General features: G+C 40.7%; 1 protein-coding gene across 1 annotated transcript; it reads right to left on the bottom strand.

Annotated features, from left to right (window-relative positions):
- Positions 1-2,555: 2,555 nt before the first annotated feature.
- On the bottom strand, positions 2,556-118,701 carry TBC1D1 (TBC1 domain family member 1). Its single transcript, XM_063135867.1, has 23 exons — positions 118,612-118,701; positions 106,796-107,261; positions 64,434-64,964; positions 62,849-62,938; positions 57,709-57,813; positions 55,292-55,424; positions 54,427-54,518; positions 53,318-53,428; positions 48,213-48,341; positions 47,171-47,257; positions 45,503-45,780; positions 41,242-41,385; positions 38,910-39,029; positions 36,748-36,887; positions 29,094-29,279; positions 26,190-26,351; positions 22,486-22,644; positions 16,870-17,114; positions 15,411-15,570; positions 9,533-9,702; positions 7,524-7,694; positions 2,841-5,522; positions 2,556-2,784 (listed from the first exon to the last, which is right to left on the bottom strand). The coding sequence occupies exons 2-22, from the start codon at positions 107,210-107,212 to the stop codon at positions 5,325-5,327; spliced, it is 3,828 nt and encodes a 1,275-aa protein (XP_062991937.1). The 5' UTR covers positions 107,213-107,261; positions 118,612-118,701; the 3' UTR covers positions 2,556-2,784; positions 2,841-5,324.
- Positions 118,702-130,620: the final 11,919 nt, after the last annotated feature.

Below are 130,620 nucleotides of genomic sequence, written 5' to 3' on the forward strand. Positions count from 1 at the left end.
TGCAATGGTTTAAAAAACGGGTTTAGATTTTGTGTAAGGTGACAGTTTAACATATACATAGGTAGACATTTGTTGCTTAAGAATTGTGTCCAATCAACTCATTTATTCAAACAGGATCTCCTGTGCCACAGGACTATTCCCAAAGCAGCAGGACCAGCATAGCAGCAGTTCTTCCTCCTTCCAAGCCCATTCTGTCCTCAGATTGTCCTTTTCAAAGAAACCACTAAGAGCTCCATCAGACGAACGTTTATTGCACGCTTGTTACTGGGCACCCATAGATTTTTGCGGGTCCCTCTCACGACATCATCTGCATCCTGCGCGCCTCCCACCCCTTCTAGCCTTCTTCGTGTGACAAAAAAAGCCGCCGGCAAGTCCAAATTATTTTTGAGATGAAACTTGCTGTTATCTCCTGCTGTGTGCAGAAGCAGTGCAATCAAAACAGCCCACTGAATGGGCCACACACACATTGTTTACTTCCTCTTTCAAAAGAGGAAGTAATGAGGGACAAAAGCACAGGTGGAGAAGCGATGGTAAGCAATCACAATTTCCCCTGTGTGATGATGCTCTAAATTTCCTTTAGATCTCAAGGGTTGTCCAATTGAACGTTTCCACCATACTGAAGCAGCACAGTTGAAGAAAACTATAGTGTAGATTTGCCCCTTTCTGGGTGGAATAACCAATGTCAACCCCCATGAATAGCACGGAAAATGGAATTTAGCACTTTAGGGACAAGTTGGAACAGGCAAAGGCAACATGGGAAAAGTTGGGAAATACACAGGAATAAAAAACCTTGGTCAACACTTGGGAAGCATAAAAGCCTACTGGGTTGTGCAAGCAAAGTAGTTCTGAGTTTAGGCTGGTGTATACATTCAGAAGAATGATATACTTGTTTGGCGCTGCACCAGTTCAGAATGTTGACAGGGAATGGCATGATTAAATGTGCCAGGGAAAAATAAAATAATACCCTGGCTGTGGAAAGGTATAGTGCTTTTCTTGATGTGCTAGTTTTCTACATTCAGAGGAGCTTTATGTGGGGAACACTCAATCAGGTGATACCCCCATTTGTGTTCTAAAGACATACAATCCCAGAAGGCCGATACAATAATCCTTCTGAATGTATAGATTGGCTGTAAGAGGATATTTGTGATTGCCATATATGTTGTAGGGCCTACTGTTATCAATCCAAATTGGGTTTTTCCCCCCTTTAGACATACAAGAAATGCCAAATGCCAGCTTTTCACAAACTTGCATAGCTTGGTTCTTTGCTAAAACTCAGAGCAGTATAAGTAATTACTGTCCAAATTCAGCCTTGTTTTCTTGTCAACATAATAACCAGTTGTCTCAGTTTATCAGCACAATAAGCCCTTTTAAATTCCAGTGGCGTAAACAGGAGCTTGTACGAGCATCATGGTTATGAAATATTTCTTGGCTAGTTCTGGGGGTGTAGCTTTAAAAGGCCCACCTGGAGGTACTGGATTCTTGCTACTTCAAATGTCTTATGCATGTTTCCTGGCAACCCCGCACCTTGGCTGTTTCTTCCTACGCTAAGTTATATGAAACAAAGATACGGTGAGCATTGAATGTTCCTTGCAGAGACAGTGCTTGGGGTGGCAATTTGACTGCTAATTTTCACCTGCCTTCCATTCTTTCGTTGGTGAAAGCCTCTTGAAGAAAAAATGTCACTTCACCCTGGTGTCCAGAGCTGTGCATTTGACTCACTTCCACTGCTTTCACTAATTTTGCATCACTTTCCTAGAAAGGATCTACCCCCAAGCATCCTCTTATAATCATCACAGGTTGGGCTATTTCAAAGTTCTACCTATTTTCACTTTTCTAATGTTGGCCTAAGTGAGCAAAATTGGAAAACATCAACTGCCTTCCTTAAAACATCAGGGTTGGCTGGTGTCAAGCTCTTAAAGTTGCTTGGTCCTCCTTTGGCAAGACAAGAGTCAGTGTAGGAACACAGATTTCCCTTCAAGCTGCAAAGAGGATAAAGCATACAATTTGAAATGCATGTATTCTTCCCCAGGAATGACTGATTTTTTGTAGGATTGGGTTTATGATCAATTCATGTAACTTGTATCCTTGAATTTCAGGGTGCCAAGGGATGGGATTTTACACACGCAGGAGAACTTACTAACACCGCCTACACAATTATATGCAAGCAAGGGAAAGTCAAAATACAGCTGCTGTACAATTCTTTATTCAGATGGGAATTTGCAAATGTAGAAGGATAAATTCCGGTAGAGAGAATACTACCCACAACACAGAGAAAACACAGTGTCTTGTCCTGAAACCGAAGCAATTATCTTCATACTGAAGCAATTATGTTTTGATGCAAGACCATCTCATTTTCCATGGTAAACAATATAGGTAAATACTATTTTCCAGCTGGGAGTCCCGACATGGCCAAGATTCCAAAATGCATGCATACTGGGGTATAAGGATGTGTGTTTGTCATTCAAACCTTACGTTGTTGCAGTGAAAACACCAGTGTAATCATAATATATATGGCACATGCAAATCCAAAATGGGCCATACTATCGGCGGGGGGGATGGGGGTTCTTTGGAAGGCTTGGGTTCAGGTACCCACAGTCTCTGATGTGAAGGGAAAGAATGCTAATGGAGTTGACACATACCCTATACTCTCACAAGAAATCTTCGAAATTCCTACCTTAGTCAAGACAAGTAGAGATCAAAGTACAATATAATTAGAAATATTTCTACAACCAGTGAGCTCCCATCTGATCTGGAAGTAAACCTAGATGGACTGAAGGTCTTATCCTCCATAGGCGTGCACGCGCGCGCACACACACACACACACACACACACACACACACACACACACACACACACACAAAGAAGCTGTTGACTGCTATTGGCAATGATTGGTTCACTGCAAGTTGAGGGACGTGAACTCATTTGTGAGATGGTTACCCAGAAGACATTTGATAGTGGGAAACTCTGGGTACGAAGGCTCACCAACCTGCTGCCCATACAGCCTTAAGAAGAAGTCCCATGGGCTCATGGACTCCTCTGTTGACTGGTACGTCATATTTGTATTTAATCCTGCAGAAGATGCTACTCTGAATTTTGGAGCATCACAACATGAATTTGGTGCAGTTCATTATATTTGTTTTTTATTGTTTTTCTTTTTAGTGTTAAAAAGCCTATATATCAGTTATTGCCTCTATCCATATGCAACATTGCTGGGTACTCAAAAAAGTAAATACAATAAACTTCTGAAGAAACCAAAATGAAACTATCATTTAATAATAAAAATAAGAACTGTTGAGTTGTCTCCCAACATACACAATAATAATAGACTGTCATTACCAATGTTTAAGAATGCAAAACCAGGTGGTGAATTTGTAAGGATAACTTTTCAAGGAGCCAGTTTAAAGTTTTAGAAATTAAGGAACGTATTGTCTCCTTCATAAAACAAGAGCTTAGGCTTGTGTCCAATGTTAGTTCTACTTAGAGCAGACCACTGAAATGAACAGAACTAAAGTTATTAACTGACAAATTTAAATCCCATTCATTTCAATGGGTCTATTTGAAGTAGAACTAACATTGGATGCACCTCATAATTTGAAAAGGTGGCATACAAATAAACATGATAATGATAAATGATACTTAGGCAGCATCTACAATATAACATATCAGTTTAACTGTTACGATTTCTTTTCAAAAATCCAGTGAATTTAGTGCAGTAAGGGTGCTGAAAATTCTCTGTTAAGAGATCCCTAGCCTACCCCCTCCCACAGAAGTGCAGTCTGGGGGTTTCTTGGGGGAAAGAATTACCATTAAATCAGTTTAAGTTTGTATTGCAGATATGCCCAGAAAGTGCAGCCTACGTTCTATTGGAGTCAATCATAAATACCCCCATAAGTTTTCATTTTTCTGGATTTCACCTTTAATGTAGACTGGAAATTCACTGTGTGATATAATTATTGTCAACTACTTTTGATATAAAATAAATGTAATTTGTAATATGACTACTTTTCAAGCCAGCAAAACAGATGTCTGTTACCAATGATCCTTTTGTATAGTAAATGTTGTTGCATACTATTGAATACTATAGTATTTGCATTTGTATCTGAAGTGCTTTTAACTGTCCTAAAAATACTTTTTTTGATATGAAGATCTTTAAAACGCATCACCTTCCCAAAAAGGTGCCTTGATGATAGAACCTGTACTCCTATTTCAAACATAGTCAACTATTGTGTGTAAAATGGTTTTAATAGTGCAACCCTATACCCAGTTACCAAGGAGTAGGGGGCACTTTTGTGGACCTTACTTTTGAGTAAGAGGCATATTGGATTGTGCTTTTGTACAAGCAACCATTGGGAGTACTTCCACAGTTTCAGAAGGTAAAGTCTGAAGAACATGATTGCATCAAGAATGGGTTGGGTGCCAATGAACTAATGAAATTAAAGTGACAATCATTTGATTCCCACTTGGAAACCAAAGGCTTACAAGACACAATGATTCAAAAATAAATAAATAAATTGACCCTTTACAGCATGCTCCACCCTAATGACACAAGAGTTTCAGACTTAAGCAATACACACATTAGAGAGGGGGAAAGTAGTAGCATCTTGAACTTGACCTATTTTATCAGGGTGTTAAACCGTGCTATAAAGTTGGATGTTAAAAACAAACAAAAATATCTTAATTAAAATATCACATTTGTAAAGACGACGAGTAATCCCAAAGTTATGTGGTTACATTGGCTCCCTGGGGTTCGCTAATTGATGTCTTCAGGCAACATTAGGGTTTTTAAAAATTCAATGTGAATAAGTGGAACCCACTTCAGCTTCAGGCAAAGAACAACAAAAAAGCATCACAAGCACAGATTAATATATCGCAGCCCCTTAAATAAGGAAAAGAAATCACTTCAGGAGCTCCTAACGCTGTAATTGTCCAGCACCTTTTGTATAGCAATGTTTACACCAGAGCTTCCGAAATGCTTAATGTGTAAGCAAGATAAAGCCCTTAGGTAGAGAAGCACTTACTGTAGAGGTAAACTACAAAAGTTTACCATGGAGTGGAAATGTGTCAGTCAAAAGCAAAAAGAAGAAAGGCAGCATAAAGGTTCTTCTGCTTGTTATATTGCATATTTGTATCATTCAAAGAATTTAAGATACGAACAAGCAAGGGTTCCCTCCGTTAGTAACATGCTTCTCTTTTGTGCAAAGACTTTGTTTCACGCAACCGAAGTTAAGGCATGGACAATGTGAAAAATCTCGTGGCGACTTCAGAAAATGGTTCTTCCCTTTTTGTCTGTATGAAGTTTTCCACCTCAAGTATGTCTGCAACTGTCAGTTAGCAGCGTCCATATTCTCTTGTCTCGTAAGCAGAGCTTTTCCACTGGGGCTTGTGGCGTGCAGCTCCTTGACTGTTTCCAGCAATGCTTTCCTCTCCAGCTCTAGGGTGAGAATTGTCTGCTTCAGTTTGCCTTCATTGTTAAGCAAAGTCTCAACCATGACCTGTAGGTTTTGGATCTTTCCATTTGCCACCTTAAAGAACAAACAGGAAACATGGACACAGTGTTTGTGAGGAAGGGAGATAGATAACGCATTCAGGTTGTTTCCATCCATCTTACGTGAAAGCACACATGCTTCAAACTGGAATATGCATATATGTAGAATAATAAAATACAGCAGTAAAAGTACAACTCTAGACCCATCCAATAACTAGCACACACAAATCACAGTCAGTTTTGGGATTCCATCTTGCCGCCCTCTTAATATGCTGAAGAAATGGAAACAATACTGGGTCAAAGCAGACTGGGCTTGGGCAGTATCCAACGGGGGCGCTGAACTCCCCAGTGATTCTTCTGCACCCTGCTGATTCTGTTGCACAAGTGGCCCCCATCAGTGACACAATGAAGCGCTCCATTGGATATGCCTTTGTTTGCCTAGTGGTTTTTTCTGAATTCCACAGGACAAAAGTAATTGGGATACTCTGGACACATGTGAGTGGTGCTTCTTTTCACAGGAGGGTCTTGGCCTGCAACATATGGGCTAAGTTTCCCCCAAACATTTTGCTATTTAATAATAAATTCTAATTATCTATAATATATTCTCTCAATCCCTTCCAAATCTTGATTATTCAAGCTCTAGAATGACATCAATGGAATACAGAACAGAAAAACTGAAAATAAATCTATGACAGATTGACTAATAGATATTTAAATTTATTAACTAAGGCATTTTAATTATGCATAGTGTTGTTAATCCAGAGCTACACTCAGAATGAATCTCATTGGAACTGAGGCAAGGAAACGTGAATCATGACTCAGACCAAACAAAATGTTGTCTGGAAATTGGCATTTTGCTTCTTCATCTTAACAGGCTTTGACTTGGCAGCATTAACTTGAATAGTCTGTATTCTTTGCATCTTTTTAGTCTTCAGTTTTTATCTCCAATACAGAAAAAACAACTGGCACACTACTTTTGTAGAATATGTACCTTTGTAAGAAATGGGTACCCACTTCAGGCATTTCTATTGATGCTATAAGCTCAGGCTTCCCTAACTTGGCAACCTCCAGGTGCTTGGGATTACACCCCCATCATCCCTGACTATTGATCATGGTGTCTGGTGCTGATGGGAATTGTAGTCTAAAACATATGGAGGGCATCAAGTTAGGGAAGACTGCTGTAGCTCGTAACACTATTATCTTGGCCTAGGTGGGTCATAAATGTATTCCCTTCTGCTTAGCAATTGCCTACTAGACCTATAGTATACACATCTAATACTTAAAGGCACAATATAGTGCTTCTTCAGAAGACACTGCAATCAAACTGAGTCCTTAAGTCTACTAAGTATATTTTTAGGACTTGTATTTTTAAAATGATAAACCCTATGGCCAACTGATGTTCCACTAGCTACCAATCAGGGTCTAGGGAACTTGCAGGGCTCTCACCCCATGAGTTCATTGAGAGCTGCTTGGCCTGCCCTGTTCTGGGAGCTGGTCCGGTCAAGTGCTAGGCAAAGCACACTTTCTTGGGCCTCTGGAAAGTGCAATTTCCCCAGCGTGCCATTAGCCAATGGGGGCCTTGAAGGCCTGTTATAGGGCTTTTAAGGCCCCCATCGGCATTGGGGGGGGGACATAATTTCCCCAAGGCTGGGAAGAGGGAGAAAATACGCAATTTCCCCAGCCTTAAGGAAACTGCATATTTCCCCCCACTGCATTAATGGTGGTTGCCATTAATACAAGAGGGAAAAGGACAAAGGGCACACACAGGTCCTGTGCCCCCGTTATCCTTTGCCAGCATTGGAGTGAAAGCCACCGTCCAGCTGGGCCTGGGAGGGCTGGGCGCAGGGGCATCCACTGCCCTTGCGGGTCCAGGTGGATTTTTGCCCCATCGCTACTGCCAATAAAGGTTCTACAGTGCAAATGTTTTTTTGAAATATAGAAATGAGTATTGATACATCCAGCTGTAAATAAACAGAATTTAGTAGCCACCTGCTTGCAAGTTATGTTTAATGTCCATTGTATAATGTGCCATCTGTACCTGCAGCTCCTCAAGGAGGTCAAAGTTTTGTTTACGTAAACTACTGTTGGCTTTTTCTAATTTGTCCATCCTCTGATTGTCATTGAGAGACGAATCTATCAATTCATCCTGAAGTACGTGGTATTCAACTTCATAAGCTTGCAACTGTTTGGAAATATCCATCTCAAAAACCTACATAAGTAAAATGGAAGAGTTTCTTGCATCAAAGAGAGATAACTAGCTATGTGTTCCTCCACACAGTAAAACCACAGATACAAGTGACTAGATTATATTAATCATCCCCCTATACTATGAGTAGTTAAGAGGTCTGAATGTCAAACTCATCAGATACTATATAACTAGGTTGTAAATTGATGTAAGATAAGGAGTTGAGGAAAGGAAGAGTTAAAAAGGAATTGAGAAAAGGGCCATTGACAAAAGCGTGAGAGAAAAATGGAGTGCCAGATAGGAAGAGGGGCTGAGGTCTGAGTGAAAAGGAAGTGAAGCATCAAGGGTTTGACAGAAGTGGAAGGTAGCAAACTGAAAGTAGGTGTCATGCCCACCACTGGACATTTATTTTAATTATTTATTTATTACATTTCTATACCGCCCAATAGCCGGAGCTCTCTGGGCAGTTCACAAAAATTAAAACCATTCAAAGTATAAAACAACAGTATAAAACCGTAATATAAAAATCATGCCCCTACTGGAGAAATCCTCCTCAGAGGAAGAGCTAGAGGCCCAGGAAACCCAGGGCACCCCAAACCAGAGACTGCCTCCAGACTCACAGGACCCAGAGCTCTCAGGGGGAGATGGTTGCAGGGCCATCCATGTCAGGATGAGTTGCCTCAAGAGACAGGCTAGTAGGGCTCCTGTGCAAAGCACTGCTTGCCTCCAGAAAAGGTCTCCTCAGGAGTAAGGCTCTGGAAAGGGAGGCTTGATTACTGCAGCTGAGCTCTGAGTAGGGTCCAGCAGGCTTTGGGTTAAAAGCCTTCATTGAAAGCACAGCCAGTGTTGGAACAATGTTGTCCATCCCATCCCTGCTGTGTATCTTGCCTCCTGAACCATGGCCTGTGATTAATGCTCTATTTCCTGACCTTTTGGACTGCCTAATGACCCTGCTTCTGGACCTCTTGCGTGTTATTGTGACCATTTGTGTTTTTGCCTGATCCTCTTGTCTAACTGACTGTGTTCTGCTTCTGCCTTGATCTGGATCATCTCTGTTGTAGTCTGAACCCCATCAGCTAATCACCTGTAAGCTTGAGTGTTTGCTGACTCCACTGCATTTAGAGCTTGCTACAGCCAACGTAGGGCCTGGAGGAAGATGGATGGAGGCATGAGAAGTTGGAGGAAATGGACGGATGGTGGAGCTTTGAAGATTAAAGCTCAAGGAAGTGGTAGGGAGGGAGGGACTTTCATATGTTCATTTAAATTAAATTCAAATCTAATTAATGTCACCTGCTGAAATTCCTTTTACTATACAACTGTTAAAGATACAGCAGCCCTGTCCTCCTTTCCATATGGTCACCCTAAATTATAGGTCCTGTGGTATATTTACTATATTTCATTCTCTCCTGTTAGAGGTCCTGTGATATATTTACTATTCATTTTTTAAATCTTTCTCAGCCACTTTGCTCTAAAGAAGAACAAATTGCATTAGGTCCTATTTGTTTACAGAGGTATGCCATTTCTTGCCTCTGGAAGTACTGCGTTATATTCCTTGGACATGACACTCTCAGTACATGTTGGTTGCTGTGCACAGGATATATTGCTATTACTCAAGCATCTCTATTGTTCAAACCAACAAAACGTACTAGGAAAACTCAACAAGAAATCTAGCTATAATATTACTCAAAGACTACATTAAACAGTTCTGGCCATTATCTAAAAATATTCTGGTTCTGCATTGAAAAAGAAATTACTACATCTAACCCCCCCGAATAAGTTACTCAAACCAGTTCAGTTAGAAAAATAAGTCCTAATACACAAATTTGCTCATAATTTTGCAATTTACATCTTCAGCTTCATACCTGGTTGATTGTCTTTTCCATCTGTACCAAGCCCAGGTTTGGGAGAATACTTTTAATGAAATCAACTATAGTTTCCAGGTTTTCATGCTGCAGAATCAAAGGCTTATGGCTTCCCAGTAGACTTAAAGCCACTTTAAATATAACTTCTGAGCCCTGGAGGAATAGCATGTCTGAAAGACAAAGGGGGTAAAAATGGGAAAAGAGATTAAGGAGTGTACATTATGTATTGTAATAATTTCTGCTGGACTCATGAGAAGCTATTTGTTCTCCTGGTATGTTGGCTGCAGTGCACCTGCTCTCCAAATAGGTCTGTGTGTTTATTCGTTCAGTCGCTTCCGACTCTTCGTGACTTCATGGACCAGCCCACGCCAGAGCTTTCTGTCGGCCGTCGCCACCCCCAGCTCTCCCAAGGTCGAGTCCATCACCTCCAGAATATCATCCATCCATCTTGCCCTTGGTCGGCCCCTCTTCCTTTTGCCTTCCACTTTCCCTAGCATCAGCATCTTCTCCAGGGTGTCCTGTCTTCTCATTATGTGGCCAAAGTACTTCAGTTTTGCCTTTAATATCATTCCCTCAAGTGAGCAGTCTGGCTTTATTTCCGGGAGCATGGACTGGTTTGATCTTCTTGCAGTCCAAGGCACTCTTGGTCTACTTGACAGAATATTGCACATGGACCACCAGGGAGACATCAGCCATAATGCTGAGTTTCTCTCTCAAAGCTTTATCACATCAGCATTATACTGTGCAATCACTGTGAATTGCATGCAAAGGACTCAGAAGTTTTCCACCTTATAATCTGCTTTTATTGTGAAGTACTCCCATGTATCCTGCTTTAATTGTGCTTCAAAGCAAAAAGATTCGCTCTATTTAGCCCCTGCTTTCTGAGTGTATCTTCTGAGCTGCCGCTGGGGCGCAGGAGCAGGATTTTAAAGAAATGCTTACATCTGCGTAAGCTTTAACGATAAAGACACCAAAATTGGCACATTAAAAGATATTAGGGAGAGCTTTAAGCATACTAATTTGAATTGAATTGGGTCATCCATTGATTTTTACATTTCCCCCCTTCAACTCACTTCCTGGTATGCAAAGGATCGCTGCCTCCCAGTAGCAAAAACAACAACAACGGCGAAAGCTTAGCGCTACAGGAATAATCCGAAGGAAGCAGGTACGTGTGATAAAGCTTTCAGACTAACCTTAGGGTGACCATATTAAAAGGAGGATTGGGCTCCTGTATCTTTAACAGTTGCATAGAAAAGGAAATTTCAGCAGGTATCATTTGTATATATAGGGAGCTTGTGAAATTTCTTCTTTATCACAACAGTTAAAGCTGCAGGTGTCCTGCCCTCTTTTAAATCTGGTCACTCTAGTATAGCTCCTGTACTTTAACTGGTGTGATGAAGAGGAAATTTCACCAGGTTCTCCATATATACAAACAGCACCTGCTGAATTTTCCTTTTCTATGCAACTGTTAAAGATACAGGAGCCCTGTCCTCCTTTTCATATGGTCACCCTAACTAAACTGCTTTACAGGCATATGCTGCCCTGAGCTCTGTGCAGGAAAGGACAAAAGCAAATGTAATAAATAAATAATACTAGCACTGTGGTTTGGTTAGGATGACCATATGAAAAAGAGGACAGGGATCCTGTATCTTTAACAGTTGTATTGAAAAGGGAATTTCAGCAGGTGTCATTTGTATGCATGCAAGCACCTGGTGAAATTCCCTCTTCATCACTAAAGTTAAAGGTGTAGGAGCCCTGCCCTCTTTTGCATCTGGTTAAGAGGGCAGGGCTCCTGCAGCTTTAACTGTTGTGATGATGAGGGAATTTCACCAGGTGCTGCATGCATACGAATGACACCTGCTGATAGTCATGTATTACTACATTGCATGTTATTTTTGAGAAAGATCATGTGACTAGTGTTTTTTTTTTGTAAGTATCTGCTTGTCCATTGACTAGATCTGGATTTATCAATATAAATTGTTAGTCGCAACTTTGAGAAAGCCTTTCCCAACAGCTTAATTTCTTCCTTTTAAGTACTGTGTAGTATAAGGGTTAGCTTGCTGGATGGAACACCCAAAGGAAACAAAGAAGATTAGGCCGCTGCAACTTGTCACCCACCAAGGCAAACACAGCTGGCTTCTCATGCATTCTGACCTTCTACGTGCTTGACAAACACTCATTTTTGCAGGTCCGGGTAGGCTGTGAAATTACTCATTTCTCTGTGCCTCTGCATTAGTAAACATAGTATATATCTAAATACTGATTGTATACATTTAGGCTCCAGGTGAAGACCATCTTTAAGCAGTCATTTAATCTTTAACCTGTTGCTTGTGTTTTTACTGCTGGATCCTCAATGTCTTCAATATTTAAAATATATTTTTAATGCTTAATACTGTATTATTGTTATACTTTTATTGTAAGTTTTTGCTGTTTTGTTTTATTGTTGTAAACCTCCCCAAAGTCATTTGCCATTTGGGCAGCAAACAAATAAAATTAATTAATTAATTAGAGCTTGGTGGGTCATAATTGTGTAGGCTTGCCTTAGACCTTTAAGAAGCTGGTAATCCACCAAATGCTCTTCAAAGATTCAGTTCTTGTTTATTAGGAATCGTTCCAGTGATAATAACTATATCCCAGTTGAACGTTTCTAACAACATGTGACATATGCATACCATTGTACATTTCTGCACCATTGAGTCTCAAACAGACACAATATTATGGCAATTTTACATATTCTCCAGGAAAAAGTAGATGTGATAAATGCGCATGCATCTGCCGGAAAAAAAGTATCATACAGTACACTGCTTTCTATTTATACCATATGTGTTTACTACCAAGCAACAGCTGTTCATTCCAGTCTGTAAGAATGTGAGAATGGGTAAGATAATGGTGAAAGCCTAGCCACAGAAAGCGAAAAGCAGTGCTTATGCAGAACATCATGAAAAAATGGAGTTCAACTCAAAGGGACCTGTGCTATATTTGTGTGCAAGCTGCACCTCTTGCCTTGCTTCTACAGAACATCATGATTGACCATTTTGCTCATCCCTCTCATCATGACAAGAGCCAGGGTCTGGAAAGTGAAACAAGCCCAAGGATCCTTTCATTGCTGGAGCTACATAAAGAGAGGGATGGCCTTGTCTGCTCCTCAGCTGCACATATGAGTGGAAACTGGCTATTTGTTTTAGCTTTGCACTTGTTGAGTGGAAGCTGAGAGTTGAAACAAACTTCTCCCTCCCTTCTCTGGCTCTGAGCTAGAGGGCGATGGAGCAGATGAATTGGCTTGTCTCTCTACCTGTCAGGGGCTTGGAGCTTAAACTACCTGACCAAAGCAAAGGCACTGTAAGCCTGCGCACCTCCACTACCCCTCATCGGCTCTGAGCAGGAGAGAGATGACAGAGGCTTGTCTCTGCATCTGCTACGGGGTTGGAACCCCAACCACCTGGCAGGTGTAGAGGCAGTGAAAGCTGCACCTTTCTATCTCCAAGGAGGAGGCATGGAGACTTTTGTGGGGCTTGGGGCAATGGTATGTCCTGCAACAACAAATTTTTGGTTGGCCTGACCCGCCCAAAATCTGTCAATCCCCTTATAACAAAGGCCAATTGTGGTAAGCACATATCTAGTCCAAAAACTTGTGCAAATGGGCAATGAGCCACAATGTATACAGTATAGACGTCCAGATGAATGTCAGCGTGATTCAAGATCTACAGTCTTGGAACAGAGTAAACACTGTTTTTCTTCTTTTAATACTAAACAAATAAGAGTTAGGGTGTTGTTGTTTTCTACAGGACTCTAATAAGACTGTCTATACAGGGGTGTCGAAAGTTCACAGGGACAGAGAGAAAAAACAGGCAGTTTTGCAGTGTTACCTTACAATAAAGCTCTCTAGGCCACATCGTCAATGTTTAACTCGTGATTTAATTATCTGGAATTAACACAGCAACTAAGAGACTGAGATGTGAAGTAGGAAGTCCTGGTTCAAACCTTTACTTAGCCATGAACTGACTGATGCTTCACTCCTCCAACTTTAACCCTCCCCTACTCTCAGTTGCCCATCCACATCTGAACAATACAGATTATCTTATGGTCATGATGGGTGCTGTTGCTCCTGTTTTAGGGTGTTTCAATTGCGTGTGTGTTTTTAAACTTTTTTATGGGTACTGGGGCAGCTTTGAGGATTTCACTGTAGAACCAAAAGGAAGGATATAAACATTTTAAATAAGTTTGGGAATAATAACACATACCTGTTGTAAAGGTTACTGAGATAATGTATGCGGAATGCTTTTAGACTGTAAAGCACTACATCAAAGCAGTCTGTAGTTGTTGTTGTTGTTGTTGTTATTATTGCTGTTGTTATTGTTATTTTTAATTTAATTTATTACAGTTTTATACTACCCAATAGCTGTAGCTCTCTGGGCAATTCACAACAGTGGGTTCTCAGAACACTTAGAGAAAGTGCATCTGTTAGGATTAATTACTCTACAACACACTGGATTCTGATGATAGAACATTGTTATACTAGTTGGTTTGGTGTACTAGCTTTGCTAAAACTGCACCTTTCCTCCTAAGGAACCTACTATTTGGAGAAAACAACAAATTGTATTGTGATACCTTAACGGTATGAGCTTTTGTGGGCTAGAGCTACCACAAATTTATTTTTAAGATGCCTTAACATTCTTTATTGCTTTTGTCTGCAACAGACTAACATGGCTGCACCTGTGAAAGTTCTCCTTATACAAAACTATGTGAGCAACTATGCAAAAACTGTTGCAAAGCACTATTTCCAGGATAGCAGGCAAAATGAGCCCCTTTTGTCATATTTTCTCTCAAAGCTATGCTATTCTTAATTCCATAGTGCCACTTTGCTTATGTGTCATTACAAATGCACAGTTCTTTCACATATATTTGCTCTTTTTTAGAAAGTTGTTTCTTAACTTGTTTCTCTGGAAGAAGCAAGTGAAATAGAAAAATGCATGTTAATTAAAAACAAACCTACATTTAGAAAAATATAGTGAAGATTATATATAGATAACACATGTTTTAGGTTATCTGCATTCAAGCAAGGCATTGATAAGTAATGCCAAAGCTCATTTTATTATGCATGACTATGAAGAGGAATGTTGGATTATAATCTCAACATGTTTTACTTGGAATGCCAAGTTGATTTTTTAATAAGGCGTGGTTAAATCAATCAAGAAATCAAGAAAGATGAGGGCTTCCATATGTAGTTCTGTCAAATTAGAATACTCTTCCAAAATGATAGACAGTTTTAACAAAATCTACAATGTTTTGCCAAATCTTCTTCAATGGACCATACATAAAAGATGACTGTACCCCATTTTAACCTATTGCCTATTTGTTAGGATTTGGTTATTATAGTTTCTTTCAAAAATAAGTCCATTGTCCAATGAGAAAAAAATATCACAATTTTTTTAAAAAAACAACTTACAGACAAATCGCATTAATTAGTCACAATGCAATTTCTCTTTATTTTCACTAAAATATATTAGCCAGTGTATCCACAGAGACCAGTGTGGGTTTATTCTTCACAGACAACTCATGGATGGCTTTCAAAGAACACTGAATACAATTTAGGAAAATCAGCAAGATAAATACTTTCTCCTTTTGTCAACAGATGCAGATAAGGAGTTTGATAAGGTTGCGTACAAGTATCTGTATTTACTATGATTTGTCTGTCTCCATCTTCTAATCTGTGTGACTTTATGAAAACCAGTCGTATCCTTCTGTTAGCTGATTTTCTCATACTCAAGAAAGCTCATAAAAACCTCTTGCATTTCAAACAAGCTATTTTCTTAATGACAACCGACAACCTGATATCAAATATGATTCCAACTTATCCTTAACAATAACAGTGACTTACCGAATACTCTAGCCACAAATCCCAGGGGAAACTGAGAGGCAAACATTGTAAGAAACCAGGGGGCAGCATACAGGCTTGGACCAATTTCATGTGCTTCAAAGTGATTGTAGAGATCTCTGTGGTAATCGTGAAGAAGTCGAGAAAGTTGATACATCTGGATCTGCAAAAGCAAATACAAAAAAGAGGAAAATGTCAGTGAAACAGGAAGGCTATCTTACGTATCTGATTCTTAAACTGTAGTTTGTAAGCTACAGGTGGTCTGTGATCCACTTGCACGATAGCAAGACCATAACAAGAAGAGACACAGATAGCAAAGCTTAGCTGAATTAAACCTGTCTTCTGTATTCCAGTGTATTCCAGCCCAATACACGAAGCTCTCTGGGTACTTCACAACAATTATACAACATGATAAATATAATATAAAAGTTTAAAACTACATTATAAACTAAAAATGGAAACCAAAATAAACCTAGCAGCAGTGCAAACATTAAAAATACAGTAACAGATTTAAAACAACCGAAACTGAAAGACTAAAATGCCTGAGAAAATAAGGTCTTCACCTGGTGCTGAAAAGACCACAACGAAGGAGCCAGGCAAGCCTCACTGGATAGCTCATTCCACAACCGGGGTGCCACAACAGAAAAGTCCCTCTTTTTAATAGCCACCCACTTCTTAGATTTGCACATGCTCTTATGCTATTTAGTTATGATTACAATTCAGACCCAAATCTTTTGCTTTATCCGACATTTAATACAGCTGATCCAGTACAGAAGGAGATGAGTTTTAATTGAGAAGCCTTCTAAACACCCCCACACACACACACTTAGTTATTATAGAATAAGAAAATATAGTGGTTCATAACATATTAGAATAATGGTCCACAGTAGAACAAAGTTTAATATTGCTAAGTTTTATCATTCATCATAGCCTGACTCTCCACGCAAAGATTATTTGGACTTTTATTAAGTCCTGATGCATTCAGTGAAAGTTGTTTCTTAGGGTGGACACAATTTGTGGACACATCTGACAAAAAGAAAGAGAAAACTAAAACGATTTTATATCAACTACTACAAATTTTCCAAAACAAAAACATCCTTTGTTTGTTTATTTATTTATGTTTGCAGAAGTATTGTGATGCAATAATTTCCAAAATGTTATTAAAGAGCCCCACCTTTTAGAGTCCCAATTTTAGCCTTCCAAGAGGAAAACTTCATCTATCTCTGTATGAACAATAAATACTGGAAGCTTATTGATCTATCACATGCTTCTTTTGCCCCATCTTCAGCAAACACAACTGATAATGTTCCCATTTTACACTCTCTTTTTCAAGTCTTCTGAATACATGTGCAGTCAAAATTCACAAGTGTCCTCTCCTCTTTTATGATCATATGGTGGAAAGAAATTCAATGTAAATTTCCTTTTTCACTGCATTAAACGAGATACAAGCAGGAACTCTAACCTGTAAAATTGTCATGTCAGGTCGATACTGCTTCCTAAGGCCCATGTCAAACATAAGGAACTTGAGCATCTTGAAAGCCTCTTCTTCACTCATATGAAGCAATAGCACACCTGCTACAAAGCTAAGGCCCTGGCAATAGCCTACTTCTGGATCCAGGAGGGAATAGGCCTTCAAGATATTGTAGAGTGACAGCTGCCCAGCTCCAAGCTGAGCCGAGAAATATGGATGTGTTGGAAAGGTGCGGCCTAAGAAAACAAAACTGAGGTTAGCAATATAAACATTAATGAAAGCAAATATGCCATGTTGTCATGTGAAATAAAGAATAATTTTCAGGCACTCTTACCTATGAAATTATACAGCAAAATTCATCTGTTAGTATTTATTAAATAATTTAAGCCCAATATAGCCTTTTCTCTCTAAATATCATCATAAATGCAACAAATCTTATTTAGCCAAATTGGCACAATAGATCTGTTTGGCTAAAACAAGTTCTAGTTAAGGTGTGGGGTGGGCTCTTACCTAGGAGTACCTTCCTGTGCTGAAAGTCCTAACAGAATCTGTTCTATGCTTATGCCAATTTATTATTTATTTATTTATTTATTTATTTATTTATTTATATAGCACCATCAATGTACATGGTGCTGTACAGAGTAAAACAGTAAATAGCAAGACCGTGCCGCATAGGCTTACATTCTAATAAAATCATAGTAAAGCAATAAGGAGGGGAAGAGAATGCAAACAGGCACTGGGTAGGGTAAACAGGCACAGGGTAGGGTAAAACTAACATCAGGTTTTAAAAGCTTTAGGATTCTGTTCCTGTTTCCCCATCAGGTCATATGGATCTTGGAAGTAGCAGCAGAGCAGAAAATTGAAGCAAGGATATGGTGGGCACATGTTTGGGCAACTATTGTTGATTTACCATTCTGAAAGCAGAGAGAGGGCCGGTTCACAATGTGGGCTCTCCCACACTAGAGGCATTCAAGAGGCAGCTGGACAACCATCTGTCAGGTATGCTTTAATGTGGATTCCTGCATTGAGCAGGGGGTTGGACTCGATGGCCTTATAGCCCCTTCCAACTCTATGATTCTATGTCACAATAAGCCACATTGAAAACAAGCCACGGTGGGTTGGTAAATTGCTCGCTAAGCCACGCTGAAACATGATCGGATGCTTCTTGGCTTACCATGGTTTGTTTCCCCCTTTGTCCTCCCACCTGCCCCCAGCACATATCCCAGGGCCCTTTGCAAGACAACTCCTCCATACTCCTGCTGTGATGCCTTGCAAAGCACTTGTATTAACATATATATGCCATATCTTTAGAGTGGAGAGTGGGGATTACTTTACTTTTTAGGATGAGGTGGTTTAAGATTCTATTTTCTTTCTTTAACATTTTTAAAGCCTCCTTGCTGCTTCTTGTAGCCAATTCCTCTTCCTAGCACAGTAATGCCTGCATGTGTGATTGAATGGCTATTTTTTAAAAATAATAATGAGGGGGGCATGTTTGGCATGAAAATGGGAGGGGGAACTTAAATTTCCCCTCCCAAATCGCCACAGTCTCGAATGGGGAGGGGGCACATGCTTACCCAGAGTAGGTCAATCATGCATACATGTGCTAACTTGGTTCACAGTCAGTTGCTGTGAAATGAACCACTGAGCTAGAGGAGGGCGGGCAGAGGGCACTGTTAGGAGCATCCAGGTTTTTCAACGCTCTTGCCAAGTGCCTCTGTGGCCTATTCCTACAAAACATGCACAAGCCAGTCTGCCAGGCTTGGATATCACAACAAGTCACCCTGAAAACTTCACCCTGAACAATCCAACAACAAGCCAGTATAGCTGCAGTGTCCTTTGCAGCTTTTCACTTGTTAAATCTGAACTATTCTTTAATTTCTGAATCACTGCATTCAGGGGAGGTGTGTTGCTTTGCCAGATATGATCAGACCTCTTAGTTTTAAGAAGAAACAAAGCCTAAAGCTAAGTCTTCCTGCAGACAGATTAGAGCTTTACACATTGTGTTCTAGAAAGGAAGGCTGTATTTGATTTCTGGGTCTGGCTGCTCACTGCCCAGGCTGGCAGGGAATCCACTGCTTCTGCAGATGTAGCGTGCTTTGCTTGCTAACTGGTAGAGCAGCTTGTGTTGATCTGAAGTTACCTCCTTGCCCAAAGTAGGAGTTGTTCCAACACATGCTGAACAGTCCTTTTCAATGTCTCCTGTTTGGCAGAGTGTTCCAACTCAGCAAAGAGTCACCTATAAGACATGAACTAGCTAACTAAAATTGGGGGAGGGGGTGCACCCAGAATGTAAAACCCACCACAAGGAAGACAAATTACTTAATTTCTTTTTCTTTTAAAAGCATAATTGACATGGCTGAGGCATTTCTGGAAATCACCTCTCACTGGAAAGGTGAGAAATAAAAGTTCAAACACCAAGAAGGATCTTAAACCTCATGTGGGAGTGAGCTGTTTTGATTTAATGGTGAAAGTCACTTCTTTCATGCTCAGAAGCAATTCTCCTCCTCAAGTAGCATATCATAATGCAAGGAGGAAAAGTTCCTGATACTTTTCAAGCTTAGGCTTTTTATTCAAGAAAAAAGCCTTAGAAACCAGCAAAATGTGTTTGGTTCAGCTATTGCAAAAAAGTAACTCCAAATTATCACATATCAGCTCCAAATATTATCAGATGTTAAAAAAAAACTTTTCTAGACTTTGCACTGTAATTCCTGTAAAATCATAGGATTTTGTTGTACTTTATTAATTCTAAAACTTACTGAGCAATTGAGGTATTTTGTGGCTGACTGCAAATTATTTTGACCTTCTGGTTTTGGGATGCGATAACAGGGGAAGGTTTTGGGTCACCCCTATTTTGGTAGTCATGGGCAGATAGAGGTGGGGATTGGATTAGCCAATCAGATGCTAGAGTCGAAAGAAATCCAAGACCTAACCTCTCTTCAGGTTTCTCTGCAACCAACCGCTTTTGTGTTGTCTTGCCCTCTGGCCTAGTTGTGCCAGGATGGTCCATAGTAAGACAGCAATCATCCACAATTTAATTGTGGACAAAGAGGTCAACTTGGCATGTATCACTGAGATGGATTAGCTGGGTTGACTAGATCTTGCCAAGCTCTGTAAACCTAAGTACACAGTTCAGGCTAAGGAAGGGGAGTTGGCTGTCATCTATAATGACTCAGTCTCCCTTCACAAGAAGACTAGTCCACTCGGGTGCTAGGGTTGAGTGTCTGAACCTGGGGCTGACCCAGAAACACAGAGCAGGGATGCTGCTGGTATACAGACCACCCTGCAGCCCACTGGTCTCCTTGCCTGAGGTGGTCTCTGCTATGGTGTTGGAAAACCCAAGGATGATCATCCTGAAGGTTTTCAATATCCTTATTGTGGCGATCTTGGTCAAGCCAGCCCAAGAATTCAGAGCAACGATGCTGCTGCCTCAAAACATCCTTGACTCCATGCCAACACTGTGATTTTTTACTGGGCAGAAGATTAATGAACTGAAATTGTTGTGTCCTCCTCATCCCATCTTTTATTTATTTATTTATTTAGAATATTTATATACCACTCCCCATTCAAAATTCCAGAGTGGTGAACAAGATAAAATAGAATAGAAACAGAATAAAAAAGTAAATTTTTAAAAGAAACGAAAGTGCAAAATAAACCATGGATGGTCATTAAGGGAAGGCTTCCTGGAACAACAACGTTTTCAGGAGGCGCCGGAAGGCATTCAGAGTTGGCGCCTGCCTGAGCTCTACAGGCAGGGAATTTCGTGGGGGGGAGGCACCACACTGAAGGCTCTTCCCTGGTGGACTCCAATCGGACGATAGGTCTATGTGGAACAGACCAGGAGCATGCCCTCAGATGACCTCAGTGACCAGGCAGTTTGATAACCCCATTTTCATGGTTAGATCACTTCCTGGTGAAGATTAGATTGGCAATGTCTAAACCCATCCAAAGGAGTTGTGGGTCCCTTAAGGTGGCCTTCCAACTGAGACTTAAGAAAGATGAAGGACTACTGAATGCAATAGGAAAGCTTCCTATTGGCATGGCTAATGCTCTTGTTGAAGCCCTGGCCTTGCTATGGAATACTGAGATTGAGAAGCCTGTTTACACAACTGCTCCCAAGAACCCTTTCTTGAGATGCAGAGCCCAATGGTTTGCTTCCTGGTTTACCAAGGAGCTTCAAGCTATGAAACAGACAGGACAGTTGTTGGAATGCAGAAGTCACAAGTCTCGTAGTGACTATGACCAGACACAAGTGAGAGCACATAATCATGCCTACTTTTGTGACAGTGATGACAGCAAAGTGTTCTTACCCTATCAAGCAAAGCTTTTTTGAGTGGTAACTGGATTCCTGCTCCCACTGCTGGGGAAGTAGGGGAGTCCCCAGAGGCTTCTGTGACAATTTTGTATGGCACCTTGAGGGTAAAATCCCTCATATTTGTGTGGAACATGACACCATTGATATAGATCTATGGAGGTGTCCAGTACAATGTCTAGTCTGGTTTTGTGGGATCAGTTTCAGTTGTTTAGACCTTAGGATGTGGACATCTGTTCATTTTAGTCCATTAAAGTAGCATTTTAACAAACAAATATACAAGTTATTTATTTAAAATTCAATAGTGTAAGACTTAGGGCAGAATCCAACAGGGCGCTTATGCCTCTGCCAATTCCCTTATGCACTCCCAATTCCTGCCCACAAGCAGGATCCACAACTTGCGGAAGGAAGATTTCCATGGTAACAATAAACAAGTAAAAACACTTGTTTCTGGACTGGGGCAAGTCAGCGGAGTTTGTATAAGGGAGCTCCCCCTATCTGCCCCAATTAAGAAACAAGCATTTCTGTTTGTTTCAGGGTTTCCTCTGGGAAATGCTATATCACTGTTGCGCAGATGGTGAGTCCTGCTCGCAGAAAGGAATTGGAAGGACTTAATGCCCTGACTTTGCACATTTTTAGGGGCAAAAATCTTGTATAAGAACAAAAGGAGATCCCTGATGGATCAGAGCAAGGGTCCATCTAGACCAACACTCTGTTCATACAATGGCTAACCAGCTGACGACCAGAAACCACAAGCAGGACACGGTGCAACAGCAACCTCCCACCCATGTTCCTCAGCAACTGGTGTATATAGACTTAGTACCTCTGATAACGGGAGGTAGGCACATAGCCATCACAATCAGAAATCAGGGGGATTTTCTGATAGCAAAGAAAACATTATCTGCAACAGGCCTATTTATATATTCATGCCCCCCCCCGCTTAAACTATTATGAATTTCTGAACCTCTGAATGTACTAATCTAACTTCTCAAGTTTTCCTCTGTAGTCATGAAAACTAGAGCGGCATTCTCCTTTCCTTTCCTTACAAAAAGAAAAGCAAAGAAAAAAACTGAGAGCTGAGATCTTGAAGACTCAATGTTATGCACAGTACAGTATCTCAGCTGCTATGATCCTCAAACAGTGCCCCAACCAAGATAGCTCATTAATGCATATAGATTGCAACAGGGTACTTTTCTTTTTTAAGAGAAAGCATGACTTTCATATTAAAGAGCCCCTTCACTGCAGAATATGAAGTACTAAGAATCACTTCAAATTTATTTATTGTTTTGTAAACTTACCTAGATCAATAAGTATCGCATGCTGCTGGGAGGTTAATTGTTTTAAGAGTTCTTTGTAAGGTGTATCCTTTGGTTGCTGTTTATTTGGAAACTGATGTTTAAGTTGGTACTGTTCTGCTAAAAACTTCCAGATCTCACCCCGATGATGTCGAGGGACTCCTTTACAAAAAAAAAAAAAAAAAATAGGAGCAAAGAAAAACAATTAATTGAGAGAGGGAAGATTACTACAGACTAGTTATATCACTGCAAACACGATTTGTCTCAAACAATATTATCTAAGAACTTGTACCTTAATTCACATATATTATCTACTAAATCCTAAGATATCAAATGGTAAGAGAGGTCCACAAAGGACAGTACTGAACACCTTGGATGAGTCTGAAGTTCCAGTCAAGATGGGGATCCTGAGGTTGGCAAGCTCTCCTTCCTCAACCAGCCAAAGGCAGTGTAGGTTGAATGCAGAAGCTAAATCCATACTGGATTTGAAAAGGAGGTTAATCTGAACAAAAATGGTGTTCACAGGAGGGGAACCACGAGTAAACTACTGCTCTCTAAAAGCAACATTGCTGCCCATCTGAACTTTGCTAAAGATCACATAACTGATCCCCAAGACTTCTGGAACAATGTTCTCTGGACAGACAAGTCAAAAGTAGAACATTTTGGCCTCAATGAAAAATGTTGTTTGGTGAAAAACAAACACTGGCTCAGTTCAGACAACACAATGCAGTGTGAAAACTCCACTCAATGGTTGAGTTTTTAGGAGGCACTTCCCACACAACATGTTGTAACTCTACCATTGTGTGACTGTGGGCTACTGTGGAGCTGAGTAAAATCCATTGCGAAGTTTGATTGACAGTTCCTCTGCCCTCTCTCCTCCCCCGGTACTCCTGATGGTTCTGGCAGGATCTGAAGCGAGCTGTTCATGCAAGGAAGCCCTGAAAAGTCAGTGAGTTGAAGCATTTCTATATTTTTGAAGGAGGAATGGGCCAAAATCCTTCAAAACCAATGTGAGAGACTGACCAACAGTTCCAGGAAACACTTACTTGAAGTCATTGCTGCTCAAGGGCTTGCCACTACATACATTTTCAGATATGAACACTGAGTGTTGAATCAGTTGTGCATAAATAAATGCTGAAAAAGCATCATATTTGTCTGTCATTTGTCTAATCATGTTTTCTATTGTTCTTTATCTAGGAGTATGGTGTTAGATAATGTCTAATAACATTTTGGTTGGAAATATGCAACAATCCTAAGGGATTCACAAACTTTTTTTTCACCACTCTCCTATCCCCTCAAAACCAGCAGCTGCATTATAAAGAGTTATGAACAAGGGTGCATGGGAAAATCATCAAAAAGATGTACTTTGGAGGAATGCTAATGAAATGCACCCTCCCTGCCTCTGTTCAGCAGTATGCCAGACCACTTAGCCACAGCCTCAGGGTTTCAGAAGCCTCAAATGGAGAAGTTTCCACTTCCATCCCACTGATCATCACTGAAAGGAACAGAGGGGGATGAAAGAGAAATACAGCTTAAGTGTTTATATTAAATCATCCTAATTGGCACTTTTCCTGCGCAGTTGTCTAAGAACAATGCCAGGATTGGTAGGCGAGTGTCAGAGGCACTAGGTTCTAAACCTAAAAACATATACAGTAGATACTTCAGGGGGGAAAACAACCCCTTAGCTTTTTTTCTCCTTACAGGTACACTTTTAATTTTGAGAAGGAAACCCCATTCAGGAATCTGAATACTAAATACATGAGGAAAGAGAGCATGCTAGCCCCGTCCCCCTCCATCAACGTTTTCATACCCCTGTGCATGTGGAGGAGAACTTTCTTAAGAGGAGAGCCTACTGTATCTATGGAGGCTCTCCACGTGATCTGGAATGCTGAAAAAATAGAGTTCCAAAGCATGCTCCCCACCTCCTTGTGTGTTTAGTATACTCTGATGTAGAATGCCTAAATAGGGCTGGAATGTTACCATCGTGTAAAACGTATATAGTGTCTAAGATGATAGTCTAGGAATGAGATAGCCCATATGGATTTTAAAAGTATGCTGTGGACTTACTTCAGGAATCAGAATAAGATCTATAAAACCCAGACTTTAGATCAAGCCACTGATCTCAGAATAATAATAATAATAATAATAATAATAATAATAATAAAATAATAATAATAATAATAATAATTTTATTTCCATTTTGATCGAGGTGGGGAACAACAGTAAATATAAAATACATAAAACTGAATTAAGACATAATATACATTGTTAAAACATCCTAAAAACATCTTAAAATTCCACTGGATAGGCGTGCCGGAAGAGATCAGTCTTGATAGCTTTCTTGAATGCTAATAGACTGTTAAGTTGACGAGTCTCCTCTGGCAGGCCATTCCACGGTCTGGGAGCAGCAGAAGAGAAGGTCCTCTGGGTAATACTTGTCAGCCTAACTTTGACTGACTGAAGTAGATTCTTCCCAGAGAACATGAGTGTTCAGGGCGGATTGTACGGGAGAAGGCAGTAGCCTGGACCTAAACCATGTAGGGCTTTAAATGTGATAACCAACACTTTATACTTCGCCCGGAAACTACTTGGCAGCCAGTGAAGAGATTTTAAAACTGGTGTCATGTGGTCACCCCTAGGTGTACTGGTGACCAGCCTGGCTGCCATATTTTGAACTAGTTGAAGTTTCTGGACTAGGCACAAACTTTGAGCTCAATTGGCTTTTTAACAAATAAGGTGGCATATAAATGTGAATAATAAACAAATACATTTCCTGAACCATACCCTGTGGATCACTCCTGGAGGCTGCCCATACGCAGTTACATGACACAGCTACAGCTTTGCAGCCACTGTGGAGCTTTCCTGCGATGTTGTGCATTGAAAAAATTGGGGACTCACCCCAACATTTTCACTGGAAACAAGGTCGGTAGGCTCTTCCGGTATCTGATGTCACTCTGGGGCCAATCTGAGGGGTGGTCCTGGTGGAAGGGGGCTGGCGATTGGCCACCTTCCACCAGGGAATGGCCACCGGAAACCCCGCATTCCCTCCTCAGCGTCGGGCTTACCCAACACCATTGCAGGTGAGTAAAACTGCAGGGTTTTGGAGGGAGGCAACGCCAACTCGGTGCCGTGTAGACACAGCCCTGCTTTCTAAATAAACTAATGTAAAGCCCATGGCGCCATGATGCTAGCAGCCCTACTCCTTTGCCACTTTTCCCCCCTCAGTCCTTTCACCAGAGAGTGGCTCATGAATAATGCAAATATGGATCATCCGAAATTTGCATGCAGCACACTATAAGCACAAGCAATTGCACATGGCCAATGATATACAGCCATATTGATATAACCAATACCCTCGTTAGACTTTCAGAGGCAGCAAAAACCTTTTTGTTCCAGCAGATCTTTGGGTAATATTCTAGACCTTGTTAACACCTTGGATTTTTTTTTATTTGAGATTTGTCTTTTAATTTTTTAATGTTTTAATAATTTAGATTATTTAATTATATTTTTAACTTTTGTATAGTTCTATTTATATGTTTTAATTGTATATGTTTTAATTTAATAAAGCCACCTTGAGTCCCAGTATTGTGAAAAAGGTGGGATACGCTGAAATATAATAATAATAATAATAACAACAACAATATAATAGTTCACTTTTCAACAACATGTATACATATGTCCATCCTACAATAATTAAATACGCTCACCTTTCCCAACAGCAGAATGTATTTTTTCCATGTCAAACTTCATCTTTGACCTTCCTGGCAATACCAACATTTTTTCCCAGACCAATGTTACTTCTTTAAGGCATGGGGTGATTTCCTCATAATCCAGCTTCAGACGTTTATTTAGCAGATTGTTTTCAGAAGCTGAGAAGATTAAATATACACAAATTAATGGCATTCAGTGTATGATAAATGGCTCTTAAACAGTTATTTAAGGCAGTTCACTGAAAACATCAGTCCCAGTGAACCATGACAGGAAAAAAAGGAAAGAAGGAAGAGGGGGCAAGCATGTCTCAGCAGTTTTGAAAGGGAAAGAAAATAAATAAGAAACATAGCAATGCTATTGACTCATATCCTATGTTCTGCCTCTCAGCAATGCCTCATGATGGGCATTTCAAAAGATGGTATCATAAAGCATGTCCTAACTTGAAGTTTACAGTATTTATTTATTTAGCTATTAAAACATTTCTATCCCAGCCTATATCATAGAGATCTCAGGACAGCGTATTGAATCTTACTTGCATTATCTGCACTGTTTAGATGGAAAATGGCATAGTATGGTGCTTGGTGTTACTTTGAGCTGAAAACTGTGATGATCTGTAAAATGGGGCATTATGCAGCTATGTTGGCAGCTGACCTACACAAGCCATATGGTCAGTATTACTACAGAGGTATCATGTGGGCAGGCTCTGAGTGAGGTCAGGGTTACAGGAAGAAATAAGAAGGGGAAATTATGCTGTGAAGGCAGCCTTGGGCTAAAGAAGACATCTCAATCCTTAGCTGTTGGGCACTTGGTAGCTGTGCTCCTATTCTGAGGCTGCACAGTTAAGAGGGGAGGCAAGGAGATCTCTTGACCACATATCACAAGGGTTATTGTAGTTTGGAGGATAGAAAGGATTACATCTTTGCAGATGAAAAGACACTGGGGATTACCACCTCGCAGGTGGAAACTCTACAGAGAGAGAACTGGAACACTGAGACCAAGGCAAATGGAGATGGAAAGACATGAAAGGGCTGCATTAAATGCCCTGCTTGGACTCTAAGCATAACTTAGAAGCAATGTGTCATGTCATTGTTATCCCTTTAATGATGTCTGGTTTGATATATGGACAACAAGCCCTTGTTGTGATAATACATTACCACTACGCTGTCATTCTTGGGACATACTATTCTGATACATCATAAGAATACTGTCACTTTGATGATTTAAAGGCATAATGTATCATCAAAACAGCACTTTCATTTATTACAGCAGTGAGACAACAATTTAAAGTAGAGTACAGTCTTGGATAGCTTAGTCTTCCACTGCAATTCCAGTTCACAGAATGAAGAATATTTCTTTTCCATTTTTATTTTGCCAGTTCCTTTGCAATAGCACACCATGCTGGCATACTGAAAAGCATGCGTGAGCCAAGAATTAGCACTTCCTCCTCCTAGCTCTTGATCATGACAAAATAGTTTGAAGTAAGAACATAATTCAAAAAGCTGAAACAGCTCTTGAAACATCTTGCATGAAAAACATTTCTAATTCCTTCTTACATTGTTTCTCCTATGTGGGAGCTGCTATTGTGCCACTTAAACCATGAGGGAGGATCTCATGCTACAGCTTTCTCTCATGCTACGGCTTTTCCGCCGCACAGTGTTATAGTTTTTGATTTGTTGGGTTATTCTGTGTTTTTTCTTTGTTCACTGTGGTGGAAAAGTAGCCTGAAGCATTATCTCATTTTTTATTTTTAGATTTGTCTTTGTATACTTTCAGGCACAAGGACCTTTTGTTTCTGCCCTCTTCAAACTAGCAATACTTGAGGAGTTTGGACTACGAATAGGGGTGACACTTCTTCATGGTGAGGAAGAAGTGTGTCCATCCATTGCCTAGGCAACAAGATGCTTCCCTTGCTTCCTTCACTGCAGCTTTTGCAACATGACACAGGGTGATTGGGAAGTGTTCCTACATTGTTTAGGCAGTACTTCTTTACCTGTGCTGTCCTGCAGCCTTGCAGAACAGTACCAGAAGCAAATGAGAGCCATTCAGTTGCTTAGGATATCCTCTCCCCATCCACGCATTTGAACAGGGGCAGTATTTGCATTCAGAGATGATAATATGTAGCCCATTTTGATTGGCAATGCAGAAAAGTATATCATCTCATTCACTCTATGACTCTAATGATTTGACTAGAGCCACAAAGTGAAGGAGAAAGAAACAGCACTGAAGAGCAGCAAATCATGACTGCTTTGAACTGCCACAGAAGATGCAGAAAAAGTATGTTTTGGAGGCAAGAGTCTGGGAGGGCTTCTGTGTGTCCCATCAACCTCCCATTTTCCTTTTTTCATGAATTATACTCTGGTCATGCCTCTGGTATACAAAAGGAGAAATGTTTTGGAATTGCTTTTTAAAAGAGTTCCTATGGCATGAAAATATCTACACAATCTCCACCAGTGGATGTAGTTAAAGCCGGTATTTGTCAAATGGATTAAAGAGCAAGGACAACTCCTTGAAGCATTTGGTTAGAAAGACTGACTAGGATGTTAACAGATATCTAGATGAACATTACTTCAAACATAAACAGGTGAATCCAAAACACCAAAGACACTGTTCAAAGGAGACAGGATTTTTGCATGTTATCAGCACTTCCAGGAACCAGGCTAAGAGCTGCCATTGATAAAAGAGGTAAAGAGGCTATTAAGATAAAGTAAATAAACTATGGGTAAAGTACAGCAAAAGAAGGAAAGCAAACATGACAAGTTATTGGGAAAAGGTGATTTTGAATGAACACAAAGTAAGTGGCATCTAGACCAGGAGTGGGCAGCAGGTCGATTTCCAGGTGTTTTGGACATCAACTCCCAGCATGGCCGATGGTCAGGTTTTTGACCTAGTAATTTACTTGCCTTGCAATTTTTGGTTTTCCTTTTCCATCCTAAGTAGTAATATCTGCTGCAGAATAGCCTTTTGCCACAGTTCCCGAAGCTCCTTGGATGTTCGTTTCCTTTCTTCTTTGACTGTCCTAAAGGGGCCATCTTCACAAACTGGTTGTAATGGTGATCTGGGTGGAAGTTCTCCCAAGTCAGAGTAGTCTTAATAAAGTAACAACATAACAAAGAAGTATTCAGAAGCGATTTACATATTCGTTTGGATTTTAGATCAGCCCCACTCCAAACTTAGGTAAGCATGTATTATAATATATCCATTTCCTAATGTGTTTGGAGAGAAAAATCTGGAAGTTAAGCCTATGGTCAAATGTACAAAAACAGGCTCCTGTGGGCTCCTTGATGATGCTAGTGTGGGAGTGGTCTCAATCTCTTCGTTTGACCTTGGAGAAACGTAATTTCGATGGTGTCACTCTCGAAAATGGTGCATTTGAGTGCTGCACGCGAAAAACAAAATGGACACCATTGCAAACACTTCCCCCCATTTTTCTAAGTAACCGTCCGTTTAATAAATAAAAAAATATATACCAAAAATGTTTCGCCTTCAATTCTACACAAAAAAAGGTCATTACGTATTTTTAGGACCTACCATTTTATCAAAAAGTTTACTTTTAAGGTTTCCGTAGGATATTTCCTGAACATTTCTTCTGAAAAGATTAGTGGTTGAAATAACCCCATAAATTGCTTTATTTTTGCTACACAATTTACAATTATATTTTGTTTGAAAAAAATTCTAAACCAATAACCCAATTAATGTCTCAATTTTCTCTACTGTTTCACAGTGATGCACGAACAGACTCAAAATGGAGCCTGTGTTTGATGCTAACTTGAAGAAGAAAAGGAAGGCAATCAATAAGCCATGCTGTTTCATTCGTAGTTCTCAATCATCCGAGGGATGTGTTTCACAACCTTCAAATGACAGTTATGAGAAAATTGTTGAGTGCCTTACAAAGCTAGCAAATTATGGCAAAGAAAACAGTGACAGAATTGTTAAAAATTTCAGCATTGACTTTAATGTGACATTGACTTTAATGTGAACCACCCAGAGAGCTCCGGCTATTGGGCGGTATAGAAATGTAATAAATAAATAAATAAATAATAAATAATGTTAAGACACTGAAACACAACAATGTGAAGTGGCATTGATCTGTTACCCACAAAATATTAATTGAAAGACTTCAGAAAAGGTACGAGTTTCCACAGTCAACGCCCTCTACAGAGTGCATTCAACCTCAGGGACATTCAAACTCTGCACAGAGTGCTAAGTATACTTGGTAGTGTGGCTCCTGCCTTTTATATACCGCTTTCATATCAGTTTCACAGTGGAATATCTGCTTGGTGTAGATGAGCCCTATGTCTCCACATTCAGAAACCAAAGCGTGGAGTGCAAAAAGGAGGTAGTCCCAGGGGTGAGGAGCGAAGGAGACTGCGGAAGTTGCTTTATGCAGCTTCATATTGGGTCTCCAGACCCCTTCCCCTCCCCCTCCCTGAAGCTGCACCTAGACAGGCCAAATCACCTGCCTAGGCAAAAATGCAAGGCAGAAGGAGCACAGAGGAGAAGATCCCTCCATGCTCCAGCCATCTTCATAGTGAGTATCCAGATAGATTGCACCCTAAATCATTCAAATTCAGTGTCTACAAAATTTAGCTCTTAAACAGAAGTTATTAAACCCAATTCTCGGTGGTTCCTAAAAAACACATTCATTCATTCATCCATTCAAGAGTTGCCTTTCAACCCAAATAGGGCCCCCAAGTCGACTTATAGTTAAAATCTAAAACAATGTCAAAACTTTAAAAACTTTAAAATAATTTCAAATGTTATAATAATGTAAAAGTTTCAAACATCACTAACAGCAGAATTAAGAAGAGGACAGAATTTTAAAAACAAAACATGGAGCTAATACGTTTAAAATACTAAACAGACATATAGAAGCAAGAAAGTTTAACAGCTCAACTAAAACTGAATGAAAAATGAGCCATCCTAACATCCTTTTGGGTTCTGACACAGAGAAGCCACTATCCTATGTTTTCACCAACCTACCTTCTGTTGATGGTTGGACATGCAAAAGGGCATCCAAAGAGGATCTTAAACTATGGGCAGGTTCATTAGGGGAGGAGTCGGTTTTTTGGATATCCTGGCCCCAAGTCCGTTTAAGGTTTTATAGGTAAGCATCAACACCTTGAACTGTGCCCACAGACAGACTTGCAGCTGGTACAGACGATACAAGATCAGTATAATATAGTCAACAAAGTGTGCACCAGAAAGCAATCTGGCTGCTGCCTTTTGTACTAAATGCTGTTTCCGAACACTCTTCAAGGGTAGACCCACATATAGTACATTGCAATAATCTAAACTATGGCCAGACTTGCCTTCTCCAGTAAAGGGTGCAACTGGGCATTAATCAAAGCTGGGAAAGGTGTTCCTGACCACAGCAGCTACCTGACCCTCCAGGAGTAACGCCGGGTCCAGAAGCACTCCAAAGCTGCAAATCTGATCCTTCAGAGGGAGCGCCACCCCATCCAGAACAGGCTGTAGCTCCAATCTTAGATTAGCTTTCCTACTGACCAATCTTGTCTGGACTGAGACTCAATTTGCTATCCCAAATTCAGTCTGTCACTCCATCCAGGCAATAGCTCAAGACTTCCACAGCATCCGTGGCATCAGTTGACGAAGAGCTGGGTACCATCAACATAATGGTGATACCTACCCCAAAACGCTGGATGGCTTCATGTAGTTGTTAAGCAACATAGGGAACAAAATAGGCCTCTGAGGCCATAAGCCACAGGACCAAGCAGTAATCCCCCAGCACCACCTTCTAGGAGTGCTTAGCCAGGTAAGATCTGAACAACTATAACACAATGCCTCCAAGTCCCATACTGGCCAAACAACCCAGAAGACTACTATGCTTGATGATATCTAATGCAGTGGTCTGCACATTATGTTCTACACACATACGGGAGTTTTTCATTAACCCAAACAGTGGCACCTCCCTCCCACACACCTCCTCAAAGGTCAGGGGTCCCCTGGAGCTAGGAAAAAACAGCCATCAGCCATTCTGTGTGCACACATGGGTCTCTCTGGATCTTAGACAGATTTCTAGTAAATGTCAGATCTTCAATAATTTGTGTTTCTTTTCAAAATGTAGATTTAGCCCCAATCCACCCCATTGCTAGAAAAAGTTATTTTATTCTCAAAAGTAACCCAGAACACATTAATAATGAAATAAATACAAAATTCATGACATTTGACCTAAATAACACATGGGACTCAAACTAAACTTCAATCCTCTAGAATCACAAGCAGGAGAAACAGTGCCATCTAGTGTACATGATAAAAACAGAGTACAATACAGGAGGATGGCCACTATTTTCCTTTTTTAAGTTCTGATATTTTCGTATCTGGTACCAAAGTCATTGCAAATCAGCTTAATAGCAGGGTGTAGCTGATAATGCCAGGATATTAATGAGACATCTGCTGTTGATATACACATCAAAATGTTTGTCTCAAAAAACATCAAGTTGTCTCAAATGTAATTGATGAAGTTAATCGAAAACCTTTAACCCCCTCCACCTTTCTCAAATCTGGTTTTTTGGTTTTTTTAGGCCATTTGTCACCTCATTGCTTGAGGACAGTGGCTAGAAAAAGAGCTACTACAAAGAATCCCTGCAAGATTTCTCACATTTTGATTAGAACAATGGAGCCCTTCTATCACAGGGCTCATCTACACCAAGCAGGATATTCCACTATGAAAGTGGTACATAAAAGGCAGGAGCCACACTTCTGCTTTACAGCAGTATTGAAGTGCACTGACAACTGTTGGGGCCCATTGACACATACCATGTATCACTTTCATACCACTTTCATAGTGTTATATCCTGCTTGGTGTAGATGTGTCATGGGCCCCAACACTTCTCAATGCACTTCAGTACCGCTATAAGGCAGTAGTGTAGATCCTGCAGTGCACTTCAATACCGCTATAAAGAAGTAGTGTGGCTCCTGCCTTTTATATACCACTTTCATACCACTTTTATAGTGGAATATCCTGCTTGGTGTAGATGAGCCCACAGACTCCCTTGAGTTTAGAAAACATAAGAGTAGCACTGCTGGGGCAGACCAATCATCCATCTAGTCCAATTCCCAACAGTGGCCAGTCATCCCATAAGAAAGAAGGCAACATCCTTTCCTCCCTAGCAACTACTATTCAGAGTTGTAGTGCCTATGATGGTGAGGGATCCACTTGCTATCACAGCATATAGTCATTGATAGATCTATCCTCCATTTTTCTTCAATCCTATTTTAAAGCCATCTAACTCAGCAAATTTTATTTTACCTGTCTTGAACCTATTGCCAGTCAATTTCACTCAAAGACCCTGGGTTGTAGTACATTAACAGATAGAGGAAAACAAAGCTCTATCCATTTTCTACAAATCATGCATAATTTTATAAACCGCTATCATGCCTGCCTTAAAGTCTCATGAAGATGCTCTAACCCTCTGATCATTTTGGTTGTCCCTTTCAGCATTCCACTGTCTTTTTTTGAGAGGGAGCAAACACAACTGTATACCAAATGTAGCCACACTCCAGACTTATATGAAGGCATTGTGCTACTGGCCATTTAATTTTCTCCTTCATGAGCTAATCATTAACATGGAATTTGCCTTTTTCTCTGCTGCTTCACAAGAAGTAGATTCTTTTATTGAGCTATTATCTCCATGGCCCCAAAACCTTTTTACCCAGACAAAAGTCAGTTTACATCACAAATGGTCCTCGGGGGTTTTAAGGTATTTCCAGGTCAAATGAAAATGAAAGGCACACAGCGGTTACTAGAGAAGTGTGAAACCCAGGACATGATGTTTACCATGTAATAAGCTAGTGTTTAAGCACAGAATGAGTTGTTGCACTGCAGGCAATGCCTCTTCAGACTTGGATATGTGGGAGGGGGCATTTCATGTAGCAGCTAGACACTTAACCTATTTCTCACAAACAGCAGAGTGGGATGGTATCTGGGCTGTACCACTTCAGACTTCAGGTGGGGACTCATACAATGGATCCATCAAAAAAAAATCTCTTGCATATAGAAAATTGGCAGGTGAGGGAGAAAACTAAAACACTTCTCTTTGATATCCCAATTTTCTAGGTACAGGGAATTGTTTTTGCATGGAAAAACATCCTGAAATGGTGCAATACATGTTTACCATTTCAGCTGCTATTTATGAAAACAAGGCAGTAGATCTATGCTTGAGGAATGCAAGCTCTGTGGGGAGGAAGTGCATGTGTTTGTATGCAGATAGTACTGGTGGGCATTTCATAGAGTTGACATACTTGTCATTGGTTACTGCCTCACCATGGAACTCTGTAGGTAAAGGACCTTTCTATTTAGAAGGGCCTTTGCTGTACCTGTACGTACGTGTGTGTGTGAGAGAGAGAGAGAGAGAAAGAGACAGAGAGAACGAGAACGAAAACGTGCATGTGTCTTTAGGCAGATAATGTATTTCTTTTTAGTAGTCTCTGTTGGAGTTGCAGGGCTTCCTAACAACATTGATGTATTTTTTAAAATCTGTTTAGCTGGCTGTTTTATTGTATGTACATAATTATGTTATATTGCATTGAATTGTTTTTATGTTTGAAAGTTGCTTTGGGAACCTTAGTTTGAAAGCAGAGTAAAACTATGGTGGTGGTGGTGGTGGGGGAAATAAATAAAGCAACTTTAATATGCATCTATAAAGGGGGAAGGTGAAAGCATAGAGAAAGGCTAGCCTAGCTATAACATGGGAAAGGGATGAACGTGACTAAGCCTTTAAAAATGCCAAAGTCTCAATCCCCTCATCCTTCCCCGTCCAACTTCCTGTCTCATTCCTTGTCTGCTTGTGTTACTTAGTTATACAGCTTATGCAGTTGGACATTGTTATGGTGGCAGATTATATCTTGAGTTTAACACCACAGTGTGACCATAAGATAAGAAATACTAGACAAGGCAACTATGTTGTTGGATTTTTTTAAAACAAACAAAAACCCTTAATAAACACTTGGGGCTTCTATGATTACAAAAACTTGTGTCTTCATAGACAAAAAAATGGGAAAAAAGCTAATGGAGTATTTCTGCACAGTTGTTTTTAGAGTTCTTGTAAGTTATCCATCATGACATGTGGACAATGTGTTAAAAGAAATGACAGAGAGCCAATTTACATGTTATGACCATCATTAAAGAAACTTCTTGAAACAACCTGTGCCTGGCAGCTGTTCCATGCAGTGGATAAAATGGGCAGGATGACTTGCCATATAAATCACCACTACCTCCCCCACCACATAAGGAGCTTTCACACCACTATTAGATATATCTAGTAGTAGCAGAACACTCAATGGCTCAGTTCAGACAGCACTTTTCTCTACGCAGTGGGAAAACCCCACTCAACAACTGAGTTTTTAGGGGTTACTCACCACACAATATGTTCTAACACCACCGTTGTGTGACTGGACTACCATGGAGCTGAGTAAATCCATCGCCCTCTCTCCTCCCCCAGTCCTCCCGATGGTATCTCCCGATGGTAGAGCAGCACTCGCTCCTTTCACTGCTGCTCTTGCCAGGCAACTCTGGAGCCAGTGGGAAAAGCTCACTCACACAACAGGAAACTCCGCAGTATAGCAGCACAACATGCAACACAACAGTTATACAGGAACTCTCCTCTGCACAGCATGGATATTCAGCATGGAGTGTTTTCTAAAAAAAAAACTCCACCGTGGGGTGGTTTTCCCTCCAGACAACACATTTCTCAATGGTGGTAAAAAAACTCCACTGTTCTAAAACCATGGTAGAAAAATGTGTTATCTAAACTGAACCAATAGCTACCTGGTGAGGCTTTCTAAACATTACGGCTGGTGATATTATTATTATTATTATTATTATTATTATTATTATTATTATTATTAATTTATTTATATAGCACCATCAGTGTATACAGAAAAGGTGCTGTATCTTGTGACCTTAGACCTATGAAACAACAGAGCCCTCTATCTTTGTTTAAAAAGGTGGCTCTCATCAAGGATGGATGGCTGCCAGACGGTCAGGTAAGTCTCATGGGCAGGCAGGGGCAGCAGCTCACCAACGCCCCAGATTGGGCTGAGGCGGCCCAAAGCACTTCAGATCCAATCCACTCTGGACCACCTCGGCCTGATCAAGTTTTGGACCGAAGCAGCTGATTCAGTTCCGATTTGGGCCTGAAGTGGTACACAGCCCTAGATATAAAGCTATGGCCCTTTATTTAGTACTCTCTATTTTAGGAACAATAGAAAAATCATAAAAAATATGGGTATATTTCTACACCAATTGAAGCTTTGTCTTACGGTATTAATTGTAGTTCTAGACAAATGAGGAGCGTGCTTTTGGATCTGATTTCCTGGGATATGCAGAGATATAAGAAGGTTCCAGAGTTTAGCCTGGTGTCTTCTTTTTGCTTAGATAATAAAATACAATGGTTTCATCTTGAGTAGGAGAATGAAAACATTACACAGAAGTATTAATTCAAGCTAGGTGTGATTAAAGAGTAACGAGAAATAATGCACATCTATTGCATACATCAGGCAGGTGTTGTTGTTTTATCTAAAGAAGGCCTTTACCATCGTGCCAACTTGAAGAATCACATCCTTTCTGTGGTGTTGCCACTCTCAGGAATATCTGTTGTCTCCATGAATGCCGCCGGGTCCTCACAGGGCTTTCATGGACAAAATCTGCTTCACTTGACTTGGGCTTGTAGTCACTAAAGTTAGAAGAAGTGTGCAAAACATATTTACATATTGTTTTATAATTCCAAAATGAGCTAATTGCAATACGTTTTATAATCTAATGGAATGAATATACAAATACACAAATCCTCCAAGCATTCATAGCAACAAACTGCAAATAAAATATATGAAATTCTACCCCTAGTTCTTTCAAGTAACCAACATACCTATTAGAAAAATTGCTATGCCTCTGTGAAGATCACTCAATAATAATATTCTGCTACCACTACCCCTTCACCCAGATTTCCTATGAGAAAAGAAAGCCTTTACTCTTGGGGCATCCTTATTGAGAAAATATCAAGCACTGGGAATGAGAGGTAGTATGAGCTCCTTAGAGAAAGGATGGGGCCTTTCCCTAAATGTTCTCCATTTGCAAGCTCTTGTTACCGATGAATCAAATCCCAATATGGAAAAGCTATAATGTAACTTTCCCCTTACTTACTTGGTCTTATAAAAGCAGCCCAATGAGGTAATATCCCAAGACATCAAGCTCTAAATACTTCTCCAGACTCTGCACATTTGGCTCCAAGTATAGCATTCTTCCACATAGGCCTATTCTACACCAAGCAGGATATTTCACTATGAAAGCAGTGTATAAAAGTCAGGAGCCACACTACTGCTTTATAGCGGTATTGAAGTGCACTGACAACTGTTGGGGCCTATCGACACATACCATATACCGCTTTCATAGTGCAATATCCTGCTTGGTGTAGGTTAGGACATAAAGCTCCATCGCATTGGGGGATAACACGCTCCCTACCTCACTTCTCCGCCCGTGTTTTCGTTCCTCAGTTACTTCCTCTTTCAAGAAGAGGAAGTACACAACGAGCACGAGGCCCATTGAGTCTGCTGTTCTAATGGCGCTGCTTCTCCTGCACACAGCAGGAGAAAGCAGCAATTCTGAGTTTAAAAAAACACGGGACTTAAAGAGGGTTTTTTTGTCGTGCAAGAAAGGCCAGAAGGGGCGAAAGGGGCGCAGGAGGCAGACAACGTCATATGAGCGACCTGAGCAGATTCTGTGAGTACCCAGTAACAAGCGTGCAATAAAATGCTCGTTGGATGGAGCCTATAGTCAGCAAAAGTGTAAGTTTCTTATACTGGGCTGATTTATGCTGATGAGAAACTTGGCAATTAAACCAATGCTACTTGCAATTTCCTTCTCAGGTAAACTTTCCTGCAGTTTCTAACTGCAGTCCTGTATTTTTTGTTGGTCGCATTTGAGCCAAACTACATGTTACATTAATAATGCTTTTTAAAAAGCATGCTTAAGACTGACACTTTTATTTTGAAGGCAGAGCGGCTGCACTGTGAGCTCAATCCAGATCAGCAGTTCACACTAGTTTCCTGCCACAAATCCTCCCCCAGCTGCCATTTGTTCTCAAAGGTATTTACTTCAACCAGTACCTTTGAGGACAAATAGCAGCTGGGAGGGGCAGTTTGTAGGAAACTAGTTGGGATCCTTCTCCAAAATTGTGAGCATGGCACTGAATCAGGGCCCCATGGCTGCTTCCCCTCCAAAATAAATGTGGCAGCATTAAGCATGTTTTGTTTTTACAAAGCATAATTATTGAAATGTGCAGTTTGGCCCTTAGTGATCTATTCTAAACCCACAGCTGGTGGGGAGATGTTCCTCTATAATGTGAAATACTACAACAATGAAATTCAAATAATTTCTACTCACAAACGGCTTTAACTAAAAGTTTTTAATGAGGTCTGCAGCTTATATTACCATTTCCACATAACCTTAGAAATTGAGTGGTTCATGGGCTTCACATTATCTATATTATTTCTATTTATAATTATATTATTTATATTCATAAATAAAATACACTGAAGTGAAATAGCTTGACTTTTAATTAAATTCCCACTGTTATCACACCAACTAAACCTGAACAACAATAATTTCTATAATTCCACTTGCAGCCTATTTTATCAGATTCTGAGACAAAAATTGTTTCTGAATCACAGATTATGTAGCTGCAGGAAGAGACCCCTACCTTTTTGTGTTCCTAAAGTCAGAGGTGTTATTTTCATCTACAGGAGCCAGAAATTTTAAGAAGTTTGGCACAGAAGAGGAAGAGTGAAGCTTTTTCCGTAGAGCAGAACGGTAGGAGGTGCTGAGAGTGTAGTTGAAAAGGGGCAGTTCAGAATGAGGAAGATTAAGTACGCCAAGTAAAATTAAAAACACAAAGCATAAAAGAGTCAGTATCAAACAAGGAAGAAAATAATACCCGTAGGAGTTAAAACTAAATAACAAGAAATCAAAGAATAACACTGCAAGGCATTATATAATTTTGTTTTGTAGGTTACTTCTTAAAGCTTTATTCCAAATTCAGCAAAGCATATGAAACCTCAGTTCTCTGATTTTTTTACAACGTATCTTGGGAAGTAGGAAACCAGGGGAAGAGACTTGGCTCTTCAGCATTGCTTGGAAAGGAATAGAGAGCACTGCTTCCTTTTTGGTTGATCTCATAAAACAAAAGGGGGGGGAATGTAGCAAGGAAAACACTACCCCTGTTACTTTCCAAGTATAACAGTTTTCTTGATATAAGAAAGACTGAAAAATGAAACGTGCTTAAATTAACAGGTTTTAGGCTGGCTTTGCTTGATTATTTGCAGGTGGCAAGAAGTGCATTGAATAAGTGTATTTTAACTTTTTTCCTCTCATGGCTACGTGGTGAAATGGCCATGAGGATACTTCATCTGGTACACACTTATAAGCACATTACTTCTGTACCTCTCTAAAGCTTTGCAGTCTAGACAGTAAACCAGAATCGGAACAAGTGAAGCTATTACAGCATCCGTCCCCAAAATGTGTTGGACTACAACTCCCAGCACCCTCAGCTAGCCATGCTGGGTGAGCAGGTGCTAGGAATTAGAGTCCAACACATCTGGAGAAGGTGGCATTACAGGAACAATTCAAACATGTAGCTTTAAGGGGGGAAAGTCAACCCCTTTCCTCGATCTACATATCATCATTCTTCAAAAGTTGTGAAGATTGATGTTTACTTACTCATAAATAAGGACAGTTTTAAACAATATGTGGAAAGCACACCCATGTAGGAAAAAGCATGAAAAACAATGTGCAGACCATCACTTCTGAGGATTGCACGTGTCTATTACACTGCATATACACACATGACAATCTATACAGGGAAGTATTTCCCATGCAATTCAATCTTCATGTTTGAAATAGCTGCAAATTTAATAACATGTTAATAACCTAAATAAAACATTAGCTGCATTCCTGACAGGGTCTGGAAGGACCGCAGTTTGCCAGTTTGGAAAGACCACAGTCTGCCAGTTTGACAAGCCACAAACTGTTCTATATTACTAAGGGGAGGAGGGAAGTGAGAGACTGGGCAGGTTTGTATGTCACAATAAGCAACTTTGAGTTAATTCCTTCTTGGGTCTCTGAGACATGTGGCTTGAATATGCAAGCCACAATGGGGGAACATAATGGCTTGTACTGTATCATGGGTTACTTGAGAGTTACACAGCTCTTGGATAACCCTAGAACAACCCATGGTACATGGCTTGCATATTCAAAATGGCAGCTGGCATACATCTCTTAGCCTCATAGGTGAATTAACCCACAGTGGCTTACTGTGACATGTGAACCAGGTCTATGTGTGCACATAGTTCATTCCCAATCTTTGAAACCATGGTTTCAAAGACTGGGAATGAAGGATTAGAAAACATAATGTCTAAATACATTCACTGTTCTGCTGGAGGTTTGCTACGCATGTTTGAACCTTCTTTCTTGATCGGTAGTAAAGCTATATTATTTATTAATCTATGGAACATAATTCATACAAGGAGCTTTTTTTTAAAAAAAATCATTGTCTAAGGGACAAAGTAAATGGGATGGTAGCAGATCTGTGTGTAAAATTGGTTTGATGCTAGTTATCTATAGAGTGGGGGGATGGTGAAGCAATCTAAATGCAGGCAGAAGAGGAATGCTGAATTTTTCCACAATTCATGCTTCACCTCTCTCCAGCTGATTCTTTCTGGCTGTTTATCTTCCACTGATTAACAGGTGTGTGTTTTTAATGTTCACCACGTTTGTAAACAGCCAGTGGCTTATTCACCCAGGTAGGATAACAGTTGTGTTTAGGCTATTAGGCATGACAATTTAACAAAATTGTTGTTGTTTTCTTTTAGGTCACAAATGACTGATAGCTATGAGTTGGGTGGCGGGTTAGTATAATTTTTAAATTTATAGTCTAATCTTCATTTCCATTTGCAATATGTAAGGATAATCCTAGCGATATAGGCTTACAAACTGATTTACTGCGAACCATACACAAATGCTCTCTCTTCTCTCACCTCTTTGGCACAGCACGCCTGCTTGGTTCTCCACTTGAATTATGTCTAAGATGTTTTAACAAATTGGGTGAGGAGGCCGAGGGATTAAGATGAGCTGGAGGAGGAGGAACTGATGGTGACTGATCGGAAGCAGTTTTAGAGCTGCTGGCAGGTGTGTTCGAATTTTACAGGGAGAGTTCCAGCAGGGAAGATTAAAAGAAAGGTAAGGAAACAAAAAGAAATGTGATAAATCAAACAAAAGGACAGAGAGTTAAAAGAAAAAAGATACTCTATATCACTGTGTTTGTATTACGAATGTCATGTATAGGCATGATAACAGCATAGCCACAGTTACCATGGAGCAAGTTAGTGTTAGTTCACCGAAATTTGACTCCACCGTGGTCTTGGCCTAACTCAAAGGATGGGCCCTTGTGTAGAAGTTAGGCATGGAGACAAGTAGACAGATCAATTAGGAAGCAAACACACAAAGCTGCTGTACTGCTTAGTTCCTCCAGAAGCTTGGAAGGAATCTAACCTGACATGGCATTTTTCTCAACTCTTGAGAGAGCAACAGGGGATTGATTTAGAACACAGAAACAATGGCCTGAACTATAGGGTTGCTGATTTCTGTATGTATGTATGTATATGTGTGTGTGTGTGTATACACACACACACACACACACACACACGTATTTCTAGCCCAAATCAGACTCTGAGATGTCAACAGCAATTTATTTCTAAGGTTCCATGCAAATACCATCTGCACTCATCCAGACCAGATAATAATGCAACATTAGCATAGGTGTTGTAGCATGCAGAGAAAAAGGTTACATAAAGCTAAGGTTGTGCCCCTACCATAACATTCACTTTGAATCCCACAGTGGCAGTTCAGAGAACAACCCAATTTGGCTCAGATCAATCTGGAGGCTATCCACTATCATGTGAATAGAAGCTACAGCTGCCAGTCACAAAACTACACCTCTCCCCTCCCTTCCTCATCTTTGCACTCTGGTGTTTTCCTTATATGTGAGAAATTCTTTATATTGGAATACACTGTCTGAGACCCTTTCTACACCTAAGGATTATCCTAGGAAAATGGAGGGATCATCCCTGCCTACTCCCGGGATCCCCTGTGTGTCATTTGGATGCACAGGGACGATCCCGGGACGATCCCAGGATAAATGGCTAGTATAGACATGCCCTGAGTCTCTGTGTCCCAGCAAAACTGTCCGAACCAATCCAAATCAGTTCAGGATTCAGCTGAATCTGAAACACACTCTGCCTAAACTATTTTGAAATATATGAAGGTTCTTTTGTGTGTGTGTGGGTACATTTCTGGTGTTATGCTAAGGAGCTGAAATGGGAGCTCGGGAATTGCTACGTGAATGTGCCCTTATGAAGTATCGAGTGATTGCACAAACTCAACAGCATGATCAAATTCCTGCCAGCCATCATTCTCCAGACAAGCTTCAAAGTCATTCAACACATTTAGAATTTAGATTTAAGATAATCGCTGTTCTAGAAAGAGGGGAATGTAACAATGCTACATGCAGTGATGTACACTGTGTCTTTAGATTTTGTGTAACCAAGTTTCAGAGCAATGGATATTTGATTGTACACATTTGCAAGACTGGAAGTCTTTAGAGTAGTTCAAAGTTAAGAACGTGAACCAGTGCTTTCCAGCTTACTCAGTATCAATAAAAACAAAACACATTTTCTCTCCCCTCCCCTGCCCCAATTGATTAAAAAGAAGAAGAAGCCATTCAGCACAATATACTATACATATTTCTCAAATTCACAGAAGTTGAGATCAAAGTTGAACTATGGAAATGACACTCTAATCAAGTTCAATTTTTACTGAGCAAGCAGCAACAAGCTGGAAATAGCATTGCAGTAAAATCTGATCAACAAACAATTTGCAAGTCTTAAACCGTTATGCTAAAGCTCTCTAAAAATAAACAAACAAGGTTCAAAGAAAGGACAAGGAAACTTAGACTATCAAATTCCTTTCTTTCACTCTTCCTCTTCTTTCTGCCTGTAACCATAATTCTCAGGCACGTCTCTTTTTTATATTACCCTGGTAAGTGTAGAAAGGAAAATTGATTCCATATAAACCAGTATTTGTAACAAAGCAATGGAATATTTCATGCAAGTGGACAATAATGGTGGTTGGGTGGGGGAGGGGAATAGATAAAACAGGAAGGGGAGAATTCCATTGGGTTAGCCAGAAGTCAGGGCTGCACATACAAATGTTTAGGAAATGAACACATGAAGACAACTGGCACAAGAAGAACATGAGACGTGCGTGTAAGTAAAAACTCATGCACTCCAGCCAAATATCATGCAGCATGATGGCTGAAAGCGAGGAGGAGCTGAGGAGCCTTATGACAAAGGTGAAAGAAGAAAGTGCAAAAGCTGGGTTGCAGTTAAACCTCAAAAAAACCAAGATTATGGCAACTAGCTTGATTGATAACTGGCAAATAGAGGGAGAAAACGTGGAGGCAGTGACAGACTTTGTATTTCTGGGCGCAAAGATTACTGCAGATGCTGACTGCAGCCAGGAAATCAGAAGACGTTTACTTCTTGGGAGGAGAGCAATGACAAATCTTGATAAAATAGTTAAGAGCAGAGACACCACACTGACAACAAAGGTCCGCATAGTTAAAGCAATGGTATTCCCCATAGTAACCTATGGCTGCGAGAGCTGGACCATAAGGAAGGCTGAGCGAAGGAAGATAGATGCTTTTGAACTGTGGTGTTGGAGGAAAATTCTGAGAGTGCCGTGGACTGCAAGAAGATCAAACCAGTCCATACTCCAGGAAATAAAGCCAGACTGCTCACTTGAGGGAATGGTATTAAAGGCAAAACTGAAGTACTTTGGCCACATAATGAGAAGACAGGATACCCTGGAGAAGAGGCTGATGCTAGGGAAAGTGGAAGGCAAAAGGAAGAGGGGCCGACCAAGGGCAAGATGGATGGATGATGTTCTGGAGGTGACAGACTTGACCTTGGGGGAGCTAGGGGTGGCGACAGCCGACAGAAAGCTCTGGCGTGGGCTGGTCCATGAAGTCACGAAGAGTCGGAAGCGACTGAACGAATAAACAACAAATGGTAGGTTAAATAGGACAGGGGGCAGATCTCTATCAGTGGATAGAGAAATACCTACTTTGTGCATCTTTTACAAAATAAATAAATAAATCTCGAGATATTTAGCCTTCATTTCTGTGGTTATTATCCTAAACCCTAACTTCCCATTCTCTTCTTGGATGGGAAATCCTCTACACATATTCTGGGCGCAGGCACTCCTCTCAGCAAACACAGCTGGAAAACACATGCAAGTACAGCAGCCCATGCTTGAGTTCTTGTCTCTCTATCATGTCTCTCTATCATGAATATTTCTCTAAGGGCAGGTCTACACCTAGGGAGGGTGGAGGAACACGCGATACGCTGAACACGAGATCCTCCCCCTGGACTCACAGGTGGCATGCGACGTCCAGGGAGGAAGCAGGATGTCATGGCCACCATTTGGGGGGAGGGAAGCAGCGGGGCCGGTCGCACCAGAGCGAGGCCCCGCTCCAACGAAAAGTAAGAAAAAACCCTTTCCCCCTGAAATTGGCCCCCAAACCCCCTCCCTGCCATCTCAGGGATGGTGAAATTGTTGTTGCCCCCTCCCCTGATGGGCATGAAGCCACGCTGCATGGCTCTGTGCCCGTTTCTGGTGCTGTGCTAACTTGCGAGTAAGCAGGCACCAGGTGGGACGGGCGCCCACACCTCCCGCGTTCTCAGGATGGTTCTGGGACCGCAGGAGAAATTGGGATAACTGGGGAACCAGTTACCCCGGGAAAATGGAAGGGTTCTCCCTGGTTGCCCCCAGGATCCCCTATGCATCATGTGGACACACAGGGACAACCTAGGGTCAACCCCAGGATAAAAGTCCCATGTAGTCATGCCGTATTGCCCTAAGTCTAAGAGCTGAGTCACAGTTCCCACTGAGTGGGGGTTGTAATGTGACACAATTGCTCAAAGTCACAAACAACTTTGCTCACTGTGCTTGCTCACTGGCCCAACCAAAAAAGACGTTTAAAAGTTTCATTCATAAAGCACGCTGCCATGGAAAGTATACTTTGTGATATTGCCTAGAAATTTTAAAATCTAATTCCATGCTGTGGCTATGTAAAAAAAAAGTATTCAAAGATTATTTCCTTTCCCTAAAATGGACATACCTCAAAACATTTTACCCAAACTTTTCCCAAACAGCATCCTGCTTTAAATTTAGTCTTACTTTTGCTGGTGAGGAGTCTCTGTGCTCACAGAATGATACCTCATAAGTTTCCTTTGAGGAACAGATGGAGATGCTTCAGTAGGTTCTGAGAACTCCTGGCTTTCAGTTGGCACATGGCTCAGGGTATTAGCTCGCCGTCTAAAGCCCTGGTGGGCTGATTTTGCAGCCTGTTCAGTGGGTGGGCTTTCAGGCTCACTTGAGAGATTGTCTTCTGATCCATTTGTCTTCAGAGGACTCTCTGGGGGAAGGAGATCTTCTCTCTCACATAGAGATGCTTCCTGTCAATGTAAAATAAATAAATAAATGCACATCTAAACATACATGGTATAAAAGTAATAAATGTGATCTTCTCAGGCTATGCCTACAAGCATCCTATGTGCCTTCTAGCGGCCTTTTGCAATAAACATTTTGTCTCTCTATTGTCTGCACTTATAGTTTCATAGAGATTTTAACTATTACAATTTCTCCTAGTTTGTCCTCAATATTGATATTGTCTATAAGTGCTGGTTATGACCTATAAAGCTCTATATGGCCTGGGTCCAGGTTATCTGAAAGACCATATTCTCCCTTATGAGCTTGCCTGTGCTTTGAGATCTTCTGGAGAAGCCCGTCTTTCAGCCCCACCATCTTCACAGGCGCACTTGGTGGGAACATGGGAGAGGGCCTTCTCAGTGGCTGCCCCAGTGCTTTGGAACTCTCTTCCTGGGGAAGCTAGACTGGCTCCCTCCTTGATGGGCTTTTGGAAGCAGGCAAAAACTTGTTTGTGCTGGCAGGCCTTTGGAGAATAATCTGGTCTTCCATCTATGTTAAGGATTTGTAAAATTGTCGTGTATTTTAAACGTTTAATGTTTTAATACTGTAAAAATAAAAAAAGTACATTTCTTTTCATAGGTTTAAAATGTATAAGTTTTAAATTTTGTAAGGCCGCCTTGAGGCCCAGATTTGGGCAAAAGGCAGGATACAAATAAATATAGTAGTAGTAGTAATAATAATAATAATAATAATAATAATAATAATAATACTTCTCAATGAGCCAGAATCTAGTGACTGATGCATTTGAAAGAGCCACACTTTTCCAGTTATTTCTGTGTGCAAACCAGGAGTGCTTATCCAGAATCCATGATCTTTTTAAGCTTAATTCTTGTTCTTATCAAAGAATCATAGATACCTGAACTGAACCATGAACAAAATATTATTGCTGCAGAAAATACAAACAAAACTGTACAGAATGTTCAGAGCAGAGACCTGCAGCCCTGGGTCCCAGATGATGAAGCCTATGCCATAGGATGGTTTATTAAAAGCATAAAAACTAACTAGTCCATAATGACTAAGTATCCTATCCAGGTGACCAAGAAGAAAAATTTGGGAAAGTGAGAGTTCATTTTCTTTTATGCTACTGACGTGTCAGAAATTACTGATGTGGATGTGACTAGGCAGGTGGGATAGTTAAAAACGTTTATGGGGTACTAATATCCTTAGGCTTATTGACAAATTTATGATAAAACAAATAACATGATTTATTACTTCAAAAAAATCAAATGTAACACTCTTTTGAATAATGTAAAATGGGGTCCCACTGGCCATTCTACATTTCAGGAAAGAATATTAGAACATTGCAAAATATGCTATTACTTGTTGTGTTTATCATTCAGGGTGCAGTGTACTTACTTTACTTGTATTACTTAGTGTGCTGGATAAGGAGCTGTCCAAGTCAATACTTCCAGAACTTTCCAGTTGACTTTTGGTTTTATTTCCCTAACAAGAATCATGTTATATATTTTATGTTATTCAGACATACAAATATATATATAAAGAAATTTGAAAACTCACACAGTTGTAATCCCCAGAATAATGCTGAAGAAGCAACCCCAAGGTTTCTCACAGATTTTCACTGTGCTGAGATCATTATTAAATTTAATTTCCTGAGTGAACTAAGAATAGCCTTACTTCACATGAGAAACAACAGTCTCCTTCAGAAAGGTCATTCATGCTGACATTTGTAAGCAATTTGAAACTAGCAAAACATGACTGCCAATTATTATTTTCATAACTGCTCCATTGCATTGTCAACGTTATTGGTTCCTTTCTAGTTTAAGAAATATCTGCAATATGTTCAAATCAGTTATCATCACAATGCGCATACTTTGAGCTATAAAAATTGTATTGAATTAAACAAATTGAAAACACAGCTTTCCTAAGAATGGTCCCCAATTTTTATCAGAGGGCACTGAGCTTACGATGAGACTTATTAGAGAATGTATTGTGTTGTTCAGCAGGACACAGAGTTACTGGCTAAAATTGTGGCAACTGCAATGTTTTAATATAAGCTAAAAGAAGCAGGCCTCTTTTTAAAGACTCATACTTTCATTTGCAAAAAGGCTCTTTAACTTTTTCTACAAGTGTTTCAATTTTTCTTCTCCTTTTTTTTGAGACATAACATTTAGGTAGCAGATGTTTACGAATTTAGCACCAACTTTTGTAACTGTAATGTATGAGAAATGAGTTGCATTACAGATGAGAACAATTAATGCATATCAACACTTGCGTTGGGAAGGATAATTAAAATATTTTATAATATTTAAAATCAAGTCCGGATATTTTATCCAAATAATAAGCCTGGACATTTTTTTCTAAGTATTTCAACTGGAAGGCAATTAAGGAGAGAAAAGTATGCCATCAGAGACAACCTAACAAAACAGAAGAAACTTACTCGGGACAATATATTTTCTAAAGACTCCGTTAGCGACCTTTTAGCTTTGCTCTTCAACATATCCAGTCTGAACCGGGGTGTGCTGCTTGGCATCTCATTTCCCATGGTCTCTACTGAAGACTGTGAGGTCTAGGAAGTTAAGATAACAATGTTTTTGTTTTTTTAAAAAAAGAGGGCAAAGACAAACAGAACAAGATTCCAGAGAAAAAGTTCACTCACATTAATATAGCATCCTACCACGTTTTTTAGAAGTATTATGCAGTTTCCATGCTGACTGCTCTAAACGTAGAATTAACCTAAAACAAAACGGTTCCGAATAGCTAAATATTTTATTTATTTATTTATTGCATTTCTATGCCACCCAATAGCCAAAGCTCTCTGGGCGGTTCACAAAAAATAAAACCATGAAGACAATTCAAAGTATAAAACAAACAACAATATAAAAACAGTATAAAAGTACAATATAAAAGCACAGCCAGGATAAAACTGAGTAGCAATGCAGAGATTAATACAGATTAAAAATACAGAATTAAAACAGAAAAGTTAAAAACCTAAGATGATAAACTGTTAAAATACTGGGGTAATAAAAAGGTCTTCACCTGGCGTTGAAAAGAGTGTAACGTAGGTGCCAGGCGAACCTCTCTAGGTAGCTCATTCCACAGCGGGGGGAGGGGGGACACAGCAGAGAAGGCCCTTCTCCTGTTAGCCTCACTTCCTTTGGCAGGGGCTCACGGAGAAGGACACCTGAGGATGATCTTAGAGTCCGGGCAGGTACATATGGGAGGAGGCGCTCTTTCAGATAACCTGGCCACAAGCCATTTAGGGCTTTGAATGTTAATACCAGCACTTTGAATCGGGCCTACACCTGGACTGACAGCCAGTGAAGCTGGAAAAGGATTGGCATGATGGGGTTGTTGGCCTATTAACAAATATGCTGCCCTGTTTTGTACCAGCTAAAGTTTTCAGACCATTTTCTTTTTTTAATAGTTTTTTATTCTTTTCACTACTTAAACATACATCAATACAATAACAGAAAAAAAACCCCAACATAATACATAAAAATTGAGTAACTTTAATAGCATATTTTCTTATTAAATGTTAACATAATCATACTTAACATAAAATGTGCATCCCCCCACCCCGGGATCTATTCCTGTTTCCTGAATCTAATTGTTTCTTCTGGAGGTGGTTTCCCACTCCCCTTAGATAAAACATATTCCAGGAACTGTCTCCATATTCCCTCAAAATCATTCGTTTTTGTTATTCCTCTTCTCACTTTTATATTACATGTTAATTTATCATTAATAGCAATGTCCCATATCTCTTTATACCAATCTTCTATATGGTAATCACCTTGAGCCTTCCAGTTCCTGGATATCATTAACCTTGCTGCCGTCAGCAAATTCGTTATCAATTCTTTTGTCTCTTTATTACATTTTAATTCTCCATATAATTATAACAATGCTACTATAGGTGTCTCTTCAATCTCCGTTCCTACAATTTCTTTTATTTCATTAAACACCGTTTTCCACAATTTTTGAACAAATTCACATTCCCAACACATATGTAAATACGTTCCTTTTTTTTGGCACCCTCTCCAACAATTTGCTGAGTTCAGCTTGTTTATTTTATTTAGTCTAACCAGGGTTAGATACCACCTCCATATAATCTTATAATAATTTTCTTTTATCCTCACAGACATGTTTCTCAACACTCTTTGTTTCCATATTCCCTCCCAGCTCTGTTGCCCTATTTGTACCTTCAAGTCAGTTTCCCAGACCATCTTACCCATACTTTGTCTCCCCCTTCCCAAGTAATATTCTATATATTTCACTCGTTAACCCTTTTATCATTTTATTTTCCCCTTTCTCCATTTCTTTTTTTAAGATCAGCTCCTCAAATTTCGTTGTCACTCTACACTCTCCATTATCCTTTAACCATTTCTTCATCCATTGTTCTAATTGAAAATAATTTAACCAGGATAAATTTTTCTCTTTTAATCTCTCCATTAATTCTTCTCGAGTATTCATCTTTCCTAGACAATCTTTTAGCTTCATTACATTCTTCTCTATTAAAGTTTTCCCCAACTTATCTTTTAAGTTTCCTGGAAAATTACTGGTGTTCTTGGGGAAATATTAGGAAGTAAGTCCTTTTTATATATACGCCATATTTCCCAGTGATTTTTTAAAAGGGTGTTCTCTATTTCTTCCCCCCATTTTTTTGAATATTCTCTGAAAAATATATTTTCTAGCTTCCATTCTTTATCTTCTCCCTTTCTATCCTCCAACCAACTTAAATCTCCTAATCCTATCATACTTTCTACTACATGTCTCAACCTATTGGCTACGTAATACAGTTTTAAATTTGGGAGTTCTAACCCTCCTTTTTTTTGCAATGTATACCACCTTTTTTATTTATTCTCGCTTTCCTATCACCATTGCAAAAATTATTTATAATATTTTGCCAACTTTTTATTTCTTTTTCAGATATTCTTATTGGTAACATTCTAAATAAAAAGTTTACCTTAGGTAAGATCCTCATTTTTACTAAAGCTATTCTTCCAAACCAGGATAAATTTAGTCTTTTATATTTTTCTAATTTACCCATAACTTCTTTTTTCAATTTATTTAAATTTTCTTTTTCTAAATCCTAATTTTTTTGTAATTTTAATTCCCAAATACTTAATTATTTCTTTAATTTTCGTATTCTTATCTTTACTTTCCCAATCTTTCCCTTCTTTTTTATTATAATTAAATAGCATCATTTCTGATTTTGTCCAATTTATTCTTAATCCCGTCACTTCCTCGAACTCTCTCAGATGATTTTTTATTCTTTCCATTTTCGCTAATGGATTTTTAATTGTCAGCAATGTATCATCTGCAAACATATTTATTTTTATTTTTTTGTTACCTCCTACTCCAATATTATCATCATCTCTTATCACGTTCGCCAGTAGTTCTATGACCAATACAAATAGGACCAGTGAGAGCGGGCATCCTTGTCTTGGGCCAGTTGTATCTTTTCTGTAACTCCATCATTTATCACAACTGAAGCTGAGTTTTGTGAATATAATTGTCCAACCTTTGACTCTATCTCCGAATTCCATCTTTTCTATTATCATCTTTAGTCCTAGCCAACTCACACAATCAAACGCTTTGAATACATCCAAAGCTATTATTCCTGCTTTTATCTTCGTCCTTTTTATCTCATGTGCTATATTTATAGCTCTTCCAACTAAATTATGCATTTGTCTTCCCGCTATAAAACCACACTGATCCTCCCCAATATATTTACCTATAATTGTATTCATCCGCCTTGCCATTATGACTGATAAAATTTTGGCATCCTGATTTATTAAAGAAATAGGTCTGTAAGAGTGTGGGACTGTTAAGTCCTTATCCGGTTTTGGAATTAATATAATTAGTGATTGTTCCCACGATGGTGGTATCTTATCTCCTTCTATTATCCCATTATACAATTTCAATAATTTCGGTACTAATATTTTTTAAAACATTTTATAATACTCCGATCCCAATCCATCTATACCGGGGGTTCCAGACCATTTTCAAAGGCAGCTCCAAGTATAACGCACTGCAGTAATCCAGACAAGAGGTTATCAGAGCATGGATAACTGTAGTTAGGCTATCTCTGTCCAGATAAGGGCACAGTTGGTATATTAGCCTAAGCTGATAAAAGGTGCTCCTTGCCACTGAGTCCACCTGCACTTCAAGTTACAGTGCTGAATCCAAGAACTCCCCAAACTACGAACCTGATCCTTTAGGGGGAGTGCAATCCCCTCCAGAACAGGTTGAACATCACCTAGCCAGACAGATGAACCACCCGCTAACAGTACCTCCGTCTGGTCTGGACTGAGTCTCAGTTTGTTGGCCCTCATCCAGTCCATTACCGTGCCCAGGCACTGATTCAGAACAGCCACTGCCTCAACTGGGTTTGAGGAAAAGGAAAGGTAGAGCTGGGTGTCATCCACATATTGATGACACCTCAACCCACATCTCCAGATAACCTCTCCCAGAGGCTTCATGTTGAACAGCATAGGTGATAACAGACCTAGGTGCCATGGCACAGAGCAATAATCCCCCAGCACCACCTTCTGGAATCGGCTATCCAAGTAGGAGGGGAACCACTGCAACACAGTATCTCCAACTCCCAACCCAGAAAACCTAACCAGAAAGATACCATGCATTCAATTTTGTTTTCCTTCAAAAAATATCTTTCTCAAACCACCTTTTTTCTCTACGATATGTCCCAGAAAAAAGCTAAATCACTTTCACTTCCCATGCAGATTATGATTTGTGCTCCATTTTGGGGTTTGGGTGTGTGGGGTTCTTGTTAAGATGACACTCAGTTCCCTGTAATTCCAAACTAAGAGCCTGAAAAACATTGCATTTGCTCTCCATTAAAGGTTACAATTGGTTTATTGGTTGTAAGGGACTTCTTTTCAAGGAGCAGCATGAACACCTCCTCAGAAAAGTACTAGATGGTACTAAAAAATTCAAAGTGAATTCAAAGAAGTAAACAGACTGAAGAACATTGCATCTCATGGTACATTTCTATTATTAATTATGATGAAGATGATGATGATGATGCCTGTACAATTGCAAACCTTGAAGACCATCACGTTTTCCTTTGGGATATATCAAAGTTCCTCTTTGCCAAACATTTGCAAGTGAATATTTTTAGAACAAAAGAGAGGGTTTTGAGAGTACAACATGTTTCCACAAGCCACCCCAAATGCAGTTCCTTTTAAAAAGTAATCTTCTTGTTGCTTAAGTGATCTCAACCAATCACATGGCCAGTGTGATGATTTCATGAAGTGATTTAGCAATGTGATGACATCATAAATTAAATTCAAACTAGTTGGCACAAACAGTTAGCTTCTTGCTAATTGAAAGCTAACTTGTATATGCTAATTTTCTATCTGCAGGGAGTTATGTGGAGCAGTAAAGAAATCTAATCTCCCAGGAAGACTGAAGCACAAATTTTGCAGAAAGTATAAATTATCTCTCACATGCAGATACTTTTAGAAAAGGTAATAGATATTTTCTACCAATAAGAAAGGAATAGTAATATTCAAAATTGCATACCAGTTTGGCTTCAGCAAGGTGAATGTGATCCTTTTGTTTTTCTTCATATATACTTCTAAGGACAGAGATTATCAACTCATTCTCCTTCTGTTCATTTCTTGGCCTTATTTTCTGTAAAAGGGAAAAAGGATAGCTATCTTAGCTGTCTAAATTGTGTCTTTTTTACTTAACATTTGTTAGCACATTGTATAATGACATTGCCACTAGATGGCAACAGCATCTTAAATGTACAATTAGCTAGCAAAAAGAAAACCAGAAGAAAACAGGATTACGGTCTAGTAACTTTGTAAATAAATTAATGTGAGATGAAAAGAATGGAGTTACATGTGGGATCAAACCAAAAAGAAATCAAACGCCCTTTAACAGGCATTTGAAGAATAAAGCTGTTGGAAGTTTACTAACAATCCCATAAATATACATAACAATGAGGCTGAGATGTCACAAGAGCTGTAACAAGAGATGATGGCCAGGAACCAAAGAGTACCTTAGGATCATATGAGAGGCTTGCCATGGAGCATGGTGTGGGTGTGTTGGAGTAGTGGGGGTGGGGGTATGCTGCTGTTGTTGTTTTAAAGCATGTTTACAGCCATGTAGGACTGATAGAATTAGTTTCACACTATTCTGGACACTGGCAAATAGACGTAGACATATGAACTCATCTACTGTGTCAAGGATGCAATCCTAGCTCCCACTGGCTACATTATTCTAGTCTTCATAAGAAATTCCCCTGATGTTTAGTAGTGAGCCTAATAAGTCTGTTTTCCAGCATTATTCACCAGCATTTCCCCCCTCCTTCATAATATGTAGCGAGGTATTTCCTATTCCCAGTCCTGGGGTGCAACTTAGTTTCATAAAAAACAATAAAAATTCAATAACCAATGTTGAAAACAAAACACCTCTATATACCTCTAGGTTGTAACATAAGCATACAGAAGTGGGGTCATTATATGTAGTTTTATAGTCAAGAAATGTTTATAAATTGTAATTTAATGCGGTAAGATACAGGAATCAACTTTAGCTGCTTCAAGGTGCTAAATAGAGGCATGAAAGAAATAACTGTAATTTCCCACACAAAGCCCCCAAAAGACATATTCTGGCAAGAATGTTACCTGAACTTCCTCAAAGATTGAGGCCTGCTCCTGGTTGTTCAGTGTTGTTAAATGTTTTTGGAGTTCTAGTTTAGTTTTAGAAGGATGCATCCCTAGCAAGTAGCAAACAAATATAGGGTAAACAAAAAATATTTTTGAGAATTCTTGGTCATACAATATCCACAAAGTCTTGTTCACCTAATGGAAGTCTTCTAGACAGGGGCTATGCTCATCACATTTAGGTCAAAGGCAGAAAAACACTTTGCCCTTTTATCCACCGGTGAAAGGCAGCAGCAAACTGAAATCCAAATATGTATTGGTAGCTGTGACTACAACCTATCCAGCTCAAATTATTTGCTTTCACAATTAAGGGGATGAAATGGATTTGGAATTCACTGACCAGGCAGGAACCATGCTCTAGGAGTACAGGTCACAGATGTTGCCTGGGAAGACTCCCTTTGCCCAGTGCCTTTGTGGAGTGAGGCCATCTGGACTGCAGGAAAGTGAACTGTGCTCACTGAGCCTCAACCAACCCAATTCCCCAGCCAGTCATTTTGACTGCAAGGGAGCAATTCCCCTTGAAGTTTCAAAGCATCCCATGTACAAAAACACGGTTTCCCAGCATGTTCCCTTCAAGGTTTTCTGATATGCAGTAACCTCCTTTTGGCCTATTCTTTGTCCCATTTTGCCCATCCAGCCCATACACATACAAACAGAGAATGATAGCTGTGAAATATTTTTTTCTCTTCTGTTTTGGACCTCATAATCCACTGGGATTTGTCTACACTTCTCAACTACTACTTAAGTAGCAGAATTAACAAAGCCCTTCATTCCTGATTGTCCTCTTAGCAAAAGTCCAGAAACTACCATACCGTACAATTCTTACCTTCTATCTTTTCACAGAGTCTATGAAGACTCTGCATGGGGCATCCTTCACAGAGCTGGAATTGTGCTTTTGAGGTTTGTTGGACAGCAGCCACTGTGAAAGCCTGTTTCAAAGTCATCATGATCTCATCAACCTAGAGGAAGGGAAACAAGTCTTGAAGGCCTAAACTTTGAGAAGGGTAGAACAAAAAATAGAAACTGCTAGCCTCTATTAGCCTAACAGTGACAAGCGTCAAACTTAGAGTCAATGGCTGTGTTCTGACAATACGATAGTCAATGTGGGGTAATAATCAATTCAACAGTTGTTTATCTAGAGGGTACTCCCCACACGACATGATAATAATCAACTGTGGTGTGGATTAGGATCAGCGTTGAGTTGACTAATAATACATGCTAAGTTGACTCACTCATCCCCTGTCCTCTCCCTCCCCCCACCTCAGTTCTCCTTCTAGGATTCCATCAGCCATTGCTGCCAAAAATCTATCCTACTGGTTGGACTAGAGCAGCAGATGCCACTTTGACTGCTCTTGCCTTGCGATTCCGTGCCTGACGAAATCACCAATGGTGCCGAGGAAATAACCAACGGTGCCTTCCACACAACACAATAACCAACTGTGGTTCAAATAGTCAACTCTGCACAGTGTTGGTTTTTTGCTTTGTTTATTTCAGCCAAATAACCAACTGCTGGTTAAAAAACTCCTGCCATGTGACACGATAACCCATGGTGGGTTAAATAACCATCCATCAGCTATTTAAGCCACCATTGGCTATCATGTTGTCTGAACCCAGTCAATAAGAATACAATTTAATTGTTTTACCTTCCCACTCCTATGCCCAAGGTAGCTTATAAGACAGTAAAATGCATCAGTATGTTTGTTTATTTATTTATTTGTTACATTTATATACCATCCCATAGCTGAAGCTCTCTGGGCGGTTTACAAAAGTTAAAAACAGTAAACATTTAAGAAGTATACAAAACTTAAAAACCTAAAAACAACAGTATAAAAACAACAATATCCATTTAAAAACAACAGTTCTGGGGTCTGTTAAAAAACAAACTTAGCGTTGTTAAATGCTGTTAAATGCCTGGGAGAAGAGAAAAGTCTTGACCTGGCGCCTAAAGGATAACAGTCTTGGCGCCAGGTGAGCCTCATCGGGGAGATTGTTCCAACTTTAAAATGCTTGAAATTCACACAAAACACAACAAAATAAGTCCAGAACCATAAACAACCCAAAAATGAAACACACAACTGAAACAGAATAAAATCAATGGGTTAAGCAGTATTGCTTTATATTTAAGTAAATCAGAATTCTGCTTTGAAAAGTACATTAGATCAGCTAATGCTTTAATACATTGCTGAAAGGGTTTCTTTTTTTAATGTTACTGTACTCATGTTGCTTGTTATGATCTATCTTACAGAACTGAAACTTGGTCTATGGAGCAAGTGCTGAATCTATAATCAATCAGACAGCTTGTCTGTTTTTAAACGAACTGTTGTTGTTGTGGGTATGTTTTTATTGTGCTTACTTTTGTTTAGTTGTTTTGAGACCCTGGTGAGATAGTGGTTATAATTTCTGATTAATAATAATAAAAATAAACTGCTTGTTAGCACACCACTGATATTTGTAAAGTAGGTTAAGCAATACCATAGTTGTAGCAAATAACAATCTCAGAGCGTGTTGAAGCAAACTTAGACCCGGGGTCATCCCATGAAGCTGATTGGTGGGAGATTCAGGATGAATAAAAGGAAGTACTTCTTCATACAGCGCAAAGTTAAACTATGGAATTCACTACCACAAGATGTAGTGATGGCCACCAATTTGGATGGCTTTAAAAGGGGATTAGATAAACTCCTGGAGGAGAAGGTTATCAATGGCTACTAGCCCTGATGGTTGTGTGCTACCTCCAGTATCTGAGGCAGTAAGCCTATGTACACTAGTTGCTGGGGAACATGGGTAGGAGGGTGCTGTTGCACCATGTCCTGCTTTGTTGGTCCCTGGTCGACTGCTGGCTGGCCACTGTGTGAACAGAGTGCTGGACTAGATGGACCCTCGGTCTGATCCAGCATGAATCAGCATGGCACTTATGTTCTTAAAATCCCTTTGCTGCAGATTCAATGTTTATCATTTACCCAGTCATATAGATTGGCTTAAACTTCATTAACACACACACACACACACAAAGTCAGCTTTTAGTATTAGGAACAATGTTTATATTATAAAATTATCAAAATATGGGACTGTAACTTATTAACTTCTCTTAGGTATTCTCAGAACCAGACCCCCATTCTTCAAGCTGCCTTATGGTACCTATACTTTGTGCAAGTGAGTGGGCTTGTAATTTTTTTGCGGTTATTTCATGTAGTCATCTGCAAAGCTAACTCTTTTTATTTTTATTTTTTTAAAAAAGGCTCTTACCAGGGCTTCATCTGTACATTGAAACACATAACAGACAAAATGGAAGCCTCTGTTTTCTGAAGCTTCTCTGCAGATAAATCCAAAGTGATCCACGTGTCTAATTCCCTGCAACAAAAACAGTTATATTAAAAGTTCACAAAGATTGGCTATGGACTTGAAATTAGTCAGCTTATTTTTGTTGTAATTAATTAAAACAAATGAAGTGAATCTATTGAAGACACTTCCAACATCAGTGACACACTGGGAATTGATTTTAGAAAGCATCTACACCCTTGCCTACGTTTTCTACTCTTCTCTCTCTCTCTCTGGGTCAAACTAGCCATTACATTAATTGCATGAAAGCAATTACCATGCACCTGAGCAGTCTTGTGTCTGTGGGGACATGGATTGGAAAAGGGAGTTTAACTTTTTCTGCCCCTGCCACAGTCCTGACCAAAATTACTTCTCCCAACAAATGCAAACAGCAGGTTGGAAGAGGTTATTTTTGTCAGTGGTTGCGACAGAAAGAGTAAAATTCCCCTTCCCACCAGCCCAAATTAAGTTAGCGACATCCCACCACCACCTCCGCACACACTTCTCTTCTGTATTAATATCCAAATATACCTTGCTAAGATTAAATAATGTTGAGGGGGTGTTATTTAATGAATGATGAGTGACCCTAAATTTGTCCTTTGTATGTTGACTATAATGTTTACCCCACCCTTGACTTCAAGGAGCACAAGGACAGAATACATGCAAATGTACCTTTTCCACAACAACCTTATTAAACAAGTTGGGCCAGATATTAACTCTCAGCCTATGGTCAAAAAAGGAACTTTATGGTCAAATTCAGCACTCTTATCCACTATGGCACAATGGATCTCAGATCATTTCTTTCAGTCTGATTTGGGAATTTTGTGTTTGTAATCAACACAGAAATCTAGAGTGTCAATACTACACTTTTTATAGAGATCATTATCTCCAGAGAGGAAAAAAAACCCTATTCATTTCTTGAAGAATCTTCACATTTTATTTTTGCTGTACCAAATCAAAATGATTTCCTTATAGTAAAAATCAGCAAAACTACTCATGGCTGAAACCATCAATTTAGTCCATTCACCCCTACTCCCCTCACCTTTTCCAGGATGGCTGCAAGAACAAGATCAGAAACATCTACTTACATTTTCACCTAACTTCAGTTTGTCATTTCATACTAACCAGAAACTGTGGCTAGTTTTAAAAATGGTTTATCTAAACAAGCCAGAATCATAAACCACAGTTTGAAGTTGGTCAAAACTAAATGCAGTTTTTCCTAGTTCTGACAAAATGGCAAGCTATGGTTAGTTGAAAACAAGAGCAGATGCTCCAGATGTTTTATTTTTGCACCATAAAAAATAAAGGACAGGGGAGTGCTGCAGGAGCTCATGCACATAAGAATAAACCATCTTAAATATATTTATGTAACTATCAAATGTACCTGCCCGGACATTAAGATCATCCACAGGGGCCCTTCTCCGTGAGCCCCTGCCAAGGGAAGTGAGGCAGGTGGCTACTAGGAGGAGGGCTTTCTCCGCTGAGGCACCCCGGCTGTGGAACGAGCTCTCCAGAGAGGTCCGCCTGGGGCCTACACTGTATTCTTTTCGTCGCCAGCTGAAGACCTTTTTATTTTCTCAGTATTTTAACATCTAAACTTAAACTTTTCTGTTTTGATTTTGTATTTTAATCCTATATCAATTTCTGCTGTCTGGCTTTATCCTGGTTGTGCTTTTTATATTGTATTTTGTATTTGGGTTTTTAGCTTGTTGGATGTTTTATTATGTTCCTAATGGTTTTAATTTTTGTGAACCTCCCAGAGAGCTTCGGCTATTGGGCGGTATAAAAATGTAATAAATAAAATAAACAAATCAAATAAATCAAATACAAAAATTAAAGATTCAAAAACAGAAAAGGTGTCTGTTCATTCAAGATAAATGTGTACATTAACTATGAACTTATTAGGTAATATTGTTTTCACACTGTGCTTACGCTACTGTTTTTCACAAGGGACATTCAGCACAAATCATTCCCTATGGGAAAATGAAGTAGTGTGATCACTGTGAGGTGATTTTGAGATGATTTTATCATCTCAAAATATGCAAAGCACGCCTGGCATAAATAAAAGAAGATGCAGTAGAACAGTCTTCCCCAATTTACTGCCCTCCAGATGTTTTGGACTACAACCCTCCAACATTCCTTACTATTAACCATGCTGGCTATTGCTGATGGGAGTTGAAGTCCAAAACATCTGGAAGGCACCATTTTGGAGAAGGATGATGGAGGCAGAACATGTTTCTTAAAAGGGATATGGAGAGAAACAGAATGTTTACAGGGAGATGCATTTTTTTTTTAAAAAAAATATGGGTTTTAATTTCTATGGCTTGAGTGTCGATATAGTCAAGAGCTAAGTTCATAGCATAGAAATTGGATGGCAGAACAACCTCAAGCAATAGCCATGTATTAGATGAAATTTCACGCAGTTGTCCTTAGGTTTTCATTTAGTTTATGCCAAAAATGTCCTTCTGTCAGAAGCCAAGTCGCATTAGCTCCCAAGGTATTAAAAAAATGTCAGCTGATTTGTTTTAAAAACACGAAGCACATAATGTCTTCATAAAATAAATGAAGCTAGGCCCTCCTGGTGCCATTCATATGGCTGGATTTGTAGAAACATTTAAAAATGTTTGAGCAGTAGGCCTGTAACCAGCCTAAATGTTCAGCGGGTGTGTGTGGAGTAGTTGGGGCAGTTGGATTGGTAGCCATTGTAGGCATTTTAAAGACAAAATTATAAACTATATTTTAATCATCTGAAAAAGAATTTAGGGATGGCAAAGAAAATTATTGGGGGGTAGGCCTCCCTAGTGCCCCTCCCATCCCATCTATGGGCCTGTTGAACAACACTTATTCATTTGAGAGGTGACCTCCTCCTTCAGCAAGTGCTGGTATAAATTCCATGGCCAATTCTTAGCTCAGCTAGGATAACTAGTTCTTGAAGGATGAAGTCAACAGAAAGCAACTGTATCATCAATACAGATTTGAAGATGGGGTAAATGGCATTTCTATGTGTCGAACTCAAAGATGTATTGATTCCTGGGAACTTGGTCAACCAGAGCATTGCTTTAATTCCAAGACACCCAGGAACCCAATAAAACATATCTTTGAAAATAAAGAGTCTCCAACTTGGAAAAGGTAACCGTATGGATGAATAAGCCCAAGGCAACAATGAGCTTCAGGAGACATATACTAACACCATGCAGTCTTGGAACATGGAGAAAACAGTCAAAAGTGCAGCACAATTGTTGCGGAATGAACAATATTCATGAGGAATTAGTAAGATAGTTAATTTCATAAGCCTGAATTTCTCACATTTTCCCATTTTAATATCAAATAAGTTTGTATTTCTTGAGGTTTAATACTGATTGTCTCATATTTTTACAAAGCACACAAGTGTGTTTTCAACACAAATATTTGGTGTGTGTGTGTGTTGTTTTAAGAGTCATGTCTCTTCAAAGTAGTAAGCAAAACAGAATTTTTCCATACTGCAGCATTAAGCAGAGTAAGGAGTCACTGTCAGCAATCACCAAAGAAACAGATTCTGTTGCTGTCCTCCAAGGAAAGATTCAGAATGGTAGCATATGCCCTGCTTTCTCCTGAGACAGTGAATAGCAGCATGTGTACAATTTACAATTTTCTTCCATTGGTTGTGCCACTAGTTAAGCAATTAAATTGACTTGGAGAGGGAGTAAAGTCGTAAAATTTTGTAATTTATTTCCTCTTGGTCTGAGAAAGAGAGAATTTGACCTTAAGGGCAGGTTGCTAAGTGATGACTCAGAGGGTTTTTTGCTGACAAAGGAAGTGGGCTCAAGGAAGGTACGTCTAAGTCTAATGTCTGACAAATTTCCTTTCAAGAGAAAATTTCTGGGATTTCTGGGAAATAACTCATTTTAGGGTCCCTTTTATAACAAGGTACCCTGAAGACAATCAGATTTTTCCCATAATGTGCTGGGATTCCTTTTAAACTTGATTGTCTGACTTCATGCTTTGGACAAACCAGAAAAAAATCAAGCTTGCTGAAATAATATGAAGTTTGTTGCATATTTGACTTTTCAGAGAAATACTAGTTGCACACCGATCCTGCCACATATTAATTGCAGTAGTCACAATGAAATGGGGGAACAATGATTTCCGGAATCTACGATTTTTGGAAGCTGCAATTGTTCAAGCAGTAAGAAAATGGGTTGCTTGGGTAGCGTTTGGTTTTTTTTTATATATATAAAAAAAAGCTTAGCTGTCAAAAAACTTATTCTGCTTACTCTCAAATTTTAGCTTTTTACCTCCCCTTGGATGATTGCTCAAGGCTTCGTAAACCATCGCTTATGAAATTATGGCCAACCCCCCCCCCCCCCCAAGGTCACACACTTCTTTGTTCCTCTCCTCCCACCACACATGAGCTTCAGCGATTAGACCCTGGTTTTTATTAAGTCAAAGGTATGTATTACGTCTAAACCAAGGAAATTAATGCTTAAGGTTGGTTAATAAACCAGGAAAGTAAGCCAGGATCATGTCAGTATCAGCTTATTAGTAAAATGAATACTTTATATAAATGCAACATGTCTAATAATCTGTTAGGTTTACAGACCTAGGCTGGGATTACAAGAAAAATGCAAATAATTTCGTTGTCTGTTTAACATGTGAAGTAACCTGCTTAACTTGCTGAATTAATATGTTACCTACAAAATTCTGAGCTACTGGAAACAAAACCAACTTATTCTAATTCTAGAAATGCTTAAAAGGGTTGTTGTGTGCTGTTTATCATTACTGTTAATTGTATTATTTCGCAAAATTAGAAAACGTTTGTGGACATAAACTGACTATCATTTCTGAACAATTAAAAAACAACAATCCAAAATTATAATAAAGCACCTATGTAATTAAATTGCCCACGTAAGGAGCTGGATTTTGGTGCATATCTGCAAACACAGAAATTAGTGTGGAAATCAGTAAATAAAAGTCAATCAAGAAGGAAACTGCTTTCATATAGATAGATAGATAGATAGATAGATATACTAAATGGTATATAAATCAATCAAATAAAGAAATAAAAATAAAGAAATCATAATTTAGATACCTGAGAGCAAAAAGAAATTTCCTTAAAGCTTTTCTCAATAACTACTCTTTTGGTGTCAGGACTGATGATGTAAACTTCAGACTGGCCAATCTGAAAAGAATAAAGGAATATTATGCAGTTGCCTTTCAAAACAGTTTAAACAAAAAATATTATTATTATGTTTTGCATTTTGAGATTGTGAACAGTGCACATTTTGTATGAGAAAGGAGCCACAGCACGAAGTACGACTTACATTTTGCTATTGATTTTAATGCACTGTGAATACATTAAACTGAGTATCTTATCTACAGGAAAGAGAATACATTTAAACTGTGGACAGGATCTATCCTTTTCCCCCGGAGAGGTGAAAAGCAGCTGATTGATGAAATCGCACAATGCAAAAGGCTTAACTTTTTATTTATTTATTTATTACATTTCTATACCGCCCAATAGCCGGAGCTCTCTGGGCGGTTCACAAAAATTAAAACCATTCAAAGTATAAAACAACAGTATAAAACCATAATATAAAATACAATATAAAAGCTCAACCAGATAAAAACCAGTTTTTCTCCCACAACACTCTTTCCCTGATCCAATTTGAGTCCCCTTGCATCTGTTTCAAGATTTTAAAAATAAAAATAAAATGGGAGAACTAATCATGTATCATCTGTGTAATGTACCATGGGGGGCTATGCTGATCACATTGTAAACATACTATCCCCACACCTCTACAAAATAAATAAATGAGTGGTGATGGTGGGAGGATTTGCAAGCCTTTCTAGCCACCAACAAGCCATTGGCTGATATTTGTGCATCATGGCCTTTGAAATAAAATGGGCCTACAGAGTAACTGGATGCAGTTAAACGATCCCTCCCTCGCCCCGGAATCTCGCCCGACACTTTAGGCCTGCTTTTTCTGCCGTCTCGGGCTAAGACCGAGACGGAGGAATGTGTGGCCGGGAGTCACAGTTTGTCCCGGTTCCTCGCAAGGAGCACAGGGTGCAGAGCTCCTGAGGAGGTGGGGTGGGAGGAGCAGGGGAAAGTATTTTTTTTAAAAAACAACAGCTTACCTTTTGCGCACGAGAGCTCATGCACATCTTGTGTGTTTAAAAAAAAGAAAATGGCGGGCGCAACATCCTCTCCTTCTGAGGTTGTCACACACCACGTGTAAACAGAGGGGATCTCGCGATAAACACATTGCGAGATCTTCACCCCTCCATCACGCAATAATAGGTAAGTCTAGCTAAGGCCTGGGTTGTTTCTCCCTCACCAACCCAGAGTGCCTGGTCTGCACATGAAAGAGGACAACCCCTATTCTTGAGCTTCCTAAGCCTCCTGTTTTTGCTTCCTGAGACTGAAACCCCCGCCCCACCCCCCGGGAAGTGACAAGAGTTGCTCAACTTCAAGGCTCACAAGTTGTGCAAGTCTATTTTATACTTAACAGAAAGCATCCCATCACTTCCTACACTAACATACACAAACAAACACTGAACTTAATTAATTGCAGTAGATCAACTAGAAGTAATACCCCAAAACTTTGTATATCTGTTTCTATAAACTTGTTATCCATTGTTCAGAGATGCTAGCAAACAAAATGGTGTTTTACCGTGAATAACATAATCCGGTTCCCTGCAATATCTGTAGGCTGCACATTTTGTCCATGGATAAATCGACTTTTTAAATTCAGAGAAACCACATCATCATCAAAGGATCTGGCAAAGCTGTTACTCCTCAGGTTCCCGGTTTGCAAATCTTTCTTGAAAGAAAATGAACGCAGTCCAGGCTGAGAATAGGATTTCCTCATCGGTCTTTTTTCCTGTTCTTCATTAACCAAGGGTTGGAAGACAGATCGGAATTTATCACCTATAGAAAATCCTCCAGAGTGGTGGGCAGTTTCATGTTGTTGGGAAAATGAACCAGAGTCCAAGTTTTTGGTATAACTAACATCATTAAATTTTTCAATACATTCATCTATGAGTGCTGGAGGTGCGTTTTTGTGCGCTACTGTCACTCGACCACAGAATAGCACCTCAAATTTTTTGCTAAAAGGATCTTCAACATCTGAAAGGTTACTCTGAAACTCTTCCTGACGTGCAATCTTCCCAGCTTGTCTGATGGTGCTTATAATCTCAGGCACCTGCAAGAAAACGATAAGATCAGAGCTTAATCAAGAAGAAGAAAATGGGGATAAAAAAGGGACAGAAAGTAATGTGTGACTGTGAATCAATCCTAATTCTGAGAAACCTCTGAACAAATTAACTTTGGAGCCTGGATACACACAATGGGAATCCACACGTCGTACTGAGGCCGCTTCCATGCGGCCCCAGTGCACCCCGAAAATGATCGTGTAGCTTGCCTGGCGAAGAGACGAGGAAGAGGCGTCCTTGCTGGCGCCGCCACCCACCTCCCTCCTCACCGGCTGACTCGGAGAGCTCGGCAGAAGAAGGCGGGGTGGAGAGCTTCCGCTCTCCACCCCGCCTTCTTCCGCCGAGCTCTCCTCGCCGACCAGTGAGGAGGGAGGTGGGTGGCAGCGCCGGCAAGGACGCCTCTTCCTCGTCTCTTTTACAGGCAAGCTACACGGTCGTTTTCGGGGTGCACTGGGGCCGCATGGAAGCGGCCTCAGTACGACGTGTGGATTCCCCCACAGATGTTGGGGCCTGGATGCACACAGATGCTTGATCTTCTCTACAGCAAGAGACGACATATTTGTGCAATTTGATATCACAGACCTAATACAACTGAGAGAACTTTCATGTCATATTAAATAAAACGATTTTCAATGACGCTAGATCACAAGTTTAGCTACCAGTCATTGGTCTTGACTGATGAACTGAAGAGAAATCAGTACTTGTGCCTGAACTTGTCCTGGAAAACAGGGGCTAGGCTCCAAAGGGCTATGCACAGTATTACACACACACACACACTTTTCTTGCACGCTGTTCTATTGCAGTCCCATCCTCGTGGTCAGGGGACGCTCTTGAGCACAATTCAGGCTGATGCATAAGGGCTGTGGCCATGTGAGGAAAATCAGCTAATCAGGTTTTGTGCATACCTAAACCTGCCCTGTGTCTGTACAAGATACAATATATTTAAATCCTGACCAGAGTATGTGTATGTACACATGAGTGCATATGAAAGGTGTTTCAGACAGTCATGAGCTAAGGCGATCATCTCTGGGAAGAAAGTAAACATAGTTTTTAGAAAGTGCAAATATTCTGCTTTTTTGCACACAAAAAGTAAATTCAAGCACTACTTTTGGGGTGTAGCAGGCAGTGGTACTGTCTCTCCACTGACACACGTAAACAAGAACCACATGGGAGGGCAATACAGCATCACTTTCCATGCCAAGCTCCTGCACTCTAAGAAAGGGGCATGGTGGTATGGGAAGGTTTTTTTCCAACTGCCCTCATGTTTCTGGTTTAGACATGTTACTGACATGCAAGGGATCAAACCAAGTAAAATTAGAACTGCACCAAGTTTCCTGCTTCTGAAAGTTTCTGGATTTAAGGCACCCTATACAATAAAAAGGAAGCATTTTTGCACATCTGCTCCTCTTTCTTATAAAAGACATTACGTTTAACCAAATTTTTCAATGAAAATAATATAATTGCTCATGGTAAAACAATCATTAAAGAATAAAACATAATGTTTCTGCTCTTAGAGAGCCACCTCTGTACATAAGTAGATACACGGTATCCCAGAGACAAAAGTAAAACTCTCTGACTTTGTATGTGAATTTATCTGCCTTTTCAAAAAGCAGAAGCAAGTTTCATCCTTAATAGTAATAGAAAAGATTTACGCTGTGATTCACAAAAACCTCAGTAAGGTCATTTCATGGATAATAGACACATCTCAATAACATTAGTCAAAGGATTGCAATAAGGAAGCAAGAATGAGCTAAAAATGAGACAGGAAGAATTACTTCATTCTCTGAGCATGGTGCATGACTCAGACTGCCAACCTATAGTTTGGCTGCACTTTGAACTAATACGAAGAAGTTTCTTTAAAAAGCATACAAGTAAGAACAGAAATTGCTCTCTTGTACTTTGTAAAGTGCCACACACATTGACGGCTCTATATAATTAATAAAAGCACTGCAACAACAACAAAAACTGGCATGAAGATATATTTAGTATTATCAGTAAAATGGCAAAAGCATCTAGTGTTTATCCTGTCCAGGCAAAGCTTCAGAGTGTTACTGCTATCCAATACCATTTTATTCCATTACTTGAATCTCTCACGTGTCTGTTTTAAACTCCTTCTGATATTTATGAAGCTGAGTTTCTACCAATAATTTCTGCTTTTATTTCAGAACAGAATTTGGTGGCTCATTTTCAAATAGCAAACAGAAGACAGGAGGAAAGGGGGAAAGTACATTGGCCTTCTGCCAATGAAATGGAGATATTTTTCTAAATTCTGTGGGGCCCTCTAACAGCACCCACAACAGCTCTCCCCTCCCTGCTCACTTAAAAAAAAATTGTTTGAAGAAAACAGTGGGAAAAATATTAGGGCAGTCTTCTTTATCTCCTTTTCTAGACTCTACTTCCCCCTCCCTAGGGTGACCATACAGAAAGGAGGACAGGGCTCCTGTGTCTTTCACAGATGCATATAAAAGAGAATTTCAGCAGGTGTCACTTGCGTGCATGCAGCACCTGGTGACATTCCCTCTTCATCACAACAGTTAAAGCTGCAGGAGCCCTGCCCTCTTGGCCAGATACAAAAGAGAGCAGGGGCTCTATTTATCTTTACCCATCAATCTGCCTGCTTTCTACCTAGAATGGGCAATTGCTAGCTTCAGTGAAGGCCACCAAGTCTACTGTTGGCCCCTTGGCTTCAAGAGGCTCACAGAACCTGAATTTCTGCCTTAGATATCTGTCTTGACAGACACTGTAAATTAGCTTATGATTTCTTGGGAATCCATACTATGTATGTGTTTATGATATTTGTTAGTCACATTAAATAATAAATTCTCTAGGCAACATACAAATGCAAAACAGATGAAAAAATTAATAAACAGTACAATCAAAATCTGCATTAAAATCCTAAATAACCCCCCAAAAACCAGCACAGGAAAAATACTCAACACAAATAATTTCACAGAGATAGAGGTAAAACCACCTCAAAACTACCCCCCCTAAATGTCATCAACAGAGATATTACTAAGAATGTCACCAATGTTAAAAGAAACATATATCTCTTTCTATCACCTGTTCAGGATAATAATAAAAAATAACAGGAAAATACTTATTAATATTTTATTTTTGACCAATATCCAAAGTTAGAATATTTAACTTTTTTTTTTACTCTGTTTTTTTGGTTTGTTTTTTTGCTCCTACAAATAACTCTGGGTTCAGGTAAATCTAAATACACAATTGCCCATTTCACTTGTGTATTTAAGCAGTTTGGACTCATAACCACCCATTTAGAACTGCAAATAATGATTTCAAAATTTATACTAGTAAATATTTGCTGCTGTGGGAAAAGGCACCTGTAGAATTCATAATTATAACAGTTTTTATTTGGCTAGTTCTGTCTGTTTAAATATAAAATGTGTTGTATATATATACAAGTATTTATAAGTAGAAAAGAAACTTCTCATCTCCATTACAAAACAAAGTTTTCAGTGTCAGAGAAACAAAAACATGGTTAGTTTCCAAGGAGAGAGCTACTGGGCAGCTTATTAGGTTCCTCAAACTGGAGTCCAGCAGATTGAATTTAGTTCCCTGCTCCAGCAGAGTGGCTGGTCAAAGGAGGGCAACTGAAGGCAGTTCAAACTGGAACACTTACACAACATCTCAAGAGCTTCTGGGAATCAAGTGACACTCAAAGCCAACTTGTTTCCACTTCCCATACAAGTCATAGGTCTTGTACAATCAATCAATCAACAAACAAAGAGTGGACACATTGCTGTGGTGGGGCATATATATGACATTCACATGCTGTTCAGGCATGAAGCTTTATACATGGCATGTCACATGAATCTGAGCATATAGATGTGAAGAGTTTAAATCCAAGTCGCAGAAAGAGAAGGGCCAGGGGGCTCTGATTTTAACAGCAAAAGAGGCATATTCACAAGGGTGTCACATCCTTCCCTTCATGCCTTGTTTTACTGCAGTCTGTTGTTGCCATCCCTAAACATTTCCTCTAATATTGAAAGTGAGCTTGTCTAGGACAGAAACACTTGCAGATAGGGGCTGCAGAGAGGGATCTCCCCTGCTCACCATTAAAATCAGATCCCTCCCTTTGAATATAAGTAGAGCACCATCACATATAGTTCAACCCTGAGATTTACTCTCCTATGTAAACTCTACATACTGGGAGACACTGGGCATGTCTACACCTCCCAGGGGAGGATCTCGCGATATGCTGATCACAAGATTCTCCCCCTGCGTTCACACGCAGCACACAATGTCCAGGGAGGAAGGAGGTCGCACCCGGCATTTTTTTTAAAGAAAAGAAGCTGGGGCATACCTGAGCTCCAGCTAAACAAAGTTTTTTTTTTAAAAAAAAAACTGACCCTGCTCCCCTCCCTACCCCTGACAGGCAAGGTGCGCTTGAAGAGCTCCGTACCCTGTGCCTGGTTCTCGGCTCCTCACATTTACTCGCAAGGAGCCAGGACAAAACCGGGGTGTCCGCCCACACCTTCCACAGTCTTGGGACGATCCTGAGACTGCAGGGAAAACCAGGCTAAAGGCCATCCTGGTTATCCTGGGGAAATGGAGGGATCATCCCACCCTGCCCCCGGGATCCCCTGTGAGTCATGTGGACGCACAGGGGTGATCCCCGGGATAAGACATGGTCTAGACACGCCTACTGTGTTAACCAGAGACACTGTGTTGATCTTGTTAACCAGAAGTTGAAAATAAAGAACATCTAATTCTGGGCCATCGTCAATTGTACCTGAATAAAACCGCCCAGTACTATTGAACATCTGATGTTTCAACATGTTCCATATTACATGAACATTGATGGAGCTATATATAATAATAATAACAACAACAACAACAACACTGATATTTATACCAGAAAAACATATCTTCTACACTTAGTCACATGGACAGAAAACACCCCATTAATTTAGAAAGGAAAAAATAATTGCCATTCTTTCTAAAATGAATTGTGTTCTTATCCTACAGTAATCCTATTGTAAAAAGAATACAAATAGAACAAAACTGCACTTCATGTTCTACTAAACAAGCACAACTTGGATTTGAGTTATAAAACTCTCAAGGTATAAGCAATCTTTTTGCTTTCATGTTTAAAACAGTTCAAAAGCATAGCCACGTTTGTTAGTTTATCCATGTGGTGTGCTTGCCCACATTACTTTATGTGAATTGCTAAACTCTGCCAAATTGAACGGTGATTAAACATCCCTGGCCTTTTTCATTTCAAAATGCTTTTATACGTTTGTGCATCTTTTTTTCTTTTTGAGACAAGAGAGTTCTTTTGTGACTGTATTCTGAAAACAATGTGAAATTTATTAAGATCTAGATATCCCAAAATAAATTTCATGTGATACTTTTATACTAACATTTTTATGAGGGGACCTGCTGTCACAGTTCAGCAATTTCGTACGTCATTCAGACCATTTTCTCTGGAGAACTACATTTGTTTTTATTAGAAGTGGAGTGTGTGGGGGAGGGGGAGGTGCAAATTTCATGTAACTTTTACAAGTTTACAGTTACATTCTTTACTGCTTGCTATTTACTCTAAGAGATGGATTGACTCTATAAAGGAAGATATGGACATGAAGTTACAAGATCTAAAGAGGGTGGTTTACAACAGATGCAACTGGAGGTCGCTGACTCGTAGGGTCTCCATAAGTCAAGGTCAACTTGAAGGCACATAACTACTAGTCCTCCTCCTCTGTGCACAATATATTACGAGATATGATCTGGCGTCAGCTTAATACTAAGAAATTCCTGATCAAGGCACTGATAACCTATCAGGATTCAAGCATATAGTGGGTTTTGAATTGGTGACCTGGAACGGGTTGGGAATATTAGACAATAATTCAAGAAGTGCACCCACAACCCAGCATTGGCCAAAAATGGAACCACAGGTAGTCCAGCCACGCGAACAAGGAAAGAAGCCTCCTTATACTAATAGGCAAGAATGGCCTAGATGGTAATCTTGATGCCAAAAGAACGCTTCTGGGCACAAATTGCTTATTCGTTTTAGCAACAGGGAAATTTGCTCTTGTTTAATACAGACAGCCCTTGTCTTCCTCCCCTGCAAGTGTACTGTGTAAAGGCCAATTTACACAGAATGTATGTTTGGATGCTCCTCCAGTGCTAGAACACAACCACCATGCAGCTCTCTTTACACACAGGAAACTTTCATGTCAGGAAGAACGCTAGGCTGAAATTTTAAATCCTGGCATTCTACCTTTCCTCAGACATGAAACTTTTAACATGAATAAACATTCAATCATGCAATTCCCCACCCTCACCCCAGTACATTCTGAACTGGGAGAAATCTGAAAGCATTTTACAACATGGTTATCACCCATCAGCCATAACAGCGCAGCAAATGTCTTATAGTTAACCATTCACTGCACACTGCGGTTAGATAATCAGATGAAACTATATCTAACAATCTGAATTGCAACAACTAAGATGTAAGCAGTACAGAGCACCTACAGGAAGAAGTCTGCACCAAGTCTGTTTCCTGGAAAGGGATAAATATCATCCCCCCCCCCAAATTTAAGACCCAAGAGAGAAAGATGTCTGTCTTGCTTATTCTTGTTGCATGCGAAGGGCAGATAGACTGCCAAGAACAGGCACCACAGAATGAGAAGCCAATGGAAACACAAAGGAGTATGTCATTGCCCCAACTTAATCCATCTATCTATATGGTTGGATTAAGTTTGGACAATGTACACAGAGACACACACACACACACACACAGGGTAAACCCACTGTGGTTTAACACTTGGCTTCCAGGTTCATCCTGGTCTTCTCATAGGAGCACCCCATCAAAAGAGCAACTGTGAACAGAGCAGCTTTTGTCCTCTGAGCAAACTCACAAAAGTCCTTAGGCTTTTGCTCTGAGTAACAAGATTTTAAATCATTAATTCATTTATTTTGGGAAGTGAGTGATATCTAATCAAGTATAGGAGGGCACAGTGCCAGATGGCTTAGTACAGGAGTCTCCAACACTTTGGGCCCAGGAGCATATTTGGCATTTTGAAAAACTGCCCTGGGCACCACCACAAATTGACTGCTATGGGGATGGGGGTGGAGGGCCAGTCACAAAGATGTTAGGAGTGCCCCCTTATTTGTGTGTGTGCCTGAATAGGCAGCCTATGCTACACACTCTGACTTCTCTCTCTCTCTCTCTGGCTTTCACCTCCGTTCCTCCTCTCTGGTTCCTCTTTCTCTTTCTGGCTTCTCTGTCTTTCTTTCTCTCTCTCTGTCTCTCCTCTCTTGCTCTCTTTGTCCTCTTTTCTTCTCTGTCTCCGACCCTTCCTTCCTCCTCTATGGCTCCCCTTTCCTTCTTCAGACTTCTTTCTTCTCTTTCTTTCCTTCTCTCTCTAGCTGCTCTCCTTTTCTCCCTCCCATCTCTCTGGCTCCTCTCCCCACCCCACCTCTGGTTCATCTTTCTCTCCCCCCACCCAGTTCCTCCCTTTCCCCCTCACTCTTCCCCACTTTCTTTCTTGGCATCTCCACACGAGGCTTTTATTGTGCGTTCATGACTTCTCACTCACTTTAATTTATGGATTCTTTACATGATGTCACCAACTTCCAGGGCCTCTTCCATGCTTTATAAACATTATCCTGTTGTTGTTGTTGTTTAAGATCAGGAAAAAAATTGCATTTCCTGAATGACGCTATAAAAATAGTGTGTATTTCTGCAATTTCACCATCTAGTGGCTGTATAACGAAACATACAGAACAGCAGAGAAAGAAAATCTCCTGAAAAAAATACGTGCAAGGGAGCTGATCTTAATCCTGCAAGAATCTAGAAACAGAAGTCCTGGTAAAAGTGTGAGATAAAAGCCTCATGCAGAAATGCCATTTCTTTCTCTCTCTCTGGTCCTTCTTTCTTTCTCTCTGTCTCCTCTCTGTCTCTCTCTCCCCACTTCCCCAACTCCATGCAACTGAATGAAGCAATTTCTCCACTAATTTGCATGGGGTAAGAACCCCCCTTGCTGAAAAACGGCTGGAGGGGAGGCAAAGCACACTCCCCATCAAGGACTCTGTTGCCCCACGAGTCCTTGGGGAGGGGTGAACTTCATACACACCCCAGCCATTTCTTGGCAAGGAGGACCCCCACCCCCCACACAAGTGAATAGAGGAAATAATTTGGCAGGCACCTCAGCCTGGCACTATAGTTGTAGTGGTGCCTATGGGCACCACATTGGGGACCTTTGGCTTAGCACAACTGATGCCAAGTTTGTATTTAGTACAAAATGTAAGGTACACCAAGCATCAAGATCCTTAACATTTATTTAGTAGCAGACAATGAGTTCATTACGATCCAGCAGCTTCGGCCACAGTTTATTATTTGAGAGAGAAAAAACAGAAAGACATTTTCAAGAAAACTGTGTTAAGAGTCTCTTAACACTTGGAAAACCTATCAACATCGAGTTTCTGCTGCCACTTTTCCTTGTCACTAGCTCTTAAATGCCCATGAGCAACAACGCACATTAAGTTGCTAACCTTATTTTTCATTTATTGGAAGAAACATTTTCATATTCAGCATGCATTAGTCTCATAATGCACTAATAGAGCATTAGGAATATATTGCATTAAGTTGTCTGAGTCATTTGTAAACCTCTAAGGGTGCAACCCTATCATGATAGTCACAAGCATCCAATCTTGAAGGCTAATGCCTACCCAACGCAGGGTAGATGGAACACAGAGGAAGTCCTCTCCTATATGCTTTGTCTGCCCCACAGTTTTTGCTATATGCTCATTTTCAAGCGTCTGGACAGGGAGCTTTGGAGCAGGAGGAGGGGAGGCTGCGCAACACATAGAAAGCTGCATAAAAGAGCTTCCATGGTCTCCTCCCCGCCTGGCCCCCGGGCACGCCCACCCTCCTTTTCCACTCTCCGCACTCCTTCTCCACAGACAGCTATGAGAGAGTGGGGTGAGAAGTTTCAGGGAACCAAAGTTGGACCACTGGCTCTGACGTTGGTTCCCAGAAACCAAAAAATCCTGGCTGTCTAGACTGTGTCTAGTGGCCATAGGATTGCTCCCTTAGGCCCTGTGCCTGCACTGGTCAGAGTTTCTCCATTTCTAGAACACCAGGTTGCACATAGCTAACACTTTCTCACAAGATCATGTAGCAAAATAATGCAGAGGTGTATTGTCAACTCCCAGCACTATTTCACATTCTTTGTGTATTTCTTAATTGATGTATACCCCACTTTCCACCAAGGATATGCTGCTCAAGGTTGCCATTTGGCATATGGTATGCCAAATAACAGACAATGTGTTCTACCCTAGGCGATCCTGTTAGCTTAACTCAACCCACATGAATGCCTTTGTCCTTTTGGCCAAGTTACTAAGAAATAGATTCATGCATTTAGAATGTGACACGTGCATCCTCTCTAACACAAGGGGCATATCCTTTTCTAATTAGAGGTCTAAAGCTATAAGAAAAGCTGCATGCTACTGCATACCAAAGTGAGATTAGGAAATTTGTGTGGGTACCTGAAGTCCTTCGGAAAATGTTATCCACAGGAGGAGTAGAATGGGTGTTTAGAGATTGGAAAACTGTTTCTAACTCATTAACCTAAATAAATCTCGTAACTTAAGTCAATTGGTCCTGATAGGCACTACAACTTTCTATGCTCAATCAATGGGTGGACTTACTGAGTGTTATGGTGTTTCATTGATTGAATTTAGTCCCAGCAGTAAAACTATGCACCTACCTAATTCAGTTTACCAGCAGAGTAAGAAGGGTAAAAGCTCTCTAAAGAACCGTGGTGATATATAGTAACCTTACTTTGCCGTTTAGTGGAAGCAGCTTTTTAAAATTCAGTGCGCCTTAGCATGTATTCATCTAGTCCTATAATTAGAACAGGAAACACCCCTAGTGTTGAAGAGGATGCACATGTCCCATTGTAAATGCTTGACAACAGGTGTTCTTTGTGGGACTTCTACTAAAGGATACTTTCACAAGGACTCAACAATGTTGGCTTCCCTCGGTTGAAAATGATGACCAGAATGTCATTTCCCCCTGCACCATTGGAGGTGGTTTCTATCTATATTCATATCCATATTTGAACAAACAGAGGGTTCAAATATGGATATGAGGGTTTAGCTGAGGTGATAAGGAGCTGCTTTGTTTTAAGACAGACCAGTCCATTTAAGTCCAGTAGTGCCTTGTATGACTAGTGGCAACTCTCCAGGGTCTCAGACAGAGGGTCCTTATAGCCTTTAAACTCAGAACCTTTAAGTGGAGATGCCACTGTCTGAACTTATATACACAAAGCTTGGCTTTACCACAAAGCAATTGTCTCCTCTTTTAAAAGGGCACAGACCGTTGCCTTCATCTTATAAAAGGACTGCAACCAGCAACCTTCTGAACTGCAAGAATTATCAATAACTATCCAGCTGTTTTTCCAGTAAATATAGTTTCCATAGCATTTGGTGTGGGTCAGAAAAGCAAGAGATAAGAGTAATCATTTCTACACCGAAAGTAGCATGAGAACATGACAGAAATGACGAGGGGGTTGTCTAAATGCTCCGAAAGCCCCGTGGTGTGTGCACAGTGGCATGCATCGATTATATGATGCAGCTGCAATTGTGCACCCACCCCGGGGCTTTCTGCTGAAGCTGTGGAGAATTTGCTGTGTGTGTGTGTGTGATTTACCCAACTTTTTTATCTGGAGCTTGGCAAAGATGCTCAAGACAACGTCAAGATAGCCCCTCGCCTCACAGCAGAGGCATGGCCAGGCAGTGCCACCAGGAAGGGGGTGGGGCGGCTACGGTCCCTGGATGGCCACCCAGAAACCCTGTGCTTCCTCCTCACTGTTGGGATTACCCAACACCACCTCAGGGGAGGGAAGCTGCAGGGTTTCCAAGGGATATGGCACCAACCCAGCACCGTGAAGACACCCCCAAAATTGGTGTAGATAAAGAGGCTCTATATCATAGAATTATAGAATAGTAGAGTTGGAAGAGGCCTATAAGGCCATCGAGTCCAGTGCTAATTCTCCCTGGTTAAAACAGATTCTACAATTTCTTCTCTATGGATGTTATTCAATAGCAAACAGGTCTAGCAGGCAACAGTATATTACCAGCTTCTAAGAATGTTGATGTAACTTCTTAAAAGGCTTGAGGCTTTCTGAGTTTCTTAAGGAGAATATATGAAAATCAGAGTTTTTGATTCTGCACCCGATCATTTTAGCCTGTGGCAGCCACAAGTAAAAAGCATCCCATTCTAAATTCCAGATGTATATAGGATTCAGATTTTGACTTGTTAACTTAAAATTCTCCTTATTTTCTGCCCTGTCTATCCCCCCAGTGTTCCTATGTTTGCAAAGAGTGAGTAACAATGGTAGAAATTTGCCCACATCTCCCCAATGGGTCTGACTTCTATTCCTGTTTTCCTTATTACTTACTCACATGTAATATGTTCTATTTCAAAAGCTAACATACAACATCTTTGCACATTTTATTGCTATTATTGTTATCAAAAGAACCTATTCATTTTCAATAGAGGGTTATATATAAAAAAATGGCAGGCAGTTGCCTGAGGATGTGATTCACAACCATTAGATTAAAATGGAAATGAATAAAACAAATGTTAAAAGCCTTCTGACAGTGCAATCCTATACATGTCTACCCAGAAATAAGCCTAAATGAGTTCAGAAGAACATACTCCCATGTGGTATAGGATTGCAGCTGTCTTCTTCCTAGCTGGGAATCATTTGCTGATTTTTGAATTATTATCCTTGAGGGTAGCTTGCCTCTACTACCCCTCTGATCATCCTGATGGCTTCTTCCTTTAAAAGTCTAATTAGGGAGCTCTTAAGAGTGACTCTTTCAATAATTCATGTTCCTATTTTCAATGTATTTCTTCTTCCTCATCTGAACATAGTCAAGTAAATTCCTTAAAGGAGCTGCTTTTGAGTTCATATTGATCTCCAAATGAGCCAGCTGATCTCAAGCCATAATCATCAATACAGGTGATTCATTTTCTGGTCTGTACCTGGACAAGTTCTGGTAGTATAGTTTTAAATTGCTATTGGATTATAAGGGAAGTTACTGTTGTGTATAGCTTATCTGCTTGATGAGGCATTTAATGAAGTGCTTAACATTCATATCAATGGAAAAATGAGTAATTTTAAAGAGACCCATCGTAATTGATTGGTTTAACAAGTTTCCAGAAAGCTTGTCTTTCTGGTTCAATTCATCATTAGAAACTAACTCAGCATAGCTTAGAAAGATGGGCAGTTTGGTAAAGGAGATGGTTTCAATAATAATAATAATAATAATAATAATAATAATAATAATAATAATAATAATAATAATATCTTACCCGCCTCTCCCTTTGGATCGAGGTGGGGAACAACATTAGTACAGGAATCAACACATCTTTAAAAACTCTTGATTTTACATTGTCTGGGTAGGCCTGCCGGAAAAGGTTAGTCTTCAAAGCTGCCTTAAAATCACATAGAGAGTTAATTTTACGAATCTCATCCGGCAGGCTATTCCACAATCCTGGAGCCACAGAAGAAAAGGTCCTCTGGGAAACTGATGTCAGCCTAGTTTTGGCTGACTGAAGTAAGTTCTCCCCAGAGGACCTGAGTGTGCGGGGAGGACTGTATGGGAGAAGGTGATCCCATAGGTAACCTGGAATAAAAGAGACTACTCAGTCTTTCCTTAATCAAGTGTTACTATGGAAGGGCTACTTCAGGCATACAGAATTCCATATACACAGTGCACTTTCATGGGTACATGCATGCATAGAATAGATTGTATGTAGTGATTGTACATGTGAATTTCCTTTCTCATTGCATGTAATGTGATGTATGCATTACAGGAAGCCATAGCCTATTGTAGCTTCCCAATAAGTGCACATGCAATGAAATATGCAATTGCCAAATATCACAATCTACATCACATTGTACCAGGAAGAATATTTTCCTGTATGAATTATGTGATCTGTGTTTAGGAGCGAATGACGAGATGTAGAACAGTTCTTTCTATGGCTGCATTTGGACATCACTTTAAGCTATGATGGGTTAATAAACTAATCACAAGTAGCTTATTTTGAAAATAAGCTACTGTCATCCCCCCATGATCTGACAAATTAGCTAGTGTGCATCGTTAATAAACTACTGTGCATAATCTGAGTCATCCCTGGTCCCCTGACCTGCTGCAGTCCTCCTGCCCCAGCGGTGGTGCTGTTTCACTAATTGACAACATTGCTGAAGCCTGTTTTAACCTTCCACAATATCCCAATGAGAGGGGAGAGGTTTAATCAGGGCATAACCACAAGGAGATGGTGGCTCTAAAGTCCTGGAAGTATACAGGATTGGGACCAAACTCATACACAGCCTCCCCTAGTTGGAAGGCACCCAATGCACCATCAAAACCCTGTGCAATAAAGGAATGAAAACCCCGGGTTCACCAAAAATGGGGTTGTGCAGATAAACCCTTGGATGTTTGCAGGATTAGGACCAATCTTCATAAATAGTCTCCCCTAGTCAGGAGGTACCTGATGCAATATCAAAACCCTGCAGGATTATACACCAAGGAGTGAAAACCTTGGGTGCACCAAGAGTGGGGCAAATAAACCCTTGGAAGTTTGCAGTATCGGGACCAAACTACACAGCCTCCCTAGCAGGGATGCACACAAGGCCCATTGAAACCCTGTGCACTGACAAAGCCATGCAAGCAAAAGCACATTTTTGCCAAAAAGGGGGGGGGGGGGCAGCGGCTATAACTCCATGGAATTTTGCAGGAGGGGACAAAACTTTATACACAGCATCTCCTGGGCAAGGATGCACACAAGGCAAAATGACAAGCCTGTGCAGCTGCCGCCACTCGACCGTTAGGGTCGGGTCGGGCTGCGATCGCAATTGGTTGCTAGGCAGATCATGGAAACCAAGATCTGCTGAATAGAGGAGAGCAGCGGCAGCAGCTCTTGCCAAGCGACTCTGTAGGCGACCAAAATAACCCACTGTGACCACCACACAACACGACAACCCACAATGGGTTAAATAACTCACTGTGCTGACTTTGGGTTATCAGAGTGGGTTATTTTGACCAAATAAGTCATCATGGATTAAAAAAAACCTCTCATCAGTTGACATGATAACTCATCATGGGTTATTGTGACATTTTAACCAATCTATGAAAATATTCCAGCTTTAAAAAGTGCTTAAATTTTCTTTCTGTATACAAAGTGGATGAAAAGCAGAATTACAATTAAAATGATACCATATTATTACTTGAAAGATCACCTTGTCCTATATATACTGTACCTACCCAAACCTTAAGATTCTCTTCAGAGGCCTCATTCATGCGCTCCTGCCAACTGAGGAGAGGCAGCAGCCTGCTAGGGAAGGGGCCTCCTCAGTGGTGATACCCTGGTTATAAAATAACCTTCCCGGAGAGGCTTACATGGTGTCTCTTTTATGATTTCTTCATTGCCAGGTGAAGACCTTTTTATTCACCCAGGGCGTTTCAACAATTTGTATTTAAAAAGAAAAAAAGTCTGGAGGTTTTAATGATTGTGTTCTATTTTATATTCTGTGCTCCTCGTTCTTGATTTTATTCTCCTCTGCTTAAAGTTTTTATGCTGCATTTGACTGTTTCTGTTGTTGTATATGAATTGTTGTTGTTTTAATATTGTACTTTATTCTTTGCATCTGTGAACCAAAGAGCACATGCTAATGGCTTGCAATATAAATTTGGGTGGGTGGGAGGATTAAAACAGTAACCATAATTGACACAAAAAATGAAGAAAAGGGTTTGATTTTCTATAAAATATAAAAGTTTAGAACTGGGTTTCTCTGGCAGTAGTGGCACACAGCCTGGTCCCGTGTTTGGATCTGAAGGTGGGCAGTCTGACTTCAGACTTCTGATGGGGCACTGACTCAAAGGATGGCCTTCACCAAACCTCTGTTCCTCAATTTCAGTTCAGCATTTGTAACATGGGGAGCAGCATAGAAGCATTATGAGGATAAACCTATAATGAAGTCTGTAAGATGCTATATATGCATGTTTACTTATTCCCACTTTGTCAATACTCCTACTCAGTCTAGATTCTGACAAGCTTAATTTGTTCAGGTGACCAAGCTAAAACACTATACCCACGTTGTTATTCCAAAATGTTAAATAAACCATAAAATAGATTTTCAGGAAGAGAAATAATCCTAAGATTATGTTTAGAAACTTGCCTGTCTCTCCAGGATAACCACACCTAACCAAATAAGTGTCCATGTGACAGACATAAAGGATGCAAGTGGGTAGAAATTTCACTGCATGGTTACAAATAGGGAAAGTTTTGTGGGCAATAGCAAGGCATAGAGCTTTCAGTTCAACCAGGACAGGAAATCTGAGCAGAGAATAGAGGCAAGGAAGAATAAGCTACCGCTTGCTTCAAGTACAGTACACACCCCTTATACTACATACAACAGGGACGCAAAGAGCTGGACAATAATAACTGACTTAGCCACTGTCATTCTATGTTGAGGAAAGTACTGAAGATATTACACTCCATAATAAAAAATGTGTATGTACTAGGAGATAAATGAGACAATTTTCAAATAACGTATGCTTGAGATTTCTGTTCCAGTTTTCAGTTCTATTCTAGGATGCACTCCAAGGGGTGTAATTTTGGATTCTCTCATGTAAAATTCGTTTACTCATTGTGAATTACAAATTGGAAATGGTCTCGAGTTTATTAATCCCTCTGGCACAGAAAAAGAAGAACCCCCTCAGGGTCACACAAAAAGAAGCCCAGTCTGTATTACTCACTGCCCATGCTTGGAAGAAGAAAGTTTCACTGGAAGTTGCTATCAAGATTCATAGATAGCTAAAATATAAACAACCTTTGCCACTTTTGTTCATAGAATCCTGATCTTCATACTCCTGAGTCCCCACAAAGGTTACTATATTTCTGAAGTGGAGAACATGCTGTACTATCCAGAACAAACAAAAACAGCTAGATTTAAATTAATGGTGAGACTCCACTGCCTTTGTACTATTATATGTAAAATTTCATTTCCCCCGCTCCCACAAATCTGTTGTAAAGCAAGAACTGCAACTTGTGCTGTTAGGGGTTCCCTTTCAAACAAAATTATGTGTTTTAAAGAGAGAGCCACTTATAGATTTATTTTTCTCCAACTGAACTGATGCATTTTCTGCAGCCCTCCCCCCCAAAGTCAAAACAAAGCTCTGTGCATCTGTTAGAGAAGGCAGATAAGAAGATAAATCAGTTAAAACTCCTCCTACCTTTGCCACCCAGTTGAACAATGGTGACATCCTAACAAGCGCAGATACAGCGTGTTGCAAGTTGTAATTCTAGCCACTTTCTCTTCTCTTTCAGTGTTTGTTCTCTCATGAAACTACCCACTTTCACATCTGCCTCAAGGAGTAAGCTCATTTACTGAGAGACATGAAAGCACTCCTTTCAGAGCATTCGCTCCATACTGAAGGAAACACGCTCGTTTCTAGGTCTGCAAGCAGCTATGAGGTCACTAGTCTCTCACACAATCCCACGGTCTATCACAGAGGTTCAAGGCAAGAAAGGAAAAGGCTGGGTGGGTTATAAGAGTCGAAGGGAATCCTGGATAGGCTGCTTTCAAAAGAAGACTCCACCTACTCCCAGGGAAAAAGGGGGGTGGGAGGAAAAAAGTACCAACAAAGTGCGGCTCTGTAGATCGCTCAGGAAGTTGTGAAATGCAGCAGCTTGTGTTTAAGAGCGCTGCAATAACATGCCAAGAGAAGGGGAAATTATGAACGTACACTGGCAACTTTTAAGGGTCTCTGAATAAAAGGCACTATTCATAACCGCTGCTTTTTAAAAAGGACGTAGCCGTTAACCGAGCTTTCTAGAGACATTCCAATATTCAAATAAATAATGTCACTGCTAATTGAAGGAAAAAAATTAGCATTAAGTAAAACCATTTTTGTTTCTCTGTTTAACTGTATAACATTAGAACAACAGTGGAATAATAATTTTTGTAATATAAACATGAAATACAAAGTGAGCATTTGTAATTGCTGTGGTTTATTTTTAAACAACTTTAAAATTTCTATAATTAAAGTTGGTGGTTTTGAAGTTAAATTACTCTCAGATACTGATTTTTTTTTCCTTCTAGAAAAAGCAGACATGAATACTTCCTTGTTGAACTGCCAGAAATGTCTCCCCATTCCCAAACATATATAACTGTTGGGGAAAACGAGAGAGATGTCAGAATGTGTGATCTATGGTCAGCCATACAAATGTTTCAGCTCTGGTTCCATTAGAAAACCTGTGTGAAATGATGGGATTTTGTAAACTCTCCACTCCCACACACCAAAATGCATATTATCTCCCAAATCAACTAGAATAAACTGTAATAATTGACAAATAGTATTGTGAACCGCCCAGAGAGCTTTGTGAACCGCCCAGAGAGCTTCGGCTATTGGGCGGTACAAAAATGTAATAAATAAATAAATAAATTGTCTTAAATCTACATCAGAGCTGTATCCAAAAAGAGTTTATAAGAAAGTGTGCACTCCATGTACATATATGTGAATATCATCACTTTACTCTGTACGGCTAAACTTTCATTTTTCAAATGAAAATGATCAGCAGCAGAGTGAAAAGGCAGCTTAAATTAAATAAAGTGGCTTAAAAGGCAGTTCATTAAATAAATGTTTAAATTTGGGCTTACTGCAGAACTTCTCTTTTGTCAAAACTCCTTATGTGACCAGAACTCATTTGTAGCTGAGCTTGTGATTATGCAAGTGTTGGGATGGCTATTTTTTATCAAAAGGTATGCAGGAAAAACAACAGAAAGCTGAGAAATCATGTGGGCATCACATTTTACTGCAAGGACATGGAAGTAATGATCCTCGAAGACAGTATCTCCTGTTCATTAGAAAAAGATTGTATTGTGTGGGCTAGGTGGCAGTAGCACACCCTTCACTCACCATATGCATTTGTCACACAAACAAAACAAGGGTAATGCCGCCACTTGACTTTCCATGAGATGCTGTCTGATGCTTTCCCACACCAAGGAGGGCCAGATGGCAACAAGCACCTGAACTCCTGCATTGGGGCACACAGAAACTACCACACATTAGGAACATTTCCTTTCCATAAACTTCTGTATAGAAATGGAGACTGCTTTAGGGGTGTTTGTGTGTATGTTGGGGGGGGGGGGCAATCTTTCCACCAACTCAGCTCCCAAACTTGAAAAACGGCTGCTTCTTACGATAATTATTTAACATTACTCTCTTAATGAGATAACACTTGTAATCAACCTTCTCCCTGCTACAAATGATCAAAACAAACCACTGTGACTTGTTATGAGCTACAGTGTGTGCTAAATGCAATTTACATAATCACTGCCTGTTTGCAGCTTATTGTATTATTCAAACCTGGACAGGCTGGCTTATTGGAGGGTTCAACAACCCCCAAATAACCAATGGGCTGTTGCAGGGTTATTTGAGGGTTGTTTAACTCTCCAACAAGCCATGCCGCCTGGATTTGAACAATACAATAAGCCACAGCCGGACACAATTATGCAAATCATGTCTAGCATGCATCTACACATGCAGGCATGTGCCATGGCTCACAACCTGCCACTGTGGCAAATGGGCGCTCTGTCTATTTCAGCCTTTGAAACAGTCAGAAGGCTCCCTCTCCTGGGTAGCAGAAGTTAGAAAGCATTTCAATAAGCAAATATTTATATAGCATTTTAGAATGTGAAAAGCACATTATCTTGGTAATCAACAATTGTAAGGTCAGTATTATTGCAGTGTGGAGCTGATACTAAGAGACATGTCAGAGATGAGTTTTAAATAGGACTTCACAGTTCAGATGCTACACTGGGTTTCAGCTATTTTGCTGTAATAGTTTTCAGACTTAAAACAACTCACCCAATGCTCCTTGCCAGGTAGATGCTATTGCTGCTTTTTCAGGGTGAGTGGGGGATACAATCCCTGAACTATAAAATTTTTATATATATATATATATATATATATATATATATATATATATATATCTGTACGCTGCCCTGAGATCTTAATGATATAGGGCGGGATACAAATGTTTTAAATAAATAAATAAATCTTAGAAAGAGGGCACATGAGGTGTTGGAAGCACCTTCAGAGCGTGTAACTCATCTATAATGTTGATCATAATTCATTCTTACACTGGCTTTTGTTCAAAGCTCTATGTACACTCAGATGCACATACGAAGCTTCTGCACAAGTCAGCTTTCCTATTAACTTCAATGTGGGAAGCAGCAAAATTGGGGGAGTTATATGCAGAGCTGCCCCAACACTCAAGTCAATAGTGAAGACCTTTCAGGTGTGGGAATGCCATTTCAGCATCAGCCTCCCCCACCCCTCCTGCTTCAGGGGCCTTAAAAATTTAACATTATCTATGTTTTATTTCACTTTCTTCAATGAAAGTTGTAACACAGGTTGGCTTAGCTGGTATGAGGTAATGGAAAATTAATGGAATAAAGTTTTCAGCAGTAGAATGCAGTCCAGTCTCTGAGAGGGAAGAGAAAGTTGTTGTCTTAGCTAGGAGTAAACTTTACGCAGCTTTCAATGATATGAGGAACTGTGTGGGGCACGCTATGGACTGGAAAGCTGAGTAGGAATAGGTCCCAGAAAGTAGTGAAGCTGGTGGACTGGGAGAATATGTGCAATGTGGCTGGAGGAAAATTATATTATAGCTGCAACAGACTGCAAACAGCAGAGATCTTAATAGCACCTGAACGACTAACAAATTCATTATGGAATAAGCTTTGGTGGACTAGAATCCATTTGGTTGAGGACACCGAAAAAGGGTGAAGGCTGTGGACAAATCTCAGAGGGCCCAAAGACATGGCAAACTGTGTGGAGGATGAAAATGTTAGAGAATCAGGGTGTCTAAAGGAAGAGGAACAGACCTGGCAGAGGGTAAAAAAAAAAATGATCTGAGTAAACAATGGGAGAATTCTGCCAGCTCTGGCTTGTAACACAAGTGTAGCACAAACCAAACAGTACAGAGCAAGGCTAAGTAGGACCTTTACCTTTCTTACTGATTCTGTGCATTTAACAGCAGCCTAACATAAAGATTAGACAGGTGAAGGTTTTCCCCACTATCCTGCTTGGTGTAGATCTGGCTCAAGTCACAAAGAGCTTCACGAGGTGGCAACCCTCAAACCAAGAGATGGTGACACGCATGTGGGTCTAAACGTGACATGGTGATTTTTAAAAGTAATTCTTTGGTGCCAGCTTCTAGTTCTAGAAGTAATGTGAGAAGTAGCAATATAAGTCAGATCAGTTTGCTTTTACAATTCTTCATTATAATTGCAATATTTTCATATGACTGCTGCAGAGGGAGAGATGGGAAAGCAGGAGCCATTCCACTGGCCCATTTGAAAAAACAAGCTGCCATTTGGCTCTTTCTCTCTCACAACTAGTTGTCAGTAGCCATTCCACCTGGCTGCAGAAGATGAAGAGGTGGGAGAGCAGAGACACTCCATCAGCTTTTGTTAAGAGACCAGCTGCCATTTGGCTCTTCCCCTCCTGAACAGTTCAGGCTATTCATTATAAGAACTATGCACCTTTAAGAAATGACGTCTGGGAGTGTTTATTTCCTACTTTCCTTCCCACATTATCATCTCTTTTTCTTTTTGATTTGTGACTTTTAAATTGGAAGCATGAGGGCAAAGACTGGCTCGTGTTTAATGTATATAGTGCTTAGTAAAGTTCAGGTGCTTTATAAATCCTAAATAATATCTACACCATGCTTTAAATGGTATTATGTAAAGTGGGCAATGGACAATCAGCTGTGAAGGCTGGCTTGCAACCAAAAGACTGAGGACTCATGTAATGGCTATGAAATTGTTCTTATGTGCTTTTATTTCTGTCCCCAGTTGCATAGTAAAAGCGAAGTCAGAAAGTTCAAAACAGGTTACTGAGTGGAGATAGCTGGAAACTGTTCAAATATTAAATGATTTATTTTTTTTATTGTCCCTTAATACTTGTCCATCTATTCCCCACACTCCCCAAAAAGGTTTAGTAGTACAGAGTTACTAAAAATAGAACCTTGTGTTTTAATGGTTTTTGCATGCTATGAATAGATTTAGCAGCTGTCTCCAAAAGTATATTATATCCAAATGGAAAATTTACTGTCCAAAACTATAAAAATGCATTATTGTATCGTATTGTGAAGTTGTTTTGAAATATTTTGAAAACAGCATTTTATAACTGAAGAGCTGTGATAATCTGTTGTGGGATGGACAGAGCAGGATGAATGAATGAAAGGAGGACTTCCATTCCTTTCATGGGACACAAACTCTGGCCTTCTACCCACCCACCAGACAATTCCTATGAGAACAATTGTCCTGGAGACAGTTTGGGGATCATGGTCACTACAATAGCCGTGGCAACCCTGGCTATGAAAAGTCATTCCAGGATTCCATAGGGTTTTGGCAAAGACAGAACTACATGAAAAGGTATTATACAGCCACACCCTTTAATTATATATTTATATTAAATATAAAAAGATGGGGTGGCATCCCAGTCATTGTCATTTTAGCAAGGTGGTTAATGGCTTATAAACAGACAAAGTGGACAACATCCTAAATAACACAATAACAAAGTTTCAGGATGTTGTGTATGTGTGTGTGTGTGTGTGTGTGTGTGTGTGTGTGTGTGTATGTGTGTATATATATATATATATATATATATATATATATATATATATATATATAATAGCTTTATTTCTCAGCGTTTCCCAATGCGTTTCAGGCCTATACTATATATTTGGGGCCTTCTTCAGGGGTTAAGATTTTTTAAATTGCCTATAGAGTTATCTGAAAAGATATGTCTGGAAGATGAATTCTGCAACCAAGGAAAAAGATGGAAGAAGCACAGAAAAAGCATGGAAGTATTTTAAATGGATGACAATGTCATGTACACATTGTGTCATGGCAATTGCTCAATAAATTCTCATCTGGAAGCCGCCCCAATCTGCATTCTGCCCAGGCCCCATCCAGGTACCTGATCTTAAGAATTCGTAACCCTATCCAAGCCACAGAATAGTTATGTCCAAACTCATACTCATTCAGATCTCATTTAATCCTATTGGGGCTTCACTTGTCCCACTTAGCTAAATACTAATTTATGGCAACTAAGAGCCAGCACAGAATCAACCTACCTTTCCTTTTACTCACTTGCCACTACCAAATTACTCATAGGGCATGTCTACACCAGCCCTATATCCCGGGATTGTCCCAGGATTGTTTCTGTGCATCCAAATGCCACACAGGGGATCCTGGGAGCAGGCAGGGACGATCCCTCCATTTCCCTGGGATAACACTTAGGTGTAGAAAGGGTCATAGTCTAAGATTTTCTGCAATGAACATGAGTTGTGAGCCTCTCTTTTTTTTGGCAGCTCCCCTTCCTCCTAAATCAGCTATAAGGACATTGGCTAGGATATATATATTTAGCCACAAGGCTTTAGTTCCAAGGTGGTGACAGCTAAATGGTGGGCAGATTTGCAGCCATCCAGGGGGCAGATTTATCTTATGAGCCACCAGTTACCTACCATTATATCCTGGCCATTGCTGAAGAGGTCAGATTGTAAAAGATATTAGTTCACAATGCCTGTCTATAAAGGAAGATAACAAACTATCATTAGCTGAAAGAACTGAAGTTGGAATTTTGTGATCACCTAGGAAACTTTAGGGGTGCTAAGTGACCTTTATCCATGCCAATATCATCACTCAATGGTAAGATATACGTCAGTTTCCTGTCATTTTTTTTAAAACAAAGCATCTAAATACAGATCTTGCTTCAAAAACAAACAAACAAACAAAAAACAACCCAAGGAATTATTATATCAGCTACGTGTGCAGCCCCCACACGGAAGTACAGATTCATACCAAGGATGCTTCAACATGAGCTGCCTCAGCAATGACCTCTGTTTCAGCTTCTGAAGCAGTTGCATGGGAGTCACCAGCTAGTGTGAACTTGCTCACAGAAGACCATCTCATCTCTACCCAAAAGCAACCATAAGGCAACAAAAGGGAAAATACCACATATATGTTTGGTCTTCTGTTGAATGCAAGTAAAGAAAACCACATTTTACAATACAATCCGCTTAGCAAAAAGCATATCTTCTTCCACCAGAACAACTAAAACACAATATACCGTATTTCTTCGATTCTAAGACGCCATCGATTCTAAGGCGCACCCCATTTTTAGAGCTGCTTATTTAGGGGAAAAAGTGTGTCTTAGAATCGAAGAAATACGGTAACAAATTTTCCAAATTGGATGATTGCTCCATCTGATCCAGTTAAAAGGGCACCAAAAGTGCAACTTTCATTACGTTTGAAATTGCCACACACTCTTCCACCAGACACATCATTTTTTGCATGATGATGCATTCAGAGCATCACACTGAAAACAGATTTTAAAATTATTTTGGCCAATACATGTTGTGCATTCAGTTTTAATCAAAGAATTTTACTAATAACATTTCTAAGCACACTATGAGCATCAGTGACAAAGCATCTCAGCCTCAGTGAAAAATTGACAAGGTAAAAAGAAATTCAAGACAGACGTGAGTTAAGCAACCATGTGAATTTAGCAACAGGCTGAGGAGCAAACCAGGGCAGTCAACCTTCCCTGTTTCTGCTAAATAATAATAATAATAATAGGAAGAAGAAGAAGAAGAAGAAGAAGAAGAAGAAGAAGAAGAAGAAGAAGAAGAAGAAGAAGAAGAAGAAGAAGAAGCAGAAGCAGCAGCAGCAGCAGCAGCAGCTGCTGCTGTTGCTAGAAATCCAGGGGTGGTATCTCCAGTGTTTTGAATTACGTGTCACATGTACAACTATCTGTCTACTGTAGAGACATTGCATGCGGGGAGTGCAGTGCAATAACCCTTTGTCCCTCAGGGAAAAAGTGTGTTCCTTTGAAGCCAAGGTTGCTGAGAGAGGTTTGTGGATGAGATCTTGCTACCAGAGTGACAGCTCCTTAGCAGTCACAGAGAATGAGGGTCTTGGGTAAAGAGGACACCACACCAAGGAAGAGGGGAATTATACCTTAGCACAGCACCCAGAATCCTGCAATTTTAGAGGCCGTTGCTGATCCTCACCTCACCTCTTTCAGTTAATTTGTCTGCAACACTGACTTCCCCCTCTTGTATGGTAAGTGGACAGTGCCTGCATAGAATATCAGAAGTTGGTGTTGACTCTTGCACCCATCCTGGGTGGTGGTGGAAAGCTCTCAAGATGAGGGGAGACAGAGGGGGAGGGAAAGGGAATGCAAGATCAGGAGTAAAGATAGCAATGCATCAATCACCATCAGCTGCTCATTGAGAAGCGGAGCCATGCTTGAGGAGGTCCACTGGCTTGCTGGCTTTGCAGTGAAGAACACTGCTGTAGACACTGTCTGAGTTACCATTTAGCAAGAATCCCTGATTTTTAGAGGGACCAGCAAGTACTGAGTTTTCTACTAGAAAGATACTTATTTGCTTTCTTTTTACAAGCTATTTTTGTTGCTGCATTTGAATAACTGAAGCATATATCTCTTTGAATTCTCTGCAAGAATTATTGAATAATAACTTTATAAAGCATTAAGGTGTTTTATGTTTAAATTTTCTATTTTGGTATATTTTTTAAATTTGTTATATGATGTTTAATTGGCTATATTTTGTGGTTGTTCCAATAATATTTTCACAAATCTTGTAAAATTTGTTGTCCTTCCCCCCCCCCTTTGTAAATAACCCCCGAAGGAGGACATTTTGGCCGAGACCCATCAGGCTCTCAAATAATTTACAGCATTTGGGGATGTGGTCTTTCTTTTGTTGGTTGTTCTGGAAGCTTGCACCATAAAACAAAAGAAAACAATTTGCCTTTTACAGCAGCTGTACTGTAAGCTTTAACAAACAGTAGCTACAAGTAATCATCAAGTACTAGAAATCAAACATAAACTGGAACTTAGAGGTGTACGGACATTATACTAGAAGAAAAACTTAACTGTTAGTATATGGGCACAGCAACTACAAACTGATACCTTCTAATTAGGGTGACCATATGAAAAGGAGGACAGGGCTACTGCATCTTTAACAGTTGCAAAGAAAAGGGTATTTTAGCACGTGTCATTTGTATGCATGCAGTACCTGGTGAAATTCCCTCTTCATCACAACAGTTAAAGCTGCAGGAGCCCTGCCTTCTTAACCAGATGCAAAAGAGGGCAGGGCTCCTGCAGCTTTAACTGTTGTGATGAAGAGGGAATTTCACCAGGTGCTGCATGCATACAAATGACACCTGGTGAAATTCCCTCTTCATCACAACTGTTAAAGATACAGGAGCCCTGTCCTCCTTTCCATATGGTCACCCTAAACTTCTTAGCTATTTCGTTCTGCTTTATTGACTACATTAACAGTCCAGAAGTTGACAGGATACCTCCTACAACACATGGAATGTGACAGTTAGATTAATACCACAGATGTCTCATACTCTAGATCAAACCAAATCCAAAAGGATCAGAATGCTCTACTTCGACAGTTTAATGTGAACAATTATCTTTTTTTATCTCTATATGTAAAGTTTTTCACTTAACAAGGACACTATAATGCAATACAACAGAAAGAATAAGACAAGAACCAAAGTACTCCTATGTAGTCATGCAGGCCTGCACAGGTTGTGATATGCACATGGAATCCACCAGCCATATCTTATGGCTTGCCAGTTGCTTGATAATGTTCCTGGTTTTGTATCTGCAGACAGACAGCTCTAACAGGAAGATGATTAAGATTCAGTTTGTCATTATACATGGCATGGTGGTTCTCAGTTGTGCAACTAGAGTGACTGCATAGAAATTATAATTATCTTATTGCTGCCATTGCCTAGTGACGTGCAGGAGGAACCCTCATTTTAGTTAAATTGACATTAGAAGGGTGAAAAGGAGGACAGGGCTCCTGTATTTTTAACAGTTGTACTGAAAACAAAACACTGGCCAATCAATTCCACCCACCCCACCCCAAGGTTTACTGCTTCAGTAGAAGCATTTGTATATCCTCCAAGACCAAGTATGTATGCAGCACTTGATGAAATTCCCTCTTCATCACAACAGTTAAAGTTGCAGGAGCCCTGCCCTCTTTTGTATCTGGTCACTCTAGACATTAGGATTTTTCAAGAGCTGTTGATTAAAGAGAGTCATTTGCTACATAAAACAGTTTAGTATTTAACAGTTAAACATTCTAGAGATCAACAGACATAAATGTTGGCTCTGCACTTTTTCCCTTTAAGAGGCTCTGTTCCTGTAACAGTTATGTCACAGCAAAAATTCAACAGGTGAGGCTTTTCTCTGACATATAGAAACAGTGATTAGGAGAATAACATCTGTTGAATTTCCTAGTAAGACACAAAAATCAGGATGAGGAGATGGTTGGAGATATGGCACCCTAACTCTAAATTAAGGTTAAAGGATCAATTTCAGTTCTATCTGGACTCTGGCTCTTTCATTTGTCCTCAGTAGCCATCAAGTAATACTTTAACATTTCCTCATACCAAGATGAGAAACTTCTGTGTAAAATTAGAATTATAGAAATCATATCCAGTGGAAAACATATTTTTGTGCAATTTATTTTACAACAAAGTTTTATAGAAATTAACTGTTGTTGTGTATGAGAGATATTATTGGTGTGTATGAAAGAAGTTGGAAATATATACCACAACTAAAGCACCCCACAGCTTGAAGCTATTTTTGTGAAGTCAAACTAAAGAGGTTCTGGCTTCCTGACATGACTTTTAGAAATGTCTCAGGCTTGGATTGTAATTGGAGACCCATATAGACACCAGCAGTGTTTGTACTGGCAGAGACACGCTAAAGCAATTCTTAGCAATCAGCAGAGAAATAAAAATGATGAATGGAACTAAGCTCTTTAGATCCTACATTGCACAGCTTGAAAAACTATGCTACACCTGTACTTGCATTTTTAATTAAAACACAACCCTGAGGCTGCAATCTTAGGTGACTTAGAACTTTCTATTTTATTTTACATCTTACCATCAAAGTTGTGTTGTTGTTTTTTTAGTACAACTACTCTAGAAATACATTTTAGCCAATTAATTTTAAATTGGAAACCAACAAACTGTAGACTAAATTCCTCAAAAGTAAAGTTAATCTCTATTGATAGAATAATGTCATTTGGTCAGAATGATCCCAAAGTGGTATTTTAACACATCTTAAAATATGAAGTTGACTAATTCAAATGAATAAGGCGGCACTGGGGCTGTTCGCACGGCACAACAGCCCATCATGGGTTCTTTAAAAGAGGAGTGCATTCAAATCCACTTAGCTGGATCCTGTAGCCCTAACAAATTTCACAGATAATCGACAGAAGTTTGAAATGAAATAGAATAAATATTGTGGAATAACCATTGGGAAATGTTCCATAAGGCACTTCTGTGTGACCCATGGATTCTTGTTTATTATTTCAAGTTGTGTGTCTTATAAATTCAAATTTCTAAGTTACTAGTAATAACTTATATAGTACTCAATTATGAAAATTTCCCCTACTCATTTCAGCTTCACAACACCAGTAAAGATAGTTACAGATTGGAATCTGAAATCACAATCCTACACACACTTGCTGAGAATAAGCCCTATTGAATTCAATGGGTCTTACATCTGAACAGACATGCATAAGATTGTGTTACAAGGCTAAGAAGGAATGTTTTGACCAAAGCTGATTAGGTATTCTGTGGTTAAGCAAACATACACAAATGAAACTCCAGTATTACAAGCTTGACCTTACTGGGTCTCATATTTATCAATCAAGAGTTTTTCAACAAGGATCGAACCTTCTTTACTGGATATTTTCCATGACTCCTCGCTCTCCTTTACTCCTCACATCGAGGCAGTAGCTAAATCCTGTCGTTTCTTCCTGTATAATATTGCCAGGATTCGACCATTTTTGTCTGTCTCTTCTGCCAAGACTCTCGTTCACGCACTGGTTATCTCTCGGTTGGACTACTGCAACCTTCTTCTCTCTGGCCTTCCTTCGTCTCACATCAGTCCGCTGGTCTCTGTCCACCACTCTGCCGCTAAGATCATCTTCTTGGCCCGCCGCTCCGACCATGTCACTCCACTTCTGAAATCTCTTCATTGGCTTCCAATTCACTTCAGAATCCAATATAAACTTCTCCTACTGACCTTCAAAGCTCTTCACTGCCTAGCTCCTGCCTATCTCTCCTCTCTCATCTCACACTATCGCCCCGCTCGGGCTCTCCGCTCCTCTGATGCCATGCTTCTCGCCTGCCCAAGGACCTCCACTTCCCTTACTCGGCTCTGTCCATTTTCTTCTGCTGCCCCTTACGCCTGGAACGCTCTTCCAGAACACTTGAGAACTACAAACTCAATCACTGCTTTTAAGACTCAGCTCAAAACTTTTCTTTTCCCTATAGCCTTCAAATATTGAGTTTGTTCTGACTTTACACTGTTGGTTTTGCCCTACCCTGTGCCTGTTTACACTTCCCTGCGCCTGTTTGCATTCTCCTTCCCTCTTTATTGTTTACTACAACTTATTAGATTGTAAGCCTACGCGGCAGGGTCTTGCTATGTACTGTGTTATCTGTACAGCACCATGTACATTGATGGTGCTATATAAATAAATAATAATAATAATAATAATAATAATAAATTCTGGAATAAGAACATTAGAGAAATAGTATGTCCACTAACTATAGTTCAACACCTTCAAGATTGATAAAGATATGCAAATTCTGTTAAATACATTTTAAATCCATACAAATTAGATAAGGTTCTCATGCACATGACTTTGTTCAGTATTTATTAAAAAATGTATCTTGTAAGTTCTATACTCTTATAGGATAAAAAGAAGTGAAATGATGGTAGAGAAGGGGAGATATAATACTATTTTCAGTTCCATATAAGCAGCTGTCTCTGTGGGCACAATAACCTTTCTGTGGAACTAATGTGACTAAGGGTCACCACATATTAAAATATATGCTTACCATAATGTGAAAAGCACGTGAAAAACGCACGTACACACATAAACGTTTTCCTACACTGATCATCTCTGTGTAGAAAAGGACAGGTTGCTTACCTGTAACTGTGGTTCTTCGAATGGTCATCTGTGCAGTCACACATATGGGCTCGGCGCCTGCGCGAAGCCCCGCTTCGGGAATTTTTCATAGCTAAAAGGCATTTTGGGCCGGAAACCCTCCCCTCTCTACTGCGCATGTGCAGGAGGGTTCCTGCCCAGAATCCCCAGTTCTTCTGAGACTTGAGAGCCTCGTCTGAGGATATAGACACCTGTAGGTGTATCTGAAAAAATACTAACAGTAACATTAGTAACAAATGATGGACACCAAGTGGGGAGTGTGGGTTGTGTGACTGCACAGATGACCACTTGAAGAACCACAGTTACAGGTAAGCAACCTGTCCTTCTTCTTCGTGGTCTCTGTGCATCACACATATGGGCGATTAGCAAGCTTTCACTCACCGGAGGAGGGTTGGTGTCCTTAGGTGAAGACAGATGACAACACTGCTCTGCCAAAGGAGCAGTCGGACCTCGACCTGACGTCCAGCTTGTAGTGAGATACAAACGTCATCGGTCGGGCCCATGTTGCTGCTTTGCATATCTCCGGGATCGTGACGCCACGATGAAAAGCAGAGGATGTGGAGACAGCTCTAGTAGAGTGCCCTCTGACTGAAGTCGGGGGTTCTAATTTCTGCAACTGGTAAGCTAGGACAATACATTGCACCAACCATGAAGAGAGTCTCTGAGCTGAAACTGGTAAGCCTTTTTTGTTTTGTCCATAACATACAAATAGGTGTTGTGACTGACGGAAAGAGGCAGTGCGATCCTTATAAAACGCTAAAGCCCTTCCGACATCCAATAAATGCAAGGTCCGCTCCAACGGAGATGAAGGTGCTTGGAAAAACGTTGGTAAAATAATGTCTTGGTTGACATGAAAAGTGGAGACAACTTTAGGAAGAAATTGAGCATCAGGACGAAGTACTACTTTATCGAGATGGAATATGAGGTAAGGTTCATCTATCGTTAACGCACATAGTTCGCTGGCACGTCTTGCTGATGTGATCGCCACCAAGAAAACCACCTTTAAGGTCAGGAGGCGCAGATCAGTGGTTGCTAAAGGTTCAAATGGCTTATTTGAAAGTGCATGTAGGACCACTGATAGGCTCCAAGAAGGTGAAAATATTCTTACTGGTGGATTCAGATTTAACAAACCTTTTAAGAAACGTTTAACCGTAGGATGAGAGAAAACAGTAAGGCCGTCAACATGGTCATGAAACATGGATATAGATGCCAAGTACACCTTGGCAGGGGTTTAAAGATGAAACCTTTAAACCCCTGTCAACCAACATTAATAAAAAAAGACAGGATGTGATTAATAGAGCAGCTTGAGGGTAAGACCCCATGTTCAGAGGCAAAAGTGGTAAATGCAGCCCATTTTCTGTTATAGTTCTGCCTTGTTGACAGTTTTAGTGCTGCATCCAAAACCTGTTGGATCTTAGCTGTGAGGCCTCTATCCTCTATTGAAAGATCAGCCTCCACGCTGTCATGTGAAGGGTGTCGAGATCTGGATGGCATATCCGGCCGTGGTTCTGGGACAGAAGGTCCCGCCTCATTGGTAGGCGTAGGAAGAGACCCTGTGACCTGTTGAGGAGGGTTGCAAACCAGTTCTGTCTGGGCCACCAGGGAGTCAGAATTATGCAGTTCACATTGTCGTGAATAATCTTGGCGAGGATTCTCGTTATCAGAGGGAATGGGGGGAAAAGGTACAAGAGGTGATTGTTCCACTTGTGGAGGAATGCATCTCCTAATGATTTCCTTCCTATTCCTGCTCTGCTGCAGAATTGGTGACACACTGTGTTGTTCTCCGTCGCAAACAGATCTATGTGTGGCTGTCCCCAAAGGTGAAACAGTTCTTTGACAACCTGCGGATGAATGCACCATTCGTGGACTATCGACGAGTGCCTGCTGAGATTGTCTGCCAGCGTGTTGGACAGCCCGGCTATATGGACCGCAGTCAGGAACAGTCGGCGTCGAATGCACCATTCCCATATATGTATGGTGAGTTTTGCTAGGGATAGAGACTTTGTGCCTCCTTGTTTGTTGATGTAAAAGACAACTGTTGTGCTGTCTGATGTCACTTGAATATGGTGGTTGTATATCACGGCTTCGAATGCCTTGAGGGCTTTTTGGACTGCTAGGAGCTCGAGGTAGTTGATGTGCGCCCTCCTCTCTTTCACAGACCAGGTGCCCTGTACTCTTAGGGAGTCGAGATGGGCTCCCCATCCCGTTGTTGAGGCATCTGTTGTGATCGACTTCGTTGGCATTGATGGTTGGAAAGATACGCCTTTCAGTAGATTGCGTTGGCTTGTCCACCATCTTAGGGATTTGGTTACCGTCGAAGGTAAGGAAAGAACAGTGCGCTTGGCGTTCTGTAATGGGTTGAATGCCCTGGTGAACCAGAGTTGCAAGCGTCTCATTTTGAGTTTTGCGAACGGTACGACCATGGTGGTTGAAGCCATCAGTCCCAGGAGTCTTTGGATTGTATATGTGGTAGTGGTTTTCTGTTTGGAGAGGTTGTTTGCTAGCTTCTGAATAGTAATGGCTCTTTCTATTGGTAAAAACGCCCTGGTAGTGTGCGAATCCAAGATTGCACCTATGAATTTTATGGTTTTGGTAGGTGTGAGGGTAGACTTTTCGATAGTTATTAACAAACCCAATTGCATCATCAGGTCCTGGACATACGCTATATGTTGCTGGAGGGCATGTTTTGAGTCCGCTACTAGAAGCCAGTCGTTTATATAAGGGTGGATTTGAATTCCGTGATTTCTTAAGTGAGCACACACTACGACGATGCACTTTGTGAACACTCTGGGAGCTGTTGACAATCCGAAGGGTAGAACTCGGAACTGAAACGCTGTTTGATTTATGGCGAAGCGTAGGTATCGCTGGCTGTCCTGATGGATGGCTATATGAAAATATGCGTCCTTGAGGTCGATGGAAGCAAACCACGATTTTCCTGTGAGTAGTGGTAGGATCGTTGGAAGCGAGACCATACGAAACCTTTTTGGTGTTATGAAAGTGTTCACATTGCGTAGGTCTAAAATGGGTCTGATGCCTCCATCGGCTTTCAGGACAGTGAAGAATCGGGAATAAAATCCCTTTATTACTTGATGTTTTGGTACTGATGTTATTGCTCCCTTCTCTAGGAGTGAGCGGACCTCCTGCAGGAGAGGTGGTGATGGTGTAGTTGATCTCAGGACTCCCAAGGGTGGGAAGGAGTCGAATTCTACCTTGTAGCCGTTTTCTATGATGGAAAGTACCCATTTGTCTGTAGTTATTCGATTCCAGGCCCTCCTTGAGGTCGAGAGACGGTCGCCGAACAGAGTGGTTGCAGTGTGGAAACTGAAGTCAAAGATGCCGATTTTGTGGGTAATCGGGCTTACGACGCTGGAATCTGGGTTTTGCAGGTGGAAACTGTTTCTTTCCCTGTTGAGGTTGAAATTCTTGTCTATAGGGTTGTCGCTCAGGCTGGTATCGTGTGGTAGCGAATCCAGGCTGTCTGAACCATCTTCTTGGTCTAAACTGTTGCTGATGGTGTTGAGATGGGCCTAGCCCCATTTTACGAGCTGTTATTCTAGCTTTTTGGACATTATCCATGGCTTCATCGGTTGTGGAATTAAATAGGCCAGTACCATCAAACAGGAGACTTTCAAATCGTGATCTGGCCTCTTGTGACAACCCAGCAGATCTGAGCCAGGCGTGCCTTCTCAGGGCGACTGCTCCAATCATAGTCTTTGCGCCACAATCAGCTTGATGTTTAGCTGTGGCTATTTGTTGTCGTGCCATCCTGGTGGCCTCGGCATGGAACACTCTTGCTAGCTCCCTATGGTCATCCCCTAGGTTGTCACATAAAGACATCATTTTATCCCACAAAAATAATTGATACCGGGACATCGTAGCCTGGTAGTTTGATACCTTAAGGCTTAATGCTGCAGTAGAGTCAAATCTTCTGCCCATTAAATCGAGTCAACGACCCTCTTTGTCTACTGGTGCTGTATGTACCCTTTGAGATCGACCTTGTGCCGATTCTACAATAATGGAGTTCGGCTGAGGATGTGTAAAAAGGAACTCCGCGTCTTTATCGAGGACTTTGTACATATTATCGAGCCATTTTGACGACGGTTGTAGTGTTGCCGGGTCCTTCCATGATTCCTTAACTGCCCTGGTTAAAGTAGGTAGAAAAGGTATGGCAATCGGTGTTGATGCTTCAGTATAGATTGCATCAAAAACAGGGTCGACTAACCTTTCTAAGGTTTGTCGGGTTTCTATGCCCAGTGCTTGTGCCATTCTCTGGATAAGATCCGAAAAATGGGCAAGTCCCTCGGATGGTGAGACTGAGCCTTGTGCCTCCACCATCGAATCCGGTGATGGGATTGATGGAGTTGGTGAAACAGCAGAAGCTAAGGCTGAGCAATAGTCGTCCGATTCTTCGGGAGATGAAGGTACTCGCACGGTTTGAATATCAGTGGCTTGCTCTGCAATGGAGAGTATTGTCTGTCGATCTCGAGTTGTGGGTTCGACTGTCGTGATAGGTAGTGGCGCTGGCAATATTTCAGTAGTTTGCTCTGGTGCCGATATCATGGCCGAAGGTGGTTGTCGATATCGAGGGGTTGATAGCCGGCTTCTTTGTTGATATCGATCACGGTCGTCATACCAATCTCTATAATAATAGTTTGGTCTTGGTGGTAGAGAGTATTCTGATTGTTCGTCATACTCTCTTATAGGAGATCTGGATCGGTATCGCCTTGTATAAAAATAACGTTGGTCTTCTCGATATCGATCGAACGGACTGAATCCGGTGAGCGTCGATATTGTGTTCGATGATCGAGCGGTGTGGGTGATCTTCGATAATCGTGCCGTTGAATATTGGCAGGTAAGTTTCCTTGAGGTGAGTCTCTAGCTGATCCCCTTGTAGAGTATATTGGTTCTCTACTTTGACGGGATTCGCTCTCTCTGATCTCGCCCTCTGATAAAGATGGCGGCGGCATTGGAGCAATCATCGATATCGAAGGAGGTACGGCGATAGTAGCCGTCTCCATCATCAAAGGTGTCGGTGCATCCCTCGATGGTGCAGCCGTCGATGACCGATTTTTACGGTGAACGTGGCTTTTGGCCGATTTGGCCTTCTTTTGCTCCACCATCTCTGCGAACTTCGGAGTACGTGCCTTTTTTGCTAGCTTTTTTGCTACTGAGGCAGTCAGGGATCTCCCTGGCGTTGCAGGGGTTTCCTGGCAGGGTCTGTCGGCCTGAATCCTTGGTGGCTCGACAGGAGCTGGACGCGCTACTGGCTGTCCCTGAGAAGCCATTGCAGGTTTATCAACCGATGCAAGCGCCCTTTCCCACAGCTCTGCCCGCAATTTGTCTGCTCTATGCCACCTTGTGAGCTTTGAAAAGGCTTGGCAATGGGTACAGGTGTCCACCTTGTGACCCTCTCCCAGGCAGATTACACAAAGGTTGTGGCCATCTGATGGTGGCAGCTTCGTCCCACAGCGGGCACACTTTTTAAATGGGGCCTTGGGGCCCATACGGACCAGAATTATAGTAAAGACTAAGAAAGAGGTAAAGTGATAGTAAGAATTTTTTTAACAAAATTATTTAGGAGGAAAGGCAAAAGTGAGGAATAATAGACAAAAAAGTGAGAATATATCTAATAACAAGAGAAAGAAGGTAAGTCTTAGCTATCGTTTAAGAGCGTTGTTCCCGACGAGGCTGTCTGCAAGACGGTCGAAGAACTGGGGATTCTGGGTGGGAACCCTCCTGCACATGCGCAGTAGAGAGGGGAGGGTTTCCGGCCCAAAATGCCTTTTAGCTATGAAAAATTCCCGAAGCGGGGGTTCGCGCAGGCGCCGAGCCCATATGTGTGATGCACAGAGACCACGAAGAAGAACTATAATGTCTCAAGTGCTTATCAGGCTGCAATCCTGCATCCTTAGAAACCGGTTCAATTGGAGTTAGTTGGATCTCCAAGTAAATATGTTCAGTAACAGGATCAGCAGAAGCAATGGGCAACATTACACTGTCAAGTTGTACTTAGCTCTCCAACATTATAATCCAACATTATAAATTTGGATAAAAACTCTGTTATTTTGAGATTTTGAAGTATTTCTATATTTTTGTGCATGCATGTGATGCAGCATTTCATGGCAGACAAAATGGGTAATTCTGGCAGGCGCTAACAATTATATAACTATGGAGTAATTCCAACGGACAATTTTGCAGTTTTTAATTCACATTTGCAAAACAAATGATATAAATAATAGTAAGTTTAACCATGTAACTAAATGTCTTGACTGGGTCATTTTAACACAGAGAGATGCTTACAAAATCCTTACTGTTAATTTATTAAAAATAAATTATATAATAATCACTAGTCACGAAGCTAAACCTAGCAACAAATGCTTCGGAGTTCACTAGGTCTTTGCTATGCCTTTTATAGCTGAATAATGCAAGCTTCGCCAGGCTATATAGTCTGGTAGTTGCACCCAAGTCTACTATCCTGCTGTTCAAAATGCTCAGCACTTCTAATAGTCTTTCAACAATAAGCGTGTAATGAATGGGAATATGTATCCATGTATGTGAAAGAATATGTTTTGTGACAAACGTACACTAAGTTAATATGGGATTTGAAGCATTTACAGTGCTTTCCAATAAAAAAACACAATTAGGCAGGGGTGGAGAACAGGGAGAGTCCGGACTGAATTTCCTCAGCAGGATTCCCTCAAAGGCTGCACATGGTGGGGCTGATGCCAACATGGGCCAGGCACCTCTTTTCTCGCTCTCTGCCCCCAATTCCATCCATCCCCCTCGCCCACCCAAACCACACACTTTCCTTTCTCTACAAGCCCCTTCTCTCCCCCTCCCGCAATTCTCTCTCTTTTAACCCATTCACTTTCCTTCCATTCACATTCTCCTCACTCACATAATTCCGTTTACCTTCTCGTTCTCTCTTCCCGCCACACCCTCCCCCTCCCTATCCCCTTTTCTTTCAGACCCATTCACGCCCTGTCTTTCCATACACATCCTACCCCCCAGATCCCGTTCACACACTTTCCCCATATTCACGTACTTGCCTTCCATTCAGCTTTCCTCCTGTGCTGGGTGGGGAAAATGGAAATGCAGGGGTCTGTCAGGATAGGAACAGGGCATCTCTCTGTGGCAGCTCACTTACATTCTATGCTGGTACCTTGAGAGAAGCTTCCCTTTCTCAGCTCATAGCAAGAAAACACAGTGGACTGCCAATGGAGGGACATACATCTCTTCCTTCATCAACAACACACTTGGCTTCCATACTGGGCCCTGAGAAAAGGCTTCCTAGTACAGAAATGAAATACAGGAATAGGGGGGAAAAAGTTCCTCCATTGGCAGTTCACTGTGTGGGGGTGGGAAGGACTGGGGAAGAGAAGCCACAAGTCTGATGGGACAGAAGTTCCCGTCTTCTGCAATAAAGCCTCAGAAAATGGGGAGGGGGGAAGCAAAAAAATAAAATAAAAGAGCAAATGAATTATAAAACAATCAAACCAACATCTCAAATTCTAAAAGAAAAACCACTTGAACTAAATGTGGATAACATTCAACGTTTTCTGTGCCAGATTGTGTATAACCTCTAAGAAATTTATTCATTGGTGTTATTTCCCCCCGCATTTCTACTAGAAAAATGGTAGTCATGGCAGAAATAGAAACAGGGCGTCCTTAAGAAAAGAGCCACCAAACCAATCAGGAACGAAGTCACTTATGTAACTATCCTGTTTGTAGGCAGTACTGAGGCTATTCACAGTAAAGCATGGGACAACCTTAATACCTTACTGAAAATTGCTTTATTCAAGAGAACTGATTAAGTCCAGCTGCAACTTGACAGTATTGGTATTGTTATTATTTATTTATTTATTTATTTATTTATTTATTCATTCATTCATTCATTCAATTTATATCCCACCTATATACAGAATACCTAGGCAATATTATATAGTCCTCACCTCTAGACAAAACAACGGTTAAGTCTATGCAACTGCATATTACCCCTGCCTCTTTGTCTATTTCCAGAAATATTAAACTTCATAACTACACCTTGCAGAATAGCCTGCTGATTAGCATATATGTCTATTGTTCAGCTAGGCCAGGATACTCATTTTGTCAAGATACTTCCTTTCTATGCTTGGAGAATTAGAAATCAAAGAGGAACACTTCAATAGCATTCTAAAGATCAAACGTTTGGGAAATTTTGTTTTCTTGTTGAAGCAAGAAGACCTCATACTGAAGTTGTTTGACCAGCTTTTGTAGAGATTAAAGGCACCAATAAGAGAGCAAGTTATGGTCATACAGAATTAACTTGTATTTTATAGTTAAACTCTCATCTGATAACCCAAGTCTAAAATTGATATAGGCCCTATTCACAAATAATAATGATTTGGCCTGGAGGAGCATGCAATCTCATCCCTCATTCTCTGATTCAGGAAAACCATAGTTTGCCATTGTATACCTCCAAACAAGAATTAGAAACCACGGCTGAAAGTAGATTTCTGATTCTGGTTTGATGGCAAACTATGGCTTGTACAACCAAAGTTTGACTAGTTGGGATAGAACAGGTGGTTTGCCTAAAGTAGAAAGTGAGGGGGAAATTGGGCTGTGTGAGGGAATGCACAAGTGCAAAGCACAATCCCAACATCCAAGCCACGCTATTTTGGCTTCATCATTTGAACCAGCCAAGCCATAGTGTTAAGTAGATAATGCCAGGTCTTTCCTATCTTATTTTATTAATGGTTTCCAATTATGTGTTTTATTTATGAAGCACCTTCCTGTTCTGAATTTATTAAAGTGAGATGGAAATTACATGCTCAATGTGTTAAGGTTTATGCTCAACACTGTTGCCAGGGTTCAAGAAAAAGAGGGAGAGAGCTCCTTTAAGAGTACCCCAGAGCTCACACTTGCCTAGTGGGAGTTTTGCCTCACTCTCTTTGAATAGCAGCCCCTTACTCTCAAACTGCTTTTGAAATTCCCTTCATGTCCAAAAAGGCATGAGGGGCAACTAAATGTTCTGGAAACTTCAAGTGGTCCAAAACAGGGCAACAAGACTGTTAATGGGGACTGGGCAACAAGTCTACATTACGCTAGTACTTTTCCACTGCACTGGCTGCTAGTCCATGTCTGAACCCAATTCAAAGTGCTGGAATTAATGTTCAAAGCCCCAAATGGCTTGGGGCCAGGTTAATGGAAGGATTCTCATTCCATATGTACCTGCCTCAATACGAAGATCATCTTCAGGGGTCCTTCTCCATGAGCTCCTGCCAAAGGAAGTTAGGTGGGAAGAGGGTGTTTTCTGTTGTGACACCCTGGTTGTGGAATGAGCTCCTTAGAGAGGTTTGCCTAGCACCTATGTTGTACTCCTTTTGGCGCTAGGTGTAGACCATTGTATTTTCCCAGTATTTTAGCATTTGGGTATCCTATCCTTTGAGCTCTGCTATGTTAAAGCTGTATTTTAAATCTCTGCATTGCTGATAGTTTTTATTCTTGTTGTACTTCTATACTGTGGTTTTAAGCTTCCATATTTTATACTTTATGCTCTGCCTTGTGGGTTTATTTTTTGTGAACCATCCAGAGAGCTTCAGCTATTAGACAGCATAGAAATGAAATGAAATAAATAAATAATTCAGAGAAACACAAAACAAGACACAAAACTAGTTGCATATTTCTTCTGATCCTGGTGCACTTTTGCTACTAAAGTAAAAAGCGGTTCATTTTGGCAATGTTCCCAAAGTACCAGCAGGACATTTTAATAGTGCAAACTAGCTCCTAGATCTCATATACAAAAAGTGTATATGAGGCGTGCCAAGCAAGCTGAATGGCCACCAGAAAAGCCATGCTCCCTTCTGCCATGGAGATTACCTGCCTCACCCCGCAGCAGCAAAAACGCAGGGTTTTCTCCAAAGCAGGGGCAAAGCAGCACTGTGAAGCACCTTCTCCAAAGCACCTCCAGTACTATGACAGAAGTTCAACACATATTGGACAATAAAGTAATGTTTAATATTTTGTTCAAGAATATTTGTTTTTCTTGATATCAACAAAGACCACAATGATTTGAACTTCTTCCTTAACAGGACTATTTTACACAATAGATTTTTTAAAAAATATCTGTGTTAAGCTTAAGGGCTTTGTAATAGTTCTTATCATAGTTCTTTAGCCATTATACATTTTGGATCCATTTGATGTCTGTATCTGTGTGAAAATGTTCAGTACGTGTTACCTAAGTCCAGAACACGATGTTAAGAATCTTAAGTTGATACCTCAAAAAGCAGACAACTAAAAATCTACAGTCCTTTTTATTAATTTATGACAAAAAAAATGTTCTTCAGGATTTATGTCAAACTGTTCCCAGAACTAGTGAAGCAAGTAGATCCTATGATTATGTTTTTACAGTGCAGATCTAAATGGTACATTTTGGGAGACAGAGATCAGTAATAAATATTGTTATTGTAAATTGCCTACTATTTGATAGGATTACTACTACTATTGTTATTATGCAGGAAAATCCCACGTCCATAACATGACATTACTGATGAAGACCATCAGAGACATTGCATTTGTGCCTCAAAAGACTTGAACTCAAGGCAAATAAAGAATCAACAAAGAAAGCCAGCTAGAAAAAGTGCTGTATATTTCTGGACATGAGGAGCACATCTGGAAGAACACATCACATCACAGCTATTATAAAGAAGATCTGAGCCTGGTAGTCTGGGCACTATCAACTGACCCCACATCTGGGTTAATACCCATAATCTGTGATTTATGGAGTTAAATATAGGCTAGAAAAAAATACCCTTTAATATCATGTGGTCCAAAATGTAAAAATTTATATACACTACTGTCTTAAAAACTGGTTTTCTAGTCATTGCAATCGGGGCCGGTGCCAGACTATTTTGCGCCCTAGGCAATGTGAGCTACTTTCACCCCCCAAAACGCCAACTTTGATTTTTAAGAACATATGTTACCTGGAAAAAATAAGAAGCACAAAACTTGAAACTGCTAAATTTATTTTAAAGTGCAAGAAATACACCATGCCAATTATAGCAAACAAATTAGAAAGGAATGTCAATGAGTCTAAAATACATTATTTAATAGGAATATCACCTCCAAATCATCCCCCTCCCCAACTCACACACACGCGCGCACACACACTCAGCATCACTCACGCCAAACAAACACACGCATGAACACATGCATTCACTCAAAGTCCCCATGATGCACCCCATTCACCCACACATTCTCTCTCTCTCTCTCTTCCAGGCGCATTCCGGAAGTCTGAACGTGGAGCCACCCCACCCCCACCCCAGCGTCCCTGGCTTTGCTTCGACTGGGCGGGCGCGGGGCGCCATCTCGCCTGCCCAGGCCCAGCTGAATCCTCAGGCCGGACCGGCTCACAGCCAACGCACATGAGTGCAGCACTGTGTCTGGCGCCCCTCTGAGCTTGGCGCTCTAGGCGGCCGCCTGAGTGGCCTCTATGGTAGCACCGGCCCTGATTGCAATTCCCCAGAGAGCTGTAGTTCTGTGAGGGGGACTAAGGATCAGTAGCAATTAATTCATAGCATCATCATCTAATATAATTTCAGGCTTCTTTGGGGAAGGTACAAAACTGATATACTTCCATACTGTCGGTCCTTGTCGGTCCTAAGGGTGTAGAAGTTGTCAGAGATTTAGATAATTTGTCTGCTGATGACTAGTATATGTAGTGTCATAGTAAAACAATCTATACGAATACAAAAGCAAGTAATTTTTCACTAACATTTTCTGTTAGGAATCCTTGCATCATTACCACCACCCCAAGCTACAGTTTGCAGTACTCTGGGAAGAGGAAATTACAATAGAAAAATAATGGCCCAACGTATAAATGGGTCCCAAAATGCATTGCCAGTGCCACATTCATAGAAAACAGTACTATCTGAGGCTATTCTTCTGATGACAGAAGCAGAAGCGAAATGCAAAGGAAGGGTCACTCCATAATTGTCCTGTTTGCTCCAGTTTCATGGCACCATTTGTTTCTTGATATTGGCACAGACTGAATGCTGAGATTCATATATATTTGGTATTACTTGGTAATTCTTATACTCTTGAAATCAGGGAATACAGATGCTGGATATATGCATGTGGTTAGTTGGCTTTACATACTGACATCACAGTCATAGACAAATTGGGTGGAAATAAGAAGCTACTGATTTCAATAATATGTTCAGTATTAGGATTTATATCAAGTAAGTACTCAGCTAGAGAACCAAGTTTTTATTCAAACACCATAGAAGCTATGATTTAATTAAAGGCCTTCATAATTTGCAGGACATCCTCTAAAACAAGGGTGAGCATATCTATTCTCGGGATGTACTGGTAGATCTCTTGGTGATTTCAAATAGATTGGCAAGGATTTCTGACTCCTAATTGTTTAGCAATGACAGAAACAAAATGACACTCCCTCCCAAAATTATACTGCTTAAATGGAGAAAGCTGGGGTAGGGGTGGGTGGGAATGGAATGGCCAGGGATGGATTTGTGTGTGGAAGGACTGTGAGCCCAAAACAAATTCTTGGTCTCAGAATTTTAAATATATGCCTTTTGCTGGTGGGTCTCGGGTTCTAGTAAAAAAACAAAGTACAAGCCAGAAGTCTGCCCACCCCTTCTGTAAAACAGTATTAACCTTTCCTGGTTTGAAAGCAAATAAAAATATTCCACTTACTTTTGTTTGATCCTCAGCTTTGAATACATAACAGGTACTTTGCAGATTTACTGCTCCATCTTTTATTAAGCAGGCAAAGTAACTTGGATCATGACTGTTGTGAATCAGTTTGTGAACTTGCTGTGGCCTACACTCAAACAGGCTGGCACAAATCAGAGGATCCCATTGCTGGCTTTTTCCTGTGTCTGCTTCACATCTCAGTCTTGCTGGTGAGATATAAAGCCGGATTTGGCTGGTGCTGGGCTCTTCCTTCAAGGACTGTGTGCTGAGCCGCCGAATCTCTGCCACGATCCAAGGGAGTACTGGCATAGTCGTTAGAGAGTGTACAGAAAGACAACCTACTAGATGAAGACTGAAATCTATTGAGCCATCACTGGATGCTTCAGGATTTTTAACTATGAATGATAAGGGATCCATTTTTAAGTCATCAAGAAGTCACCTAATTCAGTTATGAAGACTTGAAATTCTGAAATAAAAGATATAATTACATAGTTAATAAAATAATTTAGTAACCTCTCTCTTTCCCATCATTACTACAGGAATCATGATGGTAAGAATCCTTCATACTAAACCTTTAATAATTTTAAAAAATGTGTTCATTTAGTTGTATTTATTTCTTCCAAAATAATTATTGCTAAGGAATAAAAAAAAAAGAAATATGTGAATGAAATAATGTGTTCCTAACTTTCTATGAGTATTATACAAGCAGAAGAATGAACACTTCAAGATTTCAGTATGTCATTCTAAAATGGTTTGCCTGTGACAAATGAACATATCACATTCCAAGTACAATGAAGATGCAGAGATGTAAGCAAGGGGTCAATCAACATTAAGCATTGTTCAAAAGTCCAAACACAGAGCCAAAGAATACACAGGGAAGTGAACTTAAATTTTGGACATGCCCTATTTTTTGAAGTTGGTATACTGCACCCTGCAGACTAACACAAATAAAAGCTATGTTTTATTTAAACAAAGCCGTTCCACTAAGTTCTCTTAGGCTGTGGTCTCTCTCTCCCCTCAGTCCAGAAGCTGTGGGTGTTGCCCTCAATCTCTTCCTGGGTTCCTCCCAGGAAGCACAACCCACTCAGGTCAAATCCAGTACTTCTTTGATATTGTCATATTCCTTCTTTTTTGAGAAAGAAAAGTAAAATAAAATAGAAAAATAAACTGGAAATTTACACAAAAAGTTTCAGGCATGCAGGTCACTTAATAACTTGCCCACTTTGAGAGTGTCGGTTCAGTGATGACATCCTTCAGTTGCCATCCTTTATTCTGCTCCCCTGTAGACTCAGGATGTGACCTTGCTAGGGTCTCTTCTTTTGCAGTTATCTCCCCTGACTATCCTGTATCTCTTGTCTCATCCTGCAAGATCCTTTGCTGGTTACATGCTTATCCCTCATTCAGTCTCATGGCATTGACCGATTCCTTAGATGTCTTCTGTTATGTCTCAGTATTCATCCACTGTCCATCTGTACCTTATATGATTGTGGGTTATCGTGTTGAATTATGGCTGCCTTGTGCAAGTTTCTGTCTGGCTGTGTTAAGAGCTGGACTCTCACTTTGTCCCCTGGCTCTAGGCCTGGAAGATCTGATTGGTTGTAATACAGGGCCTGTCTCAGTTGCTGCTGTCTCCTCAGTTCACTAAAGGATGTTCCTGTAATCCCTGGCTATAATAGCCCCCCACTTGTTGGTAAAAGTGTCTTTGTTCTTCTTCAACTCACTATCCTTTGTGCTGGACTTGAGGTTAGGCCTTGGGATGAAGTGTTCCAATGATTTAGAAGTGCTAGATATGGTCTGCCTTTGCCACTTTTGCTTTTCTCAGGAGTTGCTCAGCTGTTTTTGCTGCAAATTTTATTTTGTCATGACTTTGAGAATACCCAGGTGATGAAGTGGTGTGTTCAAAGTCCCAGTCCTTGCTGAATTTCTGCTGCAACAAACTGGGGCCCATTACCTGAACATACAGTATCTGGTGTCCCATATTGTGCGAACTGTTTTTATCTTATGTATGACTGTTCTGGCAGAGATTGCCCAAGATCTCTCTGGACTGTCATGCTATAATAATGTTTCTTTGGGCTGGCAGTCTCCCCAGGATCTGCACACTTAACATTTCCCCATGAATGTCTTCAGTTACTCATTCATTCCTGGGCAGTAGACTATTTCCCTAACTCATTGTAGACATGATGAATGCACTCTGTGGGCTCGTTCAGAAGACACCTTAAACCATGGCTTTAACCGCAGTGAATAAGGCTTTTTGCTTTATTCACCATGCTTAAAGCCATGGTTTAAAGTGTCTTCTGAACACAGTCTGGCATTCTGGCTTAACCACCATGGTTAAAGCCATGGTTTAACGTGTCTTCTGAATGGGGCCAATGAATGATCTCTGTCCAAAGGATTTATGGTATAACTGCTCTTTCTTCCCAGAAGATGGTGCCATTCTGTACACAAATAACATCCCATATCTGAAAGAATGGAGTTTTCTCACGTGGTACGTCTTTTGTTTCTGGTCATCCCTTGTCTTTCTCTGTTCGTCACTGAATCTCTCACAATCTTTGGGTAAGTGCTTTACCATATTGATGGTTTCTCCTTTAGCTTCTACTGATCCTCTATGGCATTTCCTATGTGCATGGAGAATTTTCTCCCACTTTCTTCAATCAAATATAGAAAAGTTTCATATTGACAGACTCCTCTTCATTTGCCACTGCAATGTCCATATATTAAACTCTTCTTTCAAGATTTTCCATGCCTAGGCTTCCAACATGTTTCAAAGTCACCACTGCCATCATGTTTCAAAGTTGGTGTACTACACCCCAGAAACTCACACAGACTTTGTCTTCCAAGCAGGCCTAAGCTTTACTTAAACAAAGCCTTTCCAAAAGAGCAATTTTAGGCTGTGACCAGAAGCTATGGGTATTGCGCTCAATCCCTTCTTAGTTCCCAGGAAGTACAGTCCACTCAGGCTGAATCCATTACTTTTTCATATTGTTATACTCCTATTCAAAGTGGAATCTGAAGTAAAAACAATATTTCCAAACTCTCAATGAGTCTTAGCTAGGGCTGCAACATTTAAACAATTTATCAGTTAGACTGATTAAGATAAACTTTAAATTTGCACTTTAAAATAAATTCATAATTGAACACATTATACGTGGGTTCATAACCCATACTATCTTCACCATCTTAAATTATTTCTCCTATCTTTCAGACACTGGCAGAATTCCTCTTCTGAGATTATGCCTTCTATAACAAATGTATACAACATCTAAAAACAAATAAAGTACTATTCTTGTTTACCTGTATGATAGATTGGCTAGAACTCACTTGATTAGTCAATTAAAATTTAATCAGGTTGCAGACCTTACTTTCACAGACACCTATGTTCAAAGAATTGTAAATTGTCCCGAACCGTTAAGATAGACTGGAATGACAGGTCCAAACGAACAATTAACAGAATTAAAAATAATAATAGAAAGCTACCAAATGCTCATTTCTATTACACATTAACTATGTATTGTTATGGTGTTTGATTTCAGTGTTTCAAAATGCTATAGTTTAGTTATAGATATCTGGCATTAACAGCAGTAATTCACTCTTAGAGCAAATGTATGACAAGTATTAAGCCATATTAAAACACTGACTGTTAAAGCCTCAAATGATCCTCAACCTGCTGTAATGTATAATCCGTTATTTAGAGCTAATAGCACTACAACATTTTCATTATAGTTGTTCAGTATTGATTCAATTATGACAGCGGATAAATTATATCATGTAAATGCTTAATAAGAAATTGGCATCTTGGGAGATCACCAGCATTAACCACAACACTTTCATGCAAGATTCAGGGCCTGTTCAGACAACACGCTAAGCCGTGGTTAGTCTGCTAACCCTTTTGCAGCAAGTGGTAAATGTGTTTAACCCATGGTTATATAACCACCATAGTTAGGACTGGTTCATACAACACACTAAGTCATGGTTCACATGACACACTAAGCCATAATGTATAGCTCAAAACACTTAACCATCATGATTTAGGGTGTTGTTTGAACACGCTCTTAGACTCCAAGCTAATAAGAAATACACAAAAAATAAGACAATTAGGGGGCAAATTAAATATCCAAAAGTAATTAGAAATTGTGGCTTATATCTAATGGTGCAATGTGTCTAACAATTACGGAAGCCCCATTTTCATCGTTGCACAAGTGTCAAATCCAGTATTGCATTCTGCTTGCCAAGTCCATTGCACAAGCATTTTTACATTTTTTTATTACGCTAGATGTTGCTTGTGCTAGTTGTTCCACTAGTGCTTTTGCAACCACTAGCAGATCATGCAACCGTAAGTAGAATGCCACCTCTTCTATTTCCCCACACACACACACTAGCATAAATACAGCCAACACATGTAACAAGAACTGTAGGGTTGGGAAATCTATTTTTGCAGTCCTCTGAAAACATATATTTATCAAGAAAGGTTACTTGCATATTCTTAATTTTCTTTTTACATATTCTTCCTCTTCTCATTCTTCTATTACTACTTCTTTATTCTCCATTACCACTTATTTAGCACCACAGAATAATAGATGATTGGTTGGACCCACCAGGATCTGCCTTCTGTGGACAGGTGGAAGGTGCCAATGCCCTATTTTCATGAATTCTCCTTCCCACAGCACACCCTGTTCAACACAGTCCCCTAACACTCTATGTAGCATTTTCAGGGGGTTGTAGAGGCTACTGTTAGGAGGAGGGCAGTTCTGCAAGCCTAGTTGCACACTCCTATAACTGTATCTAACCCATGCAACAATTAGCAAGAGAGATTTCAGGCTAAATTGGTGATAAGGCCTGATATAGAAACATACTAAAGGTGAGATAGGTGAGTGCAAAGAGATAAATATGCAGAAGTGTAATTTAAGGGGAAAGATAGCTTGATGAATTATGAGAAAAACTATTCCAATTGGAAGCAGCACAGTAGCAGGCATAGAGTTAAAAGGAAAGTAGTTGAGTGAGTGAAGAGAATAAAAAGAGAGAAGGGAATGTCAGAGAGTGCAATCCTATTCACATTTAAACAAGTCCAACAACTCCCATTCCCCAGCTGGCTGAGGAATGCTGGAAATTGTAGGATTCTTTTTCAGTCTAAAGGATTATACCCTAAAAATATTAACCTCAAATGCAAGAGGAGGAAAACACATTTCAGCCTTTGGAAAGATTTACAAGTTGAAAAAACAAAGATTTGGATTTCTTCGTATTTCTTTACCATTTTGTGACCTTTGTGTGTTTGTCACCAGCTTTTCAAAAATATTTCTGGATCCATTAACAGAAATATGCCTTTTAAAAAGGAAAGTCTGGATTCTTAGAATTCTTAGAATCACCTGCACAATGCCATCTTCCTTATCTAAATAAAATTCTCTTAGATGCTACTCCTCAAAGTATTCCCAGTGGCACACACCGATATCATTGGAATTGTCCCGCCTTCAGAGTACTGTTAAAGAAGGTAAAGAGGGAAATTCCTTGCATATGTGGCTTGACCCTTTTACAGACTTAGTTTTCTGACTGCCATTACAAATTCTATCACTCCTAACTGATGATGATTAAGACCTTCCTACATTCTCAACATTCTGTCTAATCTGTGCCTTGGATTGCACTGTACTAACTGGTATGAACTAGAGTCCGTGCTCCATGTTTGTGAGAAAGAGTAAACGTGTTCACACTTTTCTAGTGTTGGACTCTCTGTATACCACATTTCACCTTCCTTTCCATTGCAGTAACAAGAATGTTTATACCCCATCTATGCATGAGCAAGTCTGTCAGATCCAGATGTCTTTTAGAAAGAAAGTGTGTTCAAGCTCTGAGTTCCGGGCCAGCATTTGAACTTATATTTTACCAAGCACTTTTAGAATGTTAATATTCCTTTTAAAGAGATTTGTCCTATAAGTAGCTGCATGAAAATTTGAACTCGTGTGTCCTATTTTAGTCTAGTTTTAAGAGATTGCTTGTGTGCTGCATGTTATTTAGGAAAGAGGCTAATACTTCTGAGCCATTACTTAGGAACCCCACTGTAGTACAGATGGTGGGATTTGTGATTGCAGCTAAGCTCAGAGATTGAAAGGAACATTACTGTGTGAAATGAAAAAAGGCACTCTTGCTATCTCACAAAGTTCAAAAGGCCATGAACTGTTAACAGTTACTCTCAATAGTATTAAATGTGCTCATTAACTGAAGGGAAATATTTTCAAAGTACAAAAACTTTCACTGAGTCACAAGCAAGCGCTATAACACCAAACTAGAGTAAAAATAGTAGACTAGACACATCATCAATTTTGCATCTCCTAGATATCTGCTAGCGGTCTAATTTGGCTTGAAAAGAACAGAATGATCTCCAGAGAGATCAAAAGACAAGTTCCAGTGTAACCTTTTCTACAGCCCCTACTGCACATGGAACACATTGTGTTGAATGCCTTACTCGAACATTATGTGACTGGGACTATCACAGAATGAAAAGTAGGTCAACAGAATTGCAAGAAATATGGAGCCAATACAGCAGGGGTCCCCAACCTATTTGGCCCAGTGGTCACATTTGGTATTTTGAGAGAGTTTTGTGGATGTTCTTATAAAATGGCTGCCTTTGGGGGCTTGTGCATTCACAAAATGGCTGTCATGGTGGCCACGGCCAGTTACAAAACATTCTTTTCCCAGGAGGTAAATTGGTAAGGCAAAAAGAACAGTAACTTGCTCAAGAACATAAATAGGTAGGGTCTGAGCTCCAGAAAAACAGGTTTCTGGAGGTTTCTGCTCCAACAACTATTCCACAGAACACAAACTGATGAGGCTCAGAGACAATTAACTTGGGTAAGTAACTGAGTTCAAGTTAGAAGATGCCAAGATCCAAGGTGGGTCCAACATCCAAATGCCAAATCACATATTTGCCCCCACAATACACAACATTTCATAGAAGGCAAACAGGTGATGCTTAGAAAAACATGTACACACATACAGATAAAACTGACACAAAAAAGTGTAAACAAAACACCAAATCAACACCACCCAAACCTACACACTGAACTGCTTGCCATTTTGCATTTTTATTTTCTAAGAATACCTCTGCGGCCTATGTGGGGTCCGGATTTATTCTTGAAAACGTCTGGCACTTCTCTTTGCCTTCCAATTAAAAATAATATATATATTTTAAGGTTTTTAAAAATAGGCATGTCAGGGAGCTTGGTGGATGCCAAGGGAGGTGTCTGCAGACACAATGGCGCCCATGAGCTCCATGTTGGGAACTATGGACAACCATTCTACTATGTATGTATTTTCATCACACATTTTCACCTGATAAATGGTAATGATGATCTTGCTGCACGATAGCGTAGCTTGGTCCTCTGCATTAACCTATCTCAGGCACCTGGCTTGTCTGTGCTGGATCTTGGTATCTGATAAGTTGCCATCACAGATCTAGTGACATTGCCATTTTTGGATTAATTCCTCTGCTGTATATGTATGTGAAGTTAGTACTTTGCTTATAAACTCAAGTCAGTTTCAGAGCATGTTGCAATACCGAATCCACCATCAGCCCAAAGCACTGGCCATGGTATAGGTGACACCAGAGATGGGCAATGTGTGGCCCTCTAGATGTTGTTGGGACTGCAACTAGCATCATCCCTAACTAGTATAGCCAATAATGGAAGTTGGCCACACGTTCCCCACCCCTGGGTTACATAGTCAGTTACTCCTGAATTGATATAACATAGCTGTAACAAAGATCCCATGATTATACAAGCAGTTATTTTGCTTCCACACGTTTTAACTTTCTTCAGGCACTGATTTATATCTTGGGCCAGATCTACACTATTGCTTTAAAGCGCTTTATAACAGTTATAAAGCGCTTTAACTGCGCTAAAGCGCTATAAAACTGTTATAAAGAGCTTTAAAGCAATAGTGTAGATCCAGCCCTGATTGTGTAAATCTGAAAAGTAAGTTAAACCAGGTCCCTATCATATGGAACAATTTATATCACCTTGTCTGCCTGCCTGTGCATTCAGAGAATCCCCAGATTCAACGGGCAAGGGTAAAATCTGGTGTCTGTTAATCTTATCAATCCCAAATTAAATTTTTTAAACAAAAGTTATGATACTAGCCCTTGTAGCTTTAGAAAAGATGTTTAAAACATCTGTTTACACAGGGGTAGACAGCTTGGGACCCTCCACGACGTTTGGCCAACAATTCCCATCAGCCATAGCTAGATAGCCAATTGTGAGGGATGATAGGATGATGAAGGTCAAAACATCTGGAGCAGGCCCAACTTTTTTGGACCCATTTGGGAATTTGATAAACTGCTGTATGCGACACCCAAAAAATGGCTCCCACCATAGATATGGCTAGTCACATAATGGCTGCCTAGTCAAAACTAAAATAAAGAGATAGGCAGGAACTGGACTATAGCTTTAAAACAGTTTATAACAGTTTTGACAACTGTTGGGGTTCACGACACACTCCCTATACAGTTTTCAAAACGTTTTCAAAGTGTTTTATCTTGCTTGGTGTAGAACTGGCCATGGTGGTGGTGTAATAGCAACAGTACAGCCTGAGAGGGAGGGGGAAATTTCATTGCATTGCATTTCCATACCAACCAATAACTGAAACTCTCTGGGCGGTTTACAAAGATTAAAAACTATTAAAAAATACTTTAAACAAAGTGTAAAACCATGTGAAGAAAAACGCAGACAATGAATATCTAAAACAATGTCAAACTATCAGCAATAATACAAAACCAGGGCTTGATTGAAACATCATATGCTGCCTCGTTTAGATAGCAAGGGAGAGGGGAGACAAAGAGCAAGGCTAGAGGAAAGAAAGGGAGAGAGAAAAGGCTGCCCGATCATTTTGCAAGTTTTTTAAAAAACAGGGGGAGGGCTTTGTGGGTGCCACTGGAAGTTCCCACTATTACTATGGCACCTGCGGGTGACGCACTGGAAACCTCTGGTCTGGAGAGCCACAAGTTGCCCAACCCTCTGTTATCAATTCAATACCAATGTTTTGGCATACCTTCCACTAATCAAAGGGTAATTTTAACTACCCTGAACAGCTCCTACTCCTTCATCCATATAACCCCCAAATACTTACCCTATAATCATTTCCCTCTTTTTCTTTCTTGTCCCAGTCATTTTGATCATTGCTAAAAAACATTTCCAAGCTCCTTAAAAACGTCAGTCTTGTAACCCGAGTAGGTTGGGCTGTGTATTAATTACTTTGCCTGGCTTATTCTGAGCACAGATTGGAATTCTTTGTTGTGATATCATGTGTTCATAGAGAAAAATAAGGAAACAATGTTCCTGAGACATTATTTACCCATAATAGTACGAAAATGCTAAGTACAGTGTAAGCAAGCTTCAAAGAAAAAAATGTTATCTGTTTAAACATGACAAACTAGCACATTTGGGATTACTTTCCATTAGAAAATATTCATCAAGAACAATGCACATGTACAGATGACAATTGTTACAAGATTTGTTATTATGGAGTGGCTTGGGGAAGAAGTAATAAGTGATTATCACCATGCAATTTAAAAGAAAACAACAGACACCAAATCACATGCTTATTCCTGGATTCTTTCTGCTTCCGTCAACAGTAACACAGGTGAATTTATAGCATCACTGGGACTTCAAAATTGCAGCCTAATCCCAGGCTGAAATTTTATCTTGAGCTTTGCAGTGCTGAATGGCAGAGTGGCCATCTATCACTTGATCCCAGAAAAGAACATCACACATAAACAAGATGTATGTGCACTGTGTTGAGTTATGAGCAAAGTTGGCACCCTTTAGTTCTACAATTCATTATTGGCACAAATTACAACCTTCAAAGTGAGTTTGGAGCAGCTTTTCAATCTCAACAAGCTGAACTGCCAAGTAAATCTATGCTCTGCTTCCTAGAAAAGGGGGAAATTTAAATGCAGTTGCCCACATAGTTACTTCCATTTAAGCTTGACGTTTGTATGATATCTACATAATAAAAACAAAAACAAAAAGCAAAGCCCAACTTCCCTTCCGAAGATATCATCTGACATATTACATTAATTAGTATTTTTGTGATGGATTTTAATTGTATGCAGTTTGGGTACCTTATTATTATTATTATTATTTTGCTGAAAAGCAAATTAGTGTGTGTGTTTATAAAATAAAGCGGCAGAAGGTACATTCACCAGTAAATTTATTAAACATCTTTTTAACCAAATATCTGTGGGATTTCAGTGAAATCCAACCAGACATCAATATCAGGCTGCCCATACTAATAGATAAATAGAACTTTAGATAAGGTAATAGGACAAGAAATTAAATCAGTATAGAAATGCAGTAGTGTATATTTATACATGCATAAACCTTTTTAAGTATAGCTATCCTAGTTTTCACCAACCTTCTAACTCCATTTGTATTGTATAAAAGTTTGTGAATACAAACTGGCAGTACCAGCAAACACTGTCAGTCATTAAAATATTCCCATCTGGCAACTGCAGCTTCCTAAGCATGCAAAGCTGGTTATGGATGTCATCTCTTAAAACTGAAGTGTGGCTGAGTAAACCCCATTCCTCAATCCCTATTAACATCTGGTCTGAGGCCACTATGTTATGCATACTTATTTGGGGTTAAGCTTCACTGAACACTCCAGTGAAACCCTACTTTATTTATTTCTGAAGAAACATTAATTATATGTGTAACGGCATCTCACCGTGTTTTCTGTTATCTTTAAGCTTTTCGCCATCAGCATTTCGCCCCCTCCTTATTCTCTCCCCCACTGCTAAAGTGCAGATTGTAGGCTCCTTGGGGAAGGGATTTGTAACTCTGCGAAGTGTCAGGTATTCTGCTGGTGAGTGGTGACATATATGAATAAGATCATGAGGCAGGGAGGATCACTAGAATTGAATGCTTCATTGCATGTTTTGTCTTTGGATTGAGCTCAAGCATGCAACCTCGCTGTCCCACCAAATCAACAGCAGTGGTGCTCAGAACCAAACTTTTCAACCTTAGCTTATCAAATTGCCCCTACAGGGCCGGCTCTACCATTAGGCCAGCTAGGCAGCTGCCTAGGGTGCAGACCTCAGAGGGGCGCAGTACTGCGCTTTAAGGGACACAGTTTTATACAAATTAGCTGTTTTAAGAAGAAAAAAACGATAATAAAAGGAAAATATAATAGTTCAGAAACTCTTCCTGAACAACTGAATCGAAGTTGGCAATTTTTGGGTGGTGGTGCAAGGAGCTTGCCTTGCCTAAAGCGCTAAATAGTCTGGCCCCATGTGGCAACCAAGGTACAAAGAGATTAAGAAGAACAGAGGGAGAGAGAAAGTCACTTACCGAGCGACACAGGCTGTGTGCAGCAGCACTCCCATGAAAGGAAGGTCTGTGGTTTGTTTTATCGAGATGAGAGCGAGCGAGGAGGGTGTGCAACGTGGATAGAGGAGGAGGAAGACGGAGGGCAGAGGAGTCGAACTCAGGCTCCCTGCCCAACTTCATGGAGAATATTCTTCGGCCAAGCCGCCGCAAGAAGGGGCGGCAGGGAAATTAGCAGCAGGGTGACAAAAGCGACTGATGTGCCGCCCTCCTGTTGCTTCGTTTAGTACGTGACCGCCTCAGCTCGCTCTCGCAGGGGACTGTCCAAGCCTGAGGCGGAAAAGCCGCTGGGTCGCCGCTCTATTCCCTCAGCCGGCCATCCTGCCTCTTTCTTATTGAGGGCACCGCTAAGGCCGGGAACCCGGCGAGGGTGAGAAGCCGCCCACGCCAAACCCCGCTCAGCAAAAGCAACAAGCCGGCACATGCGCGCCCCCCCCCCCCCGGCCTTACCTGCTGCCGGTTTCCGCGTCTCTCCAGGGGGAGGAGGCAAAAGGGCAGAGCCAAGCCGCGGGGGGCGGTCTCGCAGGGGCCATTACGCGCTCTTTCTGTGAGGGAAGGAATAGAGCAGCTAGGTGGTGGGGAGAGCTGTAAAAATAGAAGTTTCAACAGGCTGGCCAAGTCGCCTGACAAGCAAAGCCTTGGGGAAGAAGGTGAGAAATAGAGCCAGGTGCTCTCTAATTGAGACGAAGCGTGTGCGGTAGAGAAGCGCGGTTTCCCCTCAGCTTCCCGCCCCCCCATTCCCTCCTCAGCAGCAAGCACCTTTCACAAACAAGCACGCAGAGCGCCTGGATGTGTCGCCGCATTAGGGAGCTCGGGCTGCTGCGAGTCATGTGCGAGGAAAACAGCTGCAGTGCAGGGGCTGCTGCTCGCTTGCTTGCTTCTGTGCTGGCCTTCGACAGGCCCCAATAGGCACGCAAGTGTGGAAGACATCTCGTTCCGTCTCTCTCTCGCACACACACACGCATGCATGCATGAGTATTTTTATTCCCGCCTTCAGGAACAATTCCAAGTCCTGAACTGGGGAACACAAAAAATTCAAAGAGAAAAGAGTCCGTCCCGCTCCCATATCCCCTCCACATTGCTTCAAAACACAATGCTTTTGAATAGAGTCAGTTTTCTCACATTCAGGGAAGAGCCATCAAGTACTGAACTCATCACATCTGTGTGCATGAACCGACACAGTGCAACCCTAAGTGTGTTGACAGAGAAGTAAGTACTTCAGTGGGACTTACTGACATGCTTAGAATTTTACACCCATTAGGATTTTCAATATAAGCCACTATCACAGCTACAGCAAAATCGGTGTAACATGTTACAATACTTCCAATTTAAGGCAACATGCGAATTACACCTAGCTCATGCACCATAGGGGTGTAAAATTACCATAAATCAAAAAGTAATTTAAGTATTGTTTCCCCTAGAAGGTGTTTTCTCCATATGTTTCTTGTATATAAATACACGTGAGAGAATTGGACCCCAAATGCTGCACTTCTAACAATAATAAAACACAGACCATACACAATCTATTCCCTTCAGCAGACAAATCCCAACTCTCTCACTGCTAACTCTCACTCCTGTCATTTCCCCTTCACACACCTGAATCCAACAGCCAATCAACATTCATTCCATCCAGGCCTATCCAGTGAAATTTTAGAATGTTTTAAAGATGTTTGAATGTTTTAAAGATGTTTTAATCATATATGGTATGTTTTTAAACAATTTTTAATGTGTATTTTATATCATGTTTTTATACTGTTTGTTTTATACTTTGAATGGTTTTAGTTTTTGTGAACCACCCAGGGAGCTTCGGCTGTTGGGCGGTATAAAAATGCAATAATTTTTATTTATTTATTTATTACATTTCTATACCATAGCCGGAGCTCTCTGGGCGGTTCACAATAATAATAATAATAATAATAATAATTCCCTGCCCTCAATTCCCCTCCCAACAGAATTAACCATTTACCATCCTTACCAAGTCCAAACAGCATTTACAATACAGATATAAGGCTTGAAAACAGTGAAACATCACAGCCATGTTGTCTGGGGCTGAGGGAGTTGAAGTCCAAAACATCTGGATGGTACCCTGTTAGGGCATGGTGCTCTACCTAAAGGTAGAGCTTGCCCTAGAAAGAACTAGCTCAGACAGTAACTCCCCCTCCCCACCTAGAATGTTTGAGATGGGGAAAAGAACTTTAAAATATCAGCTGGAATTTCATTCCAACTAGAGTTAAAGAAGAAGAGATGACCAGTGGCCACAAAAAGAGATGTTCCGATTTCATATTAACTGGGAAGGGGCTGATGCTTACTAGATGTTACACAAGAGAGATTTTCCCAGTAGCCAAGTTTATCACAAATGAATCGCAGTGACGGTATAATGCCAACAACAACAGCAGCAGCAGCAACAACATATCTCTGTGTCTGTGCTCAAATCCTCTGACATCTGCTAGAATGGCAAGACCCTGATGCAGTATGACAAAATGGACACGTCTGATTGGCTCTTGATAATAGTTTCCTGTCTGCTTGATAATAGTTCCATTATCGGCAACTTAGTACTTTAAAAAAAATCAAAGCTTTCCTTTTCTACTTAATAACAGATAAAAATAAGCATTTTAAAATTTCTTCTAGAATTGTGATTTGCAAAAAAGAAAGAAAAAGAAAGGTATTTCTAATGAATTTGGACCATTTGGGGCTCATCTACAACTAAGTGTATAGCGGGGGAGAGGACTTACCTGCTTCCACAATCATGCGATGTCCCGGAAGGGAAGAGGAATGTTGCAGGCACCATTTTTTAATTATTTTTTGGGGGAAGAGGAGCTGCGTGTGGTGAAAAAGTAAGGGGAAACACAAACACACCCGCCAAACTCCATGCCCAACTCCCCTGCCATTCAAGGGATGGCAAAAATGCTGCCCTCACCCCACCCCCCATGGGCACAGAGCCACCACGCACAGCTCCGTGCCCATTTGAGAACCCATGAGAACCATGCCCATTTGAGAACCCATGATGTTGTCCCGGGACTGCCTGGGAAATCCATGGTTGCAGTTATCCCAGGAAAAGTCTCTGGTTGTCCCAGGTTGACCCTGGGATCCCCTGTTATAAGACACACAGGGACGACCTAGAGTTGACCCTGGGATATATGCATGGTGTAGACATACTGTTGGACTGTTTTTTCCCCTTTCCACATGTTGTTATAGTCACCCTGCATGCCATAGTGATTACTGCAGAAAATATGGTCCACTATTGAGAATAAATCTTTGAGAAATAGCGATCTCACCCATAATACTAAGGGTGCATTTAAACTGAAGCTTTTCTCATTTCCAGCTTTTACACCAAACCAGAAGTTTATAGTGGTTGTTTTTAAATTCATTTTAGCTGCTTTTCAGTAGAAAAGGCTCCCAAAGCAACTTTTAAAAAAACAAAAACAAAAAATTCAAAGACAGTCGCTGCCCTCAGGGTTACTGTCTAAAGGACAAGACTCAAAACAACAAAAGGAGGAGGGAAGAAGAAAACAAGCAAACTCAGGCACCAGTGTTACAAATTCTTATAACAAGCAGCTGAGATGGAAACAGGTCAGGAAAAGGAGGAGCTAAGGGCAGCTAGTCTCACAGCAGAGTGACTGGAATGGCCCTGCTTCCTATCTCTCCTTTTGCTGTGGCCTGATAGAATCCCTGATGCTGGATGTCAGTTTGGGAAATGTCTTCTAAGAAAGTGGCACAGCGTTTCACTGGAAACTATGTAGCCATGTTGCGTCTTGGATTGAGTAGGTAACACATCCCACATGGTTCCAATATTGTTCCAATCTGCCAGGCAGACAGGAAGGGAGGTAGAACATTCAGATGGGATTAAATGAACAAGAGCATCTGATTGCCTGGAAGACCCCTAAAAAAATTGCATTATGTTCACCTGCCTCATCTAAACTATTATCTGAACTAGTCTCTTAAAATTGCTGCATTTATTTCAATATCCACTACTAACGAATTGTAAACATTTTTAGTTATCAATTTTTCTTACCTAGCAAAGGTCAACTATCAACATTTTAGAACCAATTAAAGTGCAAAGTGCAAAGGAATACCACCATCATTCTGGACAGTGCAAGTTTACATTCCCATGAGGGATTCTAGAAAAGTGTTTTAAAAGTGACGGAAACTGTAGGCACAAAACGAGTAATCAAAACAACATGGTGTTTCAATCCGTCTAGCTCCAGCCGTGAGCTTCAGGTTGTTATCAGGGTCACCAAGGAGACAAAAGTAGCCAGACTCACAGGTTTGCTTACAAGGAGACTAAATTTATTGGCATATCCCAATAAAAGTGGACTAGACTGTGAAAGCTTCCTGCACAAAAGACCCTTTGGCAAAATCTGGACACCCACCCCTGGGCACAAGAACAATTATAGCATAACTGAACTTGGCATTGCTGCCAAGTTAAGCTTAGGTGATTAATTGCATGTTGTTAATAACAAAGCAGCTCTTCTCATCATAAGAATCTATAGCATAAGTCTACATTGTTGTGATAAACAAGGCACTACTTGGCATTTCTTTGGCACACATTAGCATCCTCTTCACCCAGGTGCACTTACTAATTGGATGGAGAGACTGGAATGTCAGCTCATTAGAGCCTCCATATACAGTGTCAGGCTACACAGATAAGACGCTGTTCTCATGAGATCACTGTAATTGTGCTTTTGACCCATCTTTCCCATAACACAAAGGAATGTTGCTGACTGGTACAGAAGGCTGTAACAGTTTGCTAGCTTAGAAGCAGAAGCAGCCATTCACCCAGAAGCCTTTGCAGGCAGCCATGGTTTGCCAGCCACCAGGCCATACACATGGCGAAGGGTATAGATGGTCTTAGCTGCTTTTAAGGCAGTCATACACAAGAAGCAATAAAATGGTTTCTAAACATTGCAATAGGCAGCTAGGGCACGATGATAGCGATAGTGATTGAATGGAGAATGTTATTTCTTAACTGGATTTGGGGAGGTTCCTGGATTGCCCCTTCTCATAGTTTCATACTACATGTTTCTCTCACTCTTAAAAACAAGACACCCCTACAGTGGGGCTTTCTTATTTCTAGAGGGTAGATATCAACTGCACAGTTCCTAGATGTATTTAAAACCATCTATTAAGTTATTTTGAATAATGGTATAATTGTAAATAGAAGCTTTTGAGCCATGGCAGATCAAAAAGAACAAGACTGTTGTTGGTGTATGTTTTCACCACAAAATGCTGTACAGCACTTTCTACTTGGTTGATTTTGTGGGAGGGGGCACTACTTAATGAAGATTGATTCAAACCCTAGTTAAAAGTCATTGGAAGCGTTTCCCTTGGCTTCAGTGGGCATTGAATCAAAACAAATTCTTTTCTAATGACATGTTTATTTTCCCAGTCTATTTTTACATTGTAAAAGCTATTACTATATACAGAACCTGAATGTTGTGTGCTTTGCGAGAATATAAGGGCAGCATTAATTTATAGTCTAAAGCGAGGAGAGATCAGATAACAAAATTGACATGAGAGTTGAACTGACCTTGCAGGACTTGAGCATGTTGTTGTTTTTGCTGGTTTTGCTAAGTTTCAAATATGAGATTAGTCTACATTTCTACAGATGACTTTAAAATTACTGGCACCACAGTCGTGAGTATTTACATCAGCAGAAGAGTGTACAAGAAAAAATGTAACTTCCCAGAAACTCCAGAGTGTTGCAGCACTGTTGCAACACAGTAGTTGCAGCAGATCAGGGTGACTTGTGGGACCTTAAAGACTTGCACTTTTTTTGTTTGGGTAAGAGTTTTCACAGGCAAGAATTTATTTCATCGGATAAAGCAGACAGTGACAATGTTGGACTTTACAGACAAATGCACATCAGTATTTCAACCTTTTCTGTTGCTATGTATCCTATTATCTGCACATGTTAAATTGGCTACTTAAAGGGCACAATGCTATGTTGATAGTCGGCAGCCTCAGAAGTCAGGAGGCTGACAAATATCCTCATGCAGGGCAACCAGAATAAAGAGGCAATCCTTGCCTCTATGCTCCAGCTGCCCTGCATTTTTGCTAGCAATAGCATTTTGCTTCAGAGTGAGAGAGAAGGAGGCTCAGGTGAGTACAGGAAGCTGTGTAAGGCATCTTCCTTGTTCTCCCCTCGCCGTCCCCTTTTCCCTGTCTCTGTGCTCAGGTTTCCAAGCATGGAGAGGTAGCTAGCACAGTTCTCTCTGTGCTGGCTATGAGGGGGCATGGAGTACGATTTACTGCCTCCAAGAGCGGAGCCCTGTCTCCGACTTGGAACCAGTAAACTGAACAATCCTATTCCCCCACCCCCTAGAAACTGTCTAGGGGTCATAGGCCTGCTTTCTCAGATACTCATGCTGTTGTTTAGAATACTGAGTGGGACTATAGAAGTTTACTAATCATAACTGTGTGGGGGATTATATTGTAAGATGCTACTCATAACAGATAGTGAAGCTGGCCATGTTTTCAGCATCATACCCTCTATAAAGGAGTTGCTTTCTACTTATATCCTCTATTTATTTATTTATTTATTTCACTTATATACCGCTCCCATAGCCAGGGATCTCTGGGCGGTTTACAGAAATTCTAAAACTGAGATAAAAACAAGTATACAAAATTTAAAATTCTAAAACACAGAACATACACACATACTCTAAAATGACTTGATAAAAAAAAATCTTGAATATCATATTGAATTTTCCCCACCTTCAGTTAGTTAATTCATTGCCATAATTGCTAATTTCCTATGTAGGTAATTACAAAGGCGGACAATAAATTGAGGAATGGGACTACTTCAGAGGAAATTGCATGATGTTTTGATTAGTATTACTAAATTGTTTTCAATGTGTTCTTATGGCTTTAGTTTCAGATCTTTATTTAAAAGCTTTCACTTCTGCCTAGTTACTCCCTTCCTGTACGGCTAGTATAAAACTGAATCATATATTTGTAATAACTAAACCACTGCCTGCAAGTAGCACATCCTGGTTATCTGTGCAACCCACATACCCGCATACACAGAAGTCTTTTCATGATAAGAGCAGAAAAAAACAACCAGAATAAAATAAACTCCAGCATCTACAATAGCATAAAGGCCAGGAAAATGTTTAATTATTCTCCAACATTTATTAAATAAAAGATCAATCAGTATAGATGAATGAAAAGCACCCATTCAGGGTGACATCAAGTGAGATCCAACTGCAGTTCCTCAGGAATATTGTCAACTAAATTAAGCACACAATTCCTATACCTGTTATGGATGTGTTTTTAAAAGCCACACATGGATGACAAGTTATTAGAAAGGATCCCAAGATCTCCACTTTGGTCAAATGTTGGGAAAACGGCATGACCTACTTCTGAATTGTCACTCAAGCTATTCAAGGAGGAAAATGGCCTTTGTTGTAGTTAGGACTCCAGGCTTTCATGAAGGAAAATGGAGATATTTACATAATGAATATTCTAACGTTTACTTCATACACTGAAGGATGTTGAGCTGCTAGTGAACTGCTAGCAGGTCAAATGCAGGTTCTTCTTCGTGGTCTCTATGCATCACACATATGGGCTTTGCGCCTGCGCAGAGACCAGACCGGAACCTTCTCTAGCTGAGTGGAACGTTTTTGGCGGGAACCCCTCCCCCACGCTACCGCGCATGTCCATGGGGTTCCCGCCCTTACCTCAGTTCTTCGTCGTCCGCCGTTGTGCCTAGACCGAAAAACTTACCTCTAGCGTTTTCTCTGTTGATCTGTATAAAATACTTTTCTAGCTTACCTTTTCTTCAGCTTTCTTCTTTTTCGTCCTTTTTCTCTCTTTATCTATAAAAAAAAAAAAAAAAAAAGATTTTTGTAGTTAGATTTCTCCTCAGCGACTTCGGTCGTGTGAGGCCTTTATGGCAATCAAAGCACCATTTAGAAAGTGCGTCAAGTGCGGAGCTAAGCTCCCTCCGTCTGACGGCCATTCTTTGTGCATTATCTGTTTGGGAGAGGGACATGTGGTAGAGACCTGCCACCATTGTATGTCTTTTACCAAACAAACCAGAAAACACCGAGCAGACCGACTCCGCTCCGTACTTTGGGAGAAGGCTCTCAAGGCCACAGAGGCCCCTTCGATGGAAAGAACGGCGGTTCATAAGTCTGTTGCCCGTAAAACGGCAGTTACAAAGACTGTTGCGGAGAAACCGTCAGACCATAGCACTGAAGTGCAGACCAGAGCAAATAGGGCTGAGATACCCCTCACGCCTGGTCGGTCTTTATCGAGTTCTATGGCTAAGACAATCCCTAAAACAGCCAGAACTCTGATATCTTCTTCTGAGCCGGAGAAGAAAAAGAAGAAGAAGAAAAAGAGGGATGTGGAGAAATCCACCGTACCGTCACCTCGACATCGGGAATCGGCCAAGAGCCATTCCACGCCTCCTGCCGTACCGACCACTTCGATACCGAGGTCACCTTCGGTACCAAGATCTATGTCAGTACCGACGGCCACGGTACCGACATGTCCTCCAAGTTTATCAGAGGGTGAAATTCGGGATTCAGTGTCGGTAACGTCCGCTCGGCAACCTATGAGGCCGCAAGAACTCGTACAGCCTTCCCCGAGACGGACCTCAAGAACAGATTGGGACAGAGCATCGCAGTACTCTGATTCCCAGCCTAGATATTATGACTGGGAAAGATACCGTCCTCAACAATATTTTCAAGGGGATCAAGGTTACTACCAGCAGGAAGGTTATTATGCACAACCTCCTCCAACAACAAGAGTCTGCCAGTTGCCTCTGCCTTCTCCATCCGCTCAGTTAATGTCGACGGTATCGACGCCTCGACACCGTGCACAGCGAGCAATACCTTCTGCTGCATCCGCTACTGTACTACCGCAAGACGAACAACATGGTCTGCAAGTGGTGACGTTATCATCACCAGAGGATAACTATCCTTCCGATTCTGAATCTGAACATTCAGTTGCTCCAGCTGCCCCTTCACCTGACGATGCAATCGACGATACAGACCCGTCCTCTCCTTCGGACGATATGGTACGTTTTTCGGACCATATGCTTAGGATGTCCAGAGCATTGGGACTCGACATACAGGAAACAGATGAATCGGTAGTCGACCCAATCTATGATGTGTTTCAATCGACAACGAACCAACGTTTGGCCATTCCTATTCCTCAAGCTTTGAAACAAACGGCTCAACTGTCGTGGAAAACCCCTGCAGTTACACAGGCAACATCGAAGAGGTTGGAAACTCTCTATAGAGTTAAGGAAGAGGATGCACAGTTTTTGCTTCAGCATCCTAAGCCGAATTCCATTGTAGTGGAATCGGCACAAGGACAGTCACAAAAGACTCATTCTGCACCTGTCGACAGAGAGGGGAGAAAATTGGACCAAACTGGCAGGAGAGTTTACTCGTCCTCATCCTTGGGCATCAGAGCATCGGCGTACGAGGCAACTATGGCGAGATATCAGATTTTCCTTTGGGAAAAGATGGGTTCTCTATGCGAACATCTTCCGGAGGATAAGAAGGAGCTCGCAAGAGTATTTCAGAATGAAGCGACAGCCATAGCAAGGCAGCAATTGTCTACCGCTCGACACCAGGTGGATTGCCACTCAAAGTCGATGATGGGGGCCATTTCTTTGAGGAAGCACGCTTGGCTCAGATCAGCCAATCTTACTCAGGAAACAAAGTGGAGGATAGAGAGTATGCCATTCGATGGCGAAGGTCTATTTAACACAAAGACCGACGAGACGCTGGACTCTATCTACAAGGCGAGAACAACAGCCAAAAAGATGGGGTTTACTGCTCCTCCTCCTCAGACTCAATATAGACAGAAAAGATGGACAAGGCCTCCGATGCAGCAACAGCATCGACCACAATATCAGCCTCAACCTCGGCAGCAGCAACAACAGCTGCAGAGGAAGAGGCCTTACCAAAGCCGATTCCAGCTGGACAAGAGGCAACCTGACTTCAGCAAGAAGCAGCGTGTTTGACTCTTCGGCCCCAGATCCACTCCCTTTTGCGAACCGCCTAGCACCCCATTACCATCAATGGGAGTCAATAACAACAGACTCCTGGGTGCTCACTATCATCAATTCGGGCTATGCCATCGAGCTCGATGCCCTTCCTTCTTTTTCCGGCGTGAAAGTAACGACTCCATCCCCTCCTCTGCTACTCGAGGTACAGACCTTGCTATCGAAAGGAGCCATCTCTCCCGTACCTACAGAGGAAATCAACCAAGGTTTTTTCTCCCGTTACTTCACGGTCCCGAAGAAAGATGGAGGTCTTCGACCGATCATGGACTTAAGACAACTGAACAAGTTCATCACCCCGAAGAAGTTCCGTATGACAACGGTTACTTCAATTTTGCAGCTTCTACAAAAAGGAGTTTGGTTCGCAGTGGTGGATCTGAAGGATGCGTACTTCCATATCTCCATCAGGAAGTCGCATCAAGCTTACCTGCGGTTTTCGATCGGTGCATCCCAGTACCAGTTCACCGTTCTTCCGTTCGGGTTGGCCACGGCACCGAGAGTCTTCACGAAGGTCATGGCGGTGGTATGCGCCCACCTAAGGCAGAAAGGCATTTATGTTTATCCGTACCTGGACGATTGGCTTCTCGTAGCGGACAGCAGCGAGGCGCTCCAGTCGGATATACTAACCACCCTCAACCTGTTGGACTCGTTGGGGCTGTGGGTCAACCACGAAAAGTCCATTTTGACTCCACAGCAGAGATTGGACTTCATAGGGGTAACCCTATCCTCTCGAGACGGGAGAGCATACTTACCTTCAACCAGGGCAAACACCTTGCAGCAGTTAGCCATCGACATCGAGAGCCGGCGGAAAGTATCGGCTTGGACAGTCCAGAGACTATTAGGCCTGATGGCAGCCACTACGGCAGTCATCAGGTTTGCAAGACTCAGAATGAGGGTATTGCAGGCCTGGTTTTTAAGAACTTTCGATCTCAGGCTCAATGCTCGACGAACTTACCTTTCGTTACCGAAGCAAGTCAGGGCATCGCTGAAATGGTGGTTCTCGATGTCGACTCTTCTCGAAGGCGTTCCATTCCAACAACAGGCGCCTTCGGTAACGATCACGACGGATGCATCCTTAGAAGGATGGGGAGCCCATTGCAGCTCCTTAACCTCTCAGGGTCGTTGGTCTCGATCACAGAGGGAGCATCACATCAACCATCTCGAACTCCTGGCAGTAGAAAATGCAGTAAAAGCATTTGCACAGATGATCGAGGGCAAGAATGTCTTGATCGCGACAGACAATACTACTGTAGTGGCATACATCAACAGGCAGGGTGGAACAAGATCACACCCCCTGAACCGTTCTGCACTCAGGATATGGAACTGGTGCATAAAGAGAAGGACTTACCTGACTGCGATCCATGTAGCCGGCAAGGAAAACGTCACTGCGGACTCTCTCAGCAGATCCTTCCATGTCGACCACGAGTGGGAGCTCGACGTCGAAGTGCGGGAAAGCCTTTTTCGGTACTGGGGCCGCCCTGTTGTCGATGTCTTCGCTACCGAGGACAACGCAGTCTGCGCCAAGTTTTGCAGCAGGGCAGGAAAAGGAAGGCGCTCTCTAGGAGACGCTTTCACCAGGACTTGGAGAGGGAATCTCCTGTACATGTTTCCTCCCTTTCCACTTTTGACAAGAGTGATAGCCAAGATCCAGATGGACAACTCCGATTGCATCCTGATCACGCCGTGGTGGCCTCGACAGACGTGGTTCTCCCACGCTCTTCGGTTATCGAGAGGGGATTACATCAGGCTCCCGTCGACACCGAAGCTACTGTCTCGACACCAGGGCAGGGTTCGACACGCAGATCTGTCGACCCTCAAGATGACTGCATGGAGGATAACAACCACTCCTCCTCTGCAACTAGAACTTTGACTGTGGATCACATTATATTGGCAGCACTAAAGCCTTCCACTAGGAAAACTTATGCAGCAAAGTGGCAAAGATTTCGGAACTTTGCTTCAGTACAAGATCGAACACCAGAATCTTGCCACTTACCCTTCATCCTTAATTATTTATTGACACTTTTCCAGCAGGGACTTAAGCTCGCATCCATCAGGGTTCACCTTGCTGCGATTACATCTTTTCACCGGGGTGTGGATGGTTTTACACCTTTTACCCATCCAACAACCAAGAAATTTCTGAAAGGTCTGAAGAACACGATACCGACTGTGAAGACTATCGTGCCGCCTTGGAGCCTGTCAGTTGTGCTGCAAGCATTGACACGCAAGCCCTTCGAGCCCATGGCGTCGACAGACCTTAGGCTGCTTACTTTAAAGACTGTCTTTTTAGTAGCCATCACATCGGCAAGACGTGCAAGTGAGCTTAAAGCTCTTAGGATAGATGTCCCGTATACTATTTTTCATAAGGACAAGGTTGTGCTACGCACGGACCCAGCCTTCCTACCTAAGGTAGTGTCAACTTTTCATCTGTCCCAGCACAT

Source organism: Elgaria multicarinata, chromosome 10 (genome assembly GCF_023053635.1).
Source record: "Elgaria multicarinata webbii isolate HBS135686 ecotype San Diego chromosome 10, rElgMul1.1.pri, whole genome shotgun sequence".
Classification (NCBI taxonomy): Eukaryota; Metazoa; Chordata; class Lepidosauria; order Squamata; family Anguidae; genus Elgaria; species Elgaria multicarinata.

Excerpts from the sequence above, each read along its gene's own strand:
- TBC1D1 (XM_063135867.1), bottom strand. The coding sequence starts at position 107,212 with ATGGATCCCTTATCATTCATAGTTAAAAATCCTGAAGCATCCAGTGAT. Across the intron at positions 54,519-55,291 it reads ACTCTGTGAAAAGATAGAAG|GGATGCATCCTTCTAAAACT; the intron begins GTAAGAATTGTA and ends GCTACTTGCTAG. Across the intron at positions 48,342-53,317 it reads ACCTTGCTGAAGCCAAACTG|ACCTCACAGTCTTCAGTAGA; the intron begins GTATGCAATTTT and ends TTAACTTCCTAG.